Source organism: Scleropages formosus, chromosome 7 (assembly GCF_900964775.1).
Source record: "Scleropages formosus chromosome 7, fSclFor1.1, whole genome shotgun sequence".
Taxonomy (NCBI): Eukaryota; Metazoa; Chordata; class Actinopteri; order Osteoglossiformes; family Osteoglossidae; genus Scleropages; species Scleropages formosus.
This window is the reverse complement of record NC_041812.1, coordinates 20,738,710-20,854,959: the sequence shown is the minus strand read 5'-3', so window position 1 is coordinate 20,854,959 and position 116,250 is coordinate 20,738,710. Positions and strand designations below refer to the sequence as shown.

General features: G+C 41.9%; 1 protein-coding gene across 1 annotated transcript; it reads right to left on the bottom strand.

Annotated features, from left to right (window-relative positions):
• Positions 1–8,135: 8,135 nt before the first annotated feature.
• Positions 8,136–115,262, bottom strand: LOC108926278 (neural-cadherin-like). Its single transcript, XM_029253661.1, has 33 exons — positions 114,111–115,262; positions 84,571–84,768; positions 82,830–83,055; positions 79,534–79,738; positions 78,080–78,191; positions 69,901–70,150; positions 66,588–66,730; positions 63,095–63,267; positions 60,684–60,852; positions 59,538–59,708; positions 58,643–58,815; positions 57,921–58,088; positions 55,654–55,903; positions 54,532–54,659; positions 53,132–53,318; positions 51,619–51,762; positions 48,381–48,664; positions 45,255–46,869; positions 44,723–44,816; positions 43,859–44,043; positions 40,710–40,936; positions 36,657–36,934; positions 29,972–30,186; positions 27,475–27,602; positions 27,064–27,191; positions 26,862–26,985; positions 23,684–23,864; positions 21,889–22,055; positions 19,058–19,322; positions 18,066–18,246; positions 15,404–15,648; positions 9,236–9,390; positions 8,136–8,624 (listed from the first exon to the last, which is right to left on the bottom strand). Exons 1-33 carry the CDS (start codon positions 115,123–115,125, stop codon positions 8,136–8,138), a joined length of 8,673 nt encoding a protein of 2,890 aa, XP_029109494.1. The 5' UTR covers positions 115,126–115,262.
• Positions 115,263–116,250: the final 988 nt, after the last annotated feature.

Here is a 116,250-nt window from a genome sequence, read left to right as displayed (position 1 = left end):
GCTATTTTTATTCACTTAAATTGTATGTATTCTTATTGCTGTTGAGTAATAACAGTGAAAAATCCACCTCTGTGACCCCTGGTTTCTCTGAATTACAGTGTGACTATAAAAACACATTGTCAGGCTCTCCTACATTCATAATGTTACGATTAATTAACTTGGTTTAAAAAAGTTTTCCAACTAATAAACTTGCAAAATATGTTCATGTGTAACCTCTAAAAAAACTTAATGACTCGAACACGTGAATTCTCAAGTTTGTAATAACTTTTTATCATACACAAAAGACAAAAGTACTGAACGTAGGTCACAAATAAAAAAATGTTTCTACAGATGTAAAATGGCATGAGCTGCAGTTTCATGTGTTTGGGAGCTCCTGTAGCCGCACACACTCTCACACAATGGGCAGGTAGTCAGAGTTACTGCTTTTGGAATCAAAGGTTGCAAGTTTGAATCCCACCCCCAGCTGAAGTATACCCTTGAGCAAGGTACTAACCCTGAATTACTCCAGTAAAATTCCCCAGCTGTATAAATGGGTAAATAATTGTAAGTAGCTTAACACTGTAAGTTGTTGCTTCAGAGAAAAGCATTAACTAAAGGAATAAATATATATATTATAAATAACTTTCAAGAAACTGCCTACCTTGCCAATAATCCTACAGTATATTCACTTTTTAATTATCTGAAATTTGTTTACAGGTACTTCTCTGAAGCTGATGCAAATGGTTTTCTTAATTTTCTTCCTGTTTAATGTCATATTGAAGGACTACTTATTATAAGCATTCACTGTATCTACTGATTAATTAAACAATTAACACTTTTTGCATTTTTTTGAATGTGTGGGTGAATGTATATCTCTTTCAAATCTGACATATATTATATTATTCTATGATGTGTTTTAGAAAATGTTTGTTATTGCTCTTCAGAAGCAAATGGTAAGTTTAATATTTTTGTTTACTTGAATTATGTCATTGGCTCATTAACAGCAGTTGTTAAAAAAAAATACACAGGGCACTACTGAGACCAGGTTTAAATACCAGAGATATACACTGTACTGCGCTGCATTCTGTGTTTTCCAAATCCCGACTGTGGACGTGTGAAGTGTTCATGTACAACACCCGTTCGGAATGACCTCAACTTAGCGAAATAATGCCCATGTAAATGTGGCTGTTGCTCATTCTTGCCGGGATGTAGTTTGAAGAGAGCAGACACATTTGACCTCCTCCTCGTCCTTTGTGCACTGACGTTTTCTACCATAGACTGGCCTTCAAAGAAGATCAGTGGCCTTTCCAAAAGCAGCAAAAAGCAAAAGTGCAGAAACAGAATAAATTTGTTTTACCGTTTGCAAGACCATTACATTATGCCTCACATGCCAGCTTGTAAAGCATACATTTTGGGAATTTTGGATAAAGGAGATTAATTTTACAGCAGAATCGGTATAATTCTTATAGATTTTATATTTGCAGATATTCTTGGCACGTATCAACAGACTTTCATGTTTGTTTAACACCAAAGTAATATTGGAGTCCAATAAAGTAGGAGTGCTTTGACAAAATATATAAAAAAACAATATTGGTTTTGTGCCTGAAATGTCATATTTCTTCTGATAGAGATTAACTGCTTACTCAGAGAATGTTTCCATAATGCAAGTGTAACATATAGCTGTAGATAAGGGTCTTTCGCAGTTCTGCTTCACATATCAATAGGTTGTTTATCCACAAGCTTATGTTCACATTGAATTCTGTGGAGACTAACACTCTACATACAGTTGTGGTGATTTTTCTTTCAAGAGCGTTGGCCGCATTCGGCTCTGAACAGTTTAGGTGGCTGCATTGTGTTCAACCCAGAAGATTACAGCAGATAGTTCGGACTGCTGGAAGAATCATCGGCACACCCCCCACAGCTCTCCAAGAACTGCACTCGTCCAGAGTCAGTAAAAGGGCTAGCAAAATCATTCTAGACCCTTCACATCCAGGCCACTTCCTCTTCGAACCTTTGCCATCTGGCCAGTGCTACAGAGCACTGAGCACCAGGACAGCCAGGCACAAGAAAAGTTTCTTTCCTCAGGCCATCTACCTCATGAACAGCTAAATCCCTCCTAGAGAGTAGACCAGTGCAATACACAACGCTATTTATATTTATATCTATAACTATTTATCACATCATAAAGGGGGGGGTGCAGTGGTGCAGTGGGTTGGACCGGGTCCTGCTCTCCAGTGGGTCTGGGGTTCGAGTCGCACTTGGGGTGCCTTGCGACAGACTGGCGTCCCGTCCTGGGTGTGTCCCCTCCCCCTCTGGCTTTACGCCCTGTGTTGCTGGGTAGGCTCCCGTTCCCTGCAACCCGTATGGGACAAGCGGTTCAGAAAATGTGTGTGTGTGTGTGTGTGTGTGTGTGTGTGTGTATCACATCATATCTCTTACTCACACTCCCTTGCATTTGTATAGAACATACCTGTACATACATACAATGTCTAGTGACTATTTTTGTATATTGGGTACTTTATATTTTTCTATATTTTTTATCCTTCATTCACATATTCTATCTTCTCATCTGTCTTGTCACTGTCATTCTTTCTGTGCTGTGGAAGTTTCTGTCACCAAGACAAATTCCTTGTATGTGTGAACATACTTGGCAATAAAGCTCGTTCTGATTCTGATGGCCTTTTTAATGGGCTCGTACTGAGAAAACATCTTATTAATGGTAGCAATTCAAAATGAGGAGGCACTGGGAGAACAAGAACATCAACATCTACATCTGTGTTCAGTTTTATATAAAACTGAGTTTAAGTTTTGCAGGTTTCACCTGCAAGATGCTCATCGAAGTCACTTATGGATACCTTATGTCTCATAAATTCGCCCTGTATAATTAATTCCTTTATCGCTTGCAATTTTATGACAGAACGAAATGTACTTGTGAAAATGTGTTCTGGTTTTGTTTAAGTGTAATTTGTATTTAACTGTCTAACCTGAAAAAATATATATACACACACACACACACACACACACACACGTAGTGAGAATTACACTCATATTGATTTCACTCAGAAGAGAAAAAAGCCAAGTGCTCAATTTGAGGTTGGTATTGCAATCTTGCATTTGTATTGTTTTACTCAACGGGACTTATATTTCATTTTATATTTTATTTTGAGTAGTTTTGCCTTGGGTGACATAATGCAATTTCTTGACTTGATTGTTACAAAAGGATATGAATGAAGTTTCTAATGGAACAAGTCAGCGGAACAGAAAGAACCAGGGAAACTAGAGAAATCAAGAACCACCTGTCTGTCTTGTAATTTATTTCAACACTGCTGTGAGGAATAAAAACAACTACTGCATGCACTTTTTCTCAGGCGTAGGGGATGTTTAACAACACCTGCAATCTCGTCATCTGTCTTACTTTAGATTATTAGACCGTATTAGACTGTTACTTAAATGTGAGGCTCTGAGAGGGCATGTGTCTGTGACCGGCCTGTGAACAAACCAAGGTAGAGAACCTTCTCAAAGCTCCAAGGCGAGCTGGGCCAAAGGAAGATACCGTAAGAACTAGGTCGTGGTACAATCTGAACAAGATGGAACTAAATATTAGCATCATCTAGATTCAGAGGTTAGATGTGATTTAATTTTTAATCGTAATGCTCCCCCCCACACTCATGTAATATTTAAAGTTGAGGTGTGTTGTTCTACGGCTAGTTTTACATCTTGAAATCTTGCAGTTTTGCTTCACGCTATCTATCTATCTATCTATCTATTTATCTATCTATCTATCTATCTATCTATCTATCTGTCTGTACATTTGTATGTATCCTCCATATATCTGTGTTTCTCTGTAAGTATATATCACTTATTTATCTGTGTAGGTATTATCTATCAGTCTGTCTGTATATCTAACTTTTTGTATATGTGTGTACATGTGGTTGCATCGTCTTTCTAAAAAATTTACAGTCGTGTCTGTGTTTGTGTGTATATACAATGTGTATCATCTGTTTTTCTGTGTATGTATGTGTCTATCTGTCTGCCGTTCTATCAGTCTATGCCTGTGTCTGTGTACATGTGAAAGTACCTATTAATGTATCAGTCTATGTGTGTATATACAGTATATCTACATATTTTTGTATGTACATTTACATTTATTCATTCAGAAGATGCATTACTTCGAAGTTACTTACAGACTTATGGAGTAACTAATTCACTTGAAACACATGTCCTTGGTGTGTGAGGGGAAAATGAAGTATCCAGAAGAAACCCCTGTGGACTCAGGGGGAACATGAAAACTCTACCCAGACTGAACAGGGACCAAACCCACATCCTCTCGCACTGTCTTAGCAACGTGCTGCCCATGTGTCTATCTGTGTATGTATGTGTGTTTTGATGTACATATGTATGTATATATCTATTTGTGTATGTATCTATGTATCAATCTACGGTATATATGTTTATATGTATGCATTATCCATCTATACAGTACTGTGCAAAAGTCTTAGGCACTTAGATGTTTCACAAAAATATTTGTTTTAGATGGTTATTTGTCTTCTGCATTAATGTCAATGGGAAAGAGCATACTTTAGATTTCCAAGCATTCCTTTTGCAAAAAGTTACAGTATTACAGTAAGGGTTTTGTATGTCATTAAAGAAAGAAAGTACACACACACACACACACACACACACACACACACACACACACACACAGAGTCTGAGACCCTTTGTCCTGAGCAGGGTCACGGCGAACCAGAGCCTAATCCAGAAACACAGGGCACAAGGCTGGAGGGGGAGGGGACACATCCAGGACAGAACACCAGTCCATCGCAAGGCACCCCAAGCAAGACTCGAACCCCAGACTCACCAGAGAACAGGACCCGGTCAAGCCTGCCGCGACCCCTCTCGGGACAAACGGTTGTTGGAGATGGATGGATACTAAGCTTTGTAGGAAGTTTAAATAAGAGCATTATTTCTGGAGGCATTCTCACTTTACAGCTTTTTTCCCCAAACAAGTGCCTAAAACTTTAGCACAGTACTGTATTTATCTGTCCATCTTTCTGTCCATCTATGCATTATATCTATGTCTGTATGTATGTATACATGTATGTACTTGTATAAATTCTTCTGTCTTTCTAACTATTTTGTATCTATTTTTTAAATTTATGACAATGGTAAGACAGTGATTTACCCATTTATACAGCTGGATAAATTTTACTATATCATTTCAGGGAACATACCTTGATAAAGGGTGCCACAGCAGGAAGTGGGATGTATCTGTGCTAACGTATCTGCATAAGCATATTGTGTTCATGCAATGTGTCTTTGCTCCACTCATTTCTTTGACTGGTCAGTAGGTGATGTGTTCTGTTGGCTTCTTTTGGTATCAAAGGAAACCGTAGAGCTGAACTTCCCAGTGCCCACCTGGGGATGAAAACACAGCCGTGTTTTTGTTTACAGTCTTGAGAAATGTATGGATCATCTGTGCTGTGTATTCTACACAAGGGAATCACCAAACACTCTCCTTTCAGGCATTCAGTAAGAATTTTTCCTCTGGCTTATTTAACACTTTCCTGGGCTAATAAGTCATTGTGCTGCTGTGGTTAATGCTCTTCCGAGTTTGTGCTGCCTTGGTTCTGGTTGCAGGGTGTTAAATTGGTGTTAAACCCAATTTCATTTGCATTAACAACCACTTTTCCTCCTCTAGAGGACAATAAAATACATTACTCTGTCTCAAGTGTACTCAGGGTTTACAGTAACATACTGGCTCTAACAAGAACAAAAGGGAATGAAAACGTGTTTACTGTAATTCAGCAGTGTATTTAATGTCCATATTTTACCCATTAGATTTTGTGAAAAATTTGAATGTTTTTGTTAAAATATAGTGGAATCTTTCTTTGTATGCTGCTTAATAATGATTTGAGTACAAATATAGGTACAAAGCTCTTCCATGCCATATTATTAACATATTAAACATAGCGGAAACACAGAGAAAATGTAGCGCATATTTGATGTCAATATTGATAAGATTATCAAACATGTTTATTTATTTTGGGAGAAGAATTTAATAAATGTAAACTGACTTGCGACATCGTCAAAGACCTTAAAGTAAAAGACCTTAACATAACCATTTTTTTTTTAAAATAAATTGAATTTATACTTCCATTATTCATAATTTCACATTTTTACTTACTGAAAACATTCACATCTGTTGGTCCAACACAAAAATAAAAGCCATCCAGGGCTCACATATAATGGAAACCACTGACAGCATAAACCAGTTAAACAGCAAGAAATCCAGTGAATACAAAACACAATACCTGGAAAATGCTCACATTTTAATTGTAATTGTTTTTCAGGTTATGAATCCAACTCCCTTTCCTCTACAGCTGGCCACAAAGAAACTATTTCCTCTGGGTTTAATTATTAGGGATGCATTCTATCACAGGAACGTTCCCCGCTCTAGCATCCAAATCATATTTCAGCTCATGTTGCTACCTCCAGAAATTGGCACATTCAAGAAAAAAAAAGAAAAAAAAATCAAAATCGTTGACTTTAAACCACCACAAATTACCGGGCCTCTTCAGCTGACAGCATGACTGCCAGCTATCAGCTCACATTAGGATTACAGTTCTGATGTCTTTTAACCCACTCCTGTTTTTTAAAGCTGTGCTGTCAGGCCCGCATTTCTGCAAAAAAAAAATATATATATGAGGAAAATGCTATCTCGAAGTGTGTGGAACACAAAATGTCAGCATTTTGTCATTCACCAAGAGATCATACAGCATTGAGCGTTGCAGGAAAGCGTATTACCGTGTTTCAATTCAACTTTGCCGTGCAACAAACCATTTTTACAACCGTGCCCTTCTCTGCCTGTAACTTCTTGGTATAATCTTCCCTTCACAATCACATTAAGCACCACATATTCAAAGTGCTTTCTAAAGAGACGCACCACTTTCCCCAGAAAACACTCTGATTCCTTTTTACACAGCTCAAAGCTGTTTTGCACCTTATTTTCGTTAAAAAAAGAAAAATACTTGGGAGTTTAAGAGGTTATTTATTCCTGTATCCTAAACATTAAAACAACGTATAATGCATATTTCATACTAGCACTATTTTGATATTTTTCACCACCACTGGGATTTCGAGACACCTTCTATGAACGGTGCAGTTTTCCGAATCTTTCAAAGAAAAAGCGACATGCTGTCAAAACGACACGGAAGTTGTATTACTGTAAATATATTTATATAGTTTCACGAGTTATAAGGACGTCAGTGACTGACCCTTTGGCCCAAGGCTACAGAGCTAGAGCGATTTGTAGTTTCCTGCCATTCCCTACAGAGCTCAATAACAGACTGAGTCACATGAGCGCTTCAATTACTTCCCAAAGTTCTGCTAATTTGAATCGATCATTGCGATTTAGCTTCATCAAACAGCTGAAGTGCTCTGCCTGCTCAGCAATATGCCCTAACCGTGAGGATTTAAACTCATGAATACATGGACAGTTTATACACGAAGCCTCTCTCGTTTGATCTTAGGCGCCTGCTTTAAACTTTAAAAATAGCTGACTCAAATTCAATCTGAAATCCAAGTTGTCAACCCCCAGTTTAACACCAATCTTTAAATTTCTATTGCGTTGCATGCTGTTTTACCGTGCTCTGCCTTTCACATCTGTGGTAAATAGCAAAACCTTGAGGTAAAACCTTGGAAACTTAGGAATCAATGAATGGGAACTCGCCTTTGATTAAAGAACCTATGACGTGAGCATGAAGCGCTGCCTTCCTGTCGTTCAAAACATCTCCCAATGCATATTATGTAAATTCTTATTAAAATTCGGATTATACATATGTACCTGGAGGTTACAAGGCAGAAGCAAAGGATAAACCTCACATTTGACTTACAAATTGAACATTTCCCAACAAAAACATATCTAATATGTCAGTCAGTGCAGTAAGGCTGGGCTCAGTCCTTTCTGTACCACACTAACCAGTCTCATTTTCTTCATAAGCCTTTGGATAAATGACGTTTTAATCTCAGGTGAGGGAAACTGTCTAGAAAAATCCAACGTTTGAGACTTCGTCAAGTGTCTCCGAGCAGCAAAAATTCAACTGCTGTTTATTTTGCTCTCCTTCGAGAGGGGATATCACTTCCTCTTCTGGGTTCGGTCAAAGATTGCTGGACTCTGCCCTTTCGTATAGGGCTCGGAGCTTCTCAAAGCGTGGGCCCCAGTCCTTCAGGCAGTCTTGGCTTCTGTCCTCATCTAGTCCGGCCGAGCTGAAGGAGCTGAGGGATCCAGCCGGCGAGCCCCCGCCCTCTGTGGAGAACACCTGCAGTGAGTCAAAGGGCGCTGTGTCTGGGTGCTGGTCCACATCCCGGATGATCTCGCACAGGTAGCGTGCCAGGTCCTGGCTGGAGAAAGACAGGCTTTTACGGGGTAGGTGGACAGTTTGGCTCTGGACTTGGGCCTGGGTCTTAATGGGTGGGACGTCCCGACGTACAGCGGCAGGGGCTGGGCCCAAGGCGAGGCTGCTGCTCTTGATCGCATCCTGCTGCATGGCGGGGTGGAGATGAACCATGCGGGACCTGCTGTACTGAACAGACTGTGCTGGGCTGGGCTGCAGAGATTTCTGCAGCTCTGCCATGTCGTAGGCATTCTAAAAAAAAAAAGATTAAAACAATTATAAAGAGATACAGAACTCACTATTCATGGAGTCTTTAGTATAGCATCTTTAACAAGTAGTCAACCAACCCAAAAAACTTTAAACTAGGTTGCACTTTATGATGAGATTATATACCTATTTGGGCACAAGGGAAGACACAGCATTACCATTACAACATATGGAACATCAAACACACACACACACACACACACACACACACACAGAATCGTAACACTTACACCTGCTTACCCAGCTGTTAACTGTTCCACCTTAACACATACAGTATACCTAATTACATTAATACCCAGTTGCTATGACTCCCCTATTTAAGCTTCTGCGTAACAGTGAGAAAGGCCTTGCCCTGAAGTGAGAGGCAGAAGGACCAGTTCAGATTCCTTTCTTCTTGACACCTCACCTGGCCTAAGATTACTAGAATATTGAGCACTTAATCGAGAAACCAGTCAGTCAGAGTCAGTGTCCTATTGTCCTAAAGACCAGGAGATTTGTTTCATCATGTGTAGAAACTCAACATATTTATGCAGGTGTTACTGAGAGAACTGCCAGAGCATGACAGCTAGCATATGGAACATATGTCAGGGTCTCACCTGGTCCTCCTCTCCTCCACCCTCCTCATCATAGTTGAGCACGTTCTCGCGGATGTCCTCCCAGCCATCGTGATGGGCCGATACCTGGTACATGCCCTCCTTCAATCCCTTGTAGCTCCTCCAGCGTGTCCACAGGAAGACACCTAGCAGCAGCACTGCAGTGCACCGGAGACAAACATAAGATCTGAATAAAACAAAGCCATATTTTTAATCCATGGTGCGACTTCCTAATTTCCATGCTATTGGAAAGTCAACTCGGTATTTTTTTAAATTAGTTGTACACACAGCACCTGGTTACAGCAACATTGAGACCGAAACCGTGCGCAGAGAAATTGCACTGAATACTATACATCCACATGAATTATATATACAAATAGATCCACATACATTAAAGAAGGTCAAAAGGCTACAGTTTTTCGCGAGTACTAATGAGTTCCAGAAGGGGGTCTAGACACTCCAGAATTTCTCTGATTATCATGCAGATCAGTTTTCCAAGAGGAAGAAAGTTAAACGCTTTGATCATCTTTATGTCTACAGAAGGTAGTTCACGTGTGGACAATAACAGTAAAATACAATTCCTTGCCAAATATGCTACAGTAATTAGCCTTTCTTCCATAACTTATTTATAAAATACATTTTGGTTGCAATTTAAAAAGAACATAGAGGTCAACAAATTTAAAAAAAAAAAATTGTTAAAGGGTTTTTTGAATGCCTGAAAGAATCCCATTGTAGTGAGCTTGTATCTTACTACATTTCTGGAATAAATATATGCAGTGCCGGGAATGGCCTTCAAAATTCAAATTCAAAAGACAACTCAAATTTCCTAGGAACATCCTACAAAGATGCACTGAGGCAGATTCTCAGGTTGGGTAATGTTCACAAGTGAGGGAGCTGCCTGACCAGTTGAAGCTTTGTAGCACGAGTTGCTGTTTCACAGCTGCTGCACAATGCTCCAGAAAAAGGCAACAATCCAATCAGATGTTCAACAAAAATGTGAAAAGTGTAGCCAAATAAGTGAAAAATTGATTTCAAATAAGTACTTTTTCCCTGAAGCTTAAAATAAACCAGTTTAATTTGACAAATGCATGCAGTGCTTTTATTTCCCGCATGGTTGAGGCCATTATAGATTTCCATATATTCAGAGTAGCTGAGCAAAAAGACATGTACTGTCGGCTGCCTGAGAACAGACCCTGGTGCTTTAATAAATGCAAACGACAATTAATTTTGCAGAAATGTTTCTCTGCACTAGAGGATCGTAGATCAGGGACAAGGGAAGGTGAATATATTGCATGATTTCACAAAAAAATTCATCACTGCTCACAAAAGGCAGTCAATGCAGTATCATAGAGGTATGTCCATGTTGGTAAACCATGGTAAGAATGCAGTGCTTTAGCTGGGTTATTAGCTCCATTACAATTTTCCTTCCTGTCCTTTCCCTCTCCTACGTTTTCTTCAGTGTCAGTGAGGCTGACTTTAATAGCTAGTAATAGTTTTTTTTTTTTTTTTTTCTGAGCACACACGAGGCTACCAGACCTATAGAGATAAGCTGTCATGCCTTGCCACCGTAATTATGAAATCAGTCTGCGAGTTAAATTATTGTGTCAAACCCCTTAGAAACTTATCAAAGTCGGGTAACTTCTGGAGACAGTCAGAAAAACAAAATCAATAGCATTTAACAAACTCTATTTTTTTTGTCACACACACACAAAAAAGACCAGCTTCGATGCACATTTGCAGCGCCACCTCTACTGACGAGTTACGGTGCATTTGCTCCTCAAAGAAGCACCGATGCAAAGACAGAACACAGTCCCTTTCTGTGTCCATCACAGAGGACAGACAAATTGGAAGCGTCTCTGTTCTTGTATCATCACGTGCTTTGAATGCAGGGCCGGCCTTACGCCAGCTGAACCCATCTGACCCAGTGGGGCACAATGATGGGGCTGGGGGAGGGGTGCATAGAGCATTAGTGCAAAACTGCTTTTCCAAGTTTATATTCATTGAATCCTTATCTAACGTCCAAGATGATCCAAGGGAGACTCAACAGCTTTGCAATATTCTTCATAAAACGTGATGAAGCAAGAAACTGACAAAAATTTCATGTAGTTTGCAGAACAGAAAGCATGAAACATTAATTATAGTCTTGTGTGAACACGTTTTATGTGAAAATATAAGCCAATAAATATATTCTTTTGCTTTTAATTCAATGCAATAGTATATATTCATGATGCCTAATTCAAAATAATCTTAAATCCAGGAAATGCACCAAAAACAGTCCAAATTGAGTCCTGCAATTGCTTGAACTGAATGCCGCTCATTCACTGCGCAGCAATCGCAAGTTGCCAGGCTATTTTTGTTCTGCTCGACACAACACAGCACATGTCACTAAACAGAAGATCCTGCAGAACACACTTGTACTGACGAGTTAATACAGACAAAATAAAAGCTCCAAGATTCTACTCTGCACTCTTACTTGTTGAATCAAGAGCTGTCTTTAGGGTTTGTACCCCTGAGCTAAGGTGTAAAGTGAGTGTCAAAAGTGTGAGTACACATGGGAAACACCTGTATGGGACAAACTGGAGAGAAGAGTGAAAGCAACACACAGGTGTCAAGCATCTCTGGGAACTGCTCTGGAAGAGACTGGAGGACAGAACAGCTCATTTCCAGCTCTTTTTAAAAATGTTAATCAAATTCTTCAAAAAAAAGCAGCAAGCATATTGAAACTTTTGACTGATACTATAGCAAGCAAAACTCTTAGGAACATGTCTCTCCTGTGGGTTTTTTGAGCATATCTTTATAGTTTGCGTGGAATATATTACATTTAATAAAACAGAAATCTTTGCCAACAAAAAGAACGGCGGCCACTTCATATTATTTCCATGAAACATTAACATTGTTCAGATAAATATAAACTTCTCTTTTTGCGGCTGGATACTTTTTCTGGATTGAAATGGGCTGATTGGTATTTAATGAGGCTATTGGTTCCAGCAAAGGCAGTTGTACTGCCCCCCTACTGCCTACAGGAACCAGAGTTGAGAGGCCCAGATCTACACATTGGCAAGTTTCCTGTGCTGCTCCCAAAAGATATGCAAAGTAAATAAATCAATCTTGCAAAAATAAATTATATATTGTATTATAAGGGTGGGGGTGCGGTGGCGCAGTGGGTTGGACAGCAGTCCTGCTCTCCAGTGGGGTCTGGGGTTCGAATCCCGCTTGGGGTGCCTTGCGGCGGACTGGCGTCCCATCCTGGGTGTGTCCCCTTCCCCCTCCGGCCTTACGCCCTGTGTTACCGGGTAGGCTCCGGTTCCCCGTGACCCCGTCTGGGACAAGCGGTTCTGAAAATGTGTGTGTGTGTGTGTGTGTGTGTGTGTGTGTGTATTATAAGGTGTTTATGTGTGCATGTTCTGCTTGCTTGAATTTTTATTGTAGTTACTAAAAAACACTAAAATCAGTAAATTCTCTGCCATTGTCTTGATATATAGTATTATTTATTATTTATAACACACATTTTGCAAAAAGAGAAATTTGATTTTGCATAGTGTGCATTTAAAGAAAAAAACAAAGGCTGTAAGCAACAAAAAAAGAAAAAAATGTAACTGTTAAAGTGAAGATGAATAGTCTTAAAAAATTCTTTTTTTTCTGAGTTAAAAAATATAGCCTCATGAGCTGTAGAATGCGGAATGCAAGATAGATAACAAAATGGAAGCATATTAGTAAAAAAAAAAAGATTATGATTAAATTCAGTATAAAATCTGCATAAGTTTTCAAAAACTTAAATTTGCTATTTGCAATATTCTGTAATTAAGTGTGAGAGACTACGAGTACAGAAAAAAGAAATGGCTTATTGATTTTTAAAAATTCTACAGACCTGCAGCTTCAGATAATGATCTGACCCCCGCCTGATTTCTTTTCTGTTTTTCATGGTTATATCAGGGCAGAACAGACTCATATCCCTTGCTAGCTACGTGCGCCAAGTGGAACACTAATCACTGGTCATTTTCTCATCGAGAGAGATATTAACACTGGAAAACACATGCTTTCTTCAGAATAATTATCATGCACCACCAGCATCACAATTATTTTACAGAGAGAAGATATTTCCTGCAAAAACAAGGATTTTCAGTATTGAGTTACATTTAACTAGCATTTACGATGTTAACAGACGGGTATCAGACAGTATCCTGCCAGTATTTTTAGCTTTGACAAGGACATCTAGGAGAAGAAGGAAAAAATCAATTTACTTACAACTTGTTAGTACATTAGGCCTTAATCACAGTTAATAGATAGAATGCAAAAATTTAAGCAACAGCTGAGAAAGACCACTACTGTAAAATATGTACATATATTTACAATATAAGTTAATCATTTTAAGCACATTATGATTGTATTTTACTTGGTGGCATTCCCTGAGTAATGCATTTTAAATTAACTGTAGAAATAACTTGCAATGGAATAAATGCTACCCAGAAAAAGCGCCTGAACACACTTCTTTGCCAAAGTGGCTGTGAAAAGGATGCTTCCCAGAGCAAATTATACAACTTTATAACAGATCTCTCTCGGAAACTATTGACACGGAAATGTCCTATATTACGTCACATACATTTCTCTTTCCTCAAGTGGCTGCGCAGCCCATGTTCATAATCCGAAGGACTCTAGGGTGAGGGCTGAGTGTGTCTGAAGACTGAGCGAGAGATTCGCTCCCCTTACTGAGCTATCCACTGCGAGAGGTATAGGAGCAAAAACATTATAGTGTGTGTCGAAGGACACCTGTGCTCCTGCTGGAATCCCTGCACTGTCCTGACAGTCCACTTAAAGTCCTCATGGAGTCCTTATAAAGAGAGTCCTAAGTGAGTATCTTGAGTCCTCACAGAGTCCTTACGGAGTCTATACAGAACACCTACACAGTCCTTACAGATCTTAAAGAGTTCTTACAGTTGTTATGGAGTCCTTACAGAGCACTTTTTAATGAATGCCTATGCAGTCCATAGGGAGTCCTTATGGAATCCTTATAGTGTCCAAATGGAGTCCTTTAAGAGTCTGCCCGGAGTTCTTACAGAATCTTTATGGAATCTTTACAGAGTTCTTACGGAATCTAGAATACCTACACAGTCCTTACGGGATATGCTTATGAGTTCCTTTCAGGAGAACGCACATGTTCTTCCTATCAAAGTTACAGAGCTCTTAGTAGGGTATTTTGAGTGTTTGCAGAGAGCTGTAGAGTCCTTTACAGTGGACTGTAAAAATATAAGGGTACAAAATTAAGGACCATACAAGCCTCCTAGGTGAACAGCAGTAACAGTCTATACGTATTTATCCTCATGTTTACAACAAACGTGTTTTTTTTTTCTTTCATTTTTTTTGATATGTTGGAAAATGTAGAAGGTTTCACAGCCTGGCACCAAATACTCTGCAGTGCGTGTTGGAGGGGAGTCCTGTTCCTCAATGTGTGCTCACTGAGATAAATAGGAAGTGTCAGTGTATGAAGATTTTTAGTGGGCAGCGGAGGTGGTACAGCCAGCACTGTGGTGTGGAGCCTGAGGGCTGTAGCTTCTGTAATAAACCCATTAGTCAGGAAGAAAGAGAGCCCCCATATCAAGTCTGTTATTTTAACCAATTGGATTCATAACCAATTAGATGGATCTTACAGGCTGGGCTTTAACCAGGCCTAGAACAACGACCACAGAAATAAATCACTGCCTTATTTACTTCATTTTCAATACTGGCTGCATTATTTCACTTTCTTTGTTTTACGTAAATGCATTTTATGTGTATTATTTATGTAATTAACATTTATAAAGTGGTCAGTCCTATCCTTAATCATGCTAGTGTTTAGAGTACCTCTATCATCATTGCATTTTCCCATGACATTTAATCTAATTTAGCAACTTCTAAAGGAGTAAAAGCCCTATCTGGGAACTAAACCTCTGCTGTAATGACAACAGGTTTAAATCCCACCACCTGCTAAAGTAGATGAAGTTACCTCTCCTGAATTGGTAAAAATTACCTGGCTGTGTAAATGGGTAAATCATTGTAACTGGCAATGAAGGACAACATTAGCTAGAGAGCAAGATGAACATATGCCTATGCTGAGCACATGAGGAATGTTGGGGGAACCAGAACAGTGAAAAATCTAAAGAATATGGACAACAAACATCAAGATCACATCATTACCTAGGAGCGCCATGAAGCAGATGCAGATGGCGAACATAGAGCTGAAGCTGAGGCCCAGGTCATCGCGGTAAACTGCCAATGTGACCTCGCAGTGGCGGCCTCTGTAGCCCTCCGGGCACAAGCATGTGAACTTGGATGGGGACTGGGCCACACAGGTGCCACGCTGGCATGGCCGGTTGGCACACAGGGTATACACACAGAACCTTCCTGTGGCGTTCTCCTTCACCATATGGCTTGAGGGGCACCTGAAGCAGGAGCAGGAACACCAAGTTGCTGGTAATTCACCAATTTACTATTACTACCAAATTATTTATAATAGACAGACATATTATTAATGCACAAACCATGTTATGCACAGGTACCTTGAGTAACCAGCATTCAAGTTACTACTTTTCAAAGATACAAACATTTGCTAGTTTATTTATTTAGTTTCACCATTCTATTTTCTAAAATTTCTTTGTTGTGGACTGAAAATGACCTGGGTTTCCACTTTCTGCTGTTAGTAGGCAGCAAAACACACTCACATAGAATAGAACAATCCAAAGGCATCGTTTTTGGCTGGTAGAGAATGCAATAACACCACAGCCAATGAAATGAAATATGGATTTTTCATGATTATTAATTGATTCTGCCATTGGCTCAGCCAAAGCAAGATACAGAGTAAGCTTACCACCAGCAGTAGGAAGCCACAAAGTGCATCAGATGTAAAGCACCTTATGACAAGCATTTATGCCGAAAAGGCTGCTTATCCACCACATGATTAAAGCTTATTCACCAGTGAAGCCGAAACCAGAAACAATAGATCCAAAAATGAGTAATAAAAAAGCATGGCTTTTCCGATGAAGTACTGTTCTAACCGAAATACTAAAATAAATAGACAGACAAAGTTAAAGTGTTCTGGCATAGGCTAAACAAGGTATAGCCGAAACACAGGAAAAATTCACAGCATAAGGCCTAGGAGTCTAAAGATTTGGATGGTTAATTTGACAGGCATGGACACAGACTTCACTGCAGAGAAATTTTCCACAAAAATGATTTTAGAGTTTTCCATGTGGGGAGAAGCTTCGCAGAGCTGTATATAAGTGATTTCATTCAGCATATGTTCTTTTTATTTATTATAGCTGTATCCAAGAATTTACGGAAACTATAGAGTGAAAAAAATAGAGGTAGGTGTCTATTATTACACTTTTAGAGTCCAAACTGAGAGTGACCAAATGTTGACAAACATTTTTTTAAATGAATGGGTTCCATCCTGGTCGCCAGGTTTTTTTTTGTCCCAAGTCGAAATGAAATGCATAGTCCGTATTTAAGGTGAAACACTTTTTAATACTTTCTTCACACACCTTCCTCCATTACACTCCAGCACCACCTGATGCAAATGAGGATTTTACTCAACATTCAGCACAAACTTATGCATCCTGTCTGTTCTCGCACATAGTTTTCTGCATCTTCCAGAAGGAGCGCAGCACTGTCCTGCATGTATAAATCAGAATGTACTGAACTGTAGGCTGAAAACTATTGCAAAATAAAATCTTGTGGGATCCTGTCCACGGTCTTCTCTGCCTTATGCCCTGTGAGTCCAGGAAGGAGTGACACTGAGACCCTTTATTGTATGAGCTGTTAACGAAAACAGAATAACTAATAAAGGTTTTACAGCAAATCTTTATTTCTTAACTTTTTTAAGCTTTAACTGGTTTTTCCAGAAACTGAAATGTGAATAATTGAATAACTTCTGTAATATTAAGCTTTTATTGATCCTGAAGCAGCGGTTGGATTTATTAACAGTTCAAGTTATGAACTGATTTTTGGTACCGGTTATGGTTGCAAATTTAGGCAAGAGTGTTCTTTGAGTTATTAATACACTGAGTTATTATAAATACCAAGATATTACAAAGCAAGAGAGATTATTAGCAGCCCTGGAAAATCAGTTTGATTCTCAGATGCACGCATCGTTCATTTGTGTGCAGGTGTTTCAGCAGCAGTCGAGATGCCATCAGCACAAAGAGAAAGTTTTTTTCCTCACTTCTCTGCACTAATGACAACATCTCGATGGATACCAAAACATGTGCAAACAAATCACTCTGCCATGCAGGCGCCAAAGGATCAAATACCTATTATTAATACACCAAAATGGCATACAGAGAGAATGAAGAGCAACCTAGAAAAGCTTAATGGAAACTCTACAGAATGAATGGTTTCTGTCACACTGAAGTGTAATTGAATGCTTTATAAATTTGAAAGAAGGTTCTTTAGACTCAGGTTCATGGGGCAGAACACATAAATGTGGCTGCAGAAGAAAATACACTCAGCCAAATTAATTTCAGGGTTGGTGTCCCCAAGATCTACAGCCTGCAGGTCTTGCGTCTAAACCAGAGATGAGCCTGAGAGTGGCCAGTGTGTTTAATCTACATGCAACTGAAAGACAGTCGTTAGTCCCATTTGCACCGGAGGTGTGTGATTTGTTGTTTGAAAGCGATCAGTCCTCGCAAATCAAATGGATCTGCTCACACCCTTTGTCACAGATGAAGCAGAATGTGTTTACAGCACTTCCCTGTGGGAAAGAAGTTTAATGTATCCGACCTGGGCTTAACAACAGGAAGCAGCAGTGTGGGGGAGAGGTGCCAGGCTCAGCACCATATGGAACGCTCTGAGGGGTCTTTACCTGCATTCATGGGCCCTCCAGAGGTCAACACAGATGAAAGGGTTGCTGCACTGGCTTCTCCTACAGGCGTCAGAGAGACAACCCGCAGAGACCCCTTGGGAGCCGACCACAGACGCTCCAGCCTTTGGCACACCATCCAGAGGCACATACTTGTTGTTCAGCCGTACATCTCGAAGGCAACCTGTTTGCGGAACATGAAAATATATAAACAGAGAGAAACATTTGTTCGCCTAGTCCTACGAGGGAATTCATACTGGTTCACATTCTCAAAACACTCAGAAAAAAGACACTCTCATCTCTGAAATAAATCATCACAACTGTAGCCCAAAAAACCTGGAAACTTTTCAATGAAACTTTAGAAAAAACAAGTCAGTTATTTATTCGTCTGGTGCTTTTTTGTAAAGCGGCTAACAATGTTAAGCAATTTTCACTGATTCACGAATTTATACAGCTGGGTAATTTAAAAATCTTGGGAATGTTCATTTTCTTTCAAAATGCCAATAACCTTAACAGGTTTATCCCATTTATGATGGACTCACAGGGTCTCTCTTTTAAGGTTTTTCAGTTTTGTAGAGCTGTTGAGGAGGACAGGGAAACATGTGCACACATATCTACATTTTTTCATCGCTTTACTCCAACGTGATGTACAGCATATTAGTTTTGAGCTAACACCTCTGTCTAAGGTAAATTACAGTGATAGATACAATACAGTAAACTCACTACAGTCATTCTCCCATTTATATTTCAAAGTAGGAAATAAACCCATACACACACTTTTTTGAGAAATTTAGAGTCACCAGTTGACCTGAAACCCATCTTTAGACTGTAGGCAAAAACTGGAGCCCCTAGAGGAAAACCTCACAAACACAGGATGGACATTCAGACTCCAAACAGACTGAGCAGGCATCGAACCCAATACCAATCACACCATTCAGGTGCTGCGGGACCCCAGAGCTATCAACCATGCTATTATACTGACATAGTCACAATACCTTGGAAGCTCTTGTTGTTGCTCAAAGGAAAGGTGTTTCCAATCATCACCATGCCGGGGTCAATGATAATTTCCCGACTCCGTCCTGGGGAAGCTGTCACCTCCCTTCGCCCACCACCACCGTTGAGCCGCAGGGTGACTTCATTGTCATGGCGCTCCAGCTGGACAGTATGCCACTCTCCATTATCAAGGCGCTCGCCAGGCAGTGGCAGACTGTGGTGCCCATCACCCAGGTTGTAGAAGACGACTAACAGGCCTTGCAATACCTGAAACGCCGAGACGTAGCATCTACAAAAAGCTGCCAGTAGGATATTAGGGGGCCGCTGAAACACATGGGACTAGATCTGACAACCAGCTGCCGTAATGAACAGAATAAGACACACCACAAGCTTTGTTTGAAGCACTGGCCCAAGATAATTCAGCAAAGCGGGAGAATTATTATTCATCATATTCTTCCAAAATATAAAAACCAGAAACTCGTTTTCCTCCCTTTAAACTCCCAAAAACAGTGTTATTTCACCAAGCCTTGATGGCACAAAGGCTACTTCTCCTCCCTTTGCTGCTACTTTGTACTGAAAGTAAACAAGGCAGAACGGGCGCCACTGATCACGCCTATAATTTCATTCCCAAAACATAAGAAAGATAATTAAACAGCTGAAACATTTTTGCACAGTTCTGCATTACCACTCAGAATCCCACTGGGACCCTGTTTTCAATTATGTAGCATTAGAAGTTGGAAAGTATTAAAAGAGATACATCCATGGGCGCATTCCTTATGTCTGCACGTCATTACGCCACCTCAGCTCTTGAAGTGGAAAGTAGTGCATTTTAAAGTGCTTCTGAAACAAATAATTTGACTTTGAGAGAGCAATATTAATTCCACACCAACAACTTACACAGAAGAAAGAAAAACCTAACATAAGGGATCGGAATATGTTAGTTTATCTGCCATTCCCGAGTAGCTGCCGAAGCCTTCATTTCAATTTCAAAAACACTAAAAAGGTCCCACTGAGCATAATTTGTAAACTCCTGTTTTATTTCAGAACAAGTAAATAACGAGGAGAGATCATCCGACGCTGGCGACTGCTTCTCTCGCAAACTGCACAGATCTCAAAAAAAAGACCAGCTAATTCGCCCCTTCCATTCCACCTCCCTATTATCAGCTTAAAAGTATATGAGAGATTGTATTAACAAATAACTTAAGATGGCCCAAGGGTTATTATATTTTTTCAAATGTGTTCTTCTCAAAGGTTCCTAATGAACTATTAATTACAGGCGGCACTAGTAGGCGGCAGCTCTTTGCCATGCTAAAAGTGGGCTTCAAAAACAGCTTATTTCCCCCCAATTAAAGACGAATGGGCGTGATCTCGGGCATTCTAACACCCAATTCCCTCTGGAGCAAAATGCACCCAGCAGGTGTGGAGTGGGGCAGTCATTCTTGGAGCAAGGTGCACAGAGACTGAAGTGTTTTGAGGAAAATGGAGCTCATATGGGGCTTCCGATCCTGCTCTCTAACACACATGCCATCTTACTGAGCACAGCATTATATTTCCTTATTATATTTCCCTCCCCTGAAGTTCCTTACATAGGGGAAGCAGCACTAGTTCCCCCTTCGGGAGTTGATCTTACAACTTTTTGGCCACATGACTGCTTTACTGTGGCCTGCACTGCCAGCTCTGTCCTCATCCGCTGCTCAGACGCAGTGGCAGTGCTGATTCAAGACCAGGCTGATGACAGCCCTTTGGATGTGGCCACATCTAGTAACACTGAATTCCATAATAATGACCTGGCACTTTCATGTTTGCCCTTTGGCGAGTCCCGGAGTGTCCAACCAGCGCACTGATCCACACAAAGGAAAAAACGTGAAAAACGATAACACAAAGTCCAGCAATAAGACCCAAGGCTCCAACAGCGAAGTATGCTGCAGGAATCAGCAGATAAGTTTACTTGGAAAAATGATTAAGCTCTAAAAATGCTGCAGGAATCCTATTTACTCTTCAGAAAAAAATGAGCTAAATAAAGGAGAAACTGCTAAAATGGTAGAGTGCCTGAAACTATGATTCCATGCATCACAATGGGTGCTGAAAGGCATTCTGCCCAGCACTATAGAGCATTAGTGCTCAGGGCCAATAAGGTACGAACAGAGCATGCGGGAAGGATGTGGGCTGAACATGGCTCAGGAAAGAAGATCAGAGTGCTCTGAAGTTCCCTGTCTGGGGTCTGGCATGTCTGAGTGAGGACTGGCAAGAATGTCCCTGTTGAGGAACCTCAGGGTGACTGTGCACTGGAGTGCGTCCCACACGGCAAGCGGTTCTGGAAGCGGCCAACAGAAAAATCAAAACTGTCACTCCTTTTGAAAACACAGCGCTCTCCTTTTCTCCAAACACTGGATTTCTGAAGAGTGTTATGCAACATTTAAAGCAGCAGAAAGAATAAAAAATGCTATTGGTGTGAAGCACTGTTAAAGAACAGCTGCTGCTACTCTGTACGCCACAGTTACTGAGTGATCCCCCACAACTGACGTGCCATTTCAACATGAAAAATCGTGATAGGACTCCCTCGTAGCACTTAAGGAAATTAAATGTGCACTAATGGGAACCCGCTGGTATAAGAGCTTCGCCACCCAGTCAATGCACGACACCTGATGTGGGACAGCAGGTCACCAATGTCAACGTTGTAGAACATCATTGGAGAGCAAATGTAGTCCAGCTCAGGAATAGCATTACTCCTACACATCAAGAGAACTCTTTCATCACTGTAAAAACTGTAGCCAACAAGTGGTTAGGTGGAGATTACTCACAACCGTACAGAATGCAAAGGTGGCTGGCTCACCTCCAGCCGCAGGTATTCGGTCCTCTCCTCTGAGATGAGGCTGACAATGACACCGCTGTCCTTCCTAGTGCGCACCAAGACATGAATGTGGGTCTGACGGGCCGGGAGTGCGGATGCCAGCTGAAGGTGTATGTGGCTTCGCCCATCGAAAGAATACTCAGGAACCTCTGCCGGCCACAAAACGCAAAAAATTTCCATAGGGAGAAGATACCCAGCTTATCAACAGTTGTACTTCGTTATTTGTGAGGATCAGTAACTGGATTAGGCAGATATACTTGGCTACTCCAAACACCTTGGTTAGTCCTTATTATTAAATGACCCATGATAAAGTAGTCTTGTACGTTACATGTACGATGATTGCACAGGAAATTAACATTAGAATATACAAGAGAAATATACGTAGTTCATTTTATCACCAGGTAATGCTGGGACACATTTCCATGAATCAGCAAATAAAATGGTGAGAAAGGCACACAGTTTTGCCTTCAAAGCTATAATAACTAAAATCTCATAAAGTTCTATGGGATTTGCATAATACCACATTTAATATGTCACTTTAAACAGGAATACATAGACACCCTGCATTACAGAAGCAAATCAGCTTCTGTCACAGACTAAATGAATTCAAAGACTAATTCAGCGCTAATCTTATTTAAATAGCCTCTCCAATACATTAGGCCATCATATTACCTTATATAACAATTTCTTTTTTCTTTTTGTGTGTTCATTCCACTTTGTAGATGACACTTAGCTATAGGTGTCAAATACAGGCTACTGTGCCAGAAGCCATTTATTCTGCATTTAACTTTTAATTATAATTACGATCATTATGCATTTTTTTACCTTTTTGTAGTAGCAAATAATTGTACAGTAGAATTTATTAAATGTGCCATTATAGAGCAACAGGTACATTTTCACATTTTAATTTAAAATATTCCATTACTGAAGATGAATAGACTACATATAAAAACTATGGGTCTACAGACCTAAGGTTTGACACTACAGATCTGGAGCACATGCCTCGCCTTTCACACTGAATGCTCTTCTGCCAGTTTTAATTTTTTACCGTAGCCGTCAGTCGCGTTATGCAAGCATTCCAGCTTTTACCCTAATTCAAAACAGTGTAAAGTGTTTAATGCACTGCAAATTATTCATACACACTTGGATATTTGGGTGCTTTGGGGTGGGGGGGGGGTGAGATTGTGGAACCTATATTCCACCACAGGCCCAAGCTGACCTGCCTCCACAGTCTGGTGTTGGGGAGAAAGGGAGATTACATTACTAGCAGGATGTCTAATGCTGTGCCTAAGAACATATTTAATAGTCAAATTGACTTAAAGTGAACTGATAACCAAGGAGTGATTCTATATTTATTGTGATAAAAAATCATGTGGTAGTGGGGTATAAGGTCACCTATGGTATATGATTAGTGCTGAGCCATGTCGTAAGTCCTATCTAAGATGACTTGAACATGTGAGCTTTTTCAGAATTGACTTTCACCCTTGAAATTGCTTGAATTAAGCCTTGGATGAAGCATTTTCCTCGCTTTGAAAACACATAGCATTTGGGAATGTTAACCATTTTTTTCCAATGTAACAAATATTATTCAGTTTGTATGTTGTAACTTCTAAAATGTCAAGGAAAATGGAAATAAATGAAAAAACTTTGCAGCTAGCAGCAGTGCATTGCAGCAATCTACCACTTTGTGACTGGAATGCACAACTGTGTGGTGATACAGCAATTCCTAGGCCTGACCCAGTGCTGACATCACTGCGTTCCGGTTTTTGAGACTTACCCAGCTCACACTGGGGTCCAGTGTACCCAGATGGACACTGGCAGCTAAAGGAGCCCCACTCTCCATGGCATCGTCCCCGCAGTCCACAGGAAGGGTAGCCAGCACTCATGCAGTTCCCATCCGTCATCAGACACCCCGGGGAGCTGCCAGCAGAGTCCGCGGGGGAGCCAAGATCATAGATCTGAGAAATATGGGCACGTTCGTGGAAAGAAAGGTACAGAGAGAAAGCATAATGAAGTCAAGGCCTTAATTAGAGCATAGTTCTCTTTGCCATTTCAATCTCAGTGGTAGTGTCATGGCTGTACGAAGCAAAGACAAGTGAGGTGATGCAATGGAAAGGTCAAGAGATTCTGGTGCGCAATAACCTTCGCCAACATGCACAGTTGTATGCAAATATTTTGACGCCACTGGTGAAGTTGCATTGAGTATCCAAGTGAAAAGAAAATAACACAACCCGTAGGAGACAAACTTAAACGTGACATATTTCTGCTTATTTTGAAATAAGCGTTACATTTTATTTGCTGAATCTGACAGTCTGATAAAAATCAAGTGAATGTGCATGTATAAAGGTTTGGACACTCAGTACTCATGTTAAATATTTAAAGAACCTATGTTTGCCCCTTTACGATTTTCCAGAGTTTCTGCAGCTTTTTGATATTAAATCTGGTGTGTGTGGTTCCTCCACAACGATGTGAGACCCTGGTCACCGAGCTACAGGAAGTGTTTAGCTGCAGTCATTAGAGCGAAAAGGTAGCACAACCAGTTATTGACTGAAATGAAAATTACTTTTTCACATCTATGATCGCACATTTCATTATATTTCATACTAAGGAAATGAAATAAAATGATACTTTTCACTTTTCTCTCTCTCAGGCTCAATTCATACAGACAAAAATATCTGAACAAATTTAAGGGCAAAAACCTGCAAAAACTGAGAAGATTGGGCAAGGAGGGGAATGCGTTTTCAAAGCAGTAGTAACAGCTCCTTTGCCAGAAATGAGAACTTTCAGACATTTCTTGTAGCCAACTAAGTCTTTCTGCACTTTCTTAAGAATTTTTTTCCTCACTCTTCCTCGCAGAACTCTTCTAGCCCAGAAATATCCCTCTTGCATGTGTTTTAGATCTCGCCACAGATTTTCAATAATAATTAATTCTTTGGACTCTGAAGGCTATTGCAAAACTTTCCAAAATCTTGCACTGATGTCTGCGCAGACAGTCTGCAGGACAACTAAAATCAAAGCTCAAACATTTGAAATACATTTGGGATCGTTGTCTTGTGCTGAATAGTCCAGCTTAGTTTTACCTTTAATTTCTTCACTGATTGTGGAACATTAGCATCTAGGGTTTGTCTATATTTAGTCAAATACATCCTTCATTCCAGTTGCGCAACACTTTCTGTGCTGGTGGCCAACCTGAAAGGATAACAGGTCCACCGTCATGCTTAGCAGTTAAAGTGTTCAAATGCTTCACCATCTTTGTGTGGTTTCTACCAAAAAGTTATATTTATTTAATCAGCCCATAGCTATTTGCTCACAAAGATTTCAGACACAAACTTTTATGATGGGACCATAAGAATGATTTCCATTCTAAGAACTCTATAAAGACAATTTTGTGAACATGTAAATCGCTACTCCCATGTCAGATGAATTTATCTGCAGGTCCTTTGCAGAGATGTGTGCGTTCTGCTCTGAATATATTATCATTTTATGAGTAATTCAACCAGAGGTTTTTGCAAGTCTCCCAGATCTTGCCTTTATTTTAAAAGTTTCCATTAAACTCTGTTTTTTAATGATGCTTCTGACAGTGTAAACTCCAAGCTGGAAGCATGTAGACATCACTTTATAACCTCCCAGTTCTTTGAAAGTGTCAGTTCTCTTTATTTTGAGGTCATCAGTCTGTTACTTAGAAGAGCCCATGGTTACAGAGAGCAGCCAAAACTTTCTGAGAAGCAAGAACAGGAGTATTTATTCAACTCTGGAATTGTCTTCACCTGGTTGCAATTAAGGCTTAATGAGTCAGTTAATTTTTGAGCCTTCGACTGAAAGTGTCTCCACACTACTGCGCATGTAACAATCATTTTTCAATGTTAAATTAAGCAAATAATCAATAATTTTGCATTAAAACATGCAGAAACAAGCCATAGTTGCTGTCCTGCAGAGGTTGCTTTATCCTCTTTTTAGTTAGAGATTCCGTGAAACATGCAATTTGACCAGAGTGCCCAACATTTTGCACACAACCTTTATAGGGTGGCATTTGCAATTCTTTATTTGCGCTCATTTGTCCTCTCCCTCTTCCTAAATACCCTTTCAGCATACTCTCAAGTGATCTGACAGAAACAGTGCGGAAAGTGTAGAGGCGGAATGACAGGACCAAAAACCTCAGGGCTATATCACACAACCCCGAGGCAAAATTGGCTCTGCTTTTTATCCCCTGTATGAAGATTTTCCTTTTTATTTAGATCCAGACAATCTGGAACAACACAAGGATGAAGAGTGAGTGTCTGTTTCCCCAATCTGGTTTAAATGGGCTAAACTTTAGATAAATGTCACACGCTTACACCAGCTCCCAACAAGACAACATCTATACCAAATCCCAGTGAAGGAGCAGGTTGTGATGTGCTTACCACTAATAATAAAAGTGAAGTGTAAATGTTCCCCTGCAGCGAAATTGGCACTGGGGTGGAATTTCTACCTGAGTGAACACAATGAAGTCTCAGTCAGCAAGCACCAGACTTAGCCATAGAAAAGGGGCCTACATGAATTTTGCATCCCCTCGCAATTGTATCTGACAAGCAGGCTAATCAGGGGAACATTGTAGAATGATATTTCGCTCATCCTTGGTGTCACATATTTGAGTCAGCAGAAGAGTTAAAAAACTGGAACAGAAATCGTCTTGCAATGAAAGCTGGTTTGGGAAGTGTTGTGTAGGATCATTTTTGCTATGGGTCCCTTTGTTATGGTGAGAAAACCTGTATCTTGAAATACAGTAAGCTAGCATGACTAAAAAATTTCATTAAATACCAGTTTTTACATTATAGCTATGCAACTTCAATTGAGTTAAATTTGAGTTCAATTTGAGATACAATTCAGGATCAGGGTTGAGGGCTAAAAAATAGGTTTAACATTAGAGAATGTTCCAGAAAACCTATGTTGTGATTGCTGCCAACAATGTACAGTACCTTGCTGTCGATCACAAGGTTTCGGATGCAGCCGGAAAAGTGCTTGTGCTGTAACTGTGGGTAGATGTACGGCAGGTCCTCGTTGACACCACCCAGTTGCAATACTTGCGTCATGTTCAGATACCTAAAGGTGAAAACACCAACAACTGTCTAACCATCAGGCCAATGAGAAAAGCAGAAGATGCAGGAAATTATCTGTTACCTTTCTTGATTCGGTGTGACCCCAGAGACCTCACAAGATGAGTGGCCTTCAGTAGTTAACCAGCTCCCAATGCCTTCCATCTCCATGACAAGAGCACTGGAGCAGCGATCCACAGTGAAGCGGACATCCTGCACACCACAGGGAGAAGCAATGAGATCTATGAGGATTACCCCTTGGCTGGGCCTCACATACCAATCTGAATTTAGGAGCCATGGAATCTGTAACAGATGATCACAGCATGTGACCAGTCATCCAAGGGTTATCACAATGTCAACAAGAATGTGTAATATGAGGTGACTGTGATATATTCAGTTTGTTTCACATTGAAAGAGCAACAGATGCCAGGGGGATTATTGTTGCTTGATGACATTGTGCAGGTGGCTACAATTGTGTTGCCACGGAAACACTCACCTTACCGTTGCTCCTCACGTCCAGTCGGTGCCACCGTCTGTCTGCCATGTTCACGTTGCCTGGCAACTGCAACACCAGTGTGCCGGAGCCATGGTTAATTTTGAGGGTGGGTGTGCCATCAATGAGCTCTGAGGAGAAGGATGCCATGAGAAGCTTCCAAACACCGCTGCAGTCACAAGAAACTCTCGACAGAAAGTAGCACATTGGATTATTACTTCAAAATACCTTAAACATCGCATGGGTTTCTGAATATTGGATCTTTGGGGACAAAAACCGATTATCCATACAGTTAATTTTTTATCAAAAATCAGTTTCTGGACTCTTGCTTCTGGTGTACTGGATGCTATGCTATTGGCAAGGATCCATGGGTTCAGATACACATCGCAGACTACTTTGCCCAGACAAACCTAAGTCTACATCTGTCATATATATTTAACTGGTTTATGAGTGGAAATGAAATGCAGGGGAACATTCATTGGCTGGTAAGCTTAAAACAGACTGGAGCAGTTTTTTGGGTAGAACAGCCCTTAGACAGGACCAATGTCTATGGCTACTTTCCCACTATACCTAGCTCAGGGTGTAGAGATTATTTGAATTAATAACAGCAACTTTACAGCAGAAAATTCATGTGTTAATTTTCCTCCGCACCTCAGCACAGTTGTCGATGGGAAAATTGTTCTTGAGCTTCAGAAACCGGTAAATTCTGATATATCTGCATCCAAGCCATTCCAGTCATCAAGAAAAGGTCTTTAAGTTGAAACTGAAGCACTGGACCACTCAAGAGTAAATGGTATACTTAAAGGGCAAAGCTGTCAGTGCGCTGACCAGCTCTGTCTGGCTTCTGAGTACTTTCCATTGGACTGACAAGTGAAGCAGGTCGAGATCTACTGAACAATTACCCAAGGAAGTGGGAGTATGAGTGTTTCACCATCTAATTGTTATTAATCAGAACAGGAAATGTCTGGAGCAACCCTCTGGCCACTGTAGAAGACAACAAACAACATCAGTGGGTGGAGGAGAATAGGAAAGCATTATGTATTACTGCTTTAATGCTTTTGGACAAGGGTGATAGTTAGGTAATCTGATTTTCAGTTGCTTCTGCATTTAATCAAAACTTCTTGGTGATCTCATTTTTATCATTTAGTCTTTCACATTGTTTTAGACATATTACCTGCCGACAGTGGAGAAGAAAAGGGAATGCTTCTCCTTCTTTTCTAAAACATGTGTATGTCAGATCAGAGACAGTGGCTTAGGTCAATTAGTTCGTGGAGCAAGAGGTTAACACAACTACAGTTCCGCTCAGGTTAAATGAAAAAGAAAATTAAATGTGTAAATTGCTATTGAAAGATGAAGATGAACGAACTTAACTGTTTTAGAAATGCATTGGGAAAAAAAATAAAGCTGTTTCATACAAGACTCAAGATGAACAACAATATTCCCTAGATATGTCTCAGAAACAGCTCAAGCACATGCTGTTGTGACTCCAAGGTATAAAGCACCAAAAGGCTAATCTTCTTCTGTCTGTTGGATGCTCAGCATGCTGTAAAATGAATCTGTAAATTCATACCAGCCGCAACGCTTTGAATTTCTACAAAACTCCTCAATCTTAACTCAGAATATGATTCTGTGAGATTCAGTGATATATCTAGTCAAGATTTGTTTTGCAGCAGAGTAGTGTGAGTGCAAGAAACAGTTTGACGACTTTAATGGGAATATAGGTTGATCCTGAAAGAGCGGGAACATGGAAGAGTAAACAGTGAATGAGGATAGGAGAGCTTTTGGTGAGTAATGTTGTCGGTGTTGCTGGGCTGTATTCATTCTCATCTTCTGAGTGCCTCAATCCCCTCACGCAGTACTTGTTTGTTAGAAAATTTTGAAGACCAGTGTTGTTTGACATTGCTTTTCTGCCGTCTGATAGTCATCACCTTCCAATTGCACCTTGACCGGCTTAGATGATCCAAGCAGAACCGCTCTTGCAAAGAGCCTGCTGGGCACTGCCCACTTACCATTCCTGATTCGATAACAGCAAGGGTGTAGCACAGACAAAATCAATAACTTTCACTGTGAATTTCTTTATTCCAAACTATGTTCCTGCCATAGACAAAATGTGTGCTAAGCGCAAACATGACATAGATTGATTTCAATGTACGTTAAATGTGTCTGGTAATTTGCATAACCATGTAGAAAAAGAATGAAATCAGAAATTAACTCTTATTAACATCGTAGGCAGTGTCATGGTACAAACATGCCAAAACGTTGCAATGAAAAACAATGTGGCAGGTCTTATAAAATACAGTCATATGGCTGGATTACATAAGATGCAGATTCCCTTTGCCAGTCATATGATTCCTGCTGAGTTTCTGGCAACGCTGTTCATTTGAGATGCCAAGTGTTTGGGCAAAGTGCCTTTTTCCATCTTTCGATAAATTTCCAACTAATTTAACTTTCTAGATTTTTATGCTTCAAAATGTTTCTGAAGATGTTCATGTGACTGTACCTATTGCCATGAAGTCTTCAGGTTCCCAGGGTTGAAGCTGGGCCACTGGCCCATTGTAGAGCAGCAGGCCATCTGCAGCCTCGGTGATAAACTCCAGGGAGATGTGGCTCTCGAAGCAAGGCATTATGGGAGGAAACCAAGCATACCCATCACCATGGAAACTGCGCTTGGTCTGCTGGCACTCCAGGCCCTCAAACTGCGAAGGGCACTGGCACCTACAGTAAAAAAGGAACACACAACAGTGACAATTTCACCAATTAATACACAAAGCTGCTTTGTTATCGCGTCCCAGTCATGTCTGTGGCATGGCATGCTTCTGCATGAGGAAACAGCATAATTGCAATACCACAGGAAGCAAGCCATTACGCAGCCAGAAAGAAAACAGCTTTTCTGCGGGATGCCATTTTCGTAATAGGCCCATTGCCCGACTATATTTTTCTTGTGATATTTTTTTTTTTTTTTTTTTAACCATAGGGCCTTTAAAAGAAGGCCACTTTGATTTAGGACCTTATTAGAAAACTGGGCCACAAAGTGCACAGGTAGCCCCTGTACTGAGAGATAATGGGCTGGTGTTTCATACACTCTCACTGCAGGTGTACGTGGAGCCTTTGACCAACCCACTGTGACAAATCCCTACTCCTTGCAGACAGCGCTCATTCCCTTCAGTGCCCTCTTCCTGGAGGAAAAATCCATTACTATTGTCATTCCTCATACTCCAAATGACACACAAACACACAGGCGCACAAGAACGGTATGTACTTCGGTGACACACAAATAGAATACAAACACCCAGAGAGGCACACACATTTCTCCTGCCATGAAATAAACCTGTACCTAACTTCTGCATGTGTGGCCGTTGAGTAACATCTAGGGACAAATCAGAGATGACCCCCTGTCTTACTCAGTTTTCCATTCAAAATGTGATCTTTAAAGACACTCCCTGCCTCACGAACTACACCATCGACCTGTCTAACCCGAGCACTCACTACTGCTCTCCTGACAAGTACTGCACGGCTCAGTCTGAATTGCCTTGATTTACCACAATATCTGCTCGTGGACAATGCGTGCCATTTGGCTTATCAAATGCGCCACTGTTTTCTTGTTTGTTACACTTTGAACAAATCCAGTAACTCAAATGAAATTTCTGTCATGTCTCTCTATCTGCTCCCATTAATTTTCAGTTTCTGCCCTTATTTGCGCCCTGCTCGATGGAATGACCTGGGATGATCTGGGAGGACCGGATCAGGAGTTCCGCCCGCCATGCTGCAACTGACAGTCAGGAAAATGAACAAGGACACACTCGTTGATCGTGCGCCTGGACTAACACAATAATAAGCTTCTCCTAATAAACTGCAAAGAGCCACAAGAAGTGCACCTGTGTTTACACATCATGCTGTGGAATGAAGATAAGACGAGGAAGAACAGCGGGAAACGGAGACAGGGCGAATTCTTCATTTGAAAGCCAAAGAGGGTGGCGTGCCTTTGCACCATAAACCATTCAGGCACAAGCCAGTCCAGGAAACTAAACCCGACTGACATATAAAGTTAGAACAGTTCATCTAGAGACACCTCTCTTACCCTTAAACATCCCATTGCTGCTCTTGTCCCCTGGCATTTTTTTTTTCCCCAATCTAATACCACTCGCTCTCTGCTAAAGACAAATATCGGACATTGGACTAGCACGTCCGTTTCGGTTAAGGTGATATACTCGCCCTGGAGTGAGTGTTTTTGGAAAAGTGGGTGATCAAGGAGATCTGACTTGGTATGACACAACCTCAGGTCTCGCAAAATGATAACCAGCAACTTGCCGGGAACTGTCAGAGTTATTTGTGCAAGTTTAATGCGCTTCAGTTTCACTGTGCGTACCTTCAGCAAACAGTACATGCAAAAAGTGGGGTGTCCAAAACTAAAAAGTGAAAAAGCATACTCACAGCTGCATATGCTGAGTACCACAGAGTAATGTAATTGCACATCTTTTTCGCACCACCCATGACAAAATTAACAAGCAGAAATTATCATATCTGCGTACAAAGAATACATACTGGACACTGATCTGTGACAAGCTGCTCCTGCATTTAATGCACAGTAGCACATAAGAGACAACTTGAAATTGACAAAATAAAAAAAAACAGGACTATACGAAGCTTAGAACAGCATACATTAAATTCAAAACATAAATGTGGCACACTTACCCCAGACAGCCCTGGGTTGATTCCTCTCATCAAAAAGCCATTAGTTTGTTTATCTTTTTCACACAGATACCCAAACATTACATCATTTATTTGCTTTCAGACTCTCCTAACCGAGGCAACATACAGACTGGACTATTTTACACTACAGCCGATTTCAGATCTGGATATTTAGTGAAGCCAATCCAGTTAAGTAGCTTGCACAACAGCAGTGGTCCAGCTGAATCTGAAATTCTAAATTCCCAGTGAAATCTCATCCACTAGGCCACTCTGTAAGAAGAAAATGTTGCATTTCAGCATAGCACACAGTTCTCTGTATGCCAAGTATGTCTTGCCAAAGATGCCATAAATCTAAGCAAAGTTTAATCCTAAATTTGCAGCCTTGGAAATAAAAGGAATTTCATTTTTCTGTTTTTCCATTTTCATACTGAGTGTTTTAAAAACAGCGCTTCTGCTTTCTGGAGGCACTCTATATGCTTGCCAGAAGTTGACATTGATTTGATGGCACTTAACAATAACTCAGAGGCTGGGTCCTGTTCTATTTTTAAGGGGAAGCATGGGCTCCCATGAAACTGTGCCCTGATCAGCATCAACAAAAGATGTTCAACATCACAGCAACTGGAATGGCCGTACACTGTATAGAGATACCCTTTAAGTATATATCAAAGAAGCAGCCGAGGCATAACGGTATTGTGCGTCAATGCGGGCTGGAGTCACACTAGAGGATACATCATAGCCACTGTCTGGCACATCGCTCATAGCACTGAATATTGCAACATACAGCTGCAGCCATAATCCCATAGAGGCACTGAAGAGCTGCTGCCACTGCTATTGGACTGGAATTGAATGTTGGCATGGAGGGAGCCATGGAAGCTATGCATGTAAGCAAAGAAAGATTGCGGGTGATCAGAAGCAAAGGCTATGACATTTGAAACATGAAAATATTTTAATTTTTGCGTGTGTGTGTGCATGCGTGTCTGTGTATAACAAATGCAGTACTTTTAGAAGGAGGTTTGATTACAGCACCTTTGAGCTGTACAATATATGCAACAGACGATATAAATACTTCATGGTTGCATTCACAAATCTTCCATCTCCATGCTTTAATCAAAACTCATTCAAAACCTGTATTATCTGTAAAACATTGACTAAATGACACAGAATTTTTTTTTCTTGTGACAAAACTTCAAAAAAAAAAAAGGTTTAAGCAAATTTTTTTAAATTTAAATTTATTTTACCTGTTAATTTATCAAAACCCAATTGTGCCTTATGCAGTATCCTATTTTATCAAACACCAAATGATGTCAATAAGGTCATTCTTGGTGTCTAACCAGCCATGTCCATCAACAGCATGAGTATAAGACTGACCTCACCCGTACTGTCACCACATTGATTTAAAATATCAAATCCATATTTTTATTCTTCCTGCACAATCAGTGGGCACAGAAGGAAGGCCAATTACAACCAGCTGTAACAGCAATTAAATGTTTTATTAATTAAATAATAGTGAAATATTGAGTTGTGGAGCAGCAGGTAAATGGTCTAATGTGGTGAGGAGCAGAATTCTCATTGGAGTTCAGCCCTTTCCACTGCTATCGTACACCCTTGAGCACATACTGACAGCTGACAAAGGCAAGATTTGTACCTTTTCAGATCAATGTACTTACCTTGAATAGCTCCAATAAGTGACACAGTGGTAGTATTAATTAGTTACTGTAAGCCACTTTGCATAAAAGCATCCGCTTAGCAACATGTTAATAATAACGTGTTAGAAATGTGTCACGGTACATGAAAAGTTTCATGGCAATATAAGAAAGTAGCCCAATTATCTGTCTTTCATACTTTCCTTTGACCGATTCTGGCTGGCTCTGCTGTCTGACGGCTCATATTGGGACAGCTTTCATGGCTCACAACTCGCAATCTGACGCAACACATGTAATTAGGATGCGGTTCGATACTTCTGTTAAAGTTGTATGTTAGTCCTGTTAGTATGTTGTATATAATCCTGCACATGTATAACAGAAAACGATGTAAAACTGATAAAAGAAAGTTTTTCAAGGACACATCAAGAAATGTGCTATTTAAGATTACTACCAATATAATTCATGGATAGCATGGCACAATTCATAAGTGACCGTGGGTGGGTGGGTGAAAATGCAGCTTATGAAATATTAAGAGGGAGTAAATTCATTTATTCTTGTTCTATATTTCTATGTTCCTTCTACAGAATTTGTGGAATTGGATCATTTATGTTACAAAAGAAATCCAATTTAAAACTTGGAATTTCAATTTAGTTTATCCTTCAGACAAATAGAGAAAGGACGTTTGAATCATATTAAAGGTTCTAAAATTTAAACAGGCTTACTCATACAGTAGGTTGCAACTTGAACACAAGTTTTTGGTACCTTGTTTTGATTATTAAACATTTGATTGGAAGGCATCAAGCATGCCTTGCCTTTTAAAATTAGATGCATTTTCTATTTATGGGAACATTGCTTCTTTCTTGCTTCCTTCCCTGAACTGAGAGAACATTTATTCTTTCTCATATTCCCTCTTACAGCACTGACGACCAGTGACAATATTAAAAGCTATAAAACTTGATTTTCCACGCCTCACTCCATTAACTTAATCATGACATAATTGGGGTGAAATTAAAATGAAGTTAAAACTGACACGATTACTTTGTACAACAGTAATGGTATATTTTTTTAATTCAACATGATTAAAATTTCTTACAAGAATATCTAAGCATCTCTGACAAACTATTTTGAGTAACACCCAGTCTCTTTGAGCTGTATATGAAAGGAGGAAGAGTTTAATAATACACTTCAAAGTATTTAGGCTGTACCACCATGTGGAGTTCTGGGAAATGCAGTTTTACTCAAGCATCAGTAACAGTTTAAGTGCTGCCCCCCCAAATTAGAACCCTGAAGGGTTATGTATAAAAATATTAATGCGTAATATTCTAATTTAAACATTATTCTTTTATAGATGGAAAGTAGTTCTGCCACTTAATATTTCTAGCGTATTTTATGTATCTCTTGCATTTTTTAGAGCAAGTGAACATTCATATGCGGTGAAGGGCACTGTAGGACATTTAGCCTTTTTCAGGACATTTGGCCCTCTGGTGTTTACCTCAATATTATTTAAATGCTCTACCCACAATCTGCCAGAATGATAAAGATAACAGCAAATCAATGTCACAAAGAGTAAAGAAAAAAGACAGGAGGGAGCCACAAAGAGTGCCGGAACCTGTACCGGCTTGCACGCGCAAGGACTTGAATTAGCTGGAGGAAGAACATCGGATCTTGTCCCACATGATGGGGTGAAGGGGACAATTAGCAAGTTAGCAAGCAAGGGGAGGACATTACATCAAAGCCTGTGCCAAGTAGGACGACCAGTAGGGTTGTTACATATTCTTGGAGAGCAGCAGCACTATGCAGATCATAGACGATGCACACCCTCTCCCTTCTACTCCTACGCAAACCATCTTCTCCGTCTATTTAGCATACACGATGTGAGTGACTTAAGAGACAGTGTTCCTTCTTTTCAATTATCAGATTATTTAGTTCAGCAATTTTTACAACTTAGTGCATTTTCCCGGAGCACCGCGGGTGAAACGCGTTTCTCAGAGTTACAACAGCAGGCCAACAGTGGGGATTTAAGCCTCCAACCTCCAGGGTGCCAGTCCAGTTCCTTAGCCACTGTGAGACCTGCTGTCCTTCTTCTGCTTTCATAATATTCTGTACAAAACAAGTAACTATGAAAACTCTGCAGTTGTTATACTTACACATACAAAGTTGCTCGATTCAGCTCAGTATATATTTTTTCCCAGACTATTCAGGCAAAACGAAGGCAACATTTTTACTCCATCTCAGAGCTGTTTCAAAGAATTTCATCATTCCACATTTTTTTCATGTGTTTCTTTATTTATTACTTTCCACGCAAACTTAGCTTCGTTTCTTTCTAATGAACCTCAGAATGTGATTATTAGTTACTTACTGGCATAAATCAAGTTATATCATCCTTATAGTTATATACTGGAGGAATTCTCTTCATCAGCAGCATTTCAATTAATTCCTATCAGTACATCATGATCATGGAATATCTAGTATGTTAATGGATAATGTAGCAGGATGGTACCATGGTGTTCGCATTTGCTACCCTGTAGCCAATACTACATCTGAATTGTCAGTATACAGCATAAGTTCAAAAATATCCAACACAGAACTGCAACCCGCCTTGCCTCACCACTACTGTGAGCACTAGAGACCTGTTCACCTGTATGCACTCCTCCTCTCTGACCAATCTGTTTTTATGCACAGGGCCTCCTTACCTGTATGTACTAAAACTGTCAACATAATCATCTTCCTTACCTGTATCCACTCCAGTTGTTGATGCAATTGCATTTCTCACCTGTATCCACTCATGTTTTAAATAGAATCAATATTCTGACCGGCATCCTTTCCAGTTCATGATGCAGTTAAATTCCTCACCTGTAACCGCTTTGGCTGGTGATGCAGACACCACCATTGAGGCAAGGGTTCAGAGGATAGGCATCACATGCCCGGTGAATGTGTTCCCGTGCAGAACAGCCACACACAGCTCCAGCTATCACTGTCACTGACACCAGGGACAGACGCCCGGAGTCCACTACGGTTGGTGTGTCACCAATGGTCAACTGACTGGAGCAGCCGCCACTTCCACCGCACTCTGCATCTGCGCAGACGTCCACGTGCACACGGGTCACATTCACCTGCAGGAATGACTGAAGCTGCATGACAGGGAAGAATGAGGGGAAACATATTCATGAACCTGTACACCAAGAAGGAAAATTTACTTTTATTTGTTTATCACACACTTTCCTCCAAAGTGACGTACATCTCTGGGAACAATATAAAAAGTGTGTTACAACAGAAGGAGAGATTTGGATTCAGACACATGATTTTTGAGTACAGTAAATTTGTCACATACCACCATACAAACCAGTATACATAACACGTGTAGCTCCGAAGAGGGTTTTTTTTATTATTATTATTTAACATAACATAGCATATGTTTGAGCGCATTCGAGAGCAGTGGAAAAGAATCCGAAGGAGGTAAGACTCTTCTTCAATGTTAAGAGAGATTCAGCAGTTTAAATTTATTCATTTAGCTGATGCTTTTCTCCAAAGCAACTTACAATTTATACAGCTGAGCAATTCAGGGTAAGTACCAAGCTTAATGGAGGTGGGATTCAAACCTGTGACTTTCAGGTCTAAAGGCAGTAGCTCTAACTACTATGCTACCAGCTCTTCTTGTATTTTACCAACAGTATTTTCTCTGAGAGAGGAGGTCATTCCACCACATTGGCGCCAGAACCAAAAACCTAGTTATTATTATTTTGGACCTAGGCCCACCAAGCAGACAGAAGTATAGCAGTCTGGCTAGAGTGTCATGAGTGAACAGGTCTGGTAGACATCAGGGAGTAGATCCACTGATGAAATCAACATTAAATACATTCTTTTTAGATACTAATTATAAATTTCTCCATGTCACTGCCAGTCAATTAACTGGAGCAACTACTGAGCAAATGAAGATAGCATAATTTTAAAATTCCAGACTGTTGTAAATTGTAAATTGTACTGTAAATTAACAGTAAATAACTGAAGATCTCAAGTGAAAATATAACTGAATTAATCAAATAAGTTAGATAAGATCATCGTTTAAAAGTGACAATGGATAAGTTTTTTTTTTTTTTTTTTAAATGTGTATGTTATGTGGAACAGCTCTGTTTGTGGAGTGCTGGTTGTGTAGAGGGAGAGGGGAAAAAAACCTCCACACTGAGGATTCAGGGGTGATTAATGACATTTGCCCAAACTGCCGAAAAACAGCCAAGTCTACAAATAAGCTATGTGTTTCAGAACCAGAAGACTACAAAGGACTTATGGGCTTAGCTGGTGGGGCTGTCACCACAAGTTAGCATCCTCTGCCCTCAGTCACAACAGATGCTTTAAAGAGGAAAAATCCATTTGTGCTAGTAGGGTATCGGAAGGATTCTCATGAGGAAAGTGAGAAGGCATCATTATATTTGTGCTTGATGGTGTCTGTCTGTAGTGTCTGTGTATTCATATGCGTATATAACGTGTGTACTCTATAGTTTTGTGTGGGTGTGTGTATAACTCCATATCTGTGACTGCAACATCTATGTAATGTAATTTGTACATGTGTATATGATGTAGACATGCTGCAGCGTACGTCAAGGTCATTGTGAGGACCCTCTGTTTTGAGAATGCTGTTTGGCTGTTGCGTACTTTGGCTAGGAGTGTGTGTTTGGAGGGAGGGGAGCGATCTGTCCACATCTGTCACACTGAGCCCCTTGGCCACTGGAAGAGCATGGTCCCCACCTCCGGGTAGTGTACTGTCACTTCCACCACCCAAATGCCCAACTGCTCGCATCTACATAGCCATATGTGAGCGGGAAACGGCTCTATGTGGGACACAGATTGTATGTGCCACTTCAATGTCGTTGCCACTGAAGGAAGTCATCTGCAATGTAAATCTACCTTACATCAGCCAAGAGAAGACCCTGTTGATGCCCCCCCTCTCATCCACCCCAAAGAAGTTGTCCCATAATATAGACAGTCTCTTGGCACTGCACACTTATGCCAATGTGGCAGCAGACAGATGGACGCAGACTTCCAACCCTCATCTCCAATAATGTCTTTGTCCCTCTTTTTTTTTTAACAAAAAAAAAAGTTTTATGAGCTGACTTTGTGCAGCTGGAAAGCTTTATATAAGTAGTGTTGAGATACCCAAAGGATGGGATTATGTTCTCGGTGCCCCTGGATACACAGGGTCTGCAAGGAGCGAGACACACTGAGGAGATCCCCAAAGACATGTGTGGAAAATGGAAATCAGACAAAGGGACTCTTTTCAGTTGTGATGGAAAGAATCCTCGAGGAAGGACCATGGCTAAATCAGCTTTCTACTCCTCTATCCCCCACCTCCCTATCCCCTTAAACTGCATACATTTTGCTAACCATATTGGATTTTATAAAAGGGCTGTTGCTATTGTGCGAGCCCAGCATCTCAGAGGGCCATGGAGACGCTGACGGAAAGCTCAAGCAGCACTTTAGCAATGCAGCTTGATTTGACTACTGGGTATCGCTATGCACCTGTCTCCCACCAGAACTGTGATAATAACGTGGCCATCTGCCACATGGCCAGCCAGGCAAAGAAAAGCTTGCTTGATGGCCCAGGTTAGGGAGAACTGGGCCAAAGACGTGAAACAAGCCACAACCCAATATGTGCGTTTAAAAAAAGACACACACACACACACACACACACACACACACACACACACACACATATTGACAGTGCAAATGCTTTTTACAAAAAGTAAATGCATAACATAATGAAACAAACCAGTCTGTCTGAGAGAAAATAATCTGCAAGCTTTTGAATTTTAGGAAAAATACTCAGGTCTTCTCTGTCTTCATCATGCATTTGTGTGCCTGAGACATAACAGAAAATATCACGGCAGACACCTGAAGATTTGTGCAAGATCTAGTTTGAAAACATACACTTGTGAGAACAATGCTGTTTACCCTGTTGATTTGACTTGTTGCACTCTCTAACACAAAGCGATGTCCTTTTTTCTGTAAGACGTACATCGCATTGGAGAAAAGCGTCTGCTAAATGAATCAATGTAAATGCAGAACAAGAAGTACCGAGACAAACACACTGTTTCACCAACACATAGCTTTGTATATTGGTTTGGGGAAAAAATCATCAGCTAAATAAATGAATGTAAATACATACTGTATAAAGTACTTCCCTGAAAATTTGCTCCCTTGTGGAGCCTTGCATGAAGGCCATTTGTGTTTTTGAACATAGGTGAGTGATTTATCAGTGTTGTAATGTTTTGAAAGGTTCTTAATAGTGTTTATTGCAAATTTGCCTTGTACTGCAGTGTGTGATGTCTGTCTGAGCTGTACAGGAGTTGTACAGCTGGGAATGACCTGCACAGGGTCCAGCTGTGTTTTGTTATAATTTTTGTACAATGTGTTTCATTCAAGACTTCATTTCCGACATGTATAGTGTTAACAAAAAGCATTTATAAAGATTCATGTCTCCAGAACGATCTGCTCAAGCACCACGGGGGGTGAGAGGGTGGCTACAAAATGAATCTCAGTGTTTAATGTACCAGAACAGTAAAGGCAAAACAAATGAAAACAATCCAAATGAATTCACACTCACCGAACAGAGATTATAACAGGTGAAAGTAGCAAACAAGGGGTAATACAGGGTGACAACAGGGCAGGAGTCAAACTATAACTGCAAAGAACATCTCTTGCTGCTGAGTTGTTAGGAAGCCCTAAAAACCCAAATCCAATCCTTGTAAATGTGGAAAAAAACGCCTCTTAAGCTGAAGTCAGAGTGTTTTCAAAAACCCATATGAAGTCAAATTCTCGTTACTCAGATGGACACGTCTCAGGGTACCACTGTACACACACCCCACAGAGTGTTTCTGTATTTGTATACATGATGTCAAATGAAGACCATACCTTGTGCTTATGAGCAGCGAGATAGCCATGGAGTCTCTCCGGTTTCATGAAAGGTGTACCGCTCACAGCAAAGCGCACATCCAGCATTCGATCCAGTGTTTCCGTCAAACCAAAGATGTTGATGCTCTCAGGACTGGCAGCCAGCATTTCGGACAGAAAGTCCTGGAACATCTCGTATCGGCTTCTTCCATTGGCGTGTCGCTCAATAAACTCCTTGGCTGTGATGTCTGCATGAAAGTAACAATGGGATGTAAATCATCCTTTATTTCCAAGCAGTTTTATCCAAAAGCAAAAAACACCATTTAAAACTAAATTTCTTTCATTTCTGCACTAATTAAACTCCAACTTATTAAAATTCACAAATTCTACTCTTACCCATCATTGTGAGGTTTTTTTTCCCCAGAAAAAACTGTCATCGTGTAACCTAAAAACATTCTTATGCTGATATAATAGTGGAATAATGACTGCAATGAGGAGTAATGGCAACAATAAAATATAAAATACACATTTACACAGCTTTTCAGGGTCTTCCTCAGCAAAAATCTGAATTCTGATATAAAGTGGACAAGCCCCTTTTGTTTAAGCTTGTGTCCTTTTAAATAACTTCCACTTCTATACTTACGCTCAGAATTTATCTAAAACAAGTCTTCCTGAATGTGCAAGAAGGTATGACAAAGAGGGTGTAAAAAGGCAAGTAAATCTGTCCCTGCTCTGTTTTGTAAAGGTGTAGCTTTATAGGTATAAAAAGCTGCACCAAATTGAAAGTTGCACAAGGGAATAAAAAGTTACAAAGAAGATGTGACAGGTGTCTGGAACTTCTCACAAGAGGATAGTGTTGATCATTGCCTCCCCTGTGTGCCACAAAGGAATTCACCAGTGGCAAAAATGGGGAGCAAAGTAATATTTCTACTAAAACTGCAGCTTGTGAAAAATGCTCATCAGCGCTGGACAAGTCTTCTTATATAGGTCAGTATGAATATTACAATAACATTACGGCACAAATGAGTACAGTACAGTATTCAGTGATCACAGCTTACGATGCCTTTCAGAACTTCTGTGGTCATAAATGAGATATACTACACTGGATAGACCGCATTTATTAATAGCGAGACATTGTCTCCAATTCCTCCTAAAAGAAAAAAATAGCATGTGACAAGGCAGAACCGTTTCACCCTTTATAACAGCAACATTTTATTTATCAGAAAACCTCTGGTTCTCGTCAGACGCAAGGGTAAAGAGGTGGTAATGGTGTTAAGGAGCATTGTGTAAAGGGCACTGAGGCTCTGCCACTCAATCAATTTGCAGTGCACCACCGTGACTTATAATTGGGCGATATTTCTCTGGCACAGGGTCACACGCAACTGTGACTTCCAGCTGACATGATAACAAATAGAAAGCCTCCAAGTTGCCTTTCTTTCCTGAACCAAATAGGCCACCTGAGGCCACAAGGTGACAGGATATTATTATTACTATCGTTATTAAAAAGGGGGGGGGGGGGGGGGTGGAGGGTCTAAAGATGTAATCGTGTGTCTAATATTGCCTCTCTCCACAATATTCAGTGCAAAATCCCAAGCTGCAACAATATTTAATGTCCGTGGGACGACGTGGAAATGCGAGCTTTGCATCAGATCAAAAGCGAGCACAAATCTGCCCTGTTGTATCTGAGACCGTGAACTTTAAAAAATGGGAGATGTGACAGGCATTGATGGCACCATATGGGAGCTGCTCATCAGAGGATCGTTTGCACTGATAACAACGTCTCGACTGGCTCGGGCCCACCACTGATCGCCAGGACCTGGCATTCTGCAGAAAAAACGAGGGGGGCAAGGTCTAAAGGATATAAATTTAAATCCTTATTTTATGATTATACTGTGCCTAGATGACACTTCTGTCCATAGCAAGTTACAATCTTGCCCATTCAAGTAGCTGGGCGTTTTACTAGAGAACTTCCACTTAAATATATTTATCAAGGGTACTCCAGCAGGATCCTCCCTGGGACTTCAACCAGCTACCTTCAGGGTGCAGCTTCATGTCTCTAACCAATATGCTACCTGCTGCCCTTTCAACATAACCTTGAAATGCACATAAAGTCCAAATGCAGAGCAATTTCGGAAAAATGAAGAAATGGAAGAAACTGAGCAGAGCTGAAATTCATACAGTATCAATGCAATTTCATTACTACACTTCAAGAAACATGAGTCAATGTTTACACTTCACTTCGGTTTCTCAAGACAAGGGAAGAGAAAAGTTCAGAAAAAACTCTGCTGATTGAATTTTATTGAATTGCCCCCCCTCCAACCAGCACAACTGCTGTATATCGGGTTTACCAGCAGCTTTCGACAGCTGCGTAGGTGTCTCACTGGGATATAGCTCTGTGTATGTCTTACAAGCCTTGCAAAGGAGAGTTAATTGACATGTTTGTCCTTGTTTCTTTGTCAGTAGTGAGAATATTCTTGTAATATCAGAACTAATGTTCAAAAAATCCCCAGTGGCGTAAAGAAAAAAAGTCTCACATGCAACATCTCAGTCCATCCCTATAGATGTATATAACCATAGATAGATACATTCGAACACATATGATTTATGTATAATTTATGATGCCTGATACACACCACAGCTGCAAAGTCCTAATTTATTCCAAGATCTGTATATAAATAAACAAGTGAATCAATAGGATGAAACTGCAACTTTTGTAGGGAAACTCAAGTTGGCCTGGGGAGCCTGAGAGATCTGGGCATCTTCATTCTTTAACCAAGCTGAAAAGCTCAGGCAAAGTTTGTTTACCATTGCTTTTGCAAAACGAACCTTGACACAAACTCTGCACTTTCCTACAGACAAAGTGACATTAAAATGCACTGCACGATATTCACTGTGTAAGGGGGTTTTTTTTCCCCCACTAGCCTAATTTACAATAGAGTCTCTCAGCCTCAACTCTATGCTTTATGAAAAATTGAAATTTCAGGCTAGAAGTAGTAAAGCAAGACATCTTGTTCCTCGGAGAGGAGTGGTTCCATTGTTTTCACATCTAAATTCCACTTCGACACCATAGCCATCAAGCCTCAAAAGATTTACTTAGTTTTCTCTCAAAGATCAGAAATAATTCTGAGTCATACTGAGAGAACATGCACTGTAACGTATGTAAGGGCTACCTGCCAGTCGGAGTGATCCTGAGTTGTAGATGGCCTCGTCCCGCAGCTCCTTCACCTGGACGGTAACTGTGGACACGACGTCCGGCCACACCCCATCTGACACATGCACCTTGAATTCATAGATACCCGGGGGGGTGCTCTCCTTCATGATCAAAAAGCCTGTCCTCTTGTTCAGAATGAAAGGGCTGCCAGAGAAAGGCATGTGTGTGAACACAAAATCACTGCAAAAATCCAGATAAATTCTCAGAATTCCAGCTTTCACCTAGTTTGACAAGCTTTGAAGTGTTCATGCATACTCAGTTGTTATCAGTTCATTAGAACAGTTATTACAGGCAGAGCAGAAACAAAAACAATATGTATTGTATACTAACTCGTACATTGGAAATATTGAAGTTTAAAGTGAAATACCCAATACCCCCAGAGTTTTGTGAAGCTAGTGTCCTCAGGGGAAAGAACAGATCAATGTAAGATCGAAATTCTAAACAGCTATTACACTAGATTAAATTAAATATCTATCCATCCATGCCAGCTTCTTTAGGGGAAAAAAAAAAAATCTTTGTTAAGCCCTGCCACCACATCCTTTGATTTCAGCGTAAAATCTTTTGATATCCCCCCCAAGCCGGGTTCCAGAGACTTTGGATTCGGCCTGTAAGCCTCACACTCCATGACACATGTGGCACATCCAGAGGAAAGTGGTTGTTGTGGCTAAATCTTGAGCTGTTTCAAAGCCTGCATTAATGTGACTGTCCGCTTTACTCATATCCTGTCTACCTTATGGAGAATACATTGCTGAGCCTTAAAAATTCCACAGGTTAAAACATCTCCAAAGAGCAGCAGGGAGGAAGGAAAGCAGGAAAAAATTACTTGGGAGCATGTCCCTCAAAGGCATATGTCTTGTTGTCCCAGTCATCTGGGTCCACAGTGTAAACTTTCCCCAACACCGTGGTTGGCATCCTTCCTGTCAAGAGAGAATCTGGGTTGTCAATGCTGTTCTTTTTTTTTTTTTTTTTTTTTTAAATTAAATGGTCTTGACTCATATAACTTTGTTTTCCAAGTTTAGAACTGCAAGTGTTCTCAGAACTGTCCATATGGCTCTGTAAACAGTACAAATCTGCACAGAGATTAAGGCCACTCACAGAAAAGCTTTTAAGAATGAAGGAGGTAAAAAACATTATCACATAATGACGAAAAGCATTTTTGCCAAAAAAGCTCCAACGAATCAAGCTGCCATCCCCCCTGCCAATTACTTGAAGAGATCTTTACTTTAATCCAACAAAGACCGCAACACGTATTTTCAGAAAGTATTTTAAAAGGGAATGAGGGCTACTCTGTACTAAGGAGAATAACTGTAACGAGAACATACCATCTGATGGCAACAATAGTTAATGATGCTCACCTCTGTGACTGTTAATGTAGATTTCCTTGTCTCCAGGAAGGTGGGCGTGGTCATTTTTGTCACCAATGGAAATGGTTAGTGTGCTGGTTACAGTCTTACTTGGGTACCCGCTGTCCTTCATGACGATGGGTAGGTGGAACTCTTTTTGCTCCTCACGGTCAAACATGCGCAGGGTGGAGACCGTGGCTGTGTTGTTCCCGTTGTCCTGCAGGAAAAAATCACTACTATCGAGGAACTCGGGGGGCAGGGAGAAGGAGAACGGAGGCCCGTTTTCGGCAGAGTCCCGATCCACCGCGTACAGCAACGTGGAGGTCTCGTTCAGCTGCAACACCTGAGGGCCGGGGGTATTTTCCCACACCACGGGCATATAAACCACCTCAAATTCTGGCCCGTTGTCATTAACGTCTAACAAACTGAGCTGGACTGTAGCACTGCCAGTCTGTGGTGGGGTCCCTTGGTCTGTTGCTAAGATGATTAAGAAATGCTGTTCCACCATTTCCCTGTCAAGGGGGCTGGCCACTGTGACAACTCCAGCCCGGTCTACTGCAAACTGGCTGTATGGGTCTGAATCAGGTAGAATGCTGTAGGATATTTCCTGGTTCTGGCCTGAATCTGAGTCTCTGGCCATGACTGTGACAATGCTGGTTCCGACAGGCACATTCTCGGGCAAGGGTGGGACCAAGTAGAAATGGGGGATGAAGACTGGTGCATGGTCATTATGATCATCCACTTCAATGATACAATGGGTCAAACTGAAAAAGTCCAAGTCCTCAACCTTAACAGTGAGATTAAATCTCTGCTCGCTGGACTTCTCATAATCTAACTTCTTCTTCAGTCGAAGTATCCCACGTTGCTCCTGCCGGTGGCTGACAATGTAGAACTTCTGCTCTGGATCCCCTCTCACAATGCTGAAGGTCAGCTGGGCATTCTCCCCAACATCTTCATCTGTGGCTAACACCTCCAATACAACTGAATTCACCTCACTGCTTTCAGATATTCGTGCTCCACAGACACTTTCCAGAAACCTAGGGGCATGATCATTGACATCAGTGACCCAGATGGTGGCGGTAGCTGTGCCTGTCATACCACCACCATCTTTGGCCTCTACCACCAGAAAGTACTTATCCACCTTCTCCCTGTCCAGGTTGCCCTGTGCCACCAAGACAGTGCCTGTGTTGGGATTGATGCTGAACAGATGGGAGCTCAATCCATTCCAGGCATTCCCCATGATCCTGTAGGTGAGTATGGCGTTCTGTCCTACGGTACTGTCATCCATGTCAGTGGCACTCATCTCCATGACGGAGGTGTCTGGAGGCGAGTTCTCGGGCACGTGGCCGTGGCAGCTGTCCGGCATACAGGGGAAGTCAGGAGCATTGTCGTTGATGTCCCACACGTTTATGATGACATCCGTAAAGCCAGTCAGTCCCTCCCCACCTTCATCAGTTGCTAGCACGACAAACCTCCACACTGCCCGTTCCTCACGGTTCAGGGTCTTCTGGGCATAGATCTTCCCTGTCACCCCATCAATGATGAATTCGCTCTCTGCTCCCTGACCATGGAGTGAATACCTTAGGGCCTCTTGGGCTGCATCTTTATCTGGGTCAGTTGCAGTTACCTAAAACAACAAACAAGACCCTTTTGTACAGCAAAAAGAAATATTAATGTATTTGAATTGAGCACTGTTAACAGAGAACTTTGCTCGTTTGAAACCAGAGGTTCTCGAAAAATAAATTTCACATTAATTTGCAATAACGTGTTTTTCATCAGGCGACTCCTGTAACTGAATACTTAAAGAGAACTAATGGCAAGGATGGGATGCTGCACATGCACACAGCTGTTCATTTGTTAACGCGGACACTATTTTTCTTACTGCAGTGGTTTTAAATATTTTTAATTTAATTTTGTGGCTTGTTAGTTACTGTTTGCATTCCATTACCTCTTTTCTTTAGCTTAAATTTTTTCATTCTGGTGTCACCCATGGTCAGTTGTGACATTGAGAAATAAAATACAATTTGTAAATAAAATAAATTTAGAAAACTTTGTACAAAATAAATTGAATATAGAGCTGTTTAAATATTTTTGCTCTTTGTAATTTTAAAAAACATTTTTAATTATGTTACAGTAAAAAAGTTAAGTGCCTAGCTACATATGACAAATGTGCTGTATATGACAAAACACCCACACCACTGTATTACTATTGTTGGAACGTGAGTGAGTTTAGGCTTTACTTATTTTTATAGAGACATAGTTAGGCTCCGGATCACTGGGACCCCACTTGGGACAAGCGGTTTCAGCCTCTGTGTGTGCGTGTGCGTGTGTGTGTGTGTGTGTGTGTGGATAAAATATCACAACATCTAAAAATGCAAAACAAAAGCAGCACATCACAAATTTAAATCTTGTTCCCAGTAAACAGAGTCCAGTAACAAACAGAAAGACATACTGTTTGACTAATTCACAACTCACACAGATAAACCTAAAAAGAACTTACAATGAAGTACAAGACAAGTTGTACAACATACAAACAGAACAACTTAATTTTCTTCTTGCAAATGAAGCACTACACCTAGTTTTGGTCCTGCTGCTTTAGTAATAGGCACAGATTTTGTTCAGATGAATTTATATTAATCAAAAAGGGCAAGAAGAATTAAATTGCCAACTTGAGATATCATTGAAAATAGAGCTCCCACTGCAAATTATGATTTACAAGCTCAATTCAATCACTAGATTAATTTGAGGCTGAACCAACAGGCATCCAAAAAATTTGCATTTGCATCATTAAATCAGTGAGCAGTGGACAAATGTTTCGGTTTTATTCCTTGTCCAACAGTCTACCAAAAGTAAGATTTAAAATATTGGAAAATCTTTACCTGGACCCTCCATTACACAGCGCTACGGCAAAAGACTCAGCCAAACTGGGTTTATTGCTGCCTTCACACATTTCAAACATTCAGACAGCTCATGCTTCTTTCTTCATGATAGTGCCAAAATGTTGGTTATAAACTGTGGTAAGTGGTTATAATCTGCAATAAAAGGTCTACTTTAAGTGTCATAAAACGCTTACAGTGCCATGATGAAGACTGCTTAAAGACACAGGGAAGGTATTTTGGCATAAGTGCCACTGCCCACCTGAAGCACAAAGACGGGGGAGCCATCCAGTTCCTCCGTCACACTGCCGTAGTACTCGTTCATGGAGAAAACGGGCGCTTCGTCGTTCTTGTTCACCACACTGACGTCCACAGTGGCGTAGTCCTCCCACTTTCCGTCAGAGGCCAGGAGGAGTAGCTTGTACCGCTTCACACGCTCGTAGTCCAGTGGCTGGGTGATGAAGATGGTGCCCACTTCTGGCTCAACGTCGAACACACCCCCTGTGTTTCCTGAGGTGATCTGGTAGCGTAGTTTGGCATTGGCACCTGCCACACATCACATTGCGTGTTTATTTACTCATTTACTTAGCAGGTCAGTTGGTTGGTTGGTAAATGCATTTATTCGAAGGAAATTACATGATTTTGCACACATACAGGCTGATGTCACACTTCTGTATTCTCATGTATGCAGGTAGATACCTCTTACTGAAGCACCAAAGGGTAACTGCCCAGCTCAGTGGTACAGCAGCAGGGCTCATTCTGCCAATTAACACTTGGGCTGTGACTGAGATAGCTTTCTGTTTTTGGTGTCCCCATCCAACAATTGTGCTGCCCATGATAACTGTTTATAAAGCATTTCTTATAAAACATAGATGATCACCTAATGTGTTGCACATTTTCACCAACTTCATTGCTAGTAATTATCGCAAGTTCTACACTTTTCTTTTAGAACTTATGGTCCATAGACCTCGTTAACCTGAAATTATCTCACTTGTGTGTGTGTATGTGTGTGTGCGTGCTTGCAAACTCCTGAATGTGGCATTCGACACGCCCCTTGCTCTTTATTGTAGTATCAATAAAATCAATTGTAGTATTCACTACTTCAGCTGGCCAAATCAAACAGAACTCACCCGAGATGTAGGAAATCTGAATAAAACACACAAAACTCAGCAAATCTGGTGATCATTAACTATGTGCTCAGACCTGGTGTAGAGGATGTCATGAAGCCTTAAGGCAATCGGATTAAACACACCATAATTACAATAGATTAAATGTGTAAATGGGTCAGATTCAACCAGAATACAACCTGAGGTTTAAAGGTGAAACTGGGTTATTTGCTACTATCCTCCCATCTTCCCAGATCAGCTGTTGTAGAGTGTAGAATACAATATAAAGCTTTAAAAAGGGCCACAGAAAAATCCAATTTAATGCCAAGGCATTTGTCTGCTGCTTTTGACTCAACCTAAAGCATTTAATTCAAACACACGATCTAACTTATCACCATCTTGACAGAAGATGTTAGGAGTCAAACAGAAGAGGCTGAGCTGGGCACATTAGCATCACGGGGATTCAATTCCAATCTTCTAAGGCCACAACATCTTTGCTTTTCCAAGTAGCTTTATGTAAGTCAAAGATCCTGAAATGGGATCATGGTATTTTGAAAGAAGCTGTCAGATAATTACTATTCTGGATTTCATATCCCATGAAACTTAATCACAAGAGAGGGAAATGTGCTTCTGGGTGTTTGTCTGGGCAAGTGCATAAGAACAAAAATAAGAGTTTTCTTTAACTAAACAAAATCACATTTAATTAAAATGAATTGTTGTTAAATTAAATAAATGGTTAATTTGCTTTAATCAAGTTAGATATTAAAATTCAATAATAATGCAGTACAAACTAATTAAAAGGAAGCTTAGCTGAAAGAAAAAAAAATACAGCAAGGTTGTGCATTTAAAAGTGGACCTTAAATAAAAATAAGTAAATTTAACAGAAACATTAAATACATAAGCTGCACAACAAAAATCACATCAGGAACAGAACATGCACATTATATGAGCCTTAAATCATCTTAATTGTGATAAAATAGGTGATACAAAAAAGCTGTTGCAATAAATAAAGAAAAACAGCTAGTAAGATGGTTTTACAAGTTTTAAGACTGTTGTGATTGCATCCATTACAGTAATTAATGGTATAATTCCCAACCTTTGCTCGTCAAACAATTCGACTGCATCTGCAAAGGACTTGTGAGATTGCCATAAAACAAATAAATGCAAAAGATAAATGCAATTCGGTCTTTTTCTCTCACTTCTGCCCTGTTCAAAAGGTTGTGCTGATGGAGCGGAAACAAGGACAGAATTTAAATGTTACGTCTTCACAAGAAAGTGGCTTCTCAGTTGCAAATAGTGTATATCTAGAATATACTGGAACATATATTGAAAAATAAATTCAATACATGCATTTTTCATGTGTTGTTTCCAAACTTGCTACTGTGGCTCCATCAGCACATCGTATCAGGGGTCCAGAACACACTCTTCTTAAGCACTGAGATCTTGCACCCAACGCCTTCTTCCACGATTTCACAAACTCCCGAGGTATCGACTGTACGTTTTGCTCTCAAACAGAGCAGGGGTTTATTTCCCAAGCAAACATGTTTGCTCAAGAGACAGTGACAGAGTTGGTTCAACAGTCACCCATGCTGCAGCCCTGCCATGATAAATGCTTGATAATACAATATAATTCCCTGGCCGATAAAGAGTTATTGTGGTATGGGACTAAACGGACTTATCTTGTTAATATGGATTTATTGCCTGGCCATGTGAATGAAGATGACTTCAGCAGTGTGAGTAATGTCCTGCATGTTCTTGTAACGCATAGCAAAGATAAACTGCATTAAGAATAATACAATCAAGCTCGGATGGCCAAAAAAGCCAAAAAAAGTTATTCCTTTTGAGAGCTGCCTCAGCGTATAACTGGACAACACTAACCATCTGTTGCAACGACTGAGCTGCATCAGGTCGATTCTATTTTGTTAGGTAACGTTTCAAACCTACTTTGCTCAGTTGGCCCCGAGTGTTGCAATGCTGGACCAGGGTGAAGGTCCGGAGTTCAGGCAAGGGGGATTCGAGGAAGAAGTCAAGCTTAGGTTATTCTTTACAAAACACAAGGGCCGCATTTGCCTTGTTTCAATGTTGTCTCCTTCCATTCATTTTCCTGTAATGCCAATTGATGAAAACCTTAGCATGATTTCTATGACTTAAACTGCCCCTCTCCACATTATGGATGGATGGATGGATGGATGGATGGATGGATGGATGATGAAAATCTTTAATGCCCTCCTAGTCGACCCCTTGAGTATTTACAAACCTGACCACCTCACTACTCATTTCGTGAATTTGCAAATAATTAAATATATAGATGGATAGATAGACAAATAAATAAATAAATGGATGGCTGACACAAAACTTTAATGCTTTCTCTGTCTCACTCTTTGCACCACCCACCTTCATCCTCGTCGTTGGCACTGACAGTGACGACAGCGAAGCCGACATCCGCATCCTCGTCGACGTTGACTTCATAGATGCTCTGCGCAAAGACGGGCTTGTTGTCATTCACGTCGCTGATGAAAATGCGCACGTACGCGGTGTCTGTGGAGGCGATAAGTGAGAGATTAAACACCCTGCTGCTCTTATTCTGTCAGCCTTTGCCTGTTTCCGCTCTCCCTCCCTAAGGTTTGATATGGAGCCGTCATCGGACCAATATGAAAGAACTCCCAGGGGGCACGGTGCGAGTGGTGGGGGTGGAGGAGGGTCCCTCCCTTTCCCGCCCCCTCCCCCTTCCATCCTAGAGAAGGTCTGCATTCGGTACTCATATCAAAAATAAAACATTATTTGTGGTGTAATTCTTAAGAAGAGACAAATTGTTCAGGGTAGAAAAAGAGAGTTTACAGTCCACTAGGAAAATGATGCCCATCAACAAGAACCAATAATCCAACCCTTTTCCAGGTCAATGTTTTTTTAAAAAAGAAAGAAACTGCTTTCTCACCTAAGATAGCTGCTTTTTGAACTTGCTGCCATTTCTGCCTTTCCTAAATTTCATCATCTGTTGCACTTTCATTGTAGTTTTATACCACAAGAAGACAAGCCAACAACAAAGCCTCTGAAATTTCTTTTTTTATTAAGACTTGGCTATGTTGCTGTGTCCTTCAGGAGATGTTCACATGTTGCAGATATAGAACTTCAGAGCGTCTTTCTGATTGTGTCAACTACTAACCCCAGAAGGTTAAATCTCAGAAGCTGATGTTGAACTAAGGTAGAGGAGGCACTTGTTACAAAAGGTACATTTAATTGTGAATCCTCAGAAGTCGAAAAAATTAGAGCTATCAGACTTCATTAGTCCGAAACATAGACCCCTCTGCGCACCTTCATCCAACATTTATAGGATCTGCCAGCGAGCGGCCAATTTCCTCGCCTTTAATATTTGAATGCTGTTTATGCTGTCAAAATATCACAAAGAATGAATTAGCCTGAAAAGTACTTTTTAATAATCTATGACAAGATGTATGAAAAATGTATTTTGCAGAGATTCACTTTGCCTGAGTGGAGTTGCGCAGTCTGTCTCAGAGAAACACAACAACCTGGCGAACCCCCTTGCTGGAAGCTCGTCCCGAGATTGAAATTCAAAGATTCCCCGCCCAGACATTGCTGGCCGCACAGCACAGCGGGCTTACAGTGCTTTCCACTTGTTAAATAAGCACTCAAAAAAACCTACATGGAAAATATTTTCTTCTTTTAATTTTTAGACCTTGTTTGTACACTAAGGAGCAAGGAAAAGAGACAATGGGAAAAAAATTACACAAGCAGAAAAAATAAAGCACTCGGTGCAATGCATTCTAATGGATGCTGTGTAATTTATCAAACAGCCAAGAGCTGGAGATGTTTGGAGAGAAAAGAGTCATGAAGAAAAACAGGGAATGGGTACCAGTGGTGGCAGGAAGAAGGGAGAGCGAGCTCTCACCGGAATTGGGCTGACCGTGCTTTCCCGGCCGGGCTGACTCCCACCCGTCCACAGACTTCACCTCCAACAGGTAAGAGCCCTTCATCTCACGGTCGAACACTGCCTGGGTATAGATGGACCCCGTTTCAGGGTCAATGTGGAAGAACCGATGGTCCCCGCTACGGTCACTCAACAGCGAGTAGGAAATCTGTGGCACGGGGATGAAGAGTAGACACTAAGGCCTTCACCTTAAACACCAAAACACACACTATGTGCAGATACTGTCTTACCCACTCATACAATACACACTTAAAATGTAATTCCATTTATAATTATATCTGATCTTTTCTTCCTTTTCATGTGGTTGAGAAACAATCTCAGATTAAACAGCAGGCCTTATTAAACTGTCTACAGCTTTTTGAGCAGAGACAATAATACACATATAGTATATAAATACATGAAAACTTGACACATATTTGCATTCAATCTTGCAGCGCATCTCAAAGGAGTTTCGAGGTCTCCATACTGAATGTGAAAATGCAAAAGTACATTTTCAAATACTGCACATAATACAAAAATGCCAGGTCTGAATAGACAACAAAACATTATTCTACAATTTGCCATTGAAACAGCTATGTGGAATAAATTAAATGGTTCTCTTCCAATCACATAAAAAGATAACACAAAGACTGGTTTATGAATTATGATTGAACTGTAGCTTGGGGGATCAAGACATTAAAGCAACCAGAAACTCAAAAGATTGTTGAAAAATTTGCATATTCACTGCAAGAAAGTCCTATTATCTAACAATGGGATTGAGCGGCATCTCTGGAATTCTGTGACGTTTCATTCTTGGGTTTAATGCAAGCAATCAGGCACCCAAGGACAAGCCTCTGAGATGCAACGGACCATATTTTGCTTGTTGTTTTGTTCCAAAAGCCATGGCCAGAGAGTTATTCTTAAGAAATTCACTTACAAAGGGGACAGTCTGTGTGTGTATGAACATATATGCATTTACCCATGAGTTCTGGATCTTTTTCATCTGACTACTGTTTTACTCAGATGAGTTTCCAGGGGAGCAAAAAATATGAACATTCCACCAAAAAGACTATTTTAAGTTAAAACAAAAATTAAAATGGAAAAAAACCCCACGAAACAATACAGTATCTTAGATGCGGTGCCTTAAAGATGAATAACAAACAAAACCAGCTCAGGGATCCCAATCATTTTTTGTATGTTTTTAAACTATTATTATTTATTATTTACGTGCTGCCTTGACTGTCATTGGAGCGTAACTAATACATTTAAGTTATTAAATAAGCATATGAGTCATGAAATGCTGCATTGTGAAGCTTTGAAGGGAACCTATGCCCTAATGCTGTAAAGACCTCCAGACCAAACAACCTGTACATGGCACCAACCTTCCCATTAGGACCCAAATCCAGGTCATTGGCTGACACTTGGAGGACGAAGGTTCCCACCTCTGCACCCTCTGTCACTGCTGCCTCATAGATAGAGGAAGTGAAGAATGGCACATTGTCGTTGACGTCTACCGGGGCAAGCAGAAAACCCAGTCTAAATACACGGATGAAGACAGAATAAAACTCACACCTGTCTGTTTGTAGCACTGTGGGGGTGCAATCAGTCATTAGAGACAAAAAAGTGAAGGAAACGTCACAACCATCTGAAATTAATAGCAGTATAATATATCCGTCAGTTCAGTCACCATGGGGGTTAATCAATTTAAAGAAGCTGTTACTCTGCACTTAAAAGCTTTTCTCGTAATACTCCTTTATGTTGGACTTACTTGGGACATCTTAATCTGAGTATCTACGAAATGTATAAAAAAGTAATCTGACCAAATTCAGTATAATATGCCTTTTTTTTTTTTTTACTTCAAATCAGACTTGCGCTCATAAGTAAAACTCGTTTTGTTTTTCCCCGGCTTTTGATTGCCATTACAGCATTCTTTTGTTAACCAAAATTAGTTAGTAACAAGAGGCTGGAGTTATGAATAATTTCACTTTGTACTTCGCACAACATTAATGATGTAGAATTCATGCGTCGGCCGCAGAAAATAGAAACTTGGTGTGCTAAAGTCAAAGCTTGAACTGTGCTTGGGGTTGGGTCTGGGGGCATAGTTAGGGTCAGGGTCAGGGATAGGGTCAAGGCGAAGACTGGAGTCAAAGCTGGAGTCAGGCCTGGGGTCAAGGGTTGCTGTACTATTTTAGACTAATAGGCAGCACTGAGATATTATACAAGTTAATTAGCTGATTTATCAGAACCTTTTATCCACAGTAACTTACAGTGCAAAAAAAAGATTTCCAGACCGCTTACATTTTTTGGGGAGATATTTATTAAAGAAATTAGATTAAGTGTTCTGCTTGAAGCTACAACAGCTATTCATCTCTCTGGATTTAAACAGGTAATTCTGGTCAAAGCCTAGTTCCTTAACCACAATAATGTATTCTACTGTGTACATTGGACCCAGTGTTATTGACTGGGGTTTTTCTGTCAGTAAGGCAAAGTGCTCTGGATGTTACCTGTGATGTTGATGTATACAGTGGTAAAGGCAGCCAGAGGAACAGCAGCCACATTCTGTGCCCGCACCCTGAGAGTGAAGTGGCGTGTGGTCTCATAGTCAAGCGGCTCTGCAACCAGGATGGATGCGGTTCCATCGTCACGGTTTGGTGTCAGGTAGAAGCGCACGGGCATGTTGGTTTCTGGAACAAGGCCATCTTCCAGGTTATAGGTCACTCTGGGGTCGCCCAAGGGGGAGATTGCCTTGATGGTCTGAGATGGAAGAAGATGAGAATACTGGTATCTACAACAAGGCATTGTCTGAGACATCATTTGGGAACAATCTGCAAGGCTTAATTAATGCAGTCTCTTATTGCGAATAAAATAAACATTACTAATCCAAATCAGTTAAATCTTGGCAAGCTGTTGTACTTCCTGCTATCACTGTAAAATAAACATTTGTATCTCAGATCAATTCAGCACACCCCATTACGTTCCTCCTCAGCAAAACATTCAGATGAATTGTTAATAGCTTATTTGAGATGCAGATTTAAAAAAAAAATACATTTTTAAATCAGCTGCATTATAACAACTGACTTTAGCCAGCCATTAACAGAATAAATAGCATTTAAAAAATACCAAAAGTGCAGGATGGAAGCTACCAAACTGATTACTCGAATATAACTCGCCCTCGCGTATATCTCACACCCCAAATTTCACTTTATGAAAGAAGAAGTTAAAAAGTTTTGTATATACCTTGCAAATGTTGTTTCGGCAGTTTCAGATATTTTGGAATTCGATTAAAGAGAATCAACAATCATTGGCTTGCCTTTGTTGTTGTGTGGCGCGATCTTTTGTTAATACCGCATCAATCATATGCGTACTGGCCTACCATTGTTGTCCATTTCACGCTCCGCTTTCAGATCACTTCTCATAAGTCATTCATGAAGTATTGTTCATAACGTATCTCAAGTCTTGTACATTAGAGGAAATTTTTCCTTGAAATATGAAGAAACGTTCGAGTTACAGCGCTGATTTTAAACTCAAATATTATCGATGTCACAGAAAACATGGCAATCGAGCAGCAGGGCATGAGTTTACAGTGACTGAGTTTAATGTGCAATACTGGTGTAAACAGAAACTTGCTTTACGAAACACCAAGAAAAGCATTCCAAGGACCAAATTTTTTCCTGAAAAACTTTCCTTTCCGAAAATTCCCACATATGTCATGTACCCCTATTTTTTAACTTGAATTTTGGCGAAAAAAGTGCAAGTTATATTCTAGCACATAGAGTACAAAAAAAATTGATGCTTTAATTCAAGATCTAGGTGTCAGGTAGAAGAGCATGGGCATGCTGGTTTCCAGAACAAAGCCATCTTCCAGGTTATAGGTCACTCTGAGGTACAACAAATGCATTTCCCCAGAATTGCAGCTCATGAACTTCCACCCTTCTGCTGAAGGTTAATTAGGATTGTAATGGCACTCTCCTCAGATTAACACTGTAAAAGTACCATAATTACCACATAGGTCAGTTTGTCACATGAATCAGTTACAACACCCCAACAAAGCAGCTTTGTGTTGTATAGGTGAATGTCAAAATATGATGGCCATTGTATAATTCCATTACATTTTATGTCTGTATCAAACTAGAGCCTGGCAACACTTGAACCAAAAGACTTTCAGTTTCACCCGGGAGCAGCATGTTAATAGAATAATAATCCTCAGGTGCAGCTAATCAGCCAATAAAGAACTCCATAAAACCCCAGACAGAGTAGAAGTGGGAAGAAAGATTGTATTGATAGTGCATTTTAGGGTCCTTTGCGGCTATTAGCGTTTGGGGTTTTGGTGTGTTGTTATTGACTGTCTTTTGTTGTTCCAATATTCTTAGCTACTTTATTCTACTAGGGGAAGGAAGGAAAAAATGTCTCCCAAATCCTCTCCAAATTATCCCCTGCTAGAGTACTTCCTGAACCTGCGGTGCTATAATGTACATGGGCTGTATATTTTATATAAGCCTCAAAAAGACTAAAGACTTGTTCAGTGAAAAGCTTTCTTTCATCACTTAACTCTGAATCATTCAGGTTATTGCGGGGTTTCTGCTGTGCAGCGCACTGCAAGCAATGTGGGAAAAAATATTCAATGAGTGTGATCTCACTGTGTGCTCCCAAAATACAACCACTACAGCTAATATGACATTGTGAGGGTATGGCTCAATATGTGACAGACATATCCTATGACTTGGGGCTGAGAGTTCTAGTCCTGGGATCTTCTGTTTCCCAGGATGCTTACCACAATGGGAGTGTCCCTCATGGTGTTCTCTGGAATGATCACGTCATAGCGGTTCTTCTCCCATTGTGGTGGCTGGTTCTTTACATTGGTGATGGTGACAGCCAGCTCTACCGAGCTGCTGCGGTTGCCCCCATCAGTGGCGATTACCTCCCGTGTGATGTAAGATCTCTGGAGGGCAAGAGGAAAAAGGAGGCACTGTCATTAAGACCCATGTCTACAGCATAGCTGCTTCCCTCAGGACCCATGGCCACTGTATTCATAGTAACGCAACAGTATCACTTTGCTTTCATGGCATTAACGCCACCCTCATGATGTAGGACCTTTGTAGCCATAGCAACAGTCCCACTGAACCCTTCCTGTCATTGCTCACATTTTTGCTTTTGAGCACACGCTCGCCATGTCATGCTTCATTGTTCCGTAAATGTTTCATCATTACATGCACTTTATGGAGAACAACTACAAGTCATAATTAGTTAAGTTCTGTGTTGTTTATTTCCATGACATTGTACGTCTAATTTCCTAAAAGAAAATTCTGCAGTAAATGTAGAGATTGGTGACAGCAACATGAAAGCAATGTTTGCTGTCAGCTGCTGTGTTGGTTACCTAAAGTGTTAACGGAGGTGAGCAATTTTCACGTCCAAACTGGGTTCACATGCTTTCCCACATGCATGAATGCACATATATGTCCAATTCCTCTTGAAATTTCCTGATCAGAAACTCACTTGTGAGATGGGTTGGTTGACATACACCCAACCAGTGACAGGGTTCACCCTCAGGTACTCAGGCTGTTCAGCCGACATGGAGTAGGTGATGGCAGCATTGGTGCCATAGTCATCATCATGTGCCGCGACACGGAGAAAGCTGGTTCCAATCATTGTGTCCTCCCTCAAAAAGTCTGCAGGAATTCAATAGTAAAAACCAGTCACATACAATTGTGGACATTTGGACCAAAAATACTTCTAAGATGTGCACATCTTAAGTTTACTGACAGATCTCTCAAAGCTTAAATCTTTTTCCTTCAACTTATATTGACGATAATTCCTTTATTTGTACAAATCAGAGGTGCACAATTGTGGTGCATGAGGGCCGCAAGTTGGGTTACTTTCTGTTCAGCTTCAGCACTTAATTGCAGCATTGAAGATTGTAACTGGATAGTGTGTCTCATCACTTGGCATTTAGGATGTCAGCTACACAGTAATTAAAACTGTTCTGTAAAAATCAACTCTCCAGCCTCTGAAGACTGCAGCTGTGCACCACCACTATGGTGAATTTAGATACGTTAAACTAAAGATAGGCTACGTGTCCCCTCTATCTTGACATGAAATACCAAATATTAGTTGTAAACCCTGCAATGGACTGGCATCTCATCCAGGGAGAACCCTGATTAACCTTGCACCCAGTACTTCTGAGATAGACCTATTACACCCACAACCCTAACTTGGACAACTGTTCTATGACAGTTAGTGAGTGACAAACCATAAAACAAGTATAGAAATGGCAATAGTACATGTAATAACAAGCTCACAAACAACTCAGAAATAATTCCTGTGGCTCAGTCTGTACACTGATACTGATAGCCAGGCTATAACGTTTACATCAATGGTAACTGATACTCACATTCATAGCGCAGGTTCTCAAACTTGGGGTCATTGTCATTTTCATCCAGGATTTGAATGTTGAGCTGGCATATCCCAATGAGAGGCTCAGCCGCCTTGTCCGTGGCAGTTACTGTGATAGCGTACTCCCTCTGCCGCTCTCGGTTGAACTCTCGGGCTGTAGCAATCACTCCTGGAATTATTAAGAGCAACAGATTGTCATCCCGTGGTAAGTTCCCAACAGCAAATGTTCCAGGATGTGCTCATTACGGTCATGAAGTTATCTTACTGTATTGTTCAAAAATAATCACTATACAATATGAAATATTGCAAAATTATAAGTTATACATTTTTGACATATACGTCTTATAGCTTGTATAATATATAATCTTACAATGGTGTCCAAAAAGGCAAACGTGATTTAAGCACACCAAGAATGCTGAAAAATTTTAATCTTTATTTTGTTTCTAATTTCTGCCTTTTAAAGAGAAATGGAAAAATTTCAAATTCTGTGATATTTAATTTGACCCAGTTCAGTCAAACGTAATCAATTTAGCATTAATTTTTTTCAAGAAAGAAATAAATAAGGCTGACTAGTAGTACAGTGTTACTGGTTTTTATAAAGCCATCAAGACTCATTTTTTTCATAAAACTCTGGTTAGTATATGGAGCATAATTACGAAAAAGGGTCTTTTGAATAAATATTTTCCTTTGCATTGGAAGACTTTCAAATCTTGCAATAACACTGGATTAAGCTTAACTTTCAGAAATTTCTCATTCCTTGTGAATTGTATGAATTCTTTATGAATTCCATAAAAGGATCCCCAAAAAGAAGAGCTGCAGAAATGAAAAGATTGCTGTATGTTGCAGCTGAAGAGGCTGCTGTAAGAAGAAGCCTTAGAATAGGGTTTGATTCTGGCCTGCTCTTATAGCCTCTTGGTAAGACAGCGAAAACTCACTCTAGAACATTTACATACATATTTTTTGCAGAAGCTGTTAAAGTTAAATACATTTTCATGTGTACAACAGGGAACACTGGGATTAAGAAATCAGTGTGCTCCATCTGACAGACTGTTGCCACAATCACTATTCAACATTTTATTCTGTACACTCTGCGCTGGAGTGCCCTGGCTAGTCCACAATGTGGTGCACAAATGGGACCATGGACCTGTTTCTGGGTGGATACTGAAGGCAGGAACCGTGCTGTCCTTGTGCATGAACCCATATGTCACTTTCCCATTGGTGCCCTCATCCGCGTCGACAGCATGAACCTGCAGGACAAAGGTTCCAACAGGCTGGTTCTCCAGAACCGAGGTCCGTTCCTTGTATTGGTGGCACTGAGGGTGATAAGCAATCACAGAGAGGGATGTTGGATTATGTTATGATAGAATATAGCAGTGTCCTAAAATTCACGTGAGAAATATTGTTTTAGGCATGCGGAAAGGCTTAATGACAATGTGGGCAAAACTGAAAATCTGAGATTGCTCTTTCTGCCAACTAAGCAAGCTGGTAAGTGGGGGTAATGGGGTTGAAAGGGTGCATTTATGTCCAGTAGCTGGGGCAACCTTCTGGATCAGAGGGTGGCATCAACACAGATGGTGAAAAATTAAACATGTTGTTTTTTGCTGATGATCCACTCATGATTTCTTTAAACCCATTAGACTTAGAAAGAAATTTAAATAAAACTTGCCAAAATATTGAAAATATTAGTATAAATACACAACCTAAAAAGCTAAACAGATGAGAAACAAACTGTCACGCCCCCGACAATGAGTGAAGCAGCAACACCTGCCGACAATCAAGGGGACGCAGGATAAAAAGAGGTCCGCATCCACACACCGATGCGGATTCTTGCAATTGCCTTGCGCCTTGCAGTCTCAGCGGTCCTGTCCCCCGTTCCTGACCTTAGCCTGTTCTCCTCGACCACGATTTGGATTTCCCGGTTTGTGACGTTCGCACCGTGAAGACCCTCGCCGGTCCCCGACCTTGGTTTCGCCTTGTCCCTGAAATCTGATTACTTGAATAAAATCTCACCCACGCTTGGGTCCTATACTCATCTGTCTCCAATATCTGTCTCATGACACAAACAATGCTGGGACTACACAATATACCTAAATAATAACATAATTGAAGAAGATTAATCTGTATACCTGGGTCAACTGAAATTTAATAATAATATTGTAACGACCTGCATTATCGAGAGCTTGGGCAGGAAATGGGTCTATTGCAAATAGTTGGATTCTGGGTAAATCATAAATAAAGCGTTCAACCACTATGGGGAATTCCAGGGAATATAATGGGGTGGTTGTCTTTAGGAGAGTGTGGGCAAAAAGCCTGGTGGTGCTAAGCAAGCTAGGAAAGTAGGCTTGGTGTACAGGTCCTTGAGGAAATGGGGTCCTTGAACTGAAAGTGTTATTTTTTCTTGTGCTGGTGTTCTAATAAAGTGCTCATTATGAAAGCTGCCTCTGTGTCCTTCTTAGCCCCATCCAAACCTTGACTGCTGTGTGCCACAATATCCCTAAACAACAGCTACATCCTCTCTATTCTAACCTGTAGCTATGTGTCATGGAATATCACATTAGCTGAAAAAAAAAGTGTCATCATTACCCAGAGAGCAACTGTACTACCTGCAAGCAAGGCATTTACCCTAAATTTTTCCAGTAAAATTATCCAGCTGTATAAATGGGTAAATACTTGTAGATAACTTTACATTGCAAGTCGCTTTTCGGAAAAGCATCAACTAAATGAGTAAAAATGTAAACAAAATGGACTAAATAAGAGGAAATAAGGAGGAAAAATAAGAAATAAGGAGAAAATGATGAATCAGAGATGGTGAAGAAACATTAGATGACAGAAAGAAAAGATGAGCAGCATCACTAACTGGCATCTGAAGAACACCAGAAGAGAACCAGAAAGGCCACCCTGCGATGGGAAACCTACTAATGAAGGCTTTCAGGAGAAAATGGAGAAGAACTGCTCAAGATAGAGAACTGCATCACTGTGACTGGCATTCCTGGAGAAACCCAGAACGAAACCATGGGTCTATGAAGGGACCAAGGGTGGGGGCAACATCAAACTCTAAAATTAAAAGAAAGCCTCTTACGCAGCCCTGCACCAGCATGTGGTCAAAGAAATGAAGTAGGATTTCAATGATCATGTACATGCTTCTTGAAAGACAGTGTTTCTTCAAATTATCTTCACTCGGAATACATTTACAAAAGCTGGCAAGTCACAGACTCACAAAACAAGCCCACAAAATAAAGACATTCCTGAGGGAGGCCTTCCACTGCACATGAAAGATGGCATGAGAAAATTGAAAGGTTCACCACAGTAACAAGAAATATCTCCAGCCAAAGACACCCAAGCAAAAGATGTAGTTTCACACAGCTATCCTCAGTTCTATCTATATCTGCTAGATGTAGAGAGTTACAAATTCTTCAAAGACAATATTAAACATCAACTTGACAAATATATAGCCAAAGATACAGTTATTGAAGTGAGATCGTGAGTGAGATACATTCTTTATTATCCATTACAATTGGTAACAGCCAGTAAAGTTAGAAGAATGCCAAGCTGTACCTTTTCGAATATGGGCTTGTTGTTATTGACGTCATTGACCCCCACAACGACCTGCGTGGTGGTGGACAGGGGGTGCGGTCCCCCCGACGCATTGTCGTCGGTCGCCGTGATGTTGAGGATGTACTCCACACCTTGCAGTTTCGGAGGAGGGTCCGCACGCAGGCGGATCAGCCCTGCAATAACCATGAAGTTGCCAACAGTCAGTCACAAAGCTGAATTTCTACTAACACAGCGGCCGGCTTCGGGTAGCCCTGTGAGTAATATACAGTATGGTACATTGTATTTTTTACTCTGTGTCTTAGATTAACAGTTTCACAAGAAAACATGACAAAGAAACCCTGCATCACAGATACTAAAATAAACATCCTTCGCGATTAAGATTAGATAAAGTATTCTGCAATTTGCACTATATTGTGTCCACACAGGGGGCGCGGTGGCGCAGTGGGTTGGACCGCAGTCCTGCTCTCCGGTGGGTCTGGGGTTCGAGTCCCGCTTGGGGTGCCTTGCGACGGACTGGCGTCCCGTCCTGGGTGTGTCCCCTCCCCCTCCGGCCTTACGCCCTGTGTTGCCGGGTAGGCTCCGGTTCCCCGTGACCCCGTAAGGGACTAGCGGTTCTGAAAATGTGTGTGTGTGTGTGTGTCCACACAGTAGCCATGCACCAGGGCTCCACTGGACTTTGGCAATTTGCCATTTCCCCATCCCTCACCACACACACACACACAATGTCTCTGAAGTTGCTTGTCCCAAGCGGGGTCATGGCCAACCGGAGCCCAACCTGGCAACACAGGGCGCAAGGCTGAGGGGGGAGGCGACACACCCAGGATGGGATGCCAGTCCATCGCAAGGCACCCCAAGCAGGACTTGAACCCCAGGCCCACCAGAGAGCAGGACCCAGCCAAGCCTGTTGTGCCACCGCCCCCCCATCCCTCACCATGTAGTGTAATTACTTTTTTATTTTTTGAGTTTTTTAGGGCCCAGAAGGTTCTCTTAAGGCTAACTTCATACAGGCAGGACCAGAAAGGCAAGCAAAACAGTGATCCGTGGAGATGAATTTCCATACATTTCAAGCTGGATGGAAGCACTGCACTGCATAAAGGAGGCATGCCTTTCAAGGCACCCAGTAAATCACCCCTTTCTCTTGTGGAAAACATCTTGTGGGGTTCAGGCACCGCAAAGAACGATGTCGGTAAGCAACAAATGAGGGCTGTTTCCCCAAGGTCAAACGCAAAGGGAATCCATAGAGCTCTTTCATGTTTCAGGGCACAAGGGAGATTCATTTCAAATCTTCCAACTTCACAGTTCAGCTTTGTGAATAGCTAAACAACCGCATGTGTTTAACACGCACCATGTAATCAGCTTGCTTATCGACCCTGAGATGTTTGCGATTGACACCTCCTAAGACCGCATCATGGAGTTCTCCAAGATGCTGTACAACCTCAGTGTCAAGCCAAATCTTCTTAAAAGTGCCACTAGGCCTTTGCAGAAAAAGGCAGTGCATAATAAATAGCTTAGCTAGCACTTGTCACACATCGGTAGTAAAGTGTACTATGTGACAATGTGCGGCTCCTGCCTGCCGGAGTTGTTTCTCCCTTAGCGATAACAGAGACCATCAGGTGCAAGAGGTGACTCGGAATTTACTGGGATGTTCACAGCAGAGCCGTTCACAGCTTTCACATGTTTTGAACTGAGTGTAACCTGTGTAACCGGCTGATCTGCAAACACCCACCCGGAGCTTAGCGAGTGTCCAACACTAACAAATTAATTAATGCAATTAATTCTTATTCGGTTCAGTGCATAAATCTTTATGGTTATTAATAGATTCTTTGTTTCTTTCTCTTAGTAAAGTTGCCTGCTAACTGGTACGAGAAGAAACAACTATACCGTTAAAACAGCCATTATTGTGCATTAAATAGAAAAGAGGAATGTCATATCTCTGCTGGTAATGTGAACCTCATATCAAATTGAAAAAAACCAATACAAACTTTTTCCTGTTAATCTCTAAATTATACAGACAACTGCCAGTATTTAGTCAGAAATTTAATTGCACCCATATGAATAACTTACACCAGTCAAAAGCGTGAGAAATTTGTCAAAACGAAATGTAATTTTTTTGGATCTTACTTGAACTCAATGGAAATAATCCTGTCATAAAAGGTTGATAGAAACACAATTTCTCATTGCTATATAGCTTTTTTTTAATAAAGACAACTGTCAATCAGATTCTAATCACATATTAAATCACACTTGGATGAATAACCTACCCTGCTCCAGGGCATAAGAAGAATGTGTCACAGGATAAGATGGGCCAAGAGTTCTCTTATTATTATTATTATTATTATTATTATTATTATTATTATTATTATTATTATTAGTACCTTAGGGCATGTCAAATAAATACAACAGATTTGAGAGGAGTGTGCATTAGCACACCTCCTTATACGAAGGGCAGTCACGCACAGCGATTGCCTCCATGAACGAGTGTCAAACCAGCTTCCGGCTGTTTCTAAGCGCTTTGAACTGCAATCTATTTGGAGCAGGGGGTGGGGTGGTGGTGCAGAGAGTGGTAGGAGAGCCAGGGACACGCTCGGTGTGACCATCCGCCTCGGGCATCTCGCCGGGTGAGTAGCACGCGGTGCGGCCAGCAGATATCAAAGCACATTAAAGATGGGGAAGATGTTTCTCCAGGCCCAGGCCTCTGCATCGCTCTGTCTGGTGGGGGGTCAGCTCTTTCTCATTGCCACCTCTAATTAATGTCTTGTCCTTTAAATGCCGGATTACAGTAGGGGAGAGGGAAGAACGTGAAAACTAAAAAAAAAAAAGTTGAAGGGAAACTACAGGGCAAGCGAATGCTGCCTTCATGTAAAGGAATCGACTGAAAGCAAAACCAGACTCTGGGGAAACAAAAATAGTTGTTTGACTTGCTGGAAAGCGTGTTCATCTATGCCCGTGCTTTGCGAAGCTTAAATTAAAATGCGAGAATGTTCTCTGCATCCTTTGCAGCGTGTAGTTGCGTTCAAACAACATTCCGGAGACGCTGAGAACAGTTTTATTATTTATTGGCTCGGTATTTACACCGTTAATGTTTGAAAGAAAGGTTTTTTTTTTTAAATAAAATAAAATAAAATAAAATCACAAGGCTTCATCCTGAAGTGAATTATCAAAGACTTTGTGCTCAATAGCAGAGATGAACTTTGTATGCAGACTAATTCGACGTGCCACAGAGGGAATATGAGTAACTAAACAAAAGCCTTCCATCAGAAGAGAGACACCAGAAAGGTGTTTGATTTGGGACGTCTTATCTCTTCACCACGAATAACATGACAGAAGAAAGCTGCTTGTTCTCCTAGAAGGTTGTCCGCCATTGCGGATGAGACACGGTGTGAAGTTTGCGTGTATGTTTCTGACATCCAGATGCCTGTATGTGCTTGTGCGTGTGTTTTTTGCAAATGCTTAAAGTACATTAAAAAATGATGGATGAAGACAGAACTGTCACCTTTCTGGCTGTCAATGACAAAGTTCCCCTCTTCGTTGCCTGCCGTGATTTTGTATGCGATTCCGTCACCGTCCGGATCCTTGGCCAGTACCGTGGCAACTAGCGTGTTGGGTCCAGCGTCCTCGGATACGAAGGTCCGATAGCTGTCATCGGAGAATATTTCCGGAAACACACCAACAAAAATGCATTAAGGTATTAATATTGTCAATGTGTATAAGCCACAAGTATTAAATGTTCAAAATTCAAAAACAGGACAAAATAGAATAATACAGTGACAGTGTTTTGATTTTTTAAAAATAAATTTTAAAGAGCTTAATGAACATTTATAGGTGGAATGCTAAAGAGGCACAGCCGCAGAGCTCGTCATGCATGGAAAACAGAAAACGGACTCAGATTCAGGGCAGACGCCATGTGTCTGTGTCTGCGAAGTTGTGGGCAGCTCCGAGGAGGTGGAGTATAAGTGCTACCATACGGGCACCCCACTGCCCCTGTCCTCTGCACCTCCTGTTGCTCCCAGGGTACTTCACAGTGGGTACTGTCACCACCACACATCCAAAACACCCCTCCCACTCTAGCAGGCTCACACCTCCCCACCTGCCATAATGCACACACTCACATACTCATAGACACGCGCGTTCATATGGGGATCAAAAAAAAAAAACACCCTTCTTCCCACTACATTTACTCTCGTATGACTGCCTGACTCCTCAGTTTATACACTGGTATTCAAAACACACCCACACGCTGCTGGAATGCATAAACATACAATTGAACCCTGGCGGTAGATGAAAACAATGCACAGAGGATAAATATATACCATCTCTTCAAGTGAATGTGCAGCAGAGGAAGCAATCGGCATGGTGACTAGTAAGGCCTGCCTTTCCCATTGGGTGTGTGTGACCCATTGGTGGGATTTTTATTAACAAAACAAAGCAGCTGTCATTGTGAATAAAGTGTAGATCTGGCACTGGCTCTAATCTCAGCCCTGTGTATTACAGATGGATTGTGGAAAGTTCTAGAACACTCAGAATCAAGCCTACGGTCCAGTGACCAGCTCATGGAATCCTGGTCATTAAGTGAAGAATGGAACCACCTGCAGCTGTCCAGCCATGGTCCCCCAAGGGTTTTGTAATGTATGGAGAGAAGGTCTTCTTGCTCCAGCATCTCCCTCAATGGGGACTCTAGCAGCCTACCCCACACTTTCTAGACCCCACATACTCTGCAAGGCTACTGCAATGGAAGCTGCTGGGGACCCATAATTCACACCAACACAAAAAGCAGAAAGACATATATAAATACACACACAACTGTTTGCACACACTCCAAGAAAAGTCATACTTAGAAGAACACACATACTAACACGCAGACAATGCATCAATGATTTCTTCAGTGCATATACAGCTGTTGTACCAAACTGTACCTGTATCTGTAGGCTGTAAACCACTCAAAATCTAGGTATCAAAACAAAGCAAATGAACAGATCTCGGAGCCAACCTTTTTTGCATATTAATTAGATTTGATTCACTATATAGATTTGCCTGTATATACCCTCTCATACCATATATACTCATAACATACCAAATATCTGCCCATCTAGATTTGATTTACACTGGAGCCCTGGAGAAAACTAGCTCAGAGGGTTGACCATGACATGACACAGGATGGGTGAGGACAAATACAAGAGTGGAAACGAGAGCCAAGCCGCCAACACAGTTGATTTGTGGAATTCAGCTGTGATTGATGGGTCACAGAGAGAGGCGACAGGCGGAACATTTGTGTGTTTAGCAGCCCCCGCACGAACACCCCCCATCGCCACCCCTCTGTCCCCCGCGGGGCATCAAAAGCCGCACTCTTTTTAGGTAAGGATCACCGCTCCTCCCTCCAACCCTGTGGAGTAAAAACACATCTCTAACAATGCCCAGCCCACAACTAGAATCTAGCCAGTTTTAGGTGCTTGCACCTTAATGAATCGCCGTAGCAACAACTGCGGTGACGCGGCCCCGCAGATGACAGACAGCATGCATCCAAAGCCATTTCTGCACAACAGAATCTGTCCTACTTCGTGTGACACATACATTCCCTCCTTACACTCATCTTCATTAACCAGCCCTTCTATTTCGGTTCCACCATAATCAGAATGAACTTGTACTCATTATAGAAGCCCGTTCTTGTCATAGCAACAGCATAAGGATCATATTATGTACACAAGTCTGTATTTCTTCATCTTATTAAAAGACTGACATCTGCCAGAATACAATTTACACATTTATCTACCCAGCTTATTATTCTGACGAGTAATATTTGATAGAATATGTAAAAACATTAACTAGAATGGTTTATTTTCTTTCATTTTTTCCTCTCATTATCTTCTGGAACCCAGTGTGCCAGTGTGCTGACTTTGACATGGTCATATGCATAATTTAGACCATTACCTTTGCATATCTAATTTTTTATTTCACCATTTAGGTAACAGCAAGCAAGCATTTACTGTAATGATCTTTTGAACAGCCTAAGTGACAGGCTCTACTTTCCACATTATTAAAAGACCAGAGTACTAAGAAACTATTGGCCCACTGAGGCCTCCTCATATGAAGAATAGCCAGCCACAAATTTGTCAGTAACTGTGCTCTCATCTCAGCACATTTCTCTCATTATACTGAATCCCCCCTCCCCCCGTACAGACCCTAACTATTCCCAAAAACCACTATGATGTATAATGGAAAGGGTGGAAACGGCCCACAGAACTCTTTTCTAAACACACACAGACACACAAACCACCGGACAACAATTGCAGACATGGCTGATTGAACTTGCCAATTGCCAAAGCTAACATCCAGAAAATTAGCCAATTAAAAGAGCCAATGACTTCTGCAACATTGCTATGACTAAATAAATAAATAAATGAATGAATGAATAAATAAATAACTGTGGTAGTACTGGAGCGCAAAGATTCAGAAAGGAGGCATAGGCAAGAGTAATGTATTTTGAAACAGCGAAGAAACGCGTAGAAACGATAATAACATCTCTATGACAAGTCTTTTCAGAGACTTTTGTAAAGATTTGAGGGATTTGTATTTAATCCTGACAGTCACAGCTGGATGGGATTCTGGGAAAAATGAAGAGTGACATAGAAAAGGTGGGAAGTGCTCATGTCATGCAGCTGATAATGAAGTATAAAGCCGGTAAGAAAATAGGAGAATTCCTCCATTACATGAATTGCCACCTACACTGTTATTAATATCAAAAATATACCTATTAATAGAAATTAACAATAACCGCGCTGAGGCGGTGAGGGAAAAGGTAAGACTCTCACACTTGCTGGGAGAAGTCAGGGGGCTCATCGTTGACGTTGGACATTCGGATGCGGACCGTGGCTGTTCCGGTGCGGGGCACCTCCCCCTTGTCCACAGCCATCACCACAAACTCATAAAGGTGGTTAGGTCTCTCGTAGTCCAGGGGACGAGCTGGAAAGATGGTGCCGTGGGCAGAGACAGTGAAGTCCGCGCTCAGCGTGTGGTAGGTGAGCTCGGCGTTCAGGTCCGAGTCACAGTCGCTGGCTGACACTGCGGAGAGGGTGAAGGTATTAGCTGCTGGTGCCTAAAGATGAAAGCAACTAAAGTGTGTCCACATGGGGCTCTCACTCGCAGGGATGCACAAGCCATTGATTTACATTCTGCCTTACATTTCCATTATTGCCCGAAGCGAGAATCCCATCATTGGCATTTTCAGCCAGGAGCATCGCGATTGAGCTAGACAGCATGACTTCTATTGACTTTGACTGATTTTAATTCATACCCATTCCTTGATACACAAAAACATGTGAAATATGAATTCCCACTTTCCTACTCCATTGAATTTATACCTTTAAATCTGATTTATGATGAACATTGTCAAGATACAAATATTCCTGTTAACATGTGAAGCAAATTTTAGTAAACTTTTTCAGTCAACCCCCCTGCTCAAAATTGGTATATTGCTACAGCAGTCCATTGTTTAAATCTCTTTGGTGCAGAGCACTGCAGCAACCATTTCATGTTAATGTGTAGGTTTCCCTCAAAGGGGTTGCTTGCGCTGTCAATCAAATTAATGCGCAGTCAAATTAATTTCAATTGTTCATTGGGTTTGCCACTTTTTTGCTTCTCAAGTTCCTTTTGTTAACTTGACTTTAGTTAACTAGGTAACTTGACTGTTAATTACACTTAGAACAGCATAGTAAAATAGGAAAATAATAAATAAAATATTTTATATATTGGGTTTAAAAATATCAAAATTACATTATATCATCTTTTATATTTGTAACAATTGTTGGTTATTATTCCTTTCCTTCTCTTCACCACATGTGCAGTGCATGCATAAATAATTGTAATTATTTAATAAACAGTTGGATATTTTGTATTCTCTAGTGAGATAAGAATAATATTTCTAATTGTATTTGGGTATTTTGGTGATTTTTTTCTGTCTTTCTGTACTTGGGTCAGGCCTGGAACAAGTTCGAATTTTCTCAGTAAGAAATAATGGTATTTTTCATTTCAGCTTATGAATTTTTGTATAACGAATGGATTTCCAGGATTGTATGAGGTTCATAAACGCAGGAATGGGTGTACATCGACACACTAACAACTCCAGTGTTACATAGCTGCATATTTTTACTTTGGTAATTTAGCTTGAACACTTTTCTCAAAAAACTTGCAGGCACACATCCAATTACTTAACTGCTACGTTACCTGCTCTGCACCTCTGACTGGCCATTTTATTGCACACAGCTGTACAAAACTGGACATCTCTGGCTTTGAAACCATTTCAACCAGTTTGAGAGCAAAACTGAAAAAAGTAAAAATTCTAGGAAGGAAAAGGCAGTTTATTTTTCCAGATTTCAACTGTAACATGACAATGAAAATTGAAGTAATTTAAACAAGGTCACGGTGATACCACCTCCTACCCCCTATAAATCTCAATCAACCACTTCACTAACACAAGCACTGCATCCTGTTAACCACACTGCAGGATGCCTCTCAAACCACCATTTGTCAATGTACGTTAAAGCACCGCCGTGTTGAACTCTTGAGCAATATGAACACTGGAAATACGTTCAGAGCCAACAATCTGTCGTTTACTTGTGTCACATCTGTAACTGAAGCCATAGAACAGCCGCATGTTGCAACACTACGAATACATGCTAGAACCTCAAAAAAGGTTACAAGTAATATTGCAGATACAAAACCAGAGTTCTGTTTACTAGTTCTTTTATAATTCAATACAGCTTATTTATAGTTGTCATCTCAGCATGGTGACACATAGCATTGTTTTTATAACACATAGAAAATGAAAATAAAAGAAAGAAAACCAAACTAAAAGCTGTTTTCTAATACACTGATCAGATATAAGCCACCTGGTAACCATGGAGAGGAAAACAAAAAAACTCTCAGACTGAAGAACTGGGAGAAAAAAAGTCTGGGGTTCCAAGAACCATTAGCTGCTTACTTCCCATTCTTAATTATTTACATGTAAACAGCACATAAACAGGAGACAATTGTTGTTCTTCAGGATAATAATGACATTGTCATAATGAGCAACATGATACCTGATAATGGGTTTCAGGGGCTCTCATTGTTTCATTAATTTAGAAATATTTGAAACATTTTGGGAGGGGGGCGCGGGGGCGCGGTGGCGCAGTGGGTTGGACCGCATTCCTGCTTTCCGGTGGGTCTGGGGTTCGAGTCCCGCTTGGGGTGCCTTGCGACGGACTGGCGTCCCGTCCTGGGTGTGTCCCCTCCCCCTCTGGCCTTACGCCCTGTGTTACCGGGTAGGCTCCGGTTCCCCGCGACCCCGTATGGGACAAGCGGTTCTGAAAATGTGTGTGTGTGTGTGAAACATTTTGACAAATTTAGTATTACTGTATGCTGTTTTTATACTCATAAACTCCTCTCTCCTCATTTTCCATTGAAGGTGATGTTTTTTTACACAGTTTGGCATAAAGTGACATCCGTACATGGATTTCTCACTGCAGCTGCATAATGGTGAATACAGACAGACAGCGAAACACAGGACACCCAACAGTGAAGGGAATTCCTTGAATGGGAAAACCTGATGCAGGAAGAAGGGTAAGGATTGTAAAAGTCTTGAGATAAAACACAAATAAAAGATGCTCAAATATATTAAAGGACTAATCAATCTTAGAAGCATCTATAATGATCATACTAAAGTGACGGTTTCATAACAGAGGCCTGAGACTTGATAAAGTATATTGGCTCAGTTGTCAGTATACATGATGCAATTCTGTTTTTATTATGTTATTACATTGACTTCAATAAAGCAGGAAGATAATAAAAGAGAGCTGAACAATTAAGAGACATAAATAACTTTATAAAAGATTGTTAGGAGTCAAACCCTCATCTTTTTGAGATTATTGAGCTGTGTTTATGAAATAACGGTCTTGGGTTACAGGTACCACTCTGTAGAACAGCTACATATTAATTACACCACCCAATATCACACAATTACTACAACGTAGTTTTAAATAAAACATTTTAACATTTCAGCTTTCATACGTATTACAACACATTAATATTAGCTATGTTGAAATAAGTAATCTACTATTCGAGCAAAAATTTCATCTGTGCTAGAACGCACGCAAATTAATATTCCTCACTACGAGTAACAAAGTCCATTCAGACCGGGACCGCTCGTGCCCCAATAAGCAAGGAGTCTAAACTGTGATTGGCGCTGTGAAGTGTACAGCATTTTTGCAGCATACTTTATTGACTGTGTGCTACCCATAACTTCAAAGCACGATGAAGGTTAATAGGTGAATCAACCCACGTTTCAACACGGAAAGAGTAGGCATGGTGGACACGTGAGTGGAGCGCTGAAGGATGGAGATCCAAGGGTCTCGCTATGAAGCCCTGTGGAGAGGAGACCTCTGTCTCCCGTCCAGGACCCCCAAGGCTAGCAGAGCCCACTTTGAAGCAGAAACTGGATGGGGAGACCTCAGAGCAGTGAAAAGGTGATGAAAGGTAACAGAGCACAGTCAGGTCTTCTCCTAGAACAACAGAAAGTTTCTGGAGAAAGCATGTTTTTTTTTTTTTTCCTTTTTCTGTACTGCTGAAATGTATCCTCTGTAAAAGTCAGTGCATCTCAGATGCACATAGACAATATGATAAGTGTACTGGCAGTTCAATCTTCACAAAAAACTACAGAAATGTATAATATAAGGCACTGACTGATCTAGACTAAAAATGTTTCATAAGGTAAAAATACAACAAAATGAAATATACTTGAATAAAAGCAAAAATAAGGTAAGGAACCAGATAAGTAGGAACAGCCTACTGTCATTGTACAGCTCAGACTCCGGGAACTGATGTGCAGCTGCAGTCTAGATTAACCTCGTATCATATTAATATTTTTTTTATGATCATAAAGATACGTGACAGCTGGTAGTATCCTTAAATAGAATCTGAGAGGATCATTGTCCAAAAGGTTGCCATGGTGATTGTTTAAGCAGCAGAAGGGAAAAGTGCATGTGCCAAAAAAAAATTTGAGGGTTTTGTTGAAGACCAAGAATTTCAGTACCAAGGCTCCCTTGATGGCATTCAGTTGTGTCTGAAAGTTTCACTTCTGGCTTTTTGACACCGCAGTCGAAGTCTGTCAAGATCCCACTTGCCACCAATGCCGCAACTGTCTCCATATCTCCATGGCAGTGCCGTCTCTGCTTACTCCTTTGTTGGCGCAGCTTAGTGACTGATGTGTCAATCAAACATATGCACCAGGTTATCGGTGCCAGTGTGAAAACCTATGTCAAGCACTCAGCTAAAAAACTTTTTTGTAACTACAACTTCTCTTTTAATTGTTATACAGTATACGGTAGCTAAAAGGAGGAAGGGGAAACGACACCCCTTGGCTCTTGTACGCATCCCTGTAAGTGGCACTTTGCCAACATCTGATCAGAGGAAGAAATGAACATCACTTGTAGGGACTAATGAAAAGCACTGTCACCAGTACTGCAATTTCTGATCATTTTACTGTCGACAAATATGACATATTACGCCAAATACAACTCCACTGTTTTTGGATCTTTTAATGCTGTTTAATCATAATCACTTTTTAATTAGAAACATATTTTGAAGGAAAACATTCTAGACAGTTTGAAAAGTGAACAAAGCGATACAAGTATGAAACACCGCCATCAGTTTCTTTCAGCTAGGCTTGTTATTTCATTCAACTAACAATTAGTCCGATGGCCCTTCCTAGTGTCCTACTTCTGTGTGAAAAGGCTACCCCTCAAACGCCAATAACACACAGTGCTTACATGCAGGCTGCATTATGCTAAAGGCAGGGAAGTAAAACATGGTCTCTCATACTCATAGAAAGCTCTCATTTTCAAGGCATTTTCATGCATTAAAAAGTTCTCTGTGTCAGAGGTGCTAAATTACCATCCATTAGGACAAAGACCTTTACAGACCTTTCACACCACCTATATAAATATTGTATTGATTTACAGGAGTGATGTTAGAATCCAGTCTCCTGAAGAACTGTTTGTATGATTAAAATCCCAACATTAAAAGGATACAGCCTCATTATCTGAAAATCTCATGTCCAACAAAGGGGATGGCGCACAACAGTGTTATTTCATCTCTAGCCTGTCTGCACGTCAACTCCAATACTCTTGGTAGGCGAGGAACCGCAAGGAAATCAGCCTGTTCTGGGATGAACTTTTCGGGAATTCACAGAGCCAGGATCTGGCTCAGGCCAAACCAGCAGCTGGAGGAAGGGCATGGCATTGCCCCATGAGAAACAGAGGCCACGGGAGAGGATGGGAGCTCAGCTGGAGTGGTTGAGAAGAAGCCTAGCGTTGGACTGGCAACTCTGCTGCCAGAGAACAGGAGGATCCGAAAGACCATTCTGGAAACAAACCTTCTACCAACTCTGTGAAGTCAGGCAAAAGGCAAAGTGAAATGTGTCAATGTCTTAGTTCAGTTAACGTGGCCTGTTGTATTAATAATAAACTACCCATAAACATGAAGAAGGGTTAAATTCAGTAAGTAGAAGTACTGGAATAATTTTTCACAAGTTGTCTAAGCTAAATGACTACCTAAATACATAATATAAAAGCAACAAAATAGTTGAGAACAAAAATTCAAAGTGTAAAAACTTTGGAAACATACCCTAAAACAGAGCAAACCACGTTTATAAAACAGAGTGGAAAACTGAAAAATCTATCAGTCAAATTCAGGTCTGGGATTTGTGTAATCATTTAAATTCAACAAAACTGGAAGAACTCAAAGCAATTTGGGGAAAAAAATAAAAATACCAACCTTAACAATGAAACCAGCTAATCTAATCACAATCAAATCCAACTGAATCAGAGAAAAGCTACAAAACACCAATATCAATCAAAAACCAGCAAACTCATTTTATGCTCCAATCACAGTTGGAGAACTGGAACAAAAAACAAAGATTGTTGAAGTCTAAGGAAGTTTGTTGTCCCAAGAGAATCAAAAATGAAACGTTTGAACTCCGCACTATTTGCGCTCTGTTCAAATTTTTCAACCTTGTACTGCATGTTTCCCTGCCATCTGGAGAAAGGGGATTATATATTTGACTGAGGCCAAGGGAGATTCAACCATAATAATGACTGACACTTTTTTGGATGCAGGAAATAAATTATAGTTTCATACAGCATTTATAATGTCCTTGAACTTCAATAAAGTACATATTATTTAGACGTTAAATACCCTGACTGACAAACACATGGTATAAATCAAACTGAAACACATTTCACTGATTGACTTACTTTCAAAACCTCTGAAATTTCATTTGGGACAGTGGATGCTAGCAATTTTCCAACATGTACGCTGAAAATGAGACTGGGATGAAAAAGAATATGCAGAAATATCATGTTACAGTCAAACACTGTTTCAGAAAGTACCAATGCCCCACATTAATGTTGAGAAATTAGTGGTGGAGAAATATAACCTGCAGCCCCTGTCTCAACACTGCTGGGGGTCGACTCAAAACTTCTGCTGTGCAGGATCAAGGTGCTGCTGTTGCCCAAAGAGAGGGGCTACAGAAACAGCACTTGGCTCTGCTTGAGCAGCACCAACAGTAAAAAGACTAAAATAACCAACTTACAAGAAAGAAAAAATCCAGATGTCAGGAACATGGACACCAAGTCATCACCATGGAGCCCACAAAGATCTACAATGAGCTCGGTCTCATAATTATCATCACTTTGCGTAGCTTTCACAGTAAGTGAATGCTATCAAAAGAAAAAAAGTATACAGAGCAATCTAAGCTATATGAAATATTATTACAGCATGAATACACCAGTTTAAATCTTGTATGAACCTTTTGACGGGGTCATCCAGGCCATTGTACGATGCTGAGTTATTGAGTCCACTCATTCTGCTGTATGGCATCAATACAGCAAAAGCAAATAAATGCTGCTGGGGTATAACATCTTAAGTTAGTTCTTGTGTTTTAATCATTTATCAAACCAACCGTCATTTTTGCTGTAGTTCCCTGTAAGTGCCTTGATCAAGACCGAGGTTCTTCAGTTGCAGTCAGTACACTACCTGCTGCCCCACAATCCTTAAATATCTGAGAAACTTAAATATCAAATATGCAAAACATAAATCGTTCAAACAAACCCAGCCAATACAAGTAAGGCAGAATTAACTGGTTTTCGTTGATAAAAGCCAATGTCAAAAGAATAGTTGCAAAGTTCCTGGGTGCATTTAAGATGATGCCCCAAAGACTGCTGAAACTTAAAAGTAGAACCCCTTGAATGAACATGACTGAAGTGCTGCTGAGGCTAACTGGCCGTTAAATGGATGGTATACACTGAATTCAGGCCAGTGGTTGCGAAACAAAAACAATACGCCAAATTGTCACACAAAAGCAAAACGATCCAGAACAGCAGGACAGCAAAAGAGACAAGATTAAATGGACTGCTGCTGGCCCTTGAAAAATGAGAATGAATAGGAACGGCAGAATATGTCTTGACTCCGTCTGCGGCATTAGGCATGGAGAGATGCTACAAAAGACAGACTTAGAGATGAAAACCTCGCTACTGAAAGCAGACATAACAGAAGTCCTGGTTTCCAAGAAAAGGTCCACTTTGCCATTATCAGGAGACGGCACCAGCTCGTGCTCCACAGTGATCAGTATTTAAAACTAAGAGCTCAAGTCTTGCATTTGAACTTGGGAATTGGTTGAAAAAATAGGGACTGTGGTTTTTATCCTGCAAAAACCACTTTTCCATGATTGCATGGCCGCAAGATCACAATGGGTGGACTGGGGGAGAAGTTCTCCGAATTCCTGCTGAAACAATGTTGTTGTAAGAATTCTGAGAAACATACCTCTGAAATAAAAATCAGCATGTGCAAAAAGCCTCTAAAAATGACTAAAATCCTACATGGTGACCTGTATCAGTTTGTAAAGACAGCGCTGTAACCCATCACACCGCGACGCCGTACCTAGCAAACTGGCCTCACCTTGCAGCAGTGAGGTTGCCGTAGTTACCGTCTCTGGAACGCTGTCTTTGCTGTAAATGGATTGCAGAAACTCCGGGATGCAGTCGTTCTCGTCCGATATCAGCACCTGTACCTGTTTAAGAAGATATAGGAAAGAGGAGAAGGCAGGATGAAAGCCGAAAAGGAATTAGTGTTTCTAATTGTCCTGGTCCTGCGAGAGACAAGAGGAGCGGGCTTTGCTGCTAGTAATCGTCTCTGGCTTTTCATCAGCAGCACTTGTAAGAAAAGCCGCTTTCGTTACGACGGCCTTTCATCATTAGCGCTGCCAGCTCTGCTGCACCCGTTGCCTTCTGCTTGCTGCTTTTTAGGTCAAATGAGAGTAAAGAGAAAATAAAATGTTCCCAGATGACTTTTTTCCTGGGACTTGGGGTCTGTGGCCCTCGTCCCCCTCCAAGTGACACTAGATTAACCTCGCTCAGCAAAACGGATGCAGAGGCACGTGCACAACTCATGGATGGGTCAAAAAAGATTTGGACCATTTGATTTGTTAATAAGGACCACTGTGCGATCAATTTCATACCCACGACCACAGCGACACAGTGGGATTTACTCTACATCGTAAGCAGTGAGGGCGTCATTTGCATGCCTTGCATCTTTCCAAGACATGTCCTGGCAACAAATGAGTATGAATTTCCAGCACCGTGTCACCAGTCCTTGAGGGGCCCAGGGATGTGTTGTTAGGCGCTACCAGCATTACATCCACAAGGTGTATAGGTGGTGTTGCTTTGGGGCAGTGATGGAAATGGTCAACAAGAAGCTCATTTAGACTCGACACCAAAAACACCAAACGAGGCTGAGCAGGTCGACAGGACTAGCAATAAGACAGCTGCCTGGCTTTGTTTATACCAAAGATATTTCAGTCTTGTCCATCTGAGGGCTTCTTAAATGATGAAACAGAGTTCTAAATGCACTGGAGCAGGAGATACTCCTTCTTATGATAAAGGTCAGGTGGATTAATGGAAAAAGTGGTGCCAGCATAGGAGAGGTAACTGGAACATGGCTATAAGCCATTATACACCTTGTTTAATCTTTTTGATAGGGTGTAAGCCACAAGCAACACTTGTACATGCTGCTGCCGCCACCGCCGTGTGTTACTCAGTCAGTATTCACCGTTTTTTTTTTTGAGATGGTACTTTCCATCATCTTGTCGGATTCCATAGCCTGTCAGGTAACATACCCTGCTGAGATTTCAAGCTTTCCAATCCAGTCTCACCTGCAGCTCCAGGATTGCCCTGCGGCAAAGAGTTTTTGAACCAATTTTATTAGCTGTGGAGCTTTGAGACATCAACAGAACATCACGTTAGATGAGATTTACTGATATTAAACATGCCCTGAATTTATATATATTTTTTGTGCCATTCTAGTGCCAGTTAGACAGCCCAGTGCCCCGTGCTTTCAGGCCTATCCCCCCTCACCTCCGCAGCGCTGCTCAGGGTTTGCTGGCTCTCGCTGGCCCGCACCAGCAGCAGGTAGCGGTGCTGGTCACTCTCATAGTCGACTGTGCGGGTTAGACTGATCTCACCCGTCTCTGGCTGGATGGAGAATAGACTACTGGGATTGATGAGCAGGCTGTAACTCAGAGGCTGGTTCTGGAAGGACACTGCAGTTACTGTCAGGAACCTGTGAGTGGAAAATGTTGATGTGGACAGATGTTTCATCCAGCCTTACAGCAACAAAAACATTTTCCTAACTCCATATAGGCAACAAAAATAAAGAAATGAAAGAGCATTTCAAGCCATTTGATAAAATTAGCACATGTGCTCTACCTATCTGTACACTATACTAATTAAGTGAGATATTCTAAAGTGAAATCAAGTTCAAGATTTTAGTTAAAAATCTTGGAAAAAAAAGTTTCTTGGATTCATCTGTCCTGCCTTTTATGCACCTACTCGAGCGATAAACATCGGTGCATTGAGTGGAAAGTGACAAACTAGGTTTACTTAAGAATCACATATCTGCAGTTATGTCTCTTTCTCTTAATGTGATGCACAAATTGTATTTTTGCTGAGATGTATGTCACTTTGGAGAAAAGCATCTGCTAAATGAATAAATGTAAATGTAATGTAAGTGAGGGGGCACAGGGGCGCAGTGGGTTTGGCCAGGTCCTACCCTCCGGTGGGCCTGGGATTCGAGTCCCGCCCGGGGTGCCTGGTGACGGCCTGGCATCCTGTCCTGGGTGTGTCCCCTCCCCCTCCAGCCCTACGCCCCGTGTTGCCGGGTTAGGCTCCGGCTCGCCGCGGCTTCAGCCAACGTGTGTATGTAATGTAAATGGTTAAACACTACAGGACTGTGAGCAGAATTGGTCCCCAATACCTACAAAGCCTGGACATTCTCTACACCCCACTTCTGTATTTCCAATCATTTCTATACGTGTACCAGCAAAAAAAGTTGGTACTGGCCAAACATGTTGTGACAGTCAAATGCCTGCATCTTGAACTCTTTTAAGTTACATGTGCTTTTATTTACTGATTTGTATGTCGTGTTGGAGAAAATAATCCTAAATAATAAATGTAAATTTAAATGTCGGTATACTGTATATATTGCCTTTATGTTAACAGCGACTAATTTTATGATTGAACTACAAGCGAATAGTGAAGGACTCGGCACCCTTAGGAGAACTTACTTTCTGTCTGACTTAAGCAAGTGGATGGCTTAAAAGTGCAAAGGACATAAATGGACTAGGCCATGAAACTATGACCAAGTGTAAAATCCAAGTTAAGTTGCAGTGAAAATCCTAAAAACACACCCCTGAAACACACGATCCATTCATTTATACACAAAGACCAAGTGAGATATCATATCGTGGCATAGTAAACTCTGCAAGAAAAAAATTTACAAGGCTTAAAGGATAGATAAAACACTATACATAATGCATGAACATACTCTGACAATGCGGATGATAGAAGAGCATTGTTATATATTGGCATAAGATTTAACGTGAGCTCACTATTTGTCTGTTTGATAGAAGTGCGCTGTATGAGTAATTAGATCAAACGATCATTCAGCATTTTCGATCAATAGACAGAGCTGCAGCTGGTTCAGGAGGGCAGCCAGTCACAGCAATTCCCACCGCAGTGCAACAGCCCCCGGACACAGCTCAGCCAGAGCTGCTTGAACAATGAAGATTAAACATGGCACTAAAGGCTTCTACATAGACATTTGTCTGTAAATCTCTTCTCCCTGAAGTGGCCAGACAGGAAACCTTGTCTCTGTTTGTCACCGGCCCATCTAATCGAAATGGAAAAGGCAAGCTTTCCGCAGACGCTTTAAATCAAAGACACTGGAGAGGCGCGCAGACGAGATAGAGAGCGAGAGGGAGATAAAGAGATCGACAAAGAGCGGGGAGAGAGGAAGAGAAAAGGGAGATGCAGAACGGGTTATGGTAGTGCCGTGTCCCTCTCGCTGGCGTATGGTTCAGAAACAGCAGATTCAAAGAGCATCCACAGCAGTCCGACAGCTCTAAATCCACAAGATCTTTGCCAGATCCCTCGTGGAGAAATACCAAATCTGGCATTCCAGTTTTTACAGGAGGGCAGCTACGAAGAAATGGATGCTATTATCGTAATGTATTCTGCAGCGTACACTAATGTGTCCGACACCATTTCCAAATTATGACGATAAAAGCATTTTTCTTCCTCCTTTATAACACTAATGACCACACCAATTAGTCATGGGCCATTTTAGGGAATACAGAATTAATATGTTGCAACACCCATAATGGGGAATCAATTCTGATGGCGCAAACCAAAATAACAGAGCAAGATGGGCGAGCTGCTCTCCCCTACAGGTTGTACACTTATACTCATTCATTGTACTGTATCCATTGTACGCTAAAACAAGCTTGGATACGAGTGTGCGCTTCTGGCACTAGGGCATGCCAGGCTGTGCTGGGTTGGAAGAAGGGTAAGGCATGGGGCATTCATGGCTGGACTTTTTTCAATCAGTAACTCCGTAGTGACCCGACTCAGAACGCAAACTGTTCAAACCAAACAGAAATACAAACTCAATACTGCCTCTTCGCTCATAACAAATACAACTTTCTGTCTCTAGCCACAGCTTTCCAGCAACCCTCCAGCTTTTTGAGTCTCTCTCTCTTTATGCTGAGCGCGAGTGCTGTCAGTCAGGGCCAATTTTATATTTACGCAAAGCTACACGAAACATAAATTTGGAGGAACCAAGATCGACTACTAAAACTGAAATAGAAATTGTACATTTGTCTTGTACTGTATATATTATGTAAACGTGGTATGATGCATCCCCACCCGACATCTTTGAAATTTTACAACTTTGGTTTATACAGTGAAAGTATATATCAATTAGTTTCTTTAACGAAATTTACTTTCGAGAACAAGTTTAACGGTCAATCCATTTCCATTAAAGCAAAATTTTGTGCTCTGTGTACATATAATGTTCAGATACATTATTAAAAATAGTTACCTAAAATTGCTTATTTATAAATTCAAATTTTATTTTTATTTTATTTTTATTTCTTCTGTATGTATCTAAAGACACAGGACTGATTCTTCCCTAGTTGGGCCAAAAACTTTTGTGTTTCCGTGCTGTCAGCGGCTATACCTGGTGCTGATTTTCTTGTGGGGTGTCGGCATAGTCAAGCTCCAGCCTGCTACAAAAACATTTGATTCCTCATAAAGTACAGTGGAAAACACGTGAGTGCGATGAGTCCACGTGCAAGTATGTGCGACACACTCACGGCTGGCCCTCGGCCGTGCCCTCGGGGATGACGATGGAGTAGGAGGCATTGGTGAACTGGGGAGCTCGGGGTCCGGCCACCACAGACAGGAGGGCGGGAGGGCTGCGGATGCCCAGCTTGTCTGCTGCCACCACGTTGAGCAGGTACTCCTTGTCCCTCTGCAGAGGCAGCCCAGTGGTCCGCACGTGACCGCTCCTGCGGTCCACCTCGAAGCGCCCGTCACCACCTGCAGACAGGAGAGGAAACTCATCAGGTGAGCAGAAATAGTATTAAACACAGAGACCCCCACTCCCACCTGTTAAACATATACAAGAACAGTATTGATCACTTTAAAATATATATTAACACTCTATGGCCACTGTTACACGCTTACAAACACCTGATGGCCAGTGTTACTCACATTCTAACACTCCCCAGCCGCTGCTATATAGGCAAAACATCTACCTTCCACTGGTGCACACATAAGTACGCACTGTCTTCTTTTATAACTTTTGAAATACCCATTTTGTCACTGTCACAAAAACACACAAAGGCAGCACTCTTACGCACAAACATTATCTCCACTGTTATGCGCTCAACCACTAGTCACCGTTACACACAAACACCCATACGTCACCGTTAGAGCTGCTGATCTTCTCACGCTCAGAAGAGGAAATCACATGGCGAAACTGTAATAGAGTTCGACCGAGGCTTCATATCAACGGGCTTAGCGGACTTTATCGGCACGATTATGCTCTGTTAACGCTAAACTGCCGTCTCGGAGCCAAATGAAGCTGAACTGAAAGGGCAAAATGCATCTTTTGGATTTCAAGGATTCCACTGCCTTCTGTTTGCTCCTGTGCGTTTCATTAAGTTAGACCCGTGGAACCCGTCAGTACACTTTTTTCAAAGCCTAAACAGAAGAGAAGAAGACTTTCACAAAGACAAATCTACTCCTCAACTGCCGCTGTGCAGAAAGCCACCAGGCAGCTATTAGCAAGGCTTAATCAGGCGAAATACAACACTGACTGTCTGCTTTATGACTATCTTTTGCAAATTAATCTTTAGATTGGTGATAATTGGTTGTATGTCTCCTAATCAGACGAGACAGGCTAATTGAACCAAACAACATGATGCATCCATTGAAATCACTGCTGGGCTCTCTAGCCGGAGGAAATGAAATCAGAGTAGTAACAAGTTTGAAATGAAATTATTCCATTAGGCATCTTGCTATTTCCATCAGTGTTTAATGCTCCTTTGTTGTAAATTTTTTTTGTAATATAACCACTATCATAATTTTTCCAGGGGACTTTTCCAGAGATGACAACACCCTTAACTTTTCTAAAACAACCATCTTTTGCTAGACATTCATAAAAGGTTTTTATGATTTTATCCATTAATGTAGGTGTTAGATTAAAAAAAACATAATGAGGATATTAAAAGCCATATGTGAAATCAACTATGTCACCACGACATAATGTTTTCTGAAGGAAAAACACTAATAGCTTAAAAGAAAGCCTAAAATTAATACTAATAGCTAGCAATATCTAGAATTGATATTTATTTGTCCAGTAGATATGTATTTAATAGCACTTGAAAGCAATAAGTCTTAGGTAAATCTACCTGAAGTTTCTGCAAAATTTTATTTCCTCACAAAACATTTTGGTGATCTTTTGTCATTTGTTCCGGCACACGATCAAAAAGTCACATGAGATGTGCATCGTATTGAGAAGTAAACCAGGGTGGAAATAAGAGAATGTACCATCAGACAGGAAGTACTCCACCTCCCCATTGCTGCCCTCATCCCCGTCACGGGCATGGAGCTTATAGACCAGTGATCCAGGAGGGGCATCTGGGGAGACCACAGCCAGGTAGGGGGATGGCACCATGGTCCATTCCGGGGCATTGTCATTCACGTCGATGACAATCAGTTCCACTCGGGCCAGATACCAGTCAGGGCCTGCAGAGGAGCGAGGGAACAAGATAAGTGTGGATGTCAAATTGAAGATGGGGCTCCATCTGCACGCCTCCTTGCTTTGATGTTTATTTCCCTTTACTTGAAATCAGCCACTTTTTCCGTTAGCCGTGCCTAAATGGATTATGGCTTAATACGCCTTTTCCCATCACCCAGTAAACCTAATTCTGTTAATTTTCAGATTTCCTCTGATTTGTGATGCAGTTATGTAAATCAAAGGGCACGTTGCCGTGTATAGTAAGGAAGAGCTGCACGTATGGGTTTCGGCTATTGTCCTATTCAGCAGCACGGACCCTGGGACTTGCATATCAAACATCCGACTGTGAGGGTGGACCGAGGCGCTCCATCCCCCGAGCAGGTGAGAACCAGCGTCACACAAAACATGAAGAAACATCCCCTTCCTCAGCGTTGGAAATGAGTGTGTGGGTGTTGCGCGTAATGAGGTGATCGCTTCATTCCGGCAACGCCATATTTGGCAGAGTTGTCACGCAGTTGTCACGCCGTTATCCCATTAAGGAAGCTGAGCGACGTGGGCTGACGTGTGTGTGTGTGTGTGTGTGTGTGTGTGTGTGTGTGTGGCAGCTAATCATCTGATCATGGCCTAATGTCTTCCCAACAGCTTCCAGTTACACAGCGTGTAGCCGGCTGGGCCTCCAACAGGTACGTCTCACAGTACCAGGAATGAGTCACAAGAGAAGCAGCCATCAGGGGGGCGGGATGTGTGGTGCGGGAGGGCCGGGATGTCAGAGGGAGATATTGGCTGAGGGGTACGTAGGGGGTGCGAGGAAGGATGGGGTGACAGGAGGATGTGTGTGAAATTTTTGCAATGAGAGCCAGCTGGGATGCTGCAACGTTTGGTGATCATTGAGCGATGGGCTTTGGTGCAAGTAGGGCAAAATTACACACACAGCGGCACACAAATATACACCCCACGGGCCCCGAAAAAACCCGCACCCTCACACACGTAGAAGTCAAGAATAGAAGTATTGGGGTGGAGATGCAACATTAGTTGTTTTAGTAACAAATTCGGTGCAAACTGCCTCTGTTTTTACATCATTTCCATTTGTTAATCTCGATGATGCTTTTCTCAAAAACAACTTACAGTGCTGACCCTCAGGTTGCGTTTCAATCACATTTGACCCATTTACAAGATTTCTCTATCATAAATCATACGTTTTTCATCTGATTGCCATAATGCTTCATGACGTCCTTGACACTTGGCGTCTGAACATTAATGACAATTTGACTGAAAATTGAATTTTATTCATATTCTGCACATTCTGTGGTAAGTGTGGTGTGATCTGAGTAGCTGTCGGAAGAGAATGGGTGAAACGACAGTAAAGACCAAAGAGTGCCAAAACTCAAGATTCAGGAGCTACTCACACTGATTTACCCATTTATACACCTGGGAAATTTTAACAGCATCAGTTATGGTAAGTACCTTGATCAAGGGTGTTACAGCAGAAGGAGGGATTGGAACTTTGGTACTTTAAGTGCAAAGGAGGCAGTTCTAACCACTGGGCCACCAGCAGCCACCTGCAGCCACCTGCAGCCCTGGTGAGCCCTGCTCTCCCCATCACACTCCAACAGGTGAGCCAGGCAGCAGGTGCATTGACTAGGGGTCATCATCCAGGGATTCGAGGTCCCCGTCACAGCCACAACACCTATACCACCCACGCCCTGAGATATAGCTGCCCCATCCACGGCAGGGGAGGAGGACAGAGAGGAATTAGGTAGAAATATTGCCGCAAGGAAGACCTGGACACCACACTCTGTACAGTGCAAAGAGACAGGAAGGGAACAGAAGAACAGGACAGTGGAGCATGGAATGCACAGCGTGGTGGAGACGATAAAGAGATCATAAAGAGGAAAGTCAATGGAAATAAAACAAGGAGGTTGCTGTGGTTTGGGAACAAACACAGTTAAAGACACAAAGCAGAGCCATTATAACGAGCATCATTGAGATGCTAGAAATAAAATAACACCAAACAGATTTCGAAATGTGCGCCGTCATTAATAATCTCCAATTCCGCCTTTGTCTGAGGAGACGGATCCAAAATAAATTGGCCAGAAATTGTCTTTGAGGAAGGAGGAACCAGACAAAATCCCTCAGCAGCAGGGGACACTGACAGCGCTACCTAAACAAGGAAGACGACACTAATCAGAATCTTCACTGACAGCCTACCAAAGAATATCTGGCTTTGTTGTGTCGCGAAACATTAAATATATTTTTTGTCTTTTAATTTCCTTGGTTTTTCCTAGCATTTTCATCACCCGAGACAGTTCCCCACAAACATGAAACTATTGAAACTAATTAGTTAATTCATTTCGCCCAAATACATTTAAACCTTATGTAGGCAAAACAAGACCTGAAGTATGTTAATACTGCAAGTTATTTACAATATTTTTGACTCTAATTGTTTGTATTTCTCTGGTTCCACCAAGGGGAATGAAAATTCAGCTGTAGATTAGTCTTCAACTACAGGCGTGCAGATTAAAGTTGAGGTGTCATAACTATCGTACCACTAAGAAAGGTAATTATACTAGTGCAGCTGGAACCACAGCGGTCAAGGACAGAGACTTGTAACTACAGTGTCAAGCGTCCCGGGGTGGCCTTCCTGTAGTACCACAGTAAAAAGGTACTTAACTCTAAATGATCCAATAACATGAATGTTGTATATAATACAAATAGGTTCAACTGTGAGCTGCTTTTACACAAAAGTGTCAAAGCAGCTGCAATAGTAATGAGTAAGAGAAAGGGCTGCAATAATTATGCAAGACCCCCTTAATGAGCATCGATGGCAAGCCTCCTCTGTTTGCTTTGTGACAAAATAACTGCAACAGAAGGAAGAAGTGAGGAGGGTAAACATCTCCCTCCGCACATCGCCACTTAACTCTGCCGTACCCAAAGTTACGCTTCCAACCGTAAATAAAATTAGACTGTGCATCATTTGGCACCTCATGCGACATCTCCGCACTGTTACTAAGTGGATCCGAGCCATCCGGTACGATTGTCTCTCACATCCACTGACAGTGAGAACATGATGCACCATTCTTCTGTATTTTTTTCTTTTCCTTTTTTCACCTTCAGAGAGATTCCGTCCTCAACCGCTCATTGAAAAGACAACCGGCAGAGGAGGCTAATTAGCAATTCTCTCTGAGGAATACAAAAGGCTATCTGGCACCCTGGAAGGCTTGGAGGGAAGACAGTGTCTTTTGTTATGTTCACATCAAAATACCAATAAGACAAAATGCTAGCTCGCAGGCCTTTCCAAAGCGCACATGAGGCAAAGTGCCTTTTTTTAGTCAAAGTGAAACAACATCTGAATTCTCGCACTTTTCACTGTCAAAAAAGCCCAGTCCTCTTCGTTTTCTCGGGCCGCCTGTTCTCGGAAGGCAGAGCAGACTAGCTGGAGACGCCACTTCCAGCCGAGAATGCAGCGACGGGAGCGATTCTGGGAAAGTGGCGCATCCTCTGCAATAACTTTGTTATAATAAGCACAAATTCTACCTTGTGTCTGTATTCTGCCTCCTGGAGATGTGTTCTGTCCTCTGTGAGTGTATTCTCCCAGCACATCCCATAATCTCAGAGTGACAAGCTAACAAATGAATGCACAACATGCATGTAACATACTGCACAAATAAAGACAATACTCAACATTTATACTCCAAAGACATGCTGCTAAGGTTCCCCATAGTGTGTGAGTGATAGAGAGAGTGTGTGTGTTCCACTGATGTATGGATGAGCGACCCACTGTAAGTAGTGTATCTAGCAGTGTAAGTCACCGCGGTGAATAAGGTGTGTGGGCTCATAACTCTACATAGAGGTCATTGGCTGTTGGCTTGGAGAAAAGCGCCTGCTAAATAAATAAATGTTAATGTAAATGTAAAAATACTACGCTCCTAAGTGCAAGGGAGTACAAGAACATCAACAGCAGAAACTGAAATGAATTCTCTCAGCAGTGTGAGAGAAAAAAGAATTAGAGCTCAGATGGTGTGGAAAGATTCCAGCACTTCCTTCTTCCATTATTTTCTTGTTTGAAACACTTTAGTCCAGATTACATTAATCTTTTTTCCAAGACCAATTCAAAACGAAAGATTCCCTCTTCACTCCGCTTCCCCGGCCAACCTTTCATTTCTGATTAAAGCAAAAGAGAGCAAATTGTTGAATCGCTTATCTCCGCTGGTCTTCTCTGGAAACTGGGCCAGAAGATGTAGAAGATTAGATATCGGTCTAATTGAAAAATAAAATAAAAGCCAGTCCCTTTAATTGTGAGATGACATATTTTGTTTCACTGGTCACTGTTTAATATGTGCAATTTTTTACAGCTTACAAAAATAAGGCAAGTGAGCTCCATTAGTACGATTTGTGTAATGTTGTCCTTATTGTACAAAAGTGGACGAGCAGATGCAACTCCGCTTTTTGGCTCAGCTGGGGTTTTTTTTTCTTCCCTCAGACATGCCAACACACGTGTCCGACGGTTTCCATCCTCTCTCCGTCCTCTGTGATCCGTCCCTCGCAACGGCACATACCGCTTAAGGGCCACTCGAACACGAGGAACCGAAAAGCCAGTTGCATTATTTAGAACATTAGCATAACCTTTCTGACAAAACTCAGATTGCATTAGCATAATTTTATGTGCTGTATCTGAACATATAGATGGGATGTGTGTGTAAAAGATCCATATTAGTTAGGTCCTAGGCACAACGTTAATAGAGCAATTTAAAGGGAAAAATTAAATATGTGTGACTTTTCAAATATAGAACAAAGAAAGGCGTTATCAAGACTTTGAAGCTTTCGACTTTCCGGAACATTCCCTTTTCTGGCAGCTTTTAAACTCCATAGCAAAGTGTTAATGTCAGTACCTCACACAAATCTATTCATTGGATTTACAAAAAAATGTTACAGTTCATTGTTTTGGAGAAAATTATTATACAGTGTATGTATTATATAACTGGGGTAGAGTATGTAACATCCGCATACATATGGTTAAAACTGGTTTGTCTTGAATCACTGTCTCCACAAGCATTAAAGTTTAATAAAATATAAGTAAACATGTGACTGCAGAGTATGGTCCAATTGCCTCATGGGGAAAAATGAAAGTACATCCATCCAATTTCAATAATCACTTGTCCTGAGCGTGGTCACAGTGACCCAGAACCTATCCCGAAAACACTGGGCGCAAGGTTGAAGAGGTATAGACCCTGGGGTAAATGCCAGTGCTTTGCAGAGTAGCCACACACACACACACACACACACACACACACACACACACAAAGGGTAACTTACAGACACTACTACAGTTACATTTTACTACAGTTAAATGTGTTCTGCCGAAACACAATGCCAGCAAAGAGATGTCAAAAAAAATATTCCTAACAGGATTAATAAGGCACAAGGGAAAAGGGAAAAGGGGTGATTATTATTGTTCCACTGATGATAAGATAATTTCAAATATTGAATTGGACCAGTTTATTGTTTTGTGTGTGTGTGTGTGTGTGTGTGTGTGTGTGTGTGTGTGTGTGTGTGTGTGTGTCAGTTTGTATGTATGCATTCACAGGTCAAGTAATAACAAGTATCAGTTTCGATTACTTGTTGTCCATAGCAACCAATATTACGTGAGACGTAATTGTAAAAATAATGCATTCTTCATATTTAGACACACCAGTTTCGGATATCAGGTAAGCCATAACTAATCTGAAATATTTGTTCGAGGGTGTTTGTATTTATACAGAACACACATTGTTCAGAGAAAATAATGCAGCAGAGAAGTTTGAGTTTTACTGGCACTACTTGCAAAAGCTATGCATTGCTTACTTGGCATAAAATCTATATGTGACCTCCGATCGAAATGTGAATAAAGATTTATAAGGACACAAGGTTTTACACATTACTGATCTATCACGTGAGAACTCCAGTGGAACAGTTCAGGTTTAGTAGCTCCTTAAAAGGAACAACATTTACAGTACATCCATTGTGGACTTGAAAGGCACAAAGGTTCTTGGGAACATGCTGCCCTTTACATATGAACATAGTCCTTTACTTTAAAATATAGAATGATATGCAAATCCGCAGTTGGTAAATTAATTTTTATATATAGAAGGGGGAAGTGGGGGTGCGGTGGCGCAGTGGGTTGGCCCACAGTCCTGCTCTTCGGTGGGTCTGGGGTTCAAGTCCCGCTTGGGGTGCCTTGTGATGGACTGGCGTCCCGTCCTGGGTGTGTCCCCTCCCCCTCCAGCCTTACGCCCTGAGTTGCCGGGTTGGGCTCCGGTTCCCCGTGACCCCGTGTGGGACAAGCGGTTCTGAAAATGTGTGTGTGTGTGTATATAGAAGGGGTTAAAATAACTAATCTTCCTAGCATGAGTGTTTGTGCTTGGTGAAAGGTGGAGGAAAATGTATTCTTTGAGCGTGTCAACACCACGTTTTACCACCTCGGTCTGACATCACACTGCTGCAACTTGTTTTAAAGAGTCTTATCATAAGCATAACAGACTGGTCCCTAGGACCACAGGATCAGTCAGCAGAGTTACACTAAGCTTGCCTTGAACCTGCTCATTGCATATTAGCCTCACTAAGCTCATAAGATAGCTGCAAAAGGTTGAAGGGAACAACGTCTGAGTGGATCTCACCTGATAGAGACAGTAAACCACACAAGAAAAGACAAGCAAACAAGTGCTCAAAGTATGGCATTATTTAACTGATGGAACTAAGCATCCAAACTGTAGAATAAGGGCAGAATTAAAATCTGAAAACAATTCCCTAAAACGCACTTTTAGTTTTGGTTTATAATGGAAACCAGTAATAATTGCAACATCATCATAAAAACCAGCAATAATTCATATTTGTTCAATTCAGTACAATTATTATTTGCTGGAGTGGCAAGAATGACATGTTTGTTTTTTTTTTTTTTAAAGAAATAAAATAAATGTTAATTGCAAGAAATGTTAAAAAGACTGGAAAAAAAAAAAACGTTAAAGGACCCTGCTTTGGTGATGACCCAGCTTGTGATGTCTGTACCTTTAATGCATCACAGAAGAACAGTGATGCAGCACAAAACCAGATCACCTACACAGCATATGAGTAACATTTCCTTAAATACTGTACAAATCCAGCTTAGCCGAAACCTATCATCTGAGCTAAAGAGCTCCGGCAAGCCTGTCGGAGAAGTTATGCTGCTGCGCCACAGCTACGACATTCTGAATCCCTGGAAAGGTTGGCTGACAGACCGCATCAATTCACCATTACAGCCTATAAGTGCATTCACAGTCTATCCACCCTTGACCTGCAAATCATTAAATCAATTCACATTTACACAGTTCGGCTTTTATTGGCATAATTAACTGATATTCACTGGCATGCCTGGGATTACCACGCTATAATTATGATTACATGGTTGGAGAGAGCATAAGTAGTGAGTCAGCTTTGATTTCAAACCCTAACCCCTTTGATTGTGCATCTTGAGCCGTCACCATTTCTCGCCCATGTCCGTGATTCGGTAATGATGCAGGCACCATGAGCCATCGAGTCTGGTAATGTATGACAAACTCCGAACCCCGAGTGGGATAATGAATTATGAATCTCGTCATGTGGTACACAAGCATGTCACTGGATGTATTACCTCTTCCCCGCTTTTTCCATCTCTATCATCCTCCAATCTCTGTTTCAACTTTCCCTCTAACCATACCTGCTGTTCCCAAAAGAAAAGCAGGCAAACAGTAATACTGTGCCCAAGGACACACTAATCCTGTGTCTTTACAGACACACATTGGCAGGCTGTCACTCTCACAGCTGGCCCTTGGAGCCAAGCCTGGGGTGAGCACCGAGTCTCAACCATGTGCTGTCCCACATATTGCTGCCAGTTGCCTCTCCAGCCACAGACCAACACTTTAAACAAAGGGATTGCTCATAAAACAAGTGGAATTTGGCCATCAGTCTCAATAATGGGGCTCTGCCCAATAGGACGACACCTCGGTTTCTTTGTATCCTGACTGTAGACGCGTAATCACATTGAGGATATGAGCATGGCCTCCTGAGTCTGGGACCGGGCAGCCCCTTCCTCCATCCTCCGCGCATCTTCGGCCAAAGACGGAGCCCCTAATGGAGAGTAATGGGGCCGTTCATTTGACACAGATGTTCCCATCCTGGCACTCTGCCATCCCTGCACTTACACACCCCTCCCTCACTCCGGCAAGTGCTGCACAAGAATGGACGAAATAAAGTTCATCTCACCGACATAACCAGATTATCCACACTCAGACCCATCACTTGAAATGGATGTAAACATAGTTTATTGGCTCGGTAAATGCCCTCTTGCATGGGAACTTGCAGCGCTTGGAGTCTAAGCAAAATATTTGCCTTTGTGTAATCCAATTGTGCAGTTGACTTTTTTCCTTTTGCTGCAGCATCAGCGATGAGGTGCTGTACCTGGTCCGCATGATACATGTGGCAAGGACAGTCCTAGAGGGACAGCAATTCTGCAACCCCAAGCTAAGTTCTCTGAAACCTTTACCACCCGCAGCCTTCTTCTAGTTAGGCCCGCCACCATGGTTCTTCCATCACCCCTCACTATCCCCGCAGCTCTTGTGAACCTCCAGGAATCCCGGCTGAACCTCAGCATCTCTGTGTCGATCAAGTCCCTGCAGTGCTCGACGGCCTCAATAAATGATTAGAGTGCTTCAGGAAACAAGAGCTTTTTTCTCAGTTTTCCTTTGGAGTTTTTGGAGGGCATCCTGGGCTCCTAATGTTCAAGGCGTTAATTGAACAGACAGAAGAGTCAGAGCTCTGACAGACAGATGTTGCAGCAGATTGACGCCAAAATTAATATGGACGGAGGAGGAGAACCGGGGGGAGGCCGTTGTTACGAGGCGGTGGAGCTGACTATAAAACGTAACTTCACAGTCCATCTGTCATCGAGAAGCAGGCTTCTGACTGTAATGACTTTGTTCCGTTTGAGTGTTTTCCTACAGACCGTTGCGACATGAAGTGCGTTGTGCTTGAGTTCTCCTCGCTTCACTGCCACACGCCTGCTCTTTATATATAACATTTCTAATGGCCGCGCACTACTGCTCCGCACACGGTGCTAAGACGTATAATGCTGTCATACTTGCAAAGCTATAATATCCTTTGTTTAAATTTATATTTTTAGATTGAAGTGTCATGCCTACAGTGCCATAGTCAGGTCCCAATTACCCATAGTTATACACATGTAACTGTAAGACTGCGGTTGCTTAATTTGACCTTAAATACACATCAGTGTCGCCCGGCTCTGTGCTTACCTACGGTAACCTCAGACTCTCTGTGTATAATTATCCGAGCTAAACAACAGAAGTGTGTGAACAACATGCCAAGGAAAGCAGCAACCCTTTGATGTGCTTAATTACTTCTGGCTACAGTGAAGTTACCTTTTCTTCTGGGAGTTCTGCCTCTGCGATCATTGTCTGCATTTACACTATTCCTGTTTCTGTTTTGTTTCTTAGCTGCAGCTTTAATCTAAAGTGTTCTCATGCCGCTAACAATTAACCCACTTCTGAGTAGAATATTCGCATCACAGGATTTCCAAACCTTCCTCAAGGTTCCGCAGGGAACTCTAAACGTAAACCCTCTGGTTCAGTTCCTTCGCCACCGTCGCACGCCCATCTTCTGGTTAGCACGTCCAGTATGCGCCTGTCGAGGGGTAGCAGGTGACATAGTCGTTACGGTGTCCACCACTGGACCCAGGATTTGGGTACTCGCCCCAAAACTGCCGCTGTAAAAAATTGCCCAGAAGTATAAATGGGTAAATAATTGTAAATAGCTTCACATTGCAAGTCACTTTGGAGAAAAGTGTCTGCTAAATAGATAAAGGTAAATGCAATGCAGTATCAGTATATCAGTGGCAGACGGTAGGAGGATTCATTGTTCATTTTGTCTGCAGAAAACTGTTCTCCCATGCTGTGTTTCATCCAGATGATGCCAGGAAGCAGAACTCAGGCCAAGGTGTCCTCCCATCTTAAGTAACAGCTCTGGGTGTGGGGGACATCTTTGACAAATCAGCAACCTGACAAAACTAGGGCTTCCTGTCCCCCAAGCTGACACCCTGGCAGCTCCAATGGCCTCTGTCCCCCTGTGCAGGTGCATCCATTAAAGCCACATGGATTAGGCACACCTGTGTAAATGCCACATGGAGGCATCATTGTGAAAATAACCTCTGCCCTGTCCTGTTTCTCCAGCTGGGCTGCTGGGACGGGTGAGTGGTGTGGGCGGGGTTGGTGGTGTCAACAACATGCGGTAGGTGGCAGGTGCAGGAGTCTATCCCATGAGGGGTCTGCATCCATCTATCACATTACTCAAAAGTCCATAATACCTGCACCACACAGACACAATGTATACAGGGCATCGCTAAAAGTAACTGTGGGAAGTAGGAAATCATGGCGATGAAGGCAGTGATGGCACTCCCAGCTATATTCTAAAGAAGCTGGGAATCCACTGAACAGCACTATTCAACTCAAAACTCCTCACATTAAATATAATTTGTGCTGTTGATTTTTACAGTCTAGGTGTGACATACTATACATGGAGAGTGTATCCTCACATTCCCCTTCTTGATAACCACATTAAGATATTTTGTGTGTTGGTATATGTGCATAACTCTTGGATATGCACAGACACCAATGTACAGAGAACCTCAGAGCAGATGAGCACTGCAAGCATCTCCCTGTTAAGGTCCTTATATAAAACTTTATTGCTAGAACAGTAAATATATATAGGGAATAAAACAATTAAGAAGAATGCTATTAATTGATGTATAATGGTTGTAAGTAGTGCAAAAGGTAGTAAAATGGTGTCAGGAAGCCTTATCAAACCATCATGTACATGTGCTATATACATACGCACACATTTATTCATGGAGCTGATGCTTTTCTCCAAAGCAACTTAGAATGTTAAGGTTATAATTATTTACCCTTTTATAGAGGGTTTTTTTTTTTTTTTTACTGGAGTAATTTAGGGTAAGCATGCCTTTTATAAGACAGGGGGGGATCAAGGGTATTACAGCCAGAGGTGGGGAATCAAACCTATAATCTTTAGATCCAAAGGCAGCAGCTCTAAGAACTACACTACACAACCAGCTGCCCTGATTCATTACATTCACAGTTCATTCAGAAAGTATTCAGACTCCTGCACTTTTTTCACTTTTTTATGTTGCAGCTTTATGCTAGAATCTTTTGAATTCATTTTATCTACACTCAATATCACATACTAACAAAGGATTTAAACTTTTTTTTTTGCAAATGTATTAAAAATAAAAAACTGATATATCACATTGACATAAGCATTCAGACCCTTTGCTATGACACCAGAAATTTAGCTCAGGTGCATCCCATTTCTATTGAGATGGTTGTACACCTTGTTTTAGTTTTTCGTGGTAAATTCAATTGATTGAACATCATTTGAAAAGGCACATGCCTGTCTATAAAAGGTCCCACAGCTGACAATCTGTATCAGAGCAAAAGCCAAGCCATGAGGTCAACGGAACTGTCTACTGATCCTAGAAACAGGATTGTGTCACCACTGAGATCCAGGGAAGGCTACAAAGCATTTCTACAGCATTGAGGGTTCCCAAGAGCACAGTGGTCTCCATAATTCTTAAATGGAAGAAGTTTGGAATAACCACATCTCTTCCTAGAGCTGGCCATCTGACCAAACTGAGCAATTGAAGGAGAAAGGCCTTGGTAAGAGAGATGACCAAGAACCCAATTGTCACCCTGGCTGAACTCCAGAGATCCTCTGTGGATATGAGTGAAACTTACAGAAAGACAACCACCTCTGTAAAACTCCATTCATCTAGACTTTATGGCAGAGGGGCCAGACAGAAGCTTCTCTTCAATAGCAGACACATGAAAGCTCACTTGGAGTTTGAAATAAGGCACTAAAAGGACTCTCAGACTGTGAGAAACAAGATTCTCTGGTGTGATGAAACCAAGATTAAATTGACTGGGAGTTTTGTACTTATGGATTAAACCGCGTCGTGTGGGACATTGGTTCCAACATTTCACTTCTCTTGTTGGAAGCATTGTCAGGGAGCTGCGACATCTTGTAAAGGTTGGATGTGAAATGGAGTGTTTGACAGGGGGGTATTTGTGGGCGGGAACAGGGTTTAGCTTCAGTTCTCACATATTATACCTGGAAAAAATCAGGCACCACTCATCATCTGCACAGTACCATCCCAATGGTGAAGCATGGGGGTGGCAGCATCATGTTGTGGGGTTGTTTTTCAGTGGCAGGGACTGGGAGACCAGCCAGGATCAAGGGAAAAGCTGAATAGAGGTAAGTTCAGAGACATCCTTAATGAAAACCTGCTCCAGAGCACTCTGGACCTCAGACTGGGGCAAAGTTTCACTTTCAACAGGACAACAACCCTAAGCACAAAGCAAAGACAACACAGGAGTGGCTTTGGGACAACTCTATGAATGTCCTTAAGTTGCCTAGCTACAGCCTTGAGAAGAGCTGTCCACCAACAGTCCCCATCCAACCTGACAGAGCTTCAGAAGATCTGCAAAGAAGAATGGCATAAAATCCCCAAATCCAGGTGTGCAAAGCTTGTCGCATCATACCCGAAAAAACTCAAGGCTGTAAAGGCTGCCAACGAGGCTTCAAATAAAGGTCTAAATACTCATGTTAATGTAATATTTCAGTTTTTTTTTTTATTATTTTCAATACATTTGGAAAATTTTTTAAAATTATCCCTACGCCCTGTGTTGCCGGGTAGGCTCCGGTTCCCCGTGACCCCGTATGGGACAAGCGGTTCTGAAAATGTGTGTGTGTGTGTGTGTGTTTTCGCTTTGTCAGTATGGGGTATTGAGTGTCGACTGATGAGGGAAAAAATGAATTTAAGTGATTTTAGCATAAGGCTGCAACATTAAAAAATGTAGAAGAAGTTAAGGAGTCTGAATACTTCATGAATGCACCATGTGTGTGTTTGTGTGTGAATTCTTTTTTGAAAATTGTTTGATATGGACAAGATTTGCTTGTCGCTGTAGCTTACCATCTGTAAACAACACACTAAATGACAATTGTACAGAAAACTCCTGAGCTACAGCTGAGTCACAGAATACAATTTTGCCTTGGAATGACTTTTTTGCAAAAACTCCAGTGATTTCATGGAAGGGATAAAAAAAAAAAATGCATTCAGAAAAATTGAGTCTTTTAGTGTGTAGTTAACAGAAGACCTTCATAAGTGATTTCTTATTGTGTGCGAGGCTAACAAAGGAATTTGCCTTCTTTGTTAGCAGCATGATGGAGAGAGTTGCTGCTGATGGCCATTTGGACCATGAATACTGTTTTGTTTAATTAATTTTGTTACATTGAGCTGCAAACTGGAATCCTTGAGCAACTGTGAAAACTACTAAACTAAATGCTTTACCCTAGGACTCTCTTGTAATTTTTATTTGCGTGAAGCCGTATCTGTGTTACTGAAGGAGGTTCTCTAATCGTGAACAGATGAGCAAATATAACTATGTTTTTTGTTACCTTATAATGAATAATCCAGCAGTCATTATTTTAATTAAAAATGTATTACAATGTCTACATACTTAATTGCTTAAAGTCTAAGTATTGCAACTAAGGGACTGATAACCCAAATGAGGTTCAATACTAATTTATTCAGTTTTCTAGAATTGATCAAATAAAACATTCTTAACTGGCACAAACACATCTCAGACAGCTTTCTTACAGCAACAAAGATTTGAAAAGCATACCATTTAATAAAACTTGTAATAAGCGGTAGTTTTTCTGTGTATTCTTTCTCTGGTTTATTAGTTCCGTGTTTTACGAAACAGTTCAAAGCTGTTATATTGTTAGGCAGCCTTATTCACTCTCATTCATGCAGGTGAATAAATCCACAACATTCTTTTCAATCAGTTAATCCATGCTACTGTAGGACAGCCAAGAAAATTTAAAAAGTATCTGTTGACATGAATGTTTAAACAACAACCGCTGTAGTGTTTGACATGTTGTGCCTAGGTTGGTACAAGTAGGATAGAAGTCTGTGATGTTGGCTCAGTATTGATTCAGTTTAACAGCATTACAAGGACAGCTAGTAGTGTCATGGTTAGAGCTGCTGAATTTAGACCCAAAGGTTGCAGGTTTAATTCCCAACTCCCATTGTACTACCCTTGAGCAATGTAATTACCCTAAATTGCTCCAGTAAAATTACACAGCTATATAAAAGGGTAAATAATTGTAAAGCAGCCTAACATTGTAAGTTGCTCTGGAGAAAAGCATGAATAAATGTAATGTAGAGTCTTCTTACCTGTTTATTCAATTTAATACTGCCAATGCCAATAAATTTCAATTTCCATTTATTTGGGCCCCCCATGAAGTACTACCCTTCACTTTGGAATGTAACCTGCACTCCACCTCTGAGAAGCTGAGTAAGGACGCACACAGGTTTGCTACAGTTTCAGCAGTTGCTCTTGTATGGCTATGATATGAGCAGGACGGACAAAGTGTGTTCCTCCTTCACAATTTATTCATTCATTTTCGGGTTTTATTTTTTCATTTATGCATTTTGCTGATGGTTTTCTTCATAGCAACTTACAGTGTTAAGCTTCATACTGTGATTTACCCATACAGACACCCCTCTAAATCCGGATTTTTGTAAAAAATTCCCGGCATACACATTTACGGATAGTGCTTACGCAAAACATCTGCAATACATTACGTGCAAGTCGGCGTCACCAGACAAGGCAGGAAGCTGCAACTTCGCAGTTCTCGTGTGTTTTGAGCCATGAACGCATCTCCACTCATTAGTGTAGTGCTTTTTCACATATTTTTTTCACCCATTTTACTATTCATAATGCCTTGTGGTAAACCTGCGCTTGAAGAATTCACTTACTGCTGAATTTCTGAGCACATTTAAAAAGGGTCTTAAAACTCACCACCAGACTCACTTTGACGATGATCTACTAAGTTCATGTAATGTGTACATGTTCATGCTCTATAACTTTGACATCATGCCTGTTAAGCCGCTGTCCGGAGGAGGAGAGGACACCCCGGGATGGGACGCCAGGCTGTCACAAGGCACCCCAAGCAGGGCTCGAACCCCAAACCCACCAGAAAGTGGTACCCATCCAAGCCCACTGCATCACCACACCCCCTGTATATATACACACACTTTGATTGAGAGGAGGGGGGGAATCTGACATATGTAAACTTTGATTTACATAAGGGGCTGAGTAACGGTCTCTTTGCGTAAGTCGAGGGGTGTACAACTAGGTAATTTTTCCTGAAGCAATTCAGGTTAAATGCCTTAATCAAGGGTACAATACCAGGAGGTAGGCTCTCTACCTGGATCCTTTATACCCAATGCAACTTAACATGATAATCTACTTCCAATGACTTCCCCATTTACATAGCTGGACAACTTTTACTGGAGCAATTCAGGGAAAGCATCCTGCTTGAGGGCGACGCAGTAGGAGGCAGGATCCACACCTGGATCCGCTAAACCCAAAGGTAGTGACTCTAACCACTACCCTAAACATTGTCTCCTGGTTCAGTAGTGCTGAGTCGAATATGCCTCCCAAAAACCTAGCACTGCTGCTGATGAACCCTTATCCTCCCACCATCACACGCACACACTCTCTGTACAACTTCTACCCGTGTGGAGAACCCTATTAGCACAGGAGCCTTAATCTCTGGCTGGAGAGCGATGAAAGGGCCAGCAGCAGCCCGTCCATGATGAGTACTCTGCGCGTAGGCAGTGGAGAACTGGCTGATTGCGGCAGGCCCTGAATGAGGATTCTTATAATGCTCTATTTATGCTGTCGCAGTGAACCAACTGTTGCACCCGTAGAGCTGTTGAATGCACACGCACACGCGCACCGCACTTGAAGGATCAATATCATTCGGCACAATACCTCAGACCAAATTACAGCCCGACTGCCTTAATATTTATCCTCCCCGCAGAGACAATATGTTCCTGATGTCATTTCCATAAAGACTATAATGATCCAAAAAAGCATGGCCTGAATGACAGCCATGTGGAAATGGCATGGTCTCACTGCTGTGATGTTCCATTCTCTCTGTAGACATGCGCGCGTCCAGCATGCGCTGAAGGGACACTCTTGGGAGGATTTGCAACACCACTTTAATCTTCACCTTCGAACGCCTGTGCTGTGTCTTTTGTTGTGTTCTTTATGCCTGCGTCTCTCAATGTGAAACGTCCTTTGAGAAGTACTGATAATACAAGCGCTACATCTTTTCGCACTTCTCCCGATGGGGAGCTCCTCAATAATGCAGGAGCACTGGCCCTAGCAGAGGTTGTGTGAATACATAATGATGCGAATGTAAGACATAAGTAATGGCTCTTAAAACAGGGGGCCGATGCTGTTTGGAGTCTCAGCCTGAGCAGCAGTGCACAGTGCTACACTGGTGCAAGAAGGGTGATATAATGGTATGGGGTCGGTGACCTTACTTTCCTGACAGGAAAGGGTATTGATCAGTTCAGTATGTTTTTGTAGCTGCTGAGGTTCTTCCTCAAAAGAGCTGAAAGATTCAATATCCATAGAAGATAACTGCCCCAGGTAGCATAGCGGTTAAGGCTGTACTGTCATAACCTGAAAGTTGTTGGTTCAAGTTCTCAGACGATGCATTGTATAGCACTCTTGAACAATATCTCTTACCCGAGGTGCACCGTGAAAAAAATCCAGCAGTGTGGTCAGTAGAACTGCTTTAGATGAAAATGCCAAGCAGCTGAATAGTTTGGCAAAGATAAATATGGATGAAAACAAAAAGCTCCCAGGTTCAAAATGTCTGCTCCAATCTAGATGTGGATGTCAGCAATGAACAACTGTTACATTGAAAACCTTTTCTTCTCCAGCAGACAAATTGATTCCTTCGTGCTGTCCATTCTCATTCGACATCCTCCTTCTGGTTTGAATGAGTCTTCTTCAGTGGCATCACATGGCAGCGAGAAATTGCAATGCTCAAAATTAGACTCAATCGCCTCTCATAGAGAGCACTCTGACTTTTCTCATTTGTGGTTCACCTGCAACAGTAGATCCATTCAGGCATCGCGGAGCAAGGCAGGGTAATAGATTGGTGTTTACCGAGACAACGTCCGAGACGGACAAACACTGCCGGTTTAATCAAAGGGAAAAAAAATCAATTTCTCTGAGCAGGAAATACACTGGTCGGGCAAGTGAGAGGGGTGTGGGGAGCCGGGACTCAACTATTGTCAGTCAAACACATAGATCTATAGGCCAACGCTGGGAAGAAAGCAAGGGTTTTTTTGTTTCCTTTGCGGCATCTGCCACCGCAGAATGCACGGCATTCATCAGTTGAGAATCTTCCCCTACGTATTGATTGTAAACCAGTAAGTAGCTGGTGTACATCGGTAAGTCAGCCCAACAGCATTCAGGTTTGTTAGGTGGATGGGTAGAGAAGAGTATGCCATGATTTAAAAAAAAAAAAAAAAAAAAAAAAAAAAAACACACTTTGTATCCACCACGCTTCTAAACTCCAGATTACGACATGGCGATGTACTCGGAATACGTGGCAATAAAAGGTGTCAGCAAATTACCGGCTGGCTACTTTCCACGCCACCCCCCCACTCCACCACTTTCGGTCTCCACGATGTCTTGAACCAAAAAAAGAGGCTGCCAGTAATGGACATTAATAATTCAGACCTTCTGCCTGATTAGTACCATCTCAGCACCCCATCCCCATCATTTTAGTGGGGGTCTTTCTCTAACAGTGCTTGTTTGCTAAAGCCTTGCTTGTCAAATGATCAGCAACCCATCAATCCGCAGTCTTTTTCCAAAGAACGTGTGCACCTGTGCAGTGTGTGTTCCTCAACACTGCAGTATTCAGTCACTCTCACTGCCATTTAAGTGGAGAAAACACTGTGCTTTGCTGCTTCTCCATCTACTTCCCCTGAGCTACAGCTGATTCCTCAACATTTCTCTCAACAGGTGTCACTTACACCTAACAAAATGTGGGTGCCATATTTTCAAGATGAAAGCAGCCACTCTGTTACAATATGATAAGCCAAGGATTAGTCTAACAAATTGGTTTTGAATAATACAAGACAGGCATTCACATATTGTTCATTATTTTGCAGTTTAACCAGTCACTCTCCACATCACTGTGAAATTAAAGTAAAAAAATCGCTGATTGCCCTTTTATTTCTAGAGTACAGGGTGGAAGTGCACACCACTGATTCTAATGAATGACACTAGTCTTGTTTTATGAAGGTAATACTGTAACGACCCGCGTTACCGAGAGTTTGGGAGGGAAACGGGTCTATTGTAAATGGTTGGATTGTGGGTAAGATAAAGTCTTCCACCGCTGGGGGAACTCATGGGGAATATAAGGGGGTGACCAAGTTTGCCAGCAGGAAAGGGAGAAAGTCTGCTTAGCAAACTGGTAAGACTGGCTTGAGATGTAGGCCCATGAGGAAAAGGGGTCCTGGGAACAAGAGCGTTATTTCCCTCTGTGCCGGTGTTCCAATAAACGTTTATAATGAATGTCGCCTGTGCATCCTTTTTTGACCCATCCGAATCCAGAGCATTGCGTGTCACGATACTTCATTACCTTTGTACATTACCTTGGTTCTGAAGAAGGCATTCAAATAAGATAAAAACAGCTTTACTCAATATGGAGAGTGAATATTCTGTCCTCCCTGTTCCGTGGCATGACTAACCGTTTCAACATTAATGGATTGTCAGATACTGTAGAGATAAATAACTCTGCAGTTACATAGCATGCAAATTAGAAGAATCTTTTCTTACCAAAGTCCATTCCTTCACACAATAGGGGTGTGTGGTATTCTAAACATCAATTAGAAAGCAGTATGTTTGCGCATCAATGTGTAGTTATAGAATCCAGCCTCGAGCAGTTTCCTCCTGCGCAATTCCCATAGTAAAAACTGTAAACCCAGGTGTTTGCTTGAATGTGTGCAGCCATCCCCTGCTGCACTGTCTGCAGCTCATATATTCATCTTAACTTCCCAAACATCTCAAAACATGCTAATTTATTTGGACAGCTTATGTTGATAAGAAAGTCAGACATGAACGGTTATGACGTCTCCTTACTTTAAAGCCATAATTTAAGTGATTATTGTAAGTTATATTAGACTATGATGTAGAAATAAATGGTGCAACTCACTGATTTGGTATCAGCAAAGAGAAGCATTGCACACTGAGATGGTTTGTCTTGTCCAGTCATACAAGAAAATGGATTTAGAAATGCACAATAAGCACTTTCCGTTTTTTTCCGTTTTCCACTTTATTTTTGTTTTGAGAAAAATTAGTGAAATCACCCATTTATTCACTCTGTGAAATATTGCATAGCAACCATGTGCACAGGAGAAAATGTTTAAAGTACTAGCAAAACAGAGTTCTGAGCACATAAAACTTTACCATTCAGAATTGTAGAGAATATAACATGCTCTTTATATGCCTCTTCACTTCATTTGGACTCAAGGCTGCTTGCTTCTCTCTGATTAGGAACTACTAAATTTCCATGACCCTTTAAACTATAAAAAAGACATTTGGAAGGCTAAATGGAAAAAACTTAAAAAATAAAACCTTGCTATTTAATGGTCTCTAAAAAAAAAAAAAAGAATCTGGCCAAAAATTTACTTTCAAAAGAGATCAAAAGAAAACACTTATAATTCATGCTCGACTGTATTCACATTCATAAGAAGTAATTGCTTTGGGCCCTTAGCTACAGACGGCCAGTGGAATCAGACAGGAAACACGCCCAAGTGACAGAATCACAGAAAAGTTCAATAATGTCCCTTCACAGCAAATATTGAAAACTTAGCCAGAGCCAGGTAGGCCTCCTTTCAATACAAGGTTAGTCTAAACAATTCCTTAACCACTTGAGGACCTGCTGATAAAACAATATATTAACAGAATTAACAGAAAGCTGTTGTGGGGGGTCAAGAACTGCACGGGTCCATGGTTCACATCACACTAGAGCATGTTGCAAATGTTTCAATGTCTCTTATTTTCACATTATCCAGATAAAGAAATTTCAAATCGGTTCCAAGGAGTAAGAAGTGTCCGACCCTTCAAAAGACACTTACATTTAGTAATTTAGCAGACGCTTTTCTTCAAAGTGACACACAATTCAGAGTAAACAAAAGTGCATTTCACCAACAGACATAGAGATGAAGATCCAGACACGCGATTCACAAAGTACCGTCAATTAGTCCAATACAACCATTTTGCCGGCACACTTCACAAGAGCTGCTGCATAAAAATTATTATTCTTTATTAATTCTTTTTTAACAGATAATGTGGTGAAAGTTTATGGAGCAGATCAGGAAAAAAGAGACGTGTTTTGGGTTCCTTCAATGCTGCAAGGGATTCGATGGCTCTGAAGGACGGGGAGAGCTTGTTCGACCACGCTGGGTTCAAACACCATTGGGTTTTTGATTTTGGGCCTCTTGTTTCTGAGACCACCAAGCAGCCAGAGGTGGAGAAACATGATACTCTTGCTGGGGTGTTGGGAGTGACCAGGTCCTGCATTATGCATCAATATAAATACAGGTGCGACTGTGGCATAAAACTTACCTGCGCCCCATTCTCGGAGGCTTTTAACAAATGAACTCAAATGAAGAGCAGCAAAGAGGAAAGTATAGAGACGCAAATGTTGTCCAACTCACATCCAACTAAATATATAAGCTAAACAGGTGAGCTGCAGGTAACGGCTGAAAGTAGAGAACATTCTGAACGGAAAAGCACAGAAGGAAAAAAGAAAATGCTGGTGCTCCAGACTGAGATTAAAGTGGAAACGAGGAAGTGAATCTTTTCCAGACCGTGCTTCTTTGGAGTGATGTGGTGATTATTACTGAACTGTTTTAAGTAATCATCCCTAGGAGAGTTACTGGAGATCTGACGCACCGTTATAATTACAGAACATGCGGAATAAGGGGAAAAAACAGCTTGCGTCCCACGTTTCAACCACACGCTCTTTGCTGATCACAGAGAATAAACATGATATAGTCAACCGTTTCGGCACTCTGTAAAGTTTTCTAAACACACGCGTGTATCGAATCTCCAGCAAAGCCTTAAAAACCAGGTGCAGACTGAATTCTGTGTATGAAACTTCCCAGAAGAAAAGAAAGGCCCAGAATGCAATTGTTTATTTTCATTTGCTGTACTGGGCAAAATAAAGAATGCAGACAAACCGGTGCCTCCGATGCGTGCGGCATCAATCGGACAGTATGTGGAACTGGGTGTAAAGCGGCCCTGTGTCTGTTGATCGGTGGGCTTAGCGGGGATGGACACAGAACCCTCAACTTCAGTCAACAACGATACGGATCCTTTCGGATTTCTTTGGCCGTGAACAATTTGCGTACAAATTGAATGAATGTGACTTGTGGACATGTTTACAAATCAAACAAATTTGCTGACAGATGGAAGGAACAGTGCTTGATAAATGCAAGGTGAGTTTTAAGACATCTGGAAGTGTCTGAGGCTGCTGGCTGGACATGGCAGGTTGATGGTAGCACAGTGAGTAGCACTGCTGTTTCATGGTGCCTGGGTGGTGTAAGAGGACAGGGGTTCAATTCCTGCTTATTCTGTGGGGAGTTTGAATCTTTTCCCTGTGTCTGTGTGGGGTTCTTCTGGGTGCTCTGGTTTCTTCCCACAGTCCATAAACACCCATAGTGTGTGAGTGACAGAGAGAGTGTGTTCTACTGACGTATGGATGAGTGACCCAGTGTAAGCAGTGTATCTAGCAGTGTAAGTCATCTTGGCGAATAAGGTGTGTGGACTGGTAACACTACATAGAGCTCATTGGAAGCTGCTTTGGAGAATAGCATCTGCTAAATAAATTAATGTAAATGGTTCGTTGAAAGGACCGGAAAGCACCAAGCAACAGCAGCTGAGACAAAAAACATTTTTGCACTCCTGCTTACAACTATACGTTCAAAAACTCCCACATTTGTGACATCACACCTTTCCACCACTGAAGTAAATACACACGCTGTCTGAAACCACTTGTCCCAAGCAGGGTCACAGTAAACCAGAGCCTGACCCAGCAACACAGGGCACAAGGGTGGAGGGGGAGGGGACACACCCAGGACGGGACGCCAGTCTGTCGCAAGGCACCCCAAGCGGGACTCGAACCCCAGACCCACCGGAGAGCAGGACCTGGTCCAACCCATTGTGCCATCCCATCCCCCTAAAAATGAATAGGACTGGACAAATAAACCCTTTTCTTTCTACAGCAGAATTCTGCCGTATTTTAAAATATGTGTATTTGGAGTAAATGAGAACTGAGGTGTAACTCCACTGCTGCACAGTACAGCTGCACAAAGAACTTTGGGAGGAAAGTTAGACTTTAACAGAACAAAAGAGAGAGATTATCCCTTTCATCTGTACCCAGCAGTCAGCGATGCCAAAGACTCTGGGACAGTATGATCGCAGCATCCATTCCCTACCCCCAGCCCTTCCCCGGGGCCACACTCAGCCTTTGCAGTCCAGAATGGATGATTCCCTCACATACTGCGGGGCAGAATGCAAAGGTGCACAGAATGCATCGCCAGAGTCATCACTTAGCGATCGGCTCGTATCCTCGGCTTCCCGTCGCCCAGTCAAACGCAGGAGCGGATTTCAAGCATGATCACGCAAAGGCGATGCCTGGGTTAAGTGGCAGAGCAGAAATCCGAGCTCTCAAGGGGTGGCAGAGGACAGCTTTGTAGAAGATGCTAAGGAGAAGGGCGGCTTGTCTTAAAACTCTACCAAAAACCTTCGGCACAAAATCACCTGGACCACCTACAAACAAAAAGGAGACCTTCTGAAGTAAATAGAGCAAGACAAAATCAAAGGAGGGCCAAGCAGCACTCGGGGACGAAGAGGAGCCACTAGTGACCTGCCAAAGATGTTCCCTTGTTCTGGCCACTCCACCCAGAATGGGGTCAGACGGGCATCCAGCTCATCTCATTCAGAGAAGCTGAGCACTCCGGCGGGACCCGCTGAAATATCAGCAGCACATCATAACATGCACCGTTTGACAAATCAGACCGGCACTCACTTGACCATAAAATGTAACTTTGAAACTGAAAAAAATTATCTGTATTGGGTGACTTCGATGACTTTTGCGACTTTTGAGTCATGCTAAGGGAGGGAGGGAAGTGATCGATCCAGAAACTCTCTCCCTGGTCGGTAACGATTTCATAACCAAATCCTCAAGTCCAATTAGTAGCGAGCATCGGGGCGATTCATATCCCCTGAAGCTTTGACCAAATACGGAAAGTGCTTCTCCACTGAGCAGGAGGAACCCAGATATGGAGTAAAAATATAACATTGCAGGGTGGGAAATTCATGTGCTACATATGCAGAGGGAGGGATACTGCTGCCTAGGCAGGGAGTGTGAACTTTCATCTAAACATAAGTGCCTGATGTGATTTTATGTTTAATCTCACTACAGCTGTTCTCAAACAAGTGCAATCCTGAATAAAACCATAAAACAAAAATAGAAGTTTAAAAAAGTCAATAATGATGATATGGAATGACAGCGATACGACAGCGAAAGGCAGGGGTGTCGGGTTTTCATTCTTTAAAAACTGCTTTAATTAAAATGAGCTGCAATTTAATCACAATCTACCGCATTTTTTTGTTCGAGGTGACAAAAAGAGTCCCAGATACAAAGGTTTCTGTTAATGAAGAACAGCAGCTGTGACGCAGAGGAGTAAATTAAGTTCCTGATTCAAATCCTTGCTATGAAAGATCGCGGCTGTTGAAGTCTGCAAGGGTGGATGGCTCCCACAGGATGGGCTGGTGATAGCGAGAGAGAGCGAAGGACTGCTGGACATCACTGATCTCTGCGTCCATTGAGTCTTTAGCGAAAAAGGGAGGGAAAAAGGCACAATGTGTTTATGACAGGCAAAAAATAGGTCCCCATATCTGGACGTGTTGCACACTTCCATAAACTGGTGGTATAAGACATGGCAGCCTAAGTAACAACAGAGAAACACGCTATGTACTTTAAAATGTGTAACAATTAAGTGCCCTCTGTGGGTTTCCGTCATGTTAGTGTGGTTTTCATTATGTCGGTTTCATTTCTTTTTAATGATTAATTACACAAAAGTACCATTAGTCACTGTCGCAATGGCACAGGGCAGCGCACTAACATTCTGTAGTCGACTATTGCCTCCTCTCAAGGAAAATATAAGAAGAATATTTCAAATTGTCGGTAAAAGGATCAAAGGCAGCTGTTACCTTGAAGAATCCCCATGTCAATCTTTGACTGCACATGGATTAAAAGGACATTTGAAAAGATTACACTTCTAAGGATAGCGTTTTATCTATAAAAATTATTCAGCGAGCGAAACTTGGTCACGTAGACCACTAACAATACATAGTGTTTATTTTCAATTTATTTCCCCGTACTCTTGGTATTAACATTTAGCAAGCACCAGTTCTGCATTTAACTCACTGCGCTTCTTTGCTCAGATGCTATTCGTAATCCTTGGAAGACGAGATGCCAACAGAACTGATTATTTTTGCAATGTAAATAAAAGAGCCGAACTGAGATAAACATGGGGGTGCGGTGGGCAAAGCCAGAAAGGAGGCGACCCGAGTTGAGCAGCATTACGCTGGAGAGCTGAGAGGTGCAGCCACAGAGGATCTTCCTGAGCGTTTAAACGCCTCTCTTTTTAACACGAGCACGGCCCCTTTGATAATTAATCCACCCGAGGATTACTGTCAACCGTGGCTCTTTCAACCCCCCGACTTACTGTCTCCATGAGTGCCACGACGACGCGCGACAGAAAGCTCAGTGACACGTTCAGAATGTGTGAAAGGATGCCGCTTTTGGGTTCCGTTCCCTGTGAGCTCCAAATTACTAAAGCTGAACGTCATCCCGACACGAGAGAGAAGAATGGCTGCCCTTTCGCAGCTCACCGCCTTATTTATGATCGCCGTTTTTATTATTTTATTTCAAAATCCATTACACTGTAGATTAGCATTCTGTGACAAACATTAGTATGATATAAATGGTGTGTGATCTCTTACTCACTGGTACCCACCGGACTGAATCATTGACCATTAACCAGAAGAGGAGCTGAAGACTATGAATGTGTTGCAGTAGACAGATGGGGCCTGTGGGACTTGACTGGCTGACACTGGACCATAGCATGGACCAACCGATATCGTTGAACTTTACTGTCAGATTTTTCTGAAATTTCATCTGCATCAAAGCATTCTCATCCATCAGAGATAATGAGATATTACACGTGAAGGCAAAAACACGGAAGGAGAAAAAAAAAGAGCTGTATCATAGAGTCTACAGCAGAGTCACTAATCGCTCGTAAGAATGCTTTTATTATTGTGCCTCATGTATTTCCATACCACAACCATCATATTGCTTTCATTTCCCACTTGCCTGTACTTGGCTCAACTTTCTAGGACCAGAGACAAACACAGGCAAAGCTACAGAACACACCTGCCCAGTAGCTGCTATTGTTTTCCGTGGTCTTGCATTATGCAGACGTCGTGTTACTGCAGAGGAACTGGGCTGCTGTCTGGCCAAACACACCTTCCCACAAAAGCTAAACCAGTCCCGTACATTTATTCCTCAACAAAACCGCAGGCTGACTCGGACGTAAGCATTCCTCCGTCGACAGTGTGCTCTTTATTTCCCTCGCAAATCAGCGCTGCTTTCATCTTTCCACGCTGTCACGACGTACCGTAAGCAGCTTGTTGGGTACGAGCCTCTGATTAATACCCACGGTGCTCTTTCCGATGCTGAAGATGTTTTCAGTATGCTCCATAATTCCCCGGCTCTTTCTAACCAGATTAAAAGATTTTGCCAGAAAGGCAAGGGAAGTGGCTCTTGGTGAATCAGCAGCATCTGCTCGAGAGCGAGCATCACTGACGGCCACCGGGCCTGCACCGCGGACCAATATACTGACACACTTTTTCCTTCCCTCCCTCTCCTCTCCACTCCTCTCCTCTCAGGGCCCTGGGGGGTCGAGCTACGCTTCCCCGTGCGTATACCCTTCTGGGGCACCCGATCTCCTCCAGCCAATGCCACGCACAGTCCAGAAGAGGGGTGGTGGAGGACGGTTCCCCTACCCTGCCCTGGACACGAGTGTGAACGGTCCCTCATGCAGGTGGGGTAAGAAGGACTGCAGTGTTGGCAGGGTGACGGGTAAAAGGAACACAGCTACCTCTGAAGCCGAAACATCTCACAGCACCACTGGCAACACACGCACACACACACACACACACACACACACACACACACACACACAGACAACTGAATCACAGCAACCAAACTGTCTGTCTGGAGAGTCAAATTCATTACTGAAACATGCTGGAGCTGTATTTGCGGAAGAAAAATGCAAAAGGTCCCAATGATCATTATTTATTTGGTCGGATAACCCTTTTATCCAAATCGGCTTACAATTCTATCTGTTTATACAGCTGGAAATATTATACAGGCGCAACCTAGGTTAAGTACCTTGCTGAGCACATACCACAGACTCAAACTGGCAAGATTCAGAGTCCAAGTCCATTGTGTTGGGTTCTATATTACATCCTGCCCAGAGTGAAGGTAGAGCCAGGTGATGTCATATTTCATTCCAGAAAATGACTAAGTATTCCGCCATGTGTCTTCCTGCAGGAGAAGTACAAATCGGCCCGTACCTGAGGACAAAGGAGGCAGTACCGACAGCCCAGTTTACCACAGAGCGACGACAAGACCGTTAAAAATTCATTTCAAATACATTTTGACTTTGCATACCGATATGGTACCGCACTGTGCTTTTAAAGAACTGTCCATAACTGTGGTCACGTGAATTTTCGCACTGTAAACACATACGTGCGCAGAGCTTCAGCTGATTCCAGCCGAAAAAGTTCTGCAGAGGTCGAAGAACCACCGACTGGGGGGTTCAGCAGAATGACACAGCACGGGTCATAACGGGCAGCGCAGCAGCTGATGAAAAAAAACCACCTTACAGCGGTCACTTACGACACATTACATCTCCTGCACTCGGTCACGGGGGCTGTAAAGAGTGTAAAGTGCGTGTACAGGAAGCAATCGCCTTGACAAGACACATGTCAGTGCTGTGCACACACTGCTTTCCAGGCTTTTGGAGATGCACTAGATACAAGGAACTGAAAAGGACTGCTGAGTGAAAACAAGTTGAAAAGTGTTACCGAAGGACTGCAGAACATTTTTTACGTGTCACTGACACTTTTCTCCAAATCATCTGACACTGCTTAAGCGACCTCCAATTTTTTACCCAGGGTACGAATCCTGCTCAAGGGTGTAACGGAGGTAGGCGGCAGCTCTAACCACTACACCTCCTGCAGAGCTTTTTCCATTATGCAACTATGACTATAGAAACTGCGGACCAGATGGAGTGGGGAAGAATCTCATCCTCTGGACAAATACATTACATGGCTACTAATGGACAGCTGACATATGGTTAAAACAAGGTGAAACTGCAGGTATGGGGAGGACTAGTTCTTTGGAGACAGGGAGGCCATGCTTACAGCTGGAAAGAGATAAATGAATAGGAGGGCACAGCACCGGTCACCCGAGCAGGAGGACACCCACGCAGACAAGCAACAGTAATTAAAAACCCCGGCAGAGCACGCAAATTAAAAACCTCCATCGACTGCAGCACTCTAGAAATCTACACATCTGTAGCAAAGCCAAGCGAGGGATAATTATTGCAGTAAATGCGGGGTTTAACGGCCTCTCTCGCCTTTGAAGGAAAAAGAAAAAAGAAAAAAGAAAAAAGAAAAAAGAAAAACGCGCGCGTCTTACAATCGCGCAGCCGTTCCCCGTGCAGAGAAATGAGGGCCTGAACGCGGGATTAATTCGCAGGGCTCGCGGCAGCGCGCGGCGGAAGGTCGGGCACGATCTGCGCTCCTAAAGGACGACGCGCGGCCACGCCTCGGGAGCGCGCATCAGTACAGCAAGACAGAGCTAAAACTTTTCAGAGTGGATTTGGAAGCTGTACATTTCTATAAATTACATTTTGCAGTCATTATGATGTTGACGCATTAATATAACAAATTACACAATGTCATCTAATCCTTAAATAATCGCATTACGTCTCTTCTTGTCAATCAGTATTTTTTAATCATTAATAAATATATTTTTATATAACGTAACAGCCAAATCAAAGTACAGGCCAGGCGTTACATTTTCGTTACATTTACCGAACGAAATGCACCACGGTTTTACTAACAGTCACAGTGCAGAGAAAAATCATGAACACCTCTCCAGGATCTCTTTCCCTGAGCTTTTGCATGCATCATGTCATGCAGCAAACGAACCCTCTCAGAATAGTACTAATAGATGGAAAACTAAGAAAACATTTTTTCGAAGACACTCATTCAATTTAGGCAGAATTCGGCTGCAAATGTGAGAATCGCTCCGCATTTCGTGCGGAATTTATTTATATCAGCTGTGTTTCTTTGAATCGCGGCACTTCAGTTAAGGTGCACATGGATAAAAATTAGTATTTTTTTTTTTTAAGTATAATGCATGATGGATACAAAGGTAATTGTATGTAGTGTAGTCCACTACGGAGCGAGCGGTGCTCTTTCCAGCTGCTGGATCGCGAGGGCGCAGAACGATTTCGCGGTTTCGCACTGCGCTCCTGCAGCTCGCGCGCGCGTTCTCAACTGCGGCGCCTCACGTGCCGTCTGGGGACCACCGGGCTGTTGCCCAGGGCTTCTCCGCAGGTGATCATCAGACTGATGATCAGTCCGTCCGCAAACGGGCTCGCGCGCAACTCCTCTACAAGTTGGGGGTGGGGGGGGGGTCGGTCAAGGTGAGTATCCTGATATCATATGGGGTGTAAATTAGACTACGGTCTTATGCAGGGTGGACTGTTATTGCTATCAGTCATTTTTTTTAATTATTTCCTTCACATGCGTCACGTTGCTTGTGCGTAAAGTACGCATCATTAAATTTAGACATAATAAATTGCAGAGGGGAAGCATCCATATTAAAGTTGGTTCTTGATGATTTTCGCCTAATATTTGCATTCATTGATTGTGCCGAAAAGCGGAAGAGCCCACAGAAGTTTGGACGTTCTGGGAAAGAGTCCTTTGTCTATACCGTTTACATTATTTTCGGGAAGTTTTGTTTTTACTTTTTTAAAAAAGACATGGAGGAGTGAATAAAAGATAAGAGAAAGCAATGAATGTCAGCAAGTTGCAATTAAATTCCCCAACGCTGTAATTTACAAGCTATCACTTCAGTTGTACAAAGTAATTGTCATGATTTCTTCGTTATAATTAAGTGCATCTCGGCGGAAATGCGGGCGAGCCGTGATTGAAGAAAGAACAGAACGACTCGATGTATTTACCTCGTTTATCCTGTATTTTGACGATGATCTCCAGCACGGGCTCGGTCTCCCTGTCCAAGCGTCGCGCGATCACGATGTCCCCACTGTCCCTACCCACGCTCACGGGGCTGTTCTCGGAGCCCGGGCTGATCAGCTCGAAGGTGGCCGCTTGGAACTTGACCGGGTTCAAGTTCACCACGACCGAGCCGATCCCGGCGTCTTCGGACACGCTGACCACCACGGGACTGTCCGAGTCCAGCAGGGAGCGCGACCTGCGCCGGGGTCCCACGGCGGACGCGCGTGTTCGGGGCGGCTGCGTCCACGACCAGCGCCGCGGGATGATCTCTACCGCCAAACTGCGGCTGGTTCGGGACGGCCGGCCGCGGTCCTTGGCGAACACCTCAAACCGAATGGGGTCATCGAAGCCCAGGATGGAGTCCACCAGCAGAACTTCTCCCGTCTTCGGCACCACGTAGAAGCTGCTGTTCCGCGGAAGCGCAAAGTACATGAGCTCGGCGTTCTCGCCGCTGTCGCCGTCGGCAGCCGCCACCTGGAGCACCACGGAGCGCAGCGCCGTCGCGTCCTCCACGCTTATCCTGACGTCCGCGCCGGGGAACGTGGGCTCGTGGTCGTTCGTGTCCAGGACGTCCACCTCCACGCGGGCCACTTCGGTCGCCGCCGCCGCCGCCGCCGGGCGGCAGCTCGGGCAGCACGCGCCGAGGGCGAGGGCGAGGAGGTAGTGCGCGCGCCGCTCCCTGTCCAGCGCCTTGGAGGTCTTGAGGAGGACGTGGCCGCGCGCATAGTGGACGAAGACGTGGAAGTCCTCGCTGCCGAGGCCCCGGAGTTTGAGGTGCGCCCCTGTCCGCCCGCAGAGTCCCTGCGCGTCCACGCGTTCCAAGGGGATGCTCAGCCCGTTCACTTTGGATCCAGGAGGAGAGTTCTCAGAAACGTGCCCGCGGAAGAAGGGCACGCGCTCGTCCGTGTTGCTTGCAAACACCGAAGTTAAAGAGTACAGCATTAACGCGGTCCACATCATGGTGGCGGGGCTCGTGCCACACAAGGAGGGAGCAGTTCAGCAGTCCGTCCTCTGGCACTGGCTCATCGCGCAACGACACATGATTAGTCCCATCTGGGGGAAAAAAAAAAAAGCGCTCCGACTGTTTCGGCGGAAGATGCAGGATGCAGGACTGAGAACTCGAACCCTCCCGCCTCCGCACGCGCCGAACTGCGACGTGCGTCTACTCCTCCTCCCGCGTGCAGCGCCAGCGCGTTCTGCCGCGCGCTCAGACGCGCGAGCCGGACGGCGCCCGCGAGCGGGAGGCGTGGCGCACCTCCGTTTGGGGGGAATCCTCGGGGAACCCGAACCCCCACGTGACTGCCGTTTGTGTCCACCTGCAACGACAAATTAAAGTTAATCAAAACGGCATAGGAAGAGGGAGAACATCATGAGAACACGAATTACATTTTCACCCATATGATCATATTCCCTCTTAGTTTTCATATCGCATAAAATATTACGCATAGTACGTATAACCGCATTTTTCTTATACTTACTCATTCTTAGCGCTTATCTATTGCACATTCTACATCACATCTATCCGCTAATTATCCTAACTGTAATAACAACAAGAACCAGGTAGCTTTTCAAACTCAAAATGAAACAAAATAAAAGCAATCAAATATTTATTAATACCAGAATACACAGGGAAAGCTAAGGGAGCTCGTTTTAAACACGGTGGAAACTGTTCTGGAGTCTATGTACTTGCGTTTACTCCATAATTATGTCTTTTTTCGGGTCAGGATGTAGGAACAGGCTAATAAATGTCATTAATTATTTCTTGCCCAACTGAACTATTTTGATTTTCTCAGGGAAATATTTATTAACATGATTACACTGGAAAAGATTTTGCGCCCCTGTGTTGCCGGGTTGGGCTCCGGTGGTTTTAGATAGTCTCTGTGTGTGTGTGTGTGTGTGTGTGTGTGTGTGTGTGTGTGTGTGTGTGTGTGTGTGTGAAAAAGATGCTAGGTACAATGGAATAAGTCCAAAAAGCACAGTATACAACAGCTGTTATTAACATGTTTCATTTAAAGTCTCAGAGCATAAAAATAACATGATAATATTTGCTGGATTTTCAATAAAACAGATTCTCTACTGAAAATG

Bases quoted from the DNA above. Each gene is read 5' to 3' on its own strand.
- LOC108926278 (XM_029253661.1), bottom strand. From the start codon at position 115,125: ATGATGTGGACCGCGTTAATGCTGTACTCTTTAACTTCGGTGTTTGCA. The intron at 66,731-69,900 runs GTGAGAGTCTTA...CTCCGATGACAG, and splicing joins CCTGACTTCTCCCAGCAAGT to CTATCGGACCTTCGTATCCG. The intron at 44,044-44,722 runs GTAATTTTTTCC...TTTCTCTGGCAG, and splicing joins TTTGAGGGACATGCTCCCAA to CCCTTTCATTCTGAACAAGA.